This window comes from Podarcis bocagei (genome assembly GCF_964188305.1).
Source record: "Podarcis bocagei genome assembly, chromosome: 3".
Lineage (NCBI taxonomy): Eukaryota > Metazoa > Chordata > Lepidosauria > Squamata > Lacertidae > Podarcis > Podarcis bocagei.
In genome coordinates, this window is record NC_138127.1 from 4,556,439 (window position 1) to 4,700,617 (window position 144,179).

At 44.2% G+C, this 144,179-nt stretch overlaps 1 protein-coding gene and 1 long non-coding RNA gene across 4 annotated transcripts; one reads left to right on the forward strand and one right to left on the reverse strand.

The window, feature by feature from the left end:
- Positions 1–6,732: 6,732 nt before the first annotated feature.
- Positions 6,733–101,897, reverse strand: LDAH (lipid droplet associated hydrolase). 2 transcript variants are annotated; one of them, XM_081189202.1, is made up of 7 exons: positions 101,781–101,897; positions 97,305–97,454; positions 89,864–89,998; positions 70,224–70,393; positions 41,426–41,663; positions 19,654–19,736; positions 6,755–8,082 (listed from the first exon to the last, which is right to left on the reverse strand). In XM_081189202.1, the coding sequence occupies exons 2-7, from the start codon at positions 97,444–97,446 to the stop codon at positions 7,891–7,893; spliced, it is 960 nt and encodes a 319-aa protein (XP_081045328.1). In that variant the 5' UTR covers positions 97,447–97,454; positions 101,781–101,897; the 3' UTR covers positions 6,755–7,890. The 2 variants fall into 2 exon arrangements, with proteins under 2 accessions (XP_081045327.1, XP_081045328.1); XM_081189201.1 differs by lacking the exon at positions 101,781–101,897 and having other exon boundaries at positions 6,733–8,082; positions 97,305–97,602.
- LOC308584493 lies at positions 101,892–103,752 on the forward strand. 2 transcript variants are annotated; one of them, XR_014006839.1, is made up of 2 exons: positions 101,892–102,005; positions 102,921–103,752. It is a non-coding gene; the product is annotated as an uncharacterized lncRNA (long non-coding RNA). The 2 variants fall into 2 exon arrangements; XR_014006840.1 differs by having other exon boundaries at positions 102,002–102,067.
- The last annotated feature ends 40,427 nt before the right edge of the window (positions 103,753–144,179 follow it).

The window sequence follows — 144,179 nt, forward strand, 5'->3', positions numbered from 1 at the left end:
AAGACGCTTTCTTTTACTAATGCTGATGAGTCCCTAGACAACGTTTCGAAGGTAAAAGAAGAAAAAAATCTGCTAAACAAGCCGCAGTCTAATAAAGTAGGTACAAATGCAAGCAGACATATAGATACACGTGATCCCCTCTGCTCCCCACCCCAGTGGTTGGAATCCAGCATAATTTCATTGACTTTGCTGGAGATACGGCTGATTTACTGTGAGATTGGAATCAGGTTCCATGAATGCAACTTATTTCAAAACATGACCAGAGGGGAAGAGGGTGAAAAATATCTAGAATTAAAAATAGTGTTGCACATCTTGACATTTTTCACATTGTTGGGTTCCAAATAGTTTTAACTATAACCGTGGTCAGACCTCAGGAATGCCTCCTCAGTGAAGGACTTCTGTTGCAGAGCTTTTTGGCAACCCTCCTGGCTTTATAATCAGCATTTTCTCCAGTATCGTTTTTATACGTTTGAGGGTTTCTTTCTGCAGCGAGTGCAGCTACTGTTCACCGGAATCTCTGTGCAAAGGGCTAAGCATGTTTAGAAGTCAAGCCATCAGCAAGGAGGCCCTAAAGCTCTCAGTATTAGGAACCAGGCCATTAGCATCCGGATCTGAAAACTGCAGCCAAGGTTGGGACTGTTGTTCCTTGTGTTTTTCTTTCCCCCTTATCAAGAAACTAGATTCCATTTTTGCAGGAAACAGGCTGCATTCTCGTTGCTCCATATTTTTAATGACCCCTAGAGAAACGTTGTCAGAACATATTTCTCCAACTGGCTAAGGCAAATGCTTTTACTGCCACCACACTCCGAAGTACAAAAACACTGCTTGCCATTTTACCAAGGAAAGAGAGCTCCACGCCCACCGCTCCACATTTTTAATTTATACATTTTCTTCTCTCATGCGTAGAAAACCCACAAACAATTTTCTCTTTTCCCCTCTTTCCTATTTTTCATTCCGGTTGAAACTATCGTTTACTGTATTTCCATGTGTGTCTTTTCATTTTAAAAAAAAGCCTATTTTTTTCTGGATAAAAAAAATTATTTGGGTCTGAATGTGTGAAATGTTCTATGGAAGAGAGAAGTTAAGTGATGGTGTAAATGCATTGTGTGTATGTATTCTAAAATTTAAATAGATTGTACATATTGGATTGTAAATGAACTGTAAACAAGCAATATATATTTTCTTGAACATATATAGTGGTATATATTTGTTAAATAAGCAAACTTGTATACTCTTAATTAACCTTTTAAATATTTTGTACAGATAAGTTTATTAAATATTTTATTGATATGTGCTTCATTTGCCTTTTTTGATTCCAACCCCATTACCTGAAGCAGCGCAGCTGATTTTTCTTCCAACTAGAAATGCAATTTGTTTAACTGATTGCTAAGTTTTCCCAATAGAATCCTCTTAATATTTATCCATGTTTACTGCACTTTTCATGTGCAAACTACTTTACATTCTTTTGTGTGTGTGTGTGGTGCTGGTTGGGCTTATCCTTCCAACAACTTTGTGAGATAGGACACTTTTTTTAAAAAAAAATCATATTACACATAAAGGACTCCCAAAGTATCACTCAGTTTAGCTGTGAATTATTGGTACTTGTATCTGTCATGCTCAGGGCTTTTTCCCCCAGCCGGAATTTGCCAGAACTCAGTTCTGGCAACTCTCAGGTGAGAGCCATTGCCATTATAAGAGAACAAAGCACCTCTTTTTCTAGAAAAATAGCACTGGTCATGATGGAACATCCAGGAGTTTAGACATGAAACTAGAGCAGGTGTAAAGTCTGAAGATACTGTCTCTTAAATGTGCTTGGAGGGAAGGACGAAGAACAAGATCCATTCTAACAAGAGAGCTAATCTATGGAATGGATGGTATATGATAGGATTATATAGTCCTCCCTTCTGTGAAATAAGTGGTGGCACTTTATGTTTGCTCCACTTCTCCAGTACCTTCCAGGTATTGCTGGACTACCACTCCCATAATCCCAGTCCATTGGCCAGGTTGTCTGAGGCTGATGGGATTTGTAGTCCAAAAAAGTACCTGGAGGACCACAGCTTCCTCATCACTGACATACCGGAAGGAAATTGGATTGAGCAATGTTGTTTTTAAAACCACTGAAGGTGCTTTGATTGATGGTCCAGGTGTATTCACAAACTACTTTTATCCCACTGTCTCCTGTGCTGAAACAGGTTTCTGAAGCAATATAAAAGCCCAGGAGACCATTTACCGGAAGAGGATAGAGAGGATATGGCATGAGCAGAGGGCACTTTTCAAATGAACTTCAGAAGATGCTAAATTAGCTCAGTTGGTTAGAGCATGGTGCTGATGATGCTATAAGGTTGCAGGTTCAATCCCTGTGTGGGGCCGATGATCCTCTTCCAACTCAACAATTCAATGATCCAGCAAACTATTTTTAGTTTCCTACCTAAGATTAAGATGTCTGATGGGGATTTCCTTCATCCCACCCAAGTCAGGCTTGGCCTGAGCCTGTTTATTTTTTGAGATTAGGCATGTTCAGGGTGTTATTACTCAGACTGTGACCATTTCAATTCTGAATAACTTTGCAGATGGCTTTTTTAGAATGCACCAGCCAGAATGAAAAAAACAAAAGCACAAAAAACCAGGAACCTCCGCCATTCTATAATTATGCAACATTTTTATTAGTTATTGATTTTAAGTGTTAATATTTATTAAGTCTTCACAGTAACATGAAAGAGTATTTGCAAGCACTTTGGTACAAAATACAACATGGAGAAACCCATTCCTTGAATCATGAAACCAACAGACAAACTTAGATATTTCTCATGCCTTATTATAAGGCTACTACTGAACACCAACCATTATATTTTCTTATTATTATATTATATTATATTATATTATATTATATTATATTATATTATATTATTATATTAATTATATATTATTATTATTATTATTATTATTATTATTTCCTTAAAGCAAATACAATGGCATTTTCTCTCCAGCATTCCACTTACACATGTGCTATTTGCTCCATATAGGTAAAGGTAAAGGTAAAGGACCCCTGGATGGTTAAGTCCAGTCAAAGGTGACTGGGGTTGCAGCGCTCATCTCACTTTCAGGCCGAGGGAGCTGGCGTTTGTCCACAGACAGCTTTCCGGGTCATGTGGCCAGTATGACTAAACTGCTTCTGGCGCAACGGGACACCATGACGAAAGCCAGAGTGCACGGAAATGCAGTTTACCTTCCTGCTGCAGAAGTACCTATTTATTTACTTGCACTGGCATGCTTTCAATCTGCTAGGTTGGCAGGAGCTGGGACAGAGCAACAGGCACTCACTCCATCACGGGGATTTGAACCGCCGACCTTCTGATCGCCAAGCCCAGGAGGCTCAGTGGTTTAGACCACAGCGCCACCCACATTCCTTTACCTTTTGCTCCATATATTCTGCATTAGGGATGCAGGTGGAGCTGTGGCCTAAACCACGCTTGGGAAACTCCCTCTGGATGTAGAGATTTAGAAATTCCTCCATAAATTGGTCTGGTCCCTTTCCATACCAGCTTCCATCATCATATCACATGGCTTCTTGGTCACCTAGAGGAGATATCTCATCGGTTTGTCCGAAATCTCAGAATTTGCAGGGAAGTGAGTGGGCTAGGAGAGTTAATGTCTGAAGCCCCCACCGGGCACTACGTGTTCTTTCAAAACCACTATTAAACCATTTCCATAATAACAAAAATTGCCTTCAGAATAAACTAATAAATAGGACCGGTGCTTATTTTTCTAAAAAAAAATATGTCTGGGGTACTCTCATTTTGACTCAAGAAAATCACCATTTTATAGTTCAAATCAGGAAAAATAAAAACAGTAATTGGACAAAAGCATAAAGCTTCACAAAATGTTTAGGGCATGGGTAGGCAAACTAAGGCCCGGGGGCCGGATCCGGCCCAATCACCTTCTCAATCCAGCCTGTGGACGGTCCGGGAATCAGCGTGTTTTTACATGAGTAGAATGTGTCCTTTTAAAAAAATTGCATCTCTGGGTTATTTGTGGGGCCTGCTTGGTGTTTTTACATGAGTAGAATGTGTGTTTTTATTTAAAATGCATATCTTGGTTAATTGTGGGGCATAGGAATTTGTTATTTTTTTCTTTCTTTTTTCAAAATATAGTCCAGCCCCCCACAAGGTCTGAGGGACAGTGGACTGGCCCCCTGCTGAAAAAGTTTGCTGACCCCTGGTTTAGGAGTATGCGTCCCCCTGCGTCCCCCCAGAAAAAACCCACTGAATAGGACACAGGGTGGACTGTTGATGAATGACAGCCCCAAGGGGTGAAAAATGCACCAAAGATTTAGCATTTCTTGCGTATAATTTGCAAAACAGGCTTAAATCTATGAACAATCCAATGCGTGTAACTTGAATCATCTCAGTAAGCCTACCCACAGTAAGCACACCATTATACTGTGCTTCATGTCAAGAAAACAGAAGTACTCCTATGATTAAAATTGTTGGAAATCTAGATGTAGAGGCTTATAGCTAAAATCCCGCAATTATTCCAAGTTAAGTTCACTGAGATGATGGGATTGTAGCAAAAATGCAGAACCACCACATACTTCAATAAGGCTTTCTTGGCCAATGTTGCAAAAGGACAAAATTTTCCTGTTTCAATATACCAGAATCATAATCTATGTAGGCAGGATGTTTTTAACTAATTGTTGAAACATTTTAAGGGCTGGATTTCCCTCTTCTGGTGCTGTAGGTAGGCAACTCTGTTACTATGAACACACAAATATTTCTCTGCCGACTACATCTGACACACAGAAATATTGTAGGAATGCACACAGCTGTGTAAATGTCAATTCCTACACTGAAGAACAACACGCTTAAATTCCAAAAAACCCCTCCATCAAATTAAAACAAAATATTAGTAGGTTTTCTTTTCGAGCAACAGATTTTGCTGAAATAGACCAGGGGTCAGCAATCTTTTTCGGTCGTGGGCCGGTCCACTGTCCCTCAGACATTGTGGGGGGCCGGACTATATTTTGGATAAAAAATTGAATGGATTCCTATGCCCCATAAATAACCCAGAGATGCATTTTAAATAAAAGGACATATTCTACTCATGTAAAAACACGCTGATTCCCGGACCGTCCGCAGGCTGGATTGAGAAAGCGATTGGGCCGCATCCGGCCCCCGGGCCTTAGGTTGCCTATTCCTGAAATAGACGAACAGCCTTCTTATCTGCACAAGCAACAATATTTACAGAGATGAATCAGAACATTTAAGACAGCAAGCACATCACCTGGTCCAACATTATGTCCCCGTGAAGCACAGGTGCAAGTTATCATCATAAATATTCCAGCACCGCTACGAAGGGACAAGGAACCCCCTTAATCCTCTTTCTGATGCTTGCACATGAAGTCAGACCATTTAGCTCAGTATTGTCGACACATGACTAGTGCCACACCACTGGGCCCTCTCACACTGTTGTGGCACAACAATAGCTGGAAATGGGGCATGAGATGAATGGTCATGGGTTGAATCGCTATGTGTGCCTACAGAGATTTCTGCTTTCTTCCACACAGGATTTTGGGCTCGTGATGTCACTGCCCGCCATTTTGAGTGCCGCTGCTGGCAACCATTTCAAAATATTCGGTCTTAAGCAACAATGATTTTTCTCAAAATTCCTATTTATGATGTCCAAAATTATTTCCATTCTCAGATTTTTAACAAGAGCATCTTGGCTATTGCAAATACTAATACAAGGTTTTAAGGTGTTTGGGGTGTGTGTGTGTATTGTTATACATTTTTAGGGTCTATTTTTAGAGTCACAATGAATTCCAGAGATAAACCACTGACTACTGGAATGAGTATAGAGGAGGGCAACTAAGATGCCCAAGGGTCCAGATGTCAAGCCTTATGAGGAATGGTTGAAGGAGCTGCACATGTTTAGCTTGGAAAAGAGGAGACTGAGAGGAGATATTATAGCCATTTTCAACTATCTCCAGGGCTGTCACATGGAAGAGGGAACAAGCTTGTTTTCTCCTGCTCCAGAGGGGAGGACTCAAACCAATGGCTTTAAGATACAAAAAGTGGAGATTCCAACTAAACTTCAGAAAAAACTTTCTAACAGTAAGAGCTCTTTTGACAGTGGAATGGTCTCCCTCGGGAGGTGGTGGACTCTCCTTCCTTGGACGTTATTAAGCAGAGGTTGGATGGTCATCTGTCATGGATGCTATAGCTTAGATTCCTGCATTGCAGGGGGTTGGAATAGATGACCCACAGGGTCCCTTCCAGCTCTAATAATCTATGACTCTATGATTCTATGCAGTGCATTTTTTCTTTTAAAAAAAGTTTAGGGGTACTCTCATTTTGACTCAAGAAAATCACCATTTTATAGTTCAAAGTGGGGAAAACAAAATGGACAAAAGTACAAAGATTCACAAAATGTTTAGGGATATGCGTACCCCTGTGTCCCTCCAGAAAAAAGCACTGATTCTATTATTCTTCCCCAAATGGATGAGCAATGGTATACAATGTCAGGTGGCAACTGGTCAATGCCAGCTTTTTGAGACTGGGAAGAAGTGATCTGGAAGGTATAGAAAACCATATTCTGGTTTGCGAAAAAGCTACTCAGCATTCTTAATTTATCAGCTTGCTTGCCCCAGCCAAGTAGGAACCTGTTAATGAAACTGACAGTAGACCTCCTCCTCCTTTATTATTATTATTATTATTATTATTATTATTATTATTATTATTATTATTATTATTATTATACAATTCCCACCCTGCATTTGGAACACTAGCAGATAAGGGGAGAAACAATAAACTAGGTTAAAAAAAACCTTGATGGCTAGGTTTTTATTTGCAAGGCCATATTTTTGTATGGAGGAGCATTCAACCCATCATGTGACTCTGCTACTGCAGTCCCAAGTATTATGGTCCACAGACAGGTTTCTTTTCTCACATGTTGAAAGAAAAGAGGCCCTTAAGAACTGAGGGCAGTTTAGAAGGCTTATTCTCTCACCCAGTTAATTTTCTTTCTTGGGTCTCCTGAAAACTGAATATTTTAAAAAGTGGAATTGATAGGAAAGAGTTTGGAATGGAATTAGCAGACTGAAAAAAAGCAACAACCACCCAGTAATTTGTGGCTTATATGTACTCAGAACTGTTTCAGATATTCATGTATTAAATTTTTTTCTCGATGCCTCTTTTAAAATTTTATACAAAAAACTTTTCAAGGAAGTATATGCACAAAAAATAATCTCCCTGGCATTCTTTGAGAATATTTTTTTTAAAAGTGAGATAAAAAGGAATTTAGAGCTTGGTGCTGTGGCCAGCAAATGATGAGCTTTATCAGGATTTTGCTACACCATACTGAAGTATTTTAACATTCTGATCTTAGGGCAGATTCACAGTGATTTGCCCCTGAACATATACATTCACAGTATTGCATTTGAAGGGATATGAAAGCTCTGTTTGTGATGCTTGACCTGCCTTGACTTTCTCACTCAAGTCTCTTGAGGTTGGGGGAAAACAACAACACATAATTTCATATGCATGTCTGAAACTCAACCTCAACCACTCCTTTCACCTAGGGGCTTGCTCCCAACTGGTAGCAGTGATTTATCTCATGCTAGTTTCGTGAGCCAAGGCCGGTAGCATACTCTTGTTTACGGTATTGTTTTGCATTTGACAAAATTCATTCGAGACACTTACAACCACTCCTTTGGGATTCAGAGGGTCAATGGGACTATCTTTCGGGCCACAAAGTTCCTTTGTGGTGCATCCTTTAGAGGAAACCAGCTGCAACATAGAAACGTAATGAGGAGCAAACATTTTCAAGTATAATCATACACCCATAAAACAGTTAAAATACTTCCCGCCCTGTTGCTACTTGCTTCACCCCTGTTTACAGCCTAGCCAGATCATCTCGCACCCAGTCTGCAACCATTTCAGCCATCTCCTCACTGGAGCCAATGATGAAAGCATGTTGGAATCCTTTCTCACACAATCGGATGTCTCCATCTGGGAAATCCCTCTTCATCTCTTCATAGTATTGCAGGGGACACCAGCGGTCTACAGTTCCATAGTAAAAAGTCAGCTGAAAAACAAAACAGAGATAGGATAGGCGAAAAAACAAACAAACCCCACACACAAACCAAGTAAATATATCAGAAGAAAAGACAGGGATCGATCTAAGTGTCAGATGGGAAATGGAAATTTGGCACCCTGGGATGGCTCAGTTGGTAGAGCACGAGATTCTCAATCTCAGGACTGTGGGTTCAAGCCCAACGTTGGGCAAAAGATGCCTGTACTGTGGTACCTTGGTTCTCAAATGCCTTGGTACTCAAACAACTTGGAACCCGAACACTGAAAACCTGGAAGTAAGAGTTCCGGTTTGCGAACTTTTTTTAGAAGCCGAATATGCTCCAATTTGAGTGCCACACTTCCGTTTTGAGCGCCACACTTGCATTGTACAGTGGTACCTCGGATTACATACGGTTCAGGTTACAGACTCTGCTAACCCAAAAACAGTACCTCGGGTTAAGAACTTTGCTTCAGGATGAGAACAGAAATCGTGCGGCAGCGCGGCAGCAGAGGGAGGCCCCATTAGCTAAAGTGGTGCTTCAGGTTAAGAACAGCTCCAGGTTAAGAACACACCTCCAGAACAAATTAAGTATGTAACCACTGTATTGCAATTGTAGAGGTCCTCGTGGTCCCTTCCAACTCTACAATTCTATGATTCTATGACTCATTGAGGGACACGGGTGGCGCTGTGGGTTAAACCACAGAGCTTAGGACTTGCCGATCATAAGGTCGGCGGTTCGAATCTCCGCAACGGGGTGAGCTCCCGTTGCTCAGTCCCTGCTCCTGCCAACCTAGCAGTTCGAAAGCACGTCAAAGTGCAAGTAGATAAATAGGTACCGCTCCGGCGGGAAGGTAAACGGCGTTTCTGTGTGCTGCTCTGGTTCGCCAGAAGCAGCTTAGTCATGCTGGCCACATGACCCGGAAGCTGTACGCCGGCTCCTTCAGCCAATAAAGCGAGATGAGCGCCACAACCCCAGAGTCGGCCACGACTGGACCTAATAGTCAGGGGTTCCTTTACCTTTACCTTTATGCCTCATTGGACTGCCTTAGCCTCAGTTTCTGTTTAATGAACAAACACAACAGTGACCTATACAAGAACTCTAGGGAAGATCAAAAAGCATCGTGCATACTAGGAATTCTACAGCATCATGATGCTCAAAATTTCTCAGATCAAGAAGATGAAATGCGTAGAGAGCTTTTCAGCAAAGGCCCCAACCAGGAGGCAAACACACGTTGCACAGGGCCAGCAGCCTGGAATGGCTGGTGTGGGTGCAACTCTGCACTGTAGGACAGACAAGATCTTTACCCGCCACCTTGTACTGCAGATGGAGATTTTGCTGAGTGCTTTGCACATGGATATGGGTCCAGTCCGCATGCAAAATTATGCTCTCAGCAAGGGAAATCCACAAGAAGGAGCCTGGGGTTCTTTCATGCTGCGCTGGATCTCAAGGCTGCATGCCAAAGCACAACAAGGGGGAAGTTCATAGGATTTGCATCAAGCAAACCTGCTTAGGACAGGATATTTCTATGCTTCCCCCTTTGGCATGTTGGGCTCAACAATATATGATGCTGCATGGGTTGTTTGCTATCGCAATTAAAAATTAAAATAAATGAAATGATAAAATAAAACAGCAGGGTGTTGGGGAGGGGAGGTTTCCTTTTCCACCAGAGTCCTGAGGAAACTGGAGAATGTTTGTAGAGTGTTTTAAAAATCAGTACAGTGGTACCTCGGGCTACATACGCTTCAGGTTTCAGACTCCGCTAACCCAGAAATAGTACCTCGGGTTAAGAACTTTGCTTCAGGATGAGAACAGAAATTGTGCTCCGGCGGCGCGGCGGCAGCGGGAGGCCCCATTAGCTAAAGTGCTGCTTCAGGTTAAGAACAGTTTCAGGTTAAGAACGGACCTCTGGAACAAATTAAGTACTTAACCCGAGGTACCACTGTATAAACAAGTGAACAGACTAGCAGGACTTGACTCATGTCCAGCATGGTAAGAGAAAGGAGGAGATAAAGAGTAAGAAGAGTAGAATTTGGTAACTTAGAGTATGCGGGGAGAGGTGGCAAACAAAAGATACCAGAGAAGGAGAGGAAGGGAAGTCCTTACATGTTTCTGTTTGTTTGCCCTTAGTTTGTCATGGTTTCTTTTTCATTTTACTCTCCCAGCCCCCTTTCCTTCTTCTTTTTGAATTGTATGTAAAAACGCAAATACACATTTTTATATAAAAAAGAAACTTTCCTCAGCCCCTCCATTGGAGGTGATAAATCTAAGAAACAGCTAATAGAATCAAAGGCTCTAATCCAGCGAAGGCCAAACTTGGCCCTCCAGCTGTTTTGGGACTACAATTCCCATCATCCCTGACCACTGGCCCTGTTAGCTAGGGATGATGGGAGTTGTAGTCCCAAATCAGCTGGAGGGCCAAGTTTGGCCATCACTGCTCTAATCTTAACCATGGTTACTCAGATATACCGTATTTTTCGCTCTATAACACGTACCCGACCATAACACGCACGTAGTTTTTAGAGGAGAAAAATCCGTAGGCACGCCACCCGTAGGCATTCCCTCCATAACACGCACAGACATTTCCCCTTACTTTTTAGGAGGGAAAAATTGAGTGTTATGGTGCAAAAAAATACGGTAGTAAGTTCTACTGAATTCAATAGGACTTATTCCCAGGTGAGAGAGGGCTAGGACTGCAGCTCGGCAGAACAATCCTAAGTAGAGGAGGCAGACAGTTAAGCCGGTGGAAGCAGTGGCATAGCGTGGGGGGTGGGGTGGGCACAGGGGCGGTTGCCCTGGGTGCAAAATTGTTAGGGGGAGCAAAATTTTACCACCCGGTGCTGCCTTAGTACAGCTGTTCGCTTCCGTTGCTGGGATCCATTGAAAACGCGTGACCCCCGACACTGGCAACCCATGCTATGTCACTGGGTGGAAGTTACCCCTATTATAAGCCCTGCTCAATTACTGCCAGTGCTGCCTGAAGCTGGCCTAACCCTAACAGAGGGAATGCAAACATTTAAAAGAGAGTTTGACTTAAACCACCCTTTTCTGCTGGTGTTAAGTTATGCCAAGTTGCCAGATCATGTGACTGAGCTAAAAGAGGTTTGGAATAGGTGCAAGTCTTTCCTTGCCCAATCCTGCACCTTTCTGGGGACTTATCAAGGAGCATAAATTTCACCAGCTAAAGTTCTCCTGGCTGAACCTCATCTTAGCTAGGATGTGGACCTGACTTATTTTACTTTTATTTATTTATTTATTTATTAAGATTTATATACCACCCTTCATCATAAGATGCCAGGGCGGGTCACAGAATAAAGAACAGGATTAAAACAAGGATTAAAAACAAGGAAACAAGGAAAACTAAACTAAACTGACTGAGCCCTGGCTTACCTGGGACCGATTTAGATCTGCCTGTTCCAAATCCTGACGGATCTTGGGTTTAGATTGCTATGTAAATCTTGAAAGTATGCAAATAGCTCTACAAACCCAGCCATGTGGATACACTATAAGAATAATAAGAATAGCCAGACATATTTTCAGTCTGTACAGCAGTTCACGCCTCAGTGCCACTGATAAAGATTAGCTAGCAGAAAATTGCTTTTAATTTAGACCTTGTTGTATTCCAGTTATTCCCATCTATCTTCTTTTTGCCAGAGCGCAATTTCAATGCTCCCCTACTTTTTGGCGTTGGGTCACGTTATCAAATGCAATGTCCATAAAACATGGCATGAGGATTCAGATATACACAATGATGGCAGATGCTGTGAAAACACCATAGGAATCAGAGATTGCTATCAACAGGATGTTTAGATTAAAGAGTTTCTAAGAAAATAATGAAAATTTCCTGCAGCTCATTCTGACTGGCACTACAGTTACGACAGCTCAAGAAAGTGCAAGTTACTGACAAAATAATTCTGTCTGCCACAGATCCAAGGTGGAAAAAGAAAGCAACCGTTTAAACGTACGGCAAGCATACTCCTAAGAATTAAGTGTCCTCGATTCAGACATGAAGCCTCGTGGCAACTAGATTAGATGGCTCCTGTTACTGGGTGGTTTCCAACTCCTTGAAAGATTCCATCAATGGCGTCTCTGAAAATTTTTACACATCACCTGGGAAGGCAGGTGAACTAATGCCAGTGTACTGGAAGAAGCAAAGATCACCAGTGTTGAAGCAATGGTTCTTCAACATCAACTACGTTGGACTGGTCATGTTGTGCAGATGCCCGATTATCGTCTTCCAAAGCAACTACTCTACTCCGAACTTAAAAATGGAAAGCATAATTCTGGTGGTCAACAAAAGAGGTTCAAAGACTCAAGGCAAATCTAAAAAAATGTAGTATAAACACTGACAACTGGGAAACACTGGCCTGTGAGTGCACCAATTGGACAACAGCCTTTACCAAAGGTGTCATGGGCTTTGAAGATGCTTGAATTCAGGATGAAAGGGAGAAATGCGCTAAGAGGAAGGCACGCTTGGCAAACCCTCATTGTGATCAACTCCCACCTGGAAACCTAAGACCCCACTGTGGAAAGGCGTGTGGAACAAGAATTGGTCTTCACATTCCCTTACAGACTCACTTTTAAAACCGTGTTTATGGAAGACCATCTTACTTGGCTACGAGGGACTGCCAAAGATGAAGAAGAAGAAGAAGAAGAAGAAGAAGAAGAAGAAGAAGAAGAAGGAGGAGGAGGAGGAGGAGGAGGAGGAGGAGGAGGAGGAGGAGGAGGTTTTCAAAATATGACATGTAGCTGGGGGTAGAAACTGTGGTATGGAAAGAAGGGGTTTTTTTTTGTTTTTTTTGCATCCAACATTTCCAAGCTTGGGACATACTTTCTGATTGGATAATTATTACTTTGCTTTATTACTTGCCCTTCAGCCTAAGGTCCCTAGGTGGTCGCACCCATTTAAACCACAACATTAAAAAAGAAATTACAAGAAACATAAAAACCAGAACTTCTTCTCTTTTTTGGTAACTCAACAATAGCCACTTTCTTCCATTTCCCAAGAGCTCGATTTCTGCCTACCCTTGTGTTCCAATGCTGCTTTTCAAATCTTGTGTATGTCACAGAAGGACTAATTTGAGCATGTGGTGCAGAAATTTCGGATACTACCGCATGTGCCAGAGCACATGCTTAAATGCTATGCGCGACAAAACCCTCATGTGCAGCTTTCCTAACTTCCATTCTGAACTTCAGCAGAACTCAGTCCAAAAAGCATACGAGGGCTGCCAAAATAAAAGGTGTTCCTGGCTGCTGAGAGCATTTCAGGCCTATTCATGCGGCGTATTTGAAAGATTTTCCACAACTGGAGGCAAGTGATTTACTCTGGCTGTGGGCAGAGAGACCGCATCTGTGGTGTCTTCCGTACTGCTGCCTTCCAGATTGTGAACCTTTCAAGGGCAATAACTATTAAACTGCTATGGACAGCTTTGGACACTGGGTCAAGAAAACTGGGCAACACCAGGCCAGCTGTTTCAATAAAACCAGCTCAAGGTTGGTTTTGGCTGCTTTGGTTTGCAATTTTCTTCAAGCTGGTTTAAACAAAATGAGCCCGTGCTTTAAAAAACCTGAGTGACGTTAATTTGAAGGAAATGAGAGAGGGGGGGGGGCTTCTTCAAAGGCATTTTGGCTGAGATCCTTAAAGGGCGGTATATAAATTTAAGAAATACACAAATAAATAGCTAATACATTTTTGCATTGCAAAATGGATTTATGAAAGATTTTCCCTCATGACTGAGAAGAACTCCTCAGCTGCTTAGAAAACTCAGGAAGCTGTCTTATACTGAATCAGACCATTGCTCCATATATCTCAATATTTTCTATACCAGCAGCAATTATCTTGGGTTTCACATCCAGGCTGAACGTGAACATAAAGGGCTTCTACACATACAGTGAGGGTTTACCTTCTCACTTCCATCAGGGAATGTCAGAAGCTGCCTTATCTTGACTCAAGACCATTGGCCTCGGCCCAGTATACCTGAAGGAACGTCTCCACCCCCACAGTCCAGCCCAGACACTGAGATCCAGCTCTGAGGGGCTTCTGGCAGTTCCCTCACTGCGAGAAGTGAGGTTACAGGGAACCAGACTGAGGGCCTTCTCGTTAGTGGTGCCTGCCCTGTGGAACGCCCTCCCATCAGATGTCAAGGAAATAAACAACTATCTGACTTTTAGAAGACATTTGAAGGCAACCCTGTTTAGCGAAGTTTTATGTTTTATTGTGTTTTTAATGTTCTGTTGGGAGCAGCCCAGAGTAGCTGGGGAAATCCAGCCAGATGGGTGGGTTATAAATCATAAATTATTATTATTATTAAATTATTATTGGCCTTTTGATATCAGTACTGCCCATTTGGGCTGCCAATAGCTCTCCAGAGTTCCAGACAGGGATCCTTTTCCGTCTATTACCTGAAGGCGGCAGAGATCGAACCCACAAGTGTCTGCATACTCAGCATGAGTTCTACTTTGGAGTTACATTGGAGACCATTGGTTCAAATTCTGTGTGGTGAGGTGGTGATGGGGGAAGGTGCTGTCTTCCAAAATGGAAGAAACCCGAAGCCTATAGCTGTGTGCAAGAAGCCAACTGCATTCCACTCTGAACCAGGAGAGGATGTTTACATTACACAACCATGATGCAATAATACTCGAAACACTGAATTTGCCCAAACCAGGTAAAAACTCACGCCTGTAAATGCAGACGTCTCTTGCAGGCTAGTTAGGGATCCTATGTGCACGGCTGGAGGGGCGCCTAACACAGTGTATACACAACGATGTGTATTCATATACATTTGCCATCATCACGGACACATTTTTGTGTGAGAGAGAAACACAATTGTGTACGTTTGAATCACAGCAAGCTGGCTGAAGGTGTCCGTCTTTACCCTGGGCTTTGAGGAGGATATTTTTTAGGACCCAGTTTATTTTTGTGCTTTTATGTTGTGAACCACCCTAAGCGGTATACAAATTAAAGAAACAAAAGAATAATAAAGTTGTTTTAATCAGTTTTAAATACAGTGGTACCTCGGGTTAAGTACTTAATTCGTTCCGGAGGTCCGTTCTTAACCTGAAACTGTTCTTCACCTGAAGCACCACTTTAGCTAATGGGGCCTCCTGCTGCCGCCGCGTTGCCGGAGCACGATTTCTGTTCTCATCCTGAAGCAAAGTTCTTAACCTGAAGCACTATTTCTGGGTTAGCGGGGGTCTGTAACCTGAAGCGTATGTAACCTGAAGCGTATGTAACCTGAGGTACCACTGTATAGTGTTTTAATGCTGTAACCTGGGACCTTAGAGTGAAGGGCAGGTAAATGATGATGATGATAATGCTCATTTGTCATGTTATTTTTTATGCCTTGTGGGATGTGCACTGATGCCTATGGTGTGGACAGGACCCCCAGTTAATAAGGGCACGAAATGTTCTCAAGCATGTGAAACAGCCAACACTGCCTTACATTATTTGTTTCGGGATCTCTGAGAGGCGGGATCAACACTTGGCCTTTAAATGGCCTACTTTTGCACAGGGCAAAAGTAAACAGGGCAGCAACTCTTCCTTTTCGTTCAGCATTTGAAGCGGAGGGTTTAAAACCTAGTGACCCACTTCTGCTAAAATGCCTCCAGCCCCCTTACCTGTCCGCATTTGCTGCACCTGAGACGGCCAGCTCCGAAATGGCCCATATTTTCTCTTACTCCCTCCTCGACTCCTACTAATTATGCTGCAAAACTGGGCTTGAAAAGGCAGGAATAATTTAGTGTCTCTTTTCTCTCACCTCCTTCAACACACAACATGCAAATGGGATCCAGAAATAACTTTTCTCTTCCCCAGCAGCTGGCACCGTCAGGTGTTAAGATTGGCTTTACACTTATGATCACACTGACTACTAAGCAGCATAAATTTCTCAAAGTGACAACTTGCCAACTCTATCGCAACTTGGGCTCCAGTTCCTGTTCTCGTCGGCTTCCAACCCTTTATTAGTCAAGCCCTACTTTTAACGTCAGTACACTTCAGGTTGAAGTCTGTGCCAACTCACATTTCTCCCCTAATTTTCACATTCCCAGAAATTATTAGAAGGAAGAATTATGGGGGAAAGCTGAGAGTGTGGGGTGGAGAGGAGGAGGAGGAGGAGGAGGAGGAGGAGGAGGAGGAGAAGAAGAAGAAGAAGAAGAAGAAGAAGAAGAAGAAGAAGAAGAAGACGAAGAAAAAGAAGAAGAAGAAGTATTTAACTCCACTCTTCTACTCTGTCCTGGTCTTGCCAGCTTTCTATAACTCTGCCTCAATTTAAAAAATTAAAAATAAAATAAAAATTCTCTGAGTAGAGCACACCACTTTAAAAGTGCAATGACACAGAGGAACAAATAAAACACAGGTTTTCAAAGTAGGCCTCCAGGTGCAAAAGCATTGCTCAGGTTGACGTAGTCAAGGAAAACAGATGGAAATAGACAGAAGCACCTGCGAGGCACTTGCTGCCTGCCATAGCCTTTAATTCAGAAAGGAAAGTAAGCATATTTTACAACTATAATGAGCAAAAGGTGAATCGCGCCAAGGTCAAACTGGCTTGCACATCTTGCATAGAGATATTCTGAGGTGAATGTATCATTGAGAAAGTAGACAGGGGCCAGCAAACTTTTTCAGCAGGGGGCCGGTCCACTGTCCCTCAGACCTTGTGGGAGGCCGGATTATATTTTGAAAAAAATAATAATGAACGAATTCCTATGTCCCACAAATAACCCAGAGATGCATTTTAAATAAAAGGGCACATTCTACTCATGTAAAAACACGCTGATTCCCGGACCGTCCGCAGGCCGGATTGAGAAGGCGAGTGGGCTGGATCCACCTACCCATGTTTGCCTACCCATGCCTACCCATGAAGTAGAACAATTGTTAACTGGCCTGTATCAGGCGAATGTCAGTGTATATGCATAGCATATCAGCTCCATGAAAAAGCAACATTCTGTTCTCTTGCAAATTCTGATCGGGGCTGCTGATCTCAACATAGCACCAAAGAAATGTGCTATTCAAATAATTCTAATTTGATCCCGGAACGTCCCGCTTTTCCTTAAGGTAAAGGTAAAGGGACCCCTGACCATTAGGTCAAGTTGTGACCGACCCTGGGATTGTGGCGCTCATCTCGCTTTATTGGCCGAGGGAGCCGGCGTACAGCTTCCGGGTCATGTGGCCAGCATGACTAAGCCACTTCTGGCGAACCAGAGCAGCACACGAAAACGCCATTTACCTTCCCGCCGGAGCAGTACCTATTTATCTACTTGCACTATGACATGCTTTCGAACTGCTAGGTTGGCAGGAGCAAGGACCGAGCAACAGGAGCTCACCCCGTCGCAGGGAATCGAACCACCAACCTTCTGATTGGCAAGCCCTAGGCTCTGTGGTTTAACCCACAGCGCCACCCGCGTCCCGCTTTTCCTTAGGACATCCCTATTTTTAATCTGAGAAATGGTGGGAGGGCATATAGAGTTATGCAACCCCTGAGCCCAGGAGATACAACCCTTAGAAGTCATTTGAAGCCAGCCATGTATAGGGACGTTTTTTAATGTTTAATGTTTTATTATGTTTTTATATATGTTGAAACCACCCAGAGTGGCTGGGGCAACCCAGTCAGATAGGCGGAGTATAAATAATGAAAATTAATATTGTTATTATTATGGAGTAGGATGGCCCCATTTTCATCAAAGAAATGCTGGAAGGTATATAGAAGACCTTTAGAAAGTACCGTATTTTTCGCCCTATAGGACGCACTTTTCCCCCTCCAAAAATGAAGGGGAAATGTGTGTGCGTCCTATGGGGCGAATGCAGGCTTTCCCGGGCTTCTTGCAGCTCCGCGCCACCCTCCGGATACCGGCGCAAAGCTGCGCGGAGCTCCGGAGGGTGGCGCGGAGCTGCCTGCGCTCCAGGGCTTCTTGCAGCTCCGCGCCACCCTCCCGATCCCGGCGCGAAGCTGCGCGGAGCTCCGGAGGGTGGCGGGGAGCTGCCTGCGCTCCAGGGCTTCTTGCAGCTCCGCGCCACCCTCCCGATCCCGGCGCGAAGCTGCGCGGAGCTCCGGAGGGTGGCGGGGAGCTGCCTGCGCTCCAGGGCTTCTTGCAGCTCCGCGCCACCCTCCCGATCCCGGCGCGAAGCTGCGCAGGGCTCTGGAGGGTGGCGCGGAGCTGCCTGCGCTCCAGGGCTTCTTGCAGCTCCGCGCCACCCTCCCGATCCCGGCGCGAAGCTGCGCGGGGCTCCGGAGGGCGGCGCGGAGCTGCCTGCGCTCCAGGGCTTCTTGCAGCTCCGCGCCACCCTCACGATCCCGGCGCGAAGCTGCGCGGGGCTCCGGAGGGCGGCGCGGAGCTGCCTGCGCTCCAGGGCTTCTTGCAGCTCCGCGCCACCCTCCCGATCCCGGCGCGAAGCTGCGCGGAGCTCCGGAGGGTGGCGGGGAGCTGCCTGTGCTCCAGGGCTTCTTGCAGCTCCGCGCCACCCTCCCGATCCCGGCGCGGAGCTGCGCGGGGCTCCAGAGGGTGGCGCGGAGCTGCAAGAAGCCCTGGAGCACAGGCACCTCCGCGCCACCCTCCCGATCCCGGCGCGAAGCTGCGCGGGGCTCCGGAGGGTGGCGCGGAGCTGCCTGTGCTCCAGGGCTTCTTACAGCTCCGCGCCACCCTCACGATCCCGGCGCGAAGCTGCGCGGAGCTCCGGAGGGTGGCGCGGAGCTGCCTGCGCTCCAGGGCTTCCTGCAGCTCCGTGCCACCCCCCGGATCCCGGCGCGAGGTCCTGCGGGGTCGCAAGGCTTGCAGGCAGCAGCCTGCAGCCCATAAGCTCGGGGGATAGCAGGGAGGCACAGCGCCGCCACCCCGCTATTCCCTGACCTGATCTGAAGGCTGGGGGGGAGCAAGCTTGCTTCTCCCCCCCCCCCCGCCAGCCCCACAAGCTCGGGGGATAGCGGGGAGGCGGAGCGCCGCCACCCCGCTATTCCCGGACCTGATCTGGAGGCTGGGGGGGGGAGAAGCAAGCTTGCTTCTCCCCATCGCCAGCCCCATAAGCTGGGGGACAGCGGGGCAAGCCGCTGCCCCACGGAGGCTAGAGATGCTGTCCCTGAAGGCAGAAGAGGGAGATGGAGCGCTCTGTCTCTCTCTTCTAGCTTGGGGATGGCTGCGCAAACCTGGGGGGGGAATAAATTTTTTTTCCTTGATTTCCCCCCCAAAAAACTTGGTGCGTCCTATGGGCCGGTGCGTCCTATAGGGCGAAAAATACGGTAGTATAAAGTGTTGCTGATTAGGCTGGCTCTCTTAAGATTTTTTTTTTTTTAATGGGTAGTATAGTGGCTTACTGTTTTAGATAGAGCACCTAAATATTTAGACATTTAGCCGAACTTTCTGGACTTTGTCAGATATTTCTGTTATTTTGCCATTTTTATTTTGTGATATTTAAAAATATTTATTATAGATTATGTGGAATAAGGCCAGAGGCGCAAACTCTTTCTAACCAATAAATGCAGACAAACTATACATAACTGGCCTGAGATCAGAACAGGATCATTTGGGTATTGAAAAGTGAGAAAGTAAAGTATCTGCAAATGGGCAACTCATTAGAACTGGGAAGAATAAAGAATTACCTTCTTTAAATGCTTTCTGATGGCAGTGTTATCTCTCTCTATGACCGCCTTCATCTCTTGATTTCCCAGGTATATGGCGTTTACTGCAAAAATAAGAGACCCACATGCAATTAAGGCAGTATAAAAACAGCTTGTGCAAAAAACAAAAGATGCTGGCTAGATTTTCCAAGTCAAGTTGAGTCTAAAACACGTCTATCCTCAAAGAAACTGTTCTAGACCTGAAGTCCCATAGCGGCCTGCCATATTGGCAATGCAATCAAATCTAGGGTTGCCATTTTTCAATAAGTAAAAGGTTGTTGAGCTTCTTTGGGGGGGAATTTCGCCCATTTAACCCCCCCCCCAGATGGTAATTTCGTCCATGGAAACCTGGAAACATGTCCAGGAAAAGCCGAACATATGTGTATTTTTAAGAAAAAAACTGAGAAATTATATAATGCAGTAGAAAAAGATTTACAATGGAACCCATGGAGGGGTAGAGGGAAGTATAAGGCTTCAGGGAATCCTATATGTTTATGATTATGATTATTGTTTGAATTCAAATGTAAATGGTAAAACTGAATAAAATAATTATCTATTATCTATCTATCTATCTATCTATCTATCTATCTATCTATCTAAAAACCGGACATATGGCAACCCTAGTGAATCCATCATTATTAACAACAGCAGCTCAGTTCAAAGACAGTGAGTGGACCTTCTGTACTCATTGCAGGGAACTGTGAATGATGTCGACAGTGCAATGTGCGCCACGGCAATTTCACACCACCCTCCTTCTGCTTCGTGGACAGGGGTGTATGAAGATGGCACAAATCAATTGGTCATAAAAGAGGCATCCAACCAAACACCACAGGAGAGTGGAAGCACCCATGCTTTCCCACCATGCTTGCCTTTGGACACTTCCTGATAACACGTGACGTGTGGCTTTCTCAACCCTCAACTGGCAAAGAAGAAAGAACCTCATGCACAGTCAGAGTTCAACCGTGTGCGATTGGCCTTGCAACGGACACCATGGTTATTGTTATTCATTTAATTATGTGAGGGCTGTGGTGCCAGTTTTGACCTATAAAACAGTTAACTGTTTCAACATGGTATAAGGCAGCGTTTTCAAAGGGGAGTTCCACATTGCATTGTTTCAAATTGATTTTAGCATCTTTCGTTTGTTTTAAAATAGTTGAATATGCATTGTTAAGACTTGCTACCTTAGCATCTTTCGTTTGTTTTAAAATAGTTGAATATGCGTTGTTAAGACTTGCTACCTACTCCAAGGCCCTACAGATGTATGAATAGAAAGCGAAATAAATCTGTGAAATAAATCTATGGGTTGTATCCAACACTGCAGCTCCATTCTTGGAGCAATTCCCTTTCTTGCCATCTCCAGCACATCCTTAAAACTGAAGGACCCTCTGGGATCTGGGGGGCAGAGGGTAGGATATCTGCTGCATGGATGGAAATCACTTGTGAAGTGCAGCATATGTTTATATAGTTTATAGACTAAATTGGTTATTTACTCAAATGAGAATGTTATCAATTCTGCTTTCCGAAGGGAATTAATTGATCGGAATTAAAGGGTTTGATCATCCTTCGCGATCGCAAGGTAACTAGCTTCCCACAAGTCCTTCTGTGCTTGCTATGTAATGGGTAAGGCTGCCTTGAAACATTGGAAATTTAAACGGATTTCCCCACTGATTAGCAAAGGGGACTCACAGACCCTCCTAGTGTCCCTGTTTTCCAGGGACAGCCCCAGATTGTTACAGACGCTGTCCCGGTTTCTGATTTGATCTTGGAATGTCCCACTTTTCCTTATGATGTCCCTATTTTTATTGGAGAAATATTGGAGGGTATAGAGCAGGCATTCCAAAAGTCCGGCCCAGGGGCCTAATCCGGTCCATTGGCCGGTTTAATCTGGCCCCTATGGCCGTTTATTTCCTGGGTTAAAATTCTGAAAGAAGGTCAACAACTTCAATCCCCCAAAAAGCTCAACAATTTTGGTCGGCCCTCATGCATGTTCATTTCATCAAATCTGGCCCTCTTTGAAAAAAGTTTGGGCACCCCAGGTATAGAGTTATGCAACCCCCAAGCCCAGGAGATGTAATTATATTTCCTTTAGAAGATATCTGAAGGCAGCCCTGTACAGGGAAGCTTTTATTATGTTTTTATATATGTTGGAAGCCATCTAGACTGGCTGGGGCAACTCAGTCAGATGGGTTGGGAATAATAATAATAATAATAATAATAATAATAATAATAATAATGGAATAGGACGTCCCTATTTTCATGAGAGAAATGTGGGAGGACATGAACTCTCATGGCAAATGCCATATGCCTGGGAGTAGCAGCTGGCAGAGTTTCAAATCGCACGTCACTGGTATGGGCAAGAGCAACACACTGTCCCAACAGGCAGAGAAAAAGGAAACATCAATCAGACAGATCCTTTTGAGTGACCCCAAAACATTACATTGAGCAAATTCCTGAAGCACATTGAGGAAATGGAAGCAAATGACACTAAGGAGGGAGAGGTGAGAGCTCAAGAGGTCTCCATGCCAAAAGGGAAAGTTTTCTGTAGACAGACACAGTTGGAGAACCCAGATCAAAAGCTAAATGAACAAGGTGCTTGGAGCTAAGGAGGCATTAGAGAACTGAGTGACTTCGCATAATCGTAAGCAATGTATAAAACCCCGATCTGTTATCTGCTTTTTACCAGAAGAGTTGCTATTTTCTGTGACAGTTTCTTTCTTGGGTAGAATTTTTCCTTGGTTTCTTTGACACTGAGGAAGAACTTAGATATTCTCCTGGATGTTCCTTCCCCAAACTAGCAGGATTGTGACTGAGGAGGGGGTTCGGATTGCATTGTTTTGTATTTAACGTATTTCTATTAAAGATTTCTTAGTTTACAAAAGTATGTGCAACGTCTCTTTTTTCAAGTTACATTTTCTACAGATCAGTTTCATTTGTTGAGACATTAGTGTTACATTAGGACAGTAGTGTTCAAACTCTTTTTTTTAATAAGATATTTATTAAGATTTTCAAAATATTACAAAGTAAAAATACAAAAATACAAAAAAAAATGATTAAAAACAACTCATTCTTTCCATTACTTATTTTTCATTAGCTTATTTCCCGGACCTCCTCACGCCTCCCTTTTTTGTATTCCAGTTCAGTTTGTTGGTTCAGCAAATCCTTACCCTCTTTGTTTATCCTAGTCTTTAATCTTAAAATATTGTAACGTTAAATTTTTGCCTATTAATAATCCATTTTTCATATTCCCTTATAGTATTACAGCTGAAAACCACTTAATTTCTATCCAACATCATTCTAACATTCATTAATTTTACAATATTTCTGTAGATAGTCTTTAAATTTCTTCCAATCTTCTTCCACCGACTCTTCTCCCTGGTCTCGGATTCTGCCAGTCATTTCCGCCAGTTCCATGTAGTCCATCACCTTCATCTGCCATTCTTCCAGGGTGGGTAGATCTTGTGTTTTCCAATACTTTGCAATGAGTATTCTTGCTGCTGTTGTGGCATACATAAAAAAAGTTCTGTCCTTCTTTGGCACCAATTGGCCAACTATGCCCAGGAGAAAGGCCTCTGGTTTCTTCAAGAGGGTATATTTAAATACCTTTTTCAATTCATTATATATCATCTCCCAGAAAGCCTTAATCCTTGGTGTCCAAACTTTTTTCAAAGAGGGCCAGATGTGAAGTGAAGGGCCATGGGGACCAACCAAAGTTGTTGACCTTTTTTTAGGGTTGGAGTTGTTGAGCTTGAGGGTTTTTTAGGATTTTACCCTGGGAAATGAACTGCCACAGGCTGGATTAAACCGACTGGCAGGCCAGATTAGGCCCCCAAAATGGACTTTGGACACGTCTGCATTAGGAAGAAAAGGGGGAAAGAGGTGGAGGGGGGGGCATGGTGAGTGAGGGTGGGGTTGGGTGGCAATGCTTCTATTCTACTTAGTGTATGTGGGGGGGGGGGGGTTTGTGTCAGCATCGCTTGTGTGGGTTCCCTTTACTATTCGCTTGTATTCCTTTGGTGGCGAGAAAGGTTGATTCGTCCCCGTGTCAGTTTCAGTTTATTGGTTAGTTTTTCTAATAAGGCTGTTTCTAATAAGGCTATTTGATACCATTGGTCCATGCTTACTCCTGACAGGTCTCGCCAGTGTCTGGCTATGATGCTTCTGGCTGCTGAGAGTAGGTGGCTTATGAGCTCTTTATGATGTGAGTGGGCACTATTATCTTGGAAGATGTTAATCTAATATTGACACCTACATGATGGGAGTTGGGAGTCAACAGTACCTCTGGAGCCACAGGGCTCCCATTCTTGAATTAACCCGAAATGCTAGTGTGGTGATCACACAGGGTCCCCAGACATTTCACCGTCTATTGAGCCCTGTGCCACCACTTTATTTCTCGCTGCCACCACCAAGGCCCTACCTGGTACAATACTGAGTCCAGTCAGGGTTAAATTGGAACATTAACTTCTGTTTATTTATTGCAGTTTAACAAGTGTGTGGTTTCATAAATGGTATTGGTCAATTACAATCATGGGGTGCCTATCCAGACCTATAACTTCTGCTACCTGCTCTCACTCACTAAACCACCTCTCAGATATTTACTTGTCTTCCTAGCCCCTAACTGTTCCTGACTCAGCTTATTTCGCTACACTAACTCAACCTACCTACACACTCTATCCCAATTCACTCCCACTCCACCCAACTCCCAACAAACTCCTCCTTCACCCCTCCCAGAGCTGGTTTTATAGTCCCTCTAACTCCACCCCCCTGGGTTCTGATTGGGTAACTTGTTTAACTATTTCACCTCCAGCACTCTCATATGTTAATGTCACAGCCAGTAACAGGGAGTTGGCACCCAGGGAAAGCCTCAGCTCCTCTCAAAAATATTCCAGAAAAGCTTTCATCTGGCACACGAAGTCATGCAATGTTAGTGTCAGGTGGGCCTTCCTGGGTGGACAGTATTTGTCTGCACCAAGCAATAGAAAAAAAGTTTTAAATTTGTTTTTAAAAAAACAAACAAACCAGGGCCAGGACTGTGGGGTTTTTCTTTCACAGAATGCCTACTTTGATTTTGGATTAGATTGCGATCCTCATATTTTTATCGCACCCTCCATTATTTCTCCGATGAAAACAGGGATGTCCTAAGGGAAAGTGGAACATTCCAGGATCAAATCAGAAACCAGGACGGCTTCTGTAAATCCGGGAATGTCCCTGGAAAATGGGAACACTTGGCGGGTCTGGTCCCACAGAAGTGATGAGAAAAATCAGGATTGTAATATAACAATTAATCAGTCTGTGGCATAGGCGCCGACTCCATGGGGCTTGAGGGGGCTCGAGCCCCCTCAAAAATTTTTTTTGGGGGGCTCAGCCCCCCCAATAATCTCGGGCGGGCGCCCTTTCAGCAGAGCGCCACCGCCGTCCCCCGCCTCCTCCTCACCTGCTCCTTCGCCAGCCAGCCAGCCGCGCGCCCTAATCGGAGGCACTGCCGGAAATCCCGCGAGAACAGGGGAATCCCGACTGGCCACACCTCCCAGCCAGCCAATCGGCTGGCTGGGGGGCGTGGCTTGCCCTATTTAGGGCCGGAGCCACTTTATTTGCATATTCATGAGCTTATTTATTATTCATGAGCTTTCCCGGGCCCCCCCAATATTTTTTCTAAGTCCGCGTCCCTGGTCTGTGGGTATCAATTAATCAGTCTGTGGCTTGGGCAATCCAACAGCTTGACAAAGCTATCTTGAACTGATAAGACTTGGGAAGATCATACATTTCTAGTCATTTATACGTGTCATATGGGAGGAGGCAATGAAAGACTAGGAGCTTGAAGGTTTTCATTTGCTCCTAGGTCAGGTCTAGTGCGCTTAGCTATGGGGGGGGGGGAATCACACTATGATCCTGCCGGTGACCTCTCTTCTGACCTGGAAGATGAGATTGCTGGCTTTCTCCCCAACACCCCGACAAACGGAGGTGATTAAGCATTGGTGTCAGTTAAGTCACATGCCTTTGCTAAACAGAGATGGCTAACTGTGCCAAAAGGCACTTGATTTATTCCTGATGCCGCAACATTGATGGGACTCAGAATCAAGGACCAAGAGAAGAAAAGAGAGCTTTATATCACCAGTAGCTATTTAACCCAAAGTGTCACGGCCAAAGCTTAATATCCACATCAGCTAAATTAATAGTTCTTCCCCCACCCCACCCCACCCCACCCAAACAAAGCATAATGACTGAAATCAATCAAATCCCCCAGCCTTAGTCTTTAGGGCTATTTGACACCAATTCAATTAACCACCAATTGTCTGACAAACAAAGTTGCATGTACAGCACTGAAGTTCAAAACCATTCATACACTTAGACTACACAACAAGGCAAGGAAACTCGACATTTCCAAACCATATTAGATCAATTTCAAAAATTAATTTAAGATTAAATGAAGAATGACTTCTGCTTTGAGGCAAGGGTCTAGTAAATAAAGATTTAGCGGTCAAATTTTCAGTTGGAATAGCCTTTATGTATATATGGAGAGACATTGATGGACTGCCTTTTAAAAAAATAAAAATCATGTTCTTGGTCACAGACCAAACAAGAAATCTATTACATTCCCTCTAGGGCTGCATTCCCACCCTTCCAAACTTTAAAGTTCGCCAATGGATAGTTTTCAATTTGCATAGATTACAGCGACTTGCACAAAGGAGCAATCACCATTTCTCTTCCTCTGGGAGAAGTGGTAACTTTCATTCCATCGACAGAGGGATTCATCTAGCGATTTAATCTACAATCTGAACCCACTTCCATGGTCCATAGTTATATCAGCCACAGTACACATGTTTGTTCTCTGGAAGCCCTCAGGTTTCTGCTTGATTAGAGCAACTTCCCAATGCCACCTGGTCGCTGGTCTGCAGCAGAGAAAATTGTTAGCGGAGAAGTTAACTGAAAACTCTCATTGGAAGTTGAACAGTCATAATGTGTTGCTTGCGGCTATGTGCACTGTTAAGTTAGAAATTTGTCAGTTAAGGGGGGGGCGGGGGGGGATTCCAAACAAATGTGGTCTACACATGTCAAACCAATTTAGGAATACAGGAGGGTTCGGCATGACAGACTTAAATTTAGAAGTGGATGTGAGCCCTGCGCCAGGCAAAAAATGTATGATACCGCAACCGTTAGCTCTTGGTCCCCACAGCACAGCGGCGCAAGAGACAACGAAGAAACAAACAAACAAACAAAATCATATCTGATTCCTAAGCCAAGCATCTGCATTCCTCTGTGACATAAAACATGGATACGAAGTGATGTCACACTAATGGAACAATACAGAAGTTCCAAGTAAGATTGTTTTCCACTTGGTTAGCCAAAGCATCTGAGGGGCAGAGGGGAAACGACGAAGAAAGAAAAACACAAAGAAATTTCCAACAAAGATGCTCACAGCGATAGCTCCAGCCTGCCACCTTTTATAAAGTCATTCTTACAGATACAGACAACCTAGAAAGTTTGCGCTATAGACTACAGGCATGTGGAGAACTAAAGAGCTACTCAAAACCAGCAGCCTATCAAATTCCCTTTGTGCAGATTTGGTGTTTCGGAGACTGTTCTCTCTAGGCAACCTGTCTAGGAGATTGTTTCTTTAGTGTTGGGTTTTTTTTTAATCAGTTGTGTACAAAGGATTTCCTTAGCTTTATTGCTGGGATGACTAAAGGTAAAGGTAAAGGGACCCCTGACCAATAGGTCCAGTTGCGGACGACTCTGCGGTTGTGGTGCTCATCTCGCTTTATTGTCCGAGGGAGCCGGCGTACAGCTTCTGGGTCATGTGGCCAGCATGACTAAGCCGATTCTGGCGAACCAGAGCAGCGCACGGAAATGCTGCTTACCTTCCCACCTATTTATCTACTTGCACTGCGTGCTTTCAAACTGCTAGGTTGGCAGGAGCAGGGACCGAGGAACGGGAGCTCACTCCATCGCGGGGATTCGAACCACCAACCTTCTGATCAGCAAGCCCTAGGCTCTGTGGTTTAACCCACAGTGCCACCCGCATCCCTGCTGGGTTGACTAGCACAGTCAAATGATGGTTAATATGTTGCACTAAAAGTTGTTGCATGCAGACAGGTAGCTGCTGGGTGGTGGGCTTAATGACAGAGCCCATGCAAGATAACAAGGATATCAAGTTGATCAGCTCAGAAAGGCTTCTCTCATGGACCCCCCTTTCCCTATATTTCCCCATCACCAATGGCACAGGATCCAGCTCCTCTTCTCTGCTGCCTTTGACTTTGCTCAGTCTTAGCCATCTATCTGGCACATATCTGCTGGCAGAACGGCTCCAGTGGAAGCGCATTTTGCCCGCATATCTGCAATGATGCCAGTGTTTCTTGCATTCTACCAGTGCATTAGGACTACCACAGCCTCACTGTTGATGCAACATTGGTATAAGATTGTACCCTTAGACTTTCAAAAAATTGTTTTCTTAGGGGGAACGTACCACCATCTGCTAACATGGTGAGCCTGGTAAGCTGCCCATCTTACTGTAAAATTCTTTCAGAGGAGCGTAACACTAGTTTTCTTTCCTGATTATTATTTGCTTCCAGGAAGGCACGCTTTGCCATTCCTCATACATCCCCCCCCTCCCTGGTAAGCAGAAAACTAGCAAGTCAGGAAGGGTATAATTCTTCTATATGCTAGCTTTCTACTGGATTTTGATGTGGGAAGGCATATAAACATCTGATTCTGCCTCTCCACCGCCATTTATGTTCAGAAGTCACACAGTCCCGGGAGGAGCGTTTTATGAACGCCACAATTCAACTGTTGAACAGCAATGGAAAAACTGAAGCATTCCCTTGATTCATCCTGGGCCTGTTTGAATCTTTTATTCTTTGCTAACATGAGGTTTGTACTTGACAACTTTCCGCCTAAGGACTGATTCCCATTCCTATTTTCACACGGTCAAAGTCGGAACAAATTGGCATTTCTGACAAATGGTGCTGAATCTGAACCAGAGCTGTAAACAACCCCGCTTTGAGACCACAGTTGAGTATAGCAATCCTTGGTTCTCGAACGGCTCCATTTTCAAACATTTTGGCTCTCGAATGCTCCGGTTTTCGAATGCTGAGAGTGCTACGCGGTTTCCGTTTCAAGTTTCCCTACTGTACTGAGGCTTCTGCTTTCAGTTTTTGGTTGTTGAACGTTTTGGAAGCCAAACGGTGTTCTGGAATGGATTATGTTTGACAACTGAGGTTTGAATGTACACCCAGGTTTAGTAGTGGCTGGTTGTGGTGAGGGAGAGCCATGGAGCCTCTCTTATGGCACTGGGCTAATAACTACAGCTTATCTGGACCAGGCTGGGTGGGGGAGCTGAGTAGCAGTGAGGTCGAGGCTGTGGCAGTCTTGCAGGTGTATCCATGCAGCCTCAAACCCACCACCATCCCAGCCCCACCTCAGACCAAACCCACCCAGGTAAGTTGTGGTGATGCTGGTGTTGAGGGGGATGCCCCACAGCTCTGCCTTACATCTGTCAGGGGCTGGACTGAGGAGGAATGGTGGAGACCGCCCCACCTTCCCCTGAACCTTCCCAAGAACAGGAGGGGTATATAGATTTAAAACAGTGGTTTGCAGAAGGGCATAGTTCGGAGGGCAGAAGCTGGGAAATATTGGAAGAGGAACAGCAAGAAGAGGCACCAGAGGAGAGACAGCTGACAGACTCAGTGTCCTTGGAAAGCATTCCTGACCCCCTCCCCAGGACCAGATGGACATTGAGGGTAGTAGAACAGAGAGCTCAGAGGCAGAAAGCTCAGATTAGCTGACGTAGGAGTGACGTAGAATAGGAGAGACATAGGGGATGGGACTGTGCTTGGAGCAACGCCATATTTAGGGAAAGCTGCATTCCTTAGTTGCTCTCTGTGAATTATCGAATAAATTGCTTGGTAATAACTTTTATCGTTTCTCTGATTCTTGGTTGTCACCACAGGAGGGATCTGATTCCCCAAAGTCTGACAGCACCAGTGGTTACTGCCCTGATTCAACAGGGATACTAATACATTTTCCCCCAGAACCCAGCAAGTGATGACACAGATGAATATTCATATAATTGGATCAACATTTGGCGGTAGAAGGAAACTGTATAAATTCACTGCTATAACTGTGTTTGGATCAGTCTTCTATTATTCATTTGGCTGCGCAGTTCAGAGTAATAATCCACGTCATCCCTATCTCTCTAAAGATTCCCTGGAATTCCTGAATTCATCCTTGGACTGGTCCTTTAGTAGTTAGGAGTCTGGCTGCGATAAAGGCATTTTACCCCTCTCTCCCCCAAAGCAACCTCAGGTGTTATAACTTGGAGTTGTTGTGGTTAAATAGCATGTTTGATATAGGCTTTGGACAAGGTAGTATGGCCAATGTTTGCCTCCTGCCTCCTTTTTCTGTGCCCTGTCTCCTTGTGCGTCACAAACCCATTCAAGCCATATGGCCCTACTGGCATTTTTTGTTGTTACAGAGGTTCCTCACTGTGAGAAGTGAGGTTACAGGGAACCAGGTAGAGGGTCTTCTTGGTGGTGGCACCCTCCCTGTGGAATGCTCTCCCATCAGATGTCAAGGATGTCTGGTGTCTTACTGTGTTTTAATTTGTTGGAAGTGGCCAAACTGGCTGGGGTAAGCCGGTCAGATGCATGGCAAATAAATAATAATTTGTTGTTGTTGTTTGGCCGAACAATGAAGCCCATATCTGACTTGGGCTGGTAGGAAGAGGAAGGGCTAAGTCACCACTGCCAGAGGAGGTGAGATTGAGAAGCCCTTCCATCTTGACCTCACTTCTCTCTTGACATGAAATTTATGATATCTGGAGGGGAAGGGATAGGGCAAATCCCAAGGTAGAAAGGGGTCATTCTTCAGACGAACGCCTCCTCCACAACAGGAAATTTTAGATGCTGGAAATGAGGCCTTATCTGAATCGGTTACATCAAATGGCATCAGCAGTGGTGAATGGGACCTTGCTATAGCCCTTCTCCCTTGTGCCTGAGGCACTGAGGACTGCTGATTCCCATGCTTTGACACCTGGCACTAGGGGCCGGCCCTTATATTTAACTCATTGTACACAATGTTTCAATTGTCATTAACACAATTCGTTATTTATTTTATTTGGAAAGATTTATAACTTTTAATAGATGGGTGGGGTATAAATAAAACATTATTGTTATCATCATTAATCACTAAGTAGTTTACTATAGTACAGTATAGTCATCAACTATATATTTTGGAAAGCTTTTTTTTGCTCTTTCTGCTGTCTATGCATTTGGGCACCTCTTAAGATAACAACAACAACAACAACAACAACAACAACAACAACAACAACAACAACAACTTTTATTTGTATCTCGCCCTCCCTGAGTGAAACCAGGCTCAGGGTGGCTAACAACAAATATATAACATTGGTATAAAATCAAACAATAATTAAATTACCTCCTAAAAACAAGTCAGGATCAAAGATATTATACTCTATGGTGGTCCTAAGATGAAGGAGCAAGTTTATGTCAATGTCTTGACACAATTTGATTCTGTTTTGAATCAGGATGGCAGACTAGACCTTTCAAAACTGCACTGATTTTTTAAAAAAGAATTCTTAGAATTCCCGAACAGCAGGCACTTTCTGCTCGTTAATTTTTTTTAAATAAAAAATGAGTAGCCAAATGAAAATTATCAAATCTGTAAATAAAATTAATCAATGTTGTAAGCAGCCTGTGGCACTACAAAACTCAGAAATGTTAAATTAGCACATGCTTCTTTAAGGATCTGCAAGTCATTCTCTCTTAACGCTGATGCCAAGAAATTTGGGAGTAAAAAAATTGAAAACTGAAGCCTATGCATTAAAGGTCAGACAAATTTTGCTGCTGTGTAGATGTGCTGCCTTGGGATGTCTTACAGTTTTGCAGATATGCCGGCACACAAAACTCTTAGAAGACATGCTACTTCACTATTTCCCCTAAATACTACTGCCCCTAGAGACTGTGTGGGGTGCTTGGGTGCAGTTAGGCTGGTCCTGCCTAATGACCCATATCTGACAGAAGTATTTCCGCATATGGGTCTTTTTCAATATCTTCTCAATCTCACCTCTCTCTCTTTCCTTCCTTTCAGCACGTTGCATGACTCACTGCAACTGAGTTCTCCTTCAAACGGGAACCTCAGGAAGGATGTCAGAAACCCCCAAACTGTGCTTAATATTTCTTGGAAGTCATGAACCGTTTTCATTATCAAAGCATTCAAGCTTCATGAGCAATATTTATGATGGAAATAAAACTGACAGCTTTTAATATTTTTTTTATTTGAAGAAAGAAAGAAAAAAAACAACCAAAACCCCATAATTATGGAAACCAAACCAAAACGGGTTTTTGTTTTGTTTTTTTGACACAGGGCATCTGTAGGGAAATCAAAGCTCTTACCAGCAATAAAGTGACCTTGTTAAACTTTCCCCTCTTTCTCTATTTCGGAAACAGGGCAAATTATAAAGCAGAGTCACTTTGACAAATGAATAGGTACATAAACATAATAAATCCTTTAAAAGCCATTCACTTCTCTTCACTAAGTTAATATGAGCATTGCACTCTTAAATAGGGAAAACCTTAGTTCACTTGCAAAAAAAAAAAAAAAAAAGAGGGAGGGAGTGAGGGGGGACAAAGCAGACATGGAGTTTCTTTCAAGCCACACTTAAGTGCCGTCTTGGGAAGGTGAGTTGTCCGACAACATTAAGCAAACATTTTAGTCAGGCATCACACAGGAAAATAAACAGTAGCAGAGGAAATGTGAAAATAGTAGAGGCTGCTATTCCTTGGCCTCCTTTCCTGGAAGGCAGGTGGTAAAATATAACGTGTTTCCACAGGTAAGGGAAACACTCTCCTGAAACTATATATTATGGAATATCATTCCTAACGTCAAATAGCATAGCTAACAGCAACTGTGCAAGCGCAGGAACATTCGAGCTATGCTGTCATTGGGTTTTCTAGCTAGTTAGGTATAAGACGGGAGCTGCAAAGGCGCTTTAATGAAGAAGGCACTCCAATTTGCAGAAGACTGTGGGCATATCCGCTTGTTCTGGGGTAATGACTCAGTATATGCTTATACAACTTCTCTGCTCAAATGTACCTTGGAGCTCAGCCATATACCATGCCTTTCGGAAAGGACGAAGAAGAAGAAGAGGCATTTGGATTTGATATCCCACTTTATCACTACCCAAAGGAGTCTCAAAGCGGCTAACATTCTCCTTTCCCTTCCTCCCCCACAACAAACACTCTGTGAAATGAGTGAGGCTGAGAGACTTCAAAGAAGTGTGACTGGTCCAAGGTCACCCAGCAGCTGCATGTGGAGAAGAGGGGAATCGAACCCGGTTCCCCAGATTACGAGTCTGCCGATCTTAACCACTACACCACACTGACACAAAGTGAAAGGGCACCATACAGGAGTGCTAGCTTGGCCCTGTGGCCATGGGTGCTAGGCAGCGTGCATGGCCCTGGCACCGAAATTTGTGGGTGCTTAGCCCCAGGAAGTTGGCACTTATGGCACCATAAGATATCTGAGTGGAAAATGTAGCACGGGAATGTTTCTACACCACCATGGAAAGGGCCATTTACAGCAAGATTATGAAAGATTATGAAAGTGTACATATTTTCCACAGTGTAAACCCACAAAACCTTTGTAGCAGGTTGTACAAAGCTTATTAGATCCACGCTTAGACACTGTCAGAGCTCTCATTTTTGGAACTGAGATTAGTTGTTCCAGTGAATTAAGCAAAACCAAGTGAATTTTCTGAGGATCAGGGCATCACTCTCATACTGCGGCGTTCTCAATGAATACCCACTCTTTTCACAATTCCTATTTGTTAGCTCTTAGTGTTAACCAAACAACGGCTGTGCTTTACTGATTCATGCATGAATCACTGTGATGCACAGTACTGTATTATGAATCATGCTTAACACACACAACAATATACACTCCTGGGTTTCCGCTTTTCTTTTTGTTGAGGTTCAGCTGAAATAAACAAGAGGTCTGTGTTGAAAAGACATCATATGTGTCCAGGGGGAATTTCGAAAAATCGGCACAACTTTTTGACAACCCCCCCCCCCGAAAAGCTCAACAACTTCTTTTGTGTCCAGATTTTTACTTCTTCAAATACGGCAACCCTAATTTAATGCTTAAGAATAAAATTTAAAATATCTACTACCATAATTACTTTGACCCTTTCCTAATGGTGGCAGCAGCAGTGCCATGGAATGATTTTTATTATTTTTAACCAGCTCCTGAAGCTTAAAATCTTATCTGAGCACCGGCGGTGTTTAAAAAGCTCCGAACTAGAAAGGATAACATCCTACCCACCATTGTTTCATTCTGGCCAGAATTATCTGTATCTGAAGGACTTGAACGATGAAAAGTACCAGCTCATATTACAAAACTGGCCTATTCAACGTGGGCTGAATGGATCCCCTCAGAACTAGATGAAGCAGTCATCTGATGGTCTTGTCACGTCGGCAATATGTAAGTTAACCCACATTTATTATCAAAGTGCTGCGTAATGTATATAAAGTACAGACATATTAGGAATGTAGGAAGATGCCTTAAATTGAACTAGACCAGGGGTCAGCAAACCTAAATATATAAAAAATAGAGTGCCACACATGACCAGCAGTCGAAAAACTTAACTGTCCCAAGTGAACATTTATGGTGCCTCAGACACATATTTCAATATTAAAAATAAATAAGACCTTAGACTGTGTTAACAGAAAGTTCCATTCCTGATTCAACACTCATTGCTTAATATCAGTAATAGGCAGCCGGTGGCCTGTATGCAAAAACCACCTGCGCCACCACTAACTCACATCTTGTAACAAATCAAAAGGGACCTTTTAGCTTCTGCTAATCTCTTAACTACAGGCTTCAGAGAGCCAGGACTTTCTTTCTGAAGACTCTGTCTTCAACCCTGGAAAAGCGTTGCGCTGCCTGTTAACCTCTCCCCAAGGCCAAAAGGGAAAGGAGGAGGAAAGGAAATGAGAAAGAGTTTTGCTGTTCTGCCCAAAACTGGCCCTCTAATTGCCAACTATTAGGCTTTTATACCCATCAATATGATTTTCTTAATATAAAGCAGGAAGAAGAAAACAGAGCAAAGAAACCATTTCAAATGCTGTTTCCCAAGATAAGATTCCTCCCCGCTCTCTGGTCTCTTCCACCATTTCCAAGTATCATAAAATAAACCGTCTCCATTACTCCCCTGGTCAATAAACAGGTTAAACAAACAAGGAAATTCCTCAAGAGAAGCCACAGATTCAAGATTGCAAAGACTGGCCACGTATAGGCTATTCAGAGGGAAGGGTTGTTTTTTTCATTTTTGCTTACTGTGCTTATCTGTATCTTCATTGTCATCCAGAAGTTAACCTCTGACCTAAAAGCCTGCCTCTCAAAAAAAGAGAAAGACTCACAATGTTTATCCATTATGTAATGTCTGTGCTTTTGTGGAAATTTTACCGAAACAAATGGAGGAAGTTTGCCCGTCAAGCTAGTGGACAATAAATCCTGTGCTGTTTAGACACAGGCCTGTCTGCCCTCACCTTAAAAACCAATATATACACGTTTGCCGGAAAATATTTTTTCAGGTGGTACATTAATAAAATTGATAGAAATGTGTACTGCTCTTCTAAAGCATGCTACAAATTAACAATGGATTGCATTCAACCAAGCTGTCAAACCTGATTCATTGCAATCGATGGACATGATCAAATCAGGTCCATGGATTACAGCAGGTCTACTGTGAGTAGGATGACTTGGTTGGATAAAATCCAAACTACATTGCAAACGGTTTTCTTTTTGTAAAAGCCCACTTTCTAGAAGAGCTTGCATCTAGCAGCTTATACTGTTTCTACAACTGGAGAAAAATCTGAAGACTTCTGAATAGACCAAGTTGGGAACTTCCATTATTTTCCAAGGGGAAAATGCTTGGGGATTTCATCTGTTTTGCAATCTGTGTAAAAGTGTAAGGCTGGAGATATCTACTGAAGAAGCTACTTTAAAGAGTCATGGCTTCACCCCAGAGAGTTCAGGGAGATGCAGTTTGTTAAGGATGCTCAGAGTTCTTAGGTGTTATGTACTGAGTTGAATAGGATCCAAAATGCAGCAGTCTGATTGGTCCTAGAACAATAGGATTCAGAATGCAGCAGTCTGATTGGTCCTCCAGGTGGAAGTGAATCCACAACCTGATTGGCCTACAGGAGAATCCCGGAATTAGCCAATCACGTGGGGCCCATTGTGTAAATAATGTATATAAAGCAGACATTCTGGGGGAACTTCCATTCCTCCTCACCACTATGAGCTGAATAAAGAGTATGAAATCCACTCTCGACTCTGAGTATATTTCATTAGGAGACACCTATTTCCCTCACAAAACTACAATTCTCAGAGAGGTATAAGAATCAATCCCTCTTCAAAGGCAAAGAATCTTGTTAATGTGAGCATTATCTGGATCAGCACCAGGATTGTGTAGAGAGGAGCACAGGCTAATGCAATTTCAGTTGTTGCGTCTTCCCATGTACCTGGGAGCAAAATCTTGATTTTAGCAAAAGTCTCCCATTAACCAACAACACAACCAGAATCATGCCCCGGGTCCTGCTTTTTCTTAATGGTGCTTTGCTTTTTGGCCTGGGTGGAAATAGGGCTGGGTGCTTAGGTCTTGCTATAATTAAGTTTTCTAAATCTCATTTCCTTTTCAGAGGAGAGAAAACATATTGTTGTGAGTAAGCTCCGGACGTGGTAACGAGTCCCTGGCAGGTTAGTTTGTTCTGACAGATGCATAACTTTTAAGGAAACTTTTTACCATCTTTTCTGCCCTTCATCGTGGTTTTTATTGCAATTACAGCAATGAGGCAGATGTCCGTGCCAAAGGTAACACACATACATTTTTTAATGAGTTGACACAAACTTCCTGGAGAGGAGGAATAAATTCATTTGCTGAATATTTCTGAGCCATACCTAACAGGTTATTAAAGGGCAAGAGGATATGGCCCTAACAAAGTTTGTTCCCATTTTCTTTCCCCGTACAAATTCACAGAGGTAAAGTGGAGTTAGAATAGGCAAGATTGCCGACCAAGATACTGTCAGTTATTGCTAATCCGAAGCATATGCTACGGGCCACGCCACTTCCTAGATTACTTACCTATACAGGAAGGTCTAAGAGCTTGTTGCTATATAAAACTTTTTCCCTCTCAAAGTCTTAATGTTTGTGGGCATTTCCTTTGAACTCAGTCAACCACAATGATTCATTTCCAGCGAAGGCCACTCATTGAAATCAATGAGTACTTAATTTTATTTAAAGGCAGCTAGCAAAGTACAGCCAAATAAAACTAGTCACTCTCAATACTGGCTAATTATGTAAAGAGATTTCGAAAGCTGTCAAGAGAGGGGACCAAATCCCAAAATGGTGTAACGCTATTGGAGCCAAAGGAGCTCTTTTGCTGCATTGCAACAGCGAAGTTTCCAGTGCTTCGCCCAAATACCACAGCGTTCTCTCTCCTTGTGCCTGAAATCATTCCCTTGGCCAGAACAAGGCAATTTCTGAGTCCCAAGTTGCTTAAAATAAGGTCTGTCTCTGGCCTGTGAGTCTCACCTGCAACTGTTGGCCCAAAATTGCCACTGAAGAACGTTTACCTGGCCATATAGGCTTTACCTTCTCCTTCCTACAAAATTAATCATTAACCTCGCATAGACTTTTTGCATGAAATACACAAACACACACACACTGTTTTTCTGGGTGTTATACTGGATTGGACGAAGTGAATATTGTTTTTATATAGCGGACAGATGAAGAACTGGGAGTTGTTTATTTTCTGAATCTTATTTTGCTATCTTTCTCTTTTAACCTCTTTTTGACTCTTTTGAAAAAGTTCTTTCTCTCTCCCCCCCATTTCTTTCACCCTTCCCCCCTTTTTGTATTTTTACAGTGGTACCTTGGTCCTCAAACTTAATCCATTCCGGAAGTCTGTTTCAAAACCAAAGCATTCCAAAACCAAAGTATGCTTTCCCATAGAAAATAATGCAAAATGGATTAATCCATTCCAGACTTTTAAAAACAACCCCTAAAACAGCAACTGAACATGAATTTTACTATCTAACGAGACCATTGATCCATAAAATGAAAGCAGTAAACAATGTACTGCAGTCGCAGAATCAATCAGTCAGTAGCTGAACTGGGTTCCACATAGTCACAAAAACAAAACAAAAAAGCCGCAAAAACAAAAATGCAAAATAAATAGCAAAAACAGAGAGACCTCAGCGTAACACTCAAAACGGAAGAGTGGCACTCAAACTGTCAGCATAACACTCAAGACAGAAGTGTGGCACTCAAGAAGGAAGCACAACACTCAAAACGGAGCATGTTTGGCTTCCGAAAAAAGTTTGCAAACCGGAACACTTACTTCCAGGTTTGCAGTGTTTGGGTTCCAAGTTGTTTGAGTACCAAGGCATTTGAGAACCAAGGTACCACTGTATTGTATTTAGATAAAAGTCTTGGTTTGGTTAAAATAAAGGAAAATATATTAAGTTTTGTATTTTTCTCTATAAACTTTAATAAAATTTATTTTAAAAATAAATTAAACAAGGGGCATTGAAAAAGACAATTCTGCTCCACATGTCTCAATTTCACTTGAGCAGTAAGTCTGCATGCATTCTGCTCTGCCAATCCAAATGGGGTCTTTCTGAATGCATGTTTTTTCCTCTGCCACCCCAATTGACGATGTAACACTATCTGATGATGTTTGAGACACAACTGCCATATCTTTATTATAAAGCCAAGTTGGGCGTGCCTTTTCTGGTTTCTCTATTATTGACTGTTATGAAGTTTTCAAGTATGAAAACTGCTCAAATGTATTTTCCAAATAACAACAAGAATTGATTGGCTTTTGCGAATAACATGTTTGCATACACTCTGTGGTACAAGAAGAGGTGTGTCCATATAGGTGACATATAGGTATTTCATATAGGTGACAAAGAACACTAGATAATTATCCTAAGTGGCCTAAGCTATAGCTTTCAACAGATTTAACTGCGACAAAACAATCAGTAAGGGTTAGAGGAAAAATATGAATGAGGAAGGAAAAAGGTGTGTGAAGTTCTTTGGAACAGACATAGTAAATGTATGAAAAATAAAATATAAAGGAATCTTCTAGCTTAGTATTTGAAAAATAAGCAAACCAATCTTCACACACACACACACGGATTCCATCTAAGTTTCTATTTTTGCACTTCCCCTAAAAATCACATCTTTGTTTATGTCTAAATTCTCTAGCGGCCAGTCATAAATCTCCAAAGTAGTGGTAATGGAGATTTCTAATGACATATTATCAATCTATTCAATAGAAAACCAAAGACTCTGGAAAGCCCAGTATGTAGCTGAAATAACTCCTAGGATCTGTGTTTTATCCTCTGAATTAACTGATTTTAACAAATAGATGGCTTGTTCTACAACTGTCCATAGTACTGGTAAGGTGATTAGTGCAGGTGGAAGACACCAGCCTAGTTTGCAGGTAAAGGTAAAGGACCCTGGGTGGTTAAGTCCAGTCAAAGGCAACTATGGTGTTGTGGCGCTCATCTTGCTTTCAGGCTGAGGGAGCCAGCGTTTGTCCACAGACAACTTTCCGGGTCATATGGCCAGCAAAACTAAACCACTTCTGGCACAACGAGACACTGCGACAAGCATCAGAGTGCACGGGAACCGTATTTTTTGCTCTATAAGACTCACTTTTTCCCTCCTAAAAAGTAAGGGGAAATGTGTGTGCATCTTATGGAGCAAATGCAGGCTGTGCAGCTATCCCAGAAGCCAGAACAGCAAGAGGGATTGCTGCTTTCACTGCATAGCGATCCCTCTTGCTGTTCTGGCTTCTGAGATTCAGAATATTTTTTTCCTCCTCCAAAAACTAGGTGCGTCTTATGGTCTGGTGCCTCTTATAGAGCGAAAAATACGGTATTTAGCTACTTGCATAAGCGTGCTTTTGAACCGCTAGGTTGGCAGGAGCTGGGACAGAGCAATGGGAGCTCACTCTGTCGCGGGGATTCGAACTGCCAACCTTCTGATCAGCAATCCCAAGAGGCCCAGTGGTTTAGACCAGTGTTTCCCAACCTTTTTTGGGCAAAGGCACACTTGTTTGATGAAAAAAATCTCGCGGCACACCACCATTACAGCCCCGTGACGTCAGCGCGCAGCGTCACGCCGGGAGGGACGCACGAAAGTGAAAGTTTTCAATTTTTTTCCCTCCCCCTTGCCGGGGAACCTCCAAGCTTTGGGGGTGGGGGGGGAGGCAGCAAAGCGAGGGACTGAGGGACGGCGGCAGCTGAGGCGGCGGCGGCTGTTGTGGTGGTGGCGGCGATAGCGGGCGGAGGAGGGGGCGGCGGGGCCGAGGTGGCCGGCGGCGGCGGCGGCGGGTGGAGCAGGAGGGCGGCTGAGGCCGGTGAGGGAGTAGGGTTGCCCGGGGCTTGAGGAGCCGTCGCCGGGAGTTGCTGCTGCTGTTGTTGCTGCTGCTGCCCGGACATGCCGGCCTCCTCCTCGTCCGCTGTCTCGCGCTCCTCCCTTTTGCACGCGCTGCCCCGCCGCCGCCCCATTGGCTGGGTCCTGTCAGCTGATCCTGTGTTATTTCCTGTGTGTGTGTGTGAGGGGAGAATGGAGAGAGAAACCTCGGCACCACCACCGCGGAGCCGTGCCCGGCTCGACGCGGATCCTCGCCGCCGCCGCCTCTCACCGCCCGCCTCGCCCGCCTCCCTCCCACGGCACACCAGTCAACGTCTCACGGCACACTAGTGTGCCGCGGAACACCGGTTGGGAAACACTGGTTTAGACCACAACGCCACCCGCTAAGCCAAACCATGGCCAAGTGGGGAGGCAGCAGGAGGCAGGCCCTGGGGAGGTGAGGTGGGCTCCCCGGAGGCAGCGGCAAGGGTGCGGCGTGCTGCAGCGCCAGCAAGTCCCTCGTGCCGGGCCCGTCCTCGCCCATGGATGCAGCCATTTTCCCAGCGCAGTGGGCAGCGGCAGTGGCCAAGGCAGGCAGGCAGGGCCGCTGACTACGTACCGCTAGCCTTTGGGGCGGGGAGGTGGACGGGCAGGCGGGGAGAGGTCTCAGCGGGTGGGCAGGAAGAGGCCCGGGCTGCCCAGGTGGTGCGCTTGCAGTCGGGCGAGGAGGCCGCAAGCAGGAGACGGGGCACACGGGGTCCAGAGCACATGGGTCATCTCTCTCCTCTGCAATCCCCTCCCGGCCCCAGGCAGGCCGGATCCAGCCCGCGAACCATAGTTTGAGGACTCCTGATGTAGTCCAACCCCCTGCAATGCAGGAATATGCAGCTGTCTCATATGGGGATCGAACCTGCAACCTTAGCTTTATCAGCACCATGCTCTACCCTATGGAGCTATCCAGGCAGATCTTGGCTGTGAAAGCAGAAAGCAGGACTGCATGAGGTTTTGTCTAATCCAACAAGGCTCTTCTTAGGTAAACGCTGCAGATCATGGAAAGAACGGCACTCAGAAGGCTATTCTGAAAATCCACGAGTTTTCCCTAAAACAGCAATTTATTCCTTTTTTTTTGAGACAAGGCATTTTCGTTTTTCTTCAATTCTGTACTGAGGAAAACAACCAGAACCACCGCTATACGCTCAAATCCTTAAAAACGTCTTATCACTAGGTTATTGTCCCCTTAACATCCATATCCTTCAAAACAGCATGCTAGACAGGAATATTTAGGGGAAAGTATTACTCGCTGTTTCTACTTACCAACAGAATTGAAACTGAGAAAATCTATAGTAGTCGCTAGTGTAGCGTCATCTAGGTGCAGTACGACAGATGCCAAACGTAACATGAAGTGTTTTATTCTGTCTGGGAGAAACGATGTGAAGTAGGAAAACATGTACAAGGGATAACGAAACCAGGTGAGCAGGGGTGTCATGATCTTGCCTTGTGGGGACTCAGCCATACGTTCCACTGTTGGAAACAGCAGCAGACTGCGGAGAATCTGGAAAGACATGAAAGGGAAAATGGTCAAACAACGTGCGACTCAGAGAAAAGGCAGAATTCGACTAGTTCACACTCCCACTGCGCCAGCTGAATATTCCTGAATGGAAGCTTATTCTGCAATCCTATATACTCTTACCTGGGAGTAAGCACCATTGAGCTCAATGGGACTTACTTCTGAGTAGACATGCACGTCACTGCGCTGTAAAGTAGCAAATATCTCAAACTTCCTCCCTAGAGTCACTAAGGTTTCTTCCAGTCTTGAGATAACAATGGGTCACAGTGCCTCTTTGAGGTCTTAGAAACAAACCCTTCTCAAACTCAATTCACTTTCTCCTGGGAAAATATGTACCCTCTGCAACCAGAAGTCAAGGTAAAGGTAAAGGGACCGCAGACCGTTAGGTCCGGTCATGAACGACTCTGGGGTTGCGGCGCTCATCTCGTTTTACTGGCCGAGGGAGTCGACGTTTGTCCGCATACAGTTTTTCCGGGTCATGTGACCAGCATGACTAAGCCGCTTCTGGCAAACCAGAGCAGCGCACGGAAACACTGTTTATCTTCCCGCCAGAGCAGTACCTATTTATCTACTTTCACTTTGATGTGCTTTTGAACTGCTAGGTTGGCAGGAGCTGGGAACAAACAACGGGAGCTCACCCCGTTGTGGGGATTCGAACTGCCGACCTTCTGATCAGCAAGCCATAGGCTCTGTGGTTTAGATCACAGCGCCACCTGCTTCCCAGAAGTCAAGGTACAAACATGAAAACATCTTTCTTGTCCATGGGGCCACGAGTGCAGATCACCCCTTCGAGGGTTTGAAAAAGGGCTTCCTCCACTATTTTACTGAATTCTCTTTCCTTGATCTAAGCAAAATCCCCTTCTTAAACATAGTAACTCACAATTCTGAAATACAGTCAGAAAAAATAATCATTGTAATGTATTTTTCATTTATTGTTATCATTTTTTTCAATTTGTTCCACAGACTCTTGCCAAATAAGAGCTTCAGAATTCCTAGCTGGTGACAGTCAAAGCTTTGCCCCTGGTAAATCCAGCCAATAGTAGCCTTCCTTACGCCTAAGTAAGCACGACATGCAAATATCGGAGCGAGGGATCGCTTGACCATGTCCATCGGAATGACTTGGGAAAACTGGCAGGCAGGGAAAGGCAATCCATGTTATCAGTGGTTGCTGGTACCAAGGACAGATTGCTCATCAAAGCTTTGGCAGCCACAATCATGCATGTGCACATGGTGTGTTTATGCGTGTCTATTCTATAAGAGCAAACTGTTTTGAATATGAAATAGAAAACATATGTGGGTGTGCAGATCATTTCCCTCTCATCGAAGGGAATGCAAAGCCCTGCTTTTGTTACGAGCTGACTGGCAGGTGGTTGAAAACGCTTGGAGACTGATATGAAATTCTTAACGTTTGCAGATTTCAGAATCTGCACGAATGTTTTGTTTTAGAGTGCCTGGGACCACCCAGCCAGATGGGTGGGGGTATAAATAATAACATTATTCTTATTCTTATTGTTATCTTGGACTCTTCACTTGAGACCACCACCTTGGAGAAATGAACATATTCAGCTTTTGCCCTTTGTTCCTCTCCTGCCCATTCATCAAATGTTGGGTGGCATGTTCTTCATTGAAAATGTAGTTATAAATAATAATGTCAATTACAGTGGTACCTTGGGTTACATACGCTTCAGGTTACATACACTTCAGGTTACAGACTCCACTAACCCAGAAATATTACCTCGGGTCAAGAACTTTGCTTCAGGATGAGAACAGAAATCGTGCTCCGGCGGCACAGCAGCAGCAGGAGGCCCCATTAGCTAAAGTGGTGCTTCAGGTTAAGAACAGGTTCATGTTAAGAATGGACCTCCGGAATGAATTAAGTACTTAACCTGAGGTACCACTGTATACTAAATTTAAAGCTGCTTAAACTTCTATTTTTTTTGGAGGAGAGCTTGGAGAGAGCAGGGTGGGGCTCCAGGATAACAGAAATTCAGTAGGTATTCTGCTTTGTGGTTCAGCTTTCAAACATAAGGTCTTATAATTAGAAAAAATGGAAAACAAAATGGGAAATGTGTGTGCCATATCACGCTTTAGGAGAGAAATATTTTTGAAAGGCTTTCTTCTGTCAGCACAAAGGAGGAGGTCAATTACATCTGAAGAACTCTGTACAACATCCAACACAACACACTGCGTTGATTCTGGATGAAGAAAAATGCATTCTGGAAAGAAAGAAAGAAAGAAAGAAAGAAAGAAAGAAAGAAAGAAAGAAAGAAAGATATTGAGCTCTCCCTTCTCCCCCCTTTAAGACATCCAACAACTGAAGCAGAAGAATACAGTGCTGTACTGATATTAGATTACATTGTGGTTTTATGCAATTAACGTTAGAAGCAGCTCTGTTTCCGAGGCAGATTTTGTCCTCTTCTTGGGCACATCATGGTCTACAGATGGGGGGAATGGCATGCTACACTTACAATTGGGGGAAAACCCAACAGACCTAATCAAAGAAACGAGGACCATCAAACACTGTAAGCAGCTTCAAGAGCCATATTTTCCATGTAGAGTGGTACCTCGGGTTACATACGCTTCAGGTTACAGACTCTGCTAACCCAGAAATAGTACCTCAGGTACTATTGCTTCAGGATGAGAACAGAAATCGTGTTCCGGCAGTGCAGTGGCAGCGGGAGGCCCCATTAGCTAAAGTGGTGCTTCAGGTTAAGAACAGTTTCAGGTTAAGAACGGACCTCCGGAACGAATTAAGTTCTTAACCCGAGGTACCACTGTATCTGGATCGTATCTGGATCTTTAGCCGACTCCTTCCAATCAGAGAAACTTAAATAGAAAACTTATACTTAATCAATAGCTCACAATGCATCTTGAATGACTGAAGTTAAGAGACTCGCGGGCATCCTTTTAACCATGCTCACTGAGAGCCAGTTTGCAGATGATGGAGCTTTTGCACGTCTTCGTCGGGAGGGATTCCATCTAAATGGAAGTGGCAAAGTGAGAATTGCCTTTTTATGTGCCCTCATAGAAGAGGGCAATGAGGAGGAAAGGCTGACGGGCCTCTTAGGTGTGGGCAGAAAGCTAAGTGATTTAAAATAGATAGGCAAGGAAGAAGAAGAAGAAGAAGAAGAAGAAGAAGAGGAGGAGGAGGAGGAGGAGGAGGAGGAGGAGGAGGAGGAGGAGGAGGAGTTTGGATTTGATATCCCCCCTTTCACTCCCTTTAAGGAGTCTCAATGCAGCTAACATTCTCCTTTCCCTTCCTCCCCCACAACAAACACTCTGTGAGGTGAGTGGGGCTGAGAGACTTCAAAGAAGTGTGACTAGCCCAAGGTCACCCAGCAGCTGCATGTGGAGGAGCGGAGACGCAAACCCGGTTCCCCAGATTACGAGACTACCGTTCTTAACCACTACACCACACTGGCTTAACCACTACACCACTGAAATGTGTAACCTCTTTTGCTCTTTAACGGTATATGATGTATCGATAAAACAACAGCTGATGGGAAACGGGAATTGAACATAAGGAATGGATTGTGAATTATAGATGCCATTATAGATGCCATGTTAATTATAGATGCCATATCAAGAAGCAAAGGGGGAAAAACCTGGGATATATCTAGGATGAAGAGTGAAAAGTCAACTTTTTTTTTGGAAAAGCTGCACACGCAAGATGATAAGAAGATAGGAAAGGGAAATTAACATAGAAATAATAAGCAATGATTTAGAACAGATAGGCAGGGGGATGTGTAACCTCTTTAAGTGTATACAATATTGTTTGGTAAATATACAAGTAGGAATGGATAAATCGACAGTTGATAGATAATGGGAGTTGAACATAAGGAATGGATCGTGAATCAGGCATAAATGTGCAATACTAAGCTGTAATGGGGGAAAACCAGGAACGCGTCTAGGACGAAGAGAGAAAAGTCAATTTCTTGTATTAAATTTGATGTAATATGATGTAGCTTGGCATTGATTCATTAAAAAAACTGGAAAAACCAATAAACATCAATAGGCAAAAGAGGTGCAGGCAGAAAGCAAGGGGATGGAAATGCTCAGCGGGGGACAAAAATGGGGGGTTGAGGAGGGTCAGTTGGGGGGGAGAGTGAAAAATGTCACTATTTTCATCTGAGTAATGTTGGAGGGTATGAAAGTATAATCCTGAATTGGCAAGGATATATACGCATGGCTGGGGTACAGGGTCTGTGGGGAGGAATGTAGGTGATTGAGGTCAGGTGGAAATGAAATGCAAAAGGAAAACTGCCAGGACAGCGCTTTTGGATCACATTTAACTTTAAATAGGAATGATAAAATTTCTATGAAAATATTAATATTTAATGCGTTCCATTTAATTATGAATGCAGCCAGCAATCTACCAGCATACATAAATTCTTGAATACGACATAGCTCTTTCTTCCCCTCTTCCAAGGATGTTTCAAAGATGTGAAGAGGCAAGTAACACACCATTGCGTGTTGTCTCATGTGTGGCTTTGACGCTAGGCTTTGCTACGTGTGCTTTGACTATTCAGTGTACAAATGTTTCTCTTAGTACAGTGGTAACTCGGGTTACATACGCTTCAGGTTACATGCGCTTCAGGTTACAGACTCCGCTAACCCAGAAATAGTACCTCGGGTCAAGAACTTTGCTTCAGGATGAGAACAGAAATCGTGCTCCGGCAGCGCGGCAGCAGCAGGAGGCCCCATTAGCTAAAGTGGTGCTTCAGGTTAAGAACAGTTTCAGGTTAAGAACGGACCTCCGGAATGAATTAAGTACTTAACCTGAGGTACCACTGTACAAACGTTTCACTTAGTAATCAATATGTTTTGGACCAAATTTTACACCAATTTACACAAATTACACCAAATTTTAGCTTTCTGACTTTAACAAATGCAGCATAACTATTCTGACCTACAGTGATGCCCAAGTGTCTTTGAAGACATTTCTGTTAATCATAGATGTTATATTTCCATCTCATTGCAGATGAGGTCAGAAGACCATGAGTCTATAAAATATCCTAAGCAGATATTTCAAAACATGATATAGTATTTATTTAATCATGTTCAGAACCCCAAACATTCCTTTAATATTTGCATATTTAGGTCAACCAGTTAACTGCCACTTCTAAACCCCCCAAAGCTTTAAGAAGATTATAGATTACTCTTTCAAACCATTGGCATATTTTGGGGTGGATCTCAGATCTAGCTCTTCATTTTAACATAAGGAATCTATAGCACCACCTATAGCACCACCTACGTTCTTATGAACCAGTGCAGGATCCCTCACGAGATTCTGAGCCCCCCAGAACTTTAAAAGTCATAGTCTAGGCTTGCTCCTGTTGCCCACACTCATTATTAACGTATTTCCACTGACTGAGAGGCTTCCGAGATGCTTCTGCCTTGAACTTGAAGCATGGGAGGTCCCAACAAAAAAAATTATAATTTAGGCAGAATATTTGGACTATTTGATATGTATTTGTATAATGTGGAACATTAAATGTGATTTGATTTGATTGTTAAAATGGGAAACTTAATAAAAATGATTGCAAATAATAATGCTTCTGCCTATCTCCTCTGTTTACCAATCAAAATTATCATTACCAGCAGGTGTCACCCGTGTCTAGCATCTCTCTTCCATAGAAATGGCTTGGGCAGGGCAATAGATTCTACTGACATTTGCCCTTTTTAATCTGTTAGAAGCCATGGAAGAGAAATAAAGCTAGAAGATTATAACTGAGGCGGGGTGGTAGATGAGGAAACTCAACCCACCCTAAGCCCAACAGAACTATGTGTTCTTCCTGCGGGTGTTCATCTTTTGGAGTCTGCAGGGAGAGATTTCCCTCACAGAACACGTTGTAGAAGAAGCAATCTAGCCAGCCTTGTTTCTGGAGGAACCTTTTAAACTTAAGGTAAGGTAAAGGTAAAGGAGACTCTTGAGAGTCCCATGGACTGCAAGAAGATCAAACCTATCCATTCTTAAGGAAATCAGTCTTGAGTGCTCATTGGAAGGACAGATCCTGAAGATGAGGCTCCAATACTTTGGCCACCTCATGAGAAGAGAAGACTCCCTGGAAAAGACCCTGATGTTGGGAAAGATTGAGGGCACAAGGAGAAGGGGATGACAGAGGACGAGATGGTTGGACAGTGTTGTCAAAGCTGCAAACATGAGTTTGACCAAACTGCGGGAGGCAGTGGAAGACAGGAGTGCCTGGCGTGCTCTGGTCCGTGGGGTCATGTAGAGTCGGACATGACTAAACAACAACAACAAAGGTAAAGGACCCCTGGACAGTTAAGTCCAGCCAAAGGCAACTATAGGGTTTCAATGCTCAGCTTGCTTTCAGGCCGAAGGAGCTGGCATTTGTCCACAGACAGCTTTCCAGGTCATGTGGCCAGCATAACTAAACTGCTTATGGTGCAACAGGACACCGTGACAGAAGCCAGAGCGCACGGAAACGCTGTTTACCTTCCCACCACAGCAGTGCCTATTTATCTACTCACACTGGTGTGCTTTCGAACTGCTAAGTTGGCAGGAACTGGGACAGAGCAACGGAAACTCACTCCGTCGAGGGGATTCGAACCACCGACCTTCTGATCGGCAAGCGCAAGAGGAAGTGAGGAGAAAGAGTGTGCATGTTTTTTCTCTCTTCATACTGTGCTTTCTCACTTCTCAGAAAAATGGGACAAACAAGGGAGGTGTTCGTGGTGAGTTCCAGCACCCCTTTTTCTAGAAAAATAGCACTGGGGCAGGGGCAGATTTTCTGTCCACTAACCATATCTCTCAGATGCCAATCTAGAGGCATCGGGACTGAACTTTAGACCTGCCAAATTACCGAGTTCACTGATGAAACTGAAATGCTCCATCAGACACAAGAGCCAAATAGCTTGTTGGCTCACACAACGTCAGCAACAGATTCAACAGTGGTTGAGGTTCACTTCCACTCCTGAGGAGGAAATAACTTTGGAGCTTGCTTTTGCGGAATAACCTGCTTTGAATTATTGGGGCGGGTGTGCACGCACAAACAGTTAATGTAATCAACATCAACCAACAAGAATGTATGACTTGGATTCCATGCTATGTATGTAACTTGCAGTTCCCAATGAACTTCAGACTTTGATCAAATCAGCTGGCAGGAACAGGAAGCAATCCATTATTTTTATAACTGATGACCCCAGAAAGAAAAGCTTTATCCAAATGTAGCGCTTGTAGCTGCTGAGCACTGATCCATATAAAAGAAAAAGCCTCTGCATGTAAAACAAAAAGCATAATTTAAAACAGTGTCTCCCAGACAGTTTTTGGACTAAAGTTCCTATCACTCCTGACCACTGGGTCCTGCTAGCTACGGATGATGGGAGTTGTAGTCCAAAAACAGCTGGATATCCAAGTTTGGGAAAGAGATTTAATATAAGACAGCTTGCATGGGGGGGGGGGAATAACAGTGTGGAAATTTCACAAGCGCTCATAATAGATCACTAGCGATTGCCAACTCTTTGAAGAAACCCATGGAAACCAAAAAAAGTTGTGTCTGTCAGATATAACACTTAATTTTGATATATTTCCATTCACTTCCATGTCCACCAGCTGTGCTGGCAGCAGGAAAGTCCTTATCTGTCAGGTAAAACCTGATGCAATTTTAAAAGCTAATGTAATGATGTATTTAGTGCTAGTTTATGGGCCACTTTTGACTTAACGTATCACACAAATCATCTTTTTGTTTAAGGCACATAGAAACCAGTAGGCAACATCACTAGGATCAAGAGTAAACATTTTATTATGAGAGATGTAACATGAAGGCTTCTATATCATAAAAGAACTCCCACACTGATCCTTTATCAGGTCAAGATTACTGTACATCAAAAGCAAGCTTAAAACCTGACCTTGCCATTTATATAAGCTTGTAATTATATAGACTGGAATACAATTAACCAATCACACCAGTTAGAGAACAAACAAATGACTCCACAATGAATCCAGTCAGTCCCACAAATGCACTGCACATTACTACTACTACTACTACTACTACTACCACAACAACTACTACTACTATTAAAATTTGCATAGCTCCCTATACCCTTAAGTCTCAGGGCAGTTCACAACATAAAATCACAATATAAAACACAAAATACATAATAAAAACAAGAAGACTTCAACAATCCCCATTCCCCAACCCATTTTGAAAGGGCATTGGATGTCCAGCCCAAAGCCTGGTTAAAGAGGAACGTTTTTGCCTGGCGCCTAAAGGTGTATAATGAAGGCACCAGGCGAATCTCCCTGGGGAGAGCATTCCACAGATGAGGAGCCACTGCAGAAAAGGCCCATTCTTATGTTACGACCCTCTGGACCTCTCATGGGAGAGGCGCATGAAGAAGGGCCTCAGAAGATGATCTCAGGGTCCGGGTAGGTTCATATGGAGAGAGGCAGTCATTGAGTTGTTGCGGTCCTTCTGTTCCACAGCCTAACCCTTACCTCCCATGGTCACAGCTACACCAACTATTCCTCACTAACAGATGTTCAAGAGCAGGCTTGAGTAAGGGAAGTAACCTGAAGTTTCATCTCACCCCTTACTAATCCAGTAGTTCAGGTCAACAGGCCTATGGGCCAGTGACCACATCTGCCATCCAGAGTACAGAACGGAGAAGCAAGCCATATACTTACCCTTCCTGAGCAAGGGGTTATCTAATGGACATTAAAGGGCATGCAGCTTCTTCCATGTTAAAGGAACTAGGCACCATGCCATTATTTATTTAGTCTATTCTATTGGGGTCTGGGTGTTTAACTTTCTGTGTGCATTTTTAGTGATAATTTTATTTTTTTATTTGGGTTTCCCAGTATCTAAATTTTATGAAATAAATAAACATGCCGTTATTTCACTGCATATGGAAGACGCATGCCAGGACCATGTGTTGCCAGGTGCATAGTACACAGCAGATTTCACAAAGCTCACAGCAAACCGTTTGAATAACTTTTCTTGTTTTTTACAAATACTCCTTTAATATCAAATTAAACTACTGGCATATCTCAGCGCTTGCTCTCTCTCCTGTGAGCCTTTGAGGCTATAAATTCCTTGTACTCGCTTGTCTTCACTTTTACATGCGATACGAGAAACAAGCTGAATGGTGTCTCTGTGTAAATAAATAAATCAATACCACCCCATAAGCATAAATTGAAAAATTGCATTTGCATCTGGGTCCGTACGCTAGGCTATCAAGACATGTTTATAAACAATAAGTCAGCCCAACTTTACTCTGCCAATGAGTGATGCAAATCTTAATGTGCTCAGAACATGTTCATCCAACTAAAGAAACCTTGTTTGTTTTTCGAAAGCAATCAGCGAAGATTTCCATGCAAAGAGAAACATTTACTACTGTTAAGGCAGGCCAAACCAGTTAACGGACTTAGTCATTCTCAATTATTCACCCCGTCGTTCCCCTTGTGTTTCTAGAAGGTGCAGCTATTTGTTTTTCTTTCAGCCCATCTTTGTATAATATGTAAAACTTAGATTAGATCTCTTGGGATCCCCTTAGGACATACACACCTGTGTTTCAGCAGACCTCTGACAATACATTTGCTACCCTGCGCTAGCATCACTTGAAAGAAAGAAAAAAACATTTGGCACAAAATCAGCTCTCTTGGAATCTGACAGAAAGCCTGAAAGGTTTCCATTCTTATTTCAGTATTAAGTTAAAACGACTATGATTTATTTCACAGAAGAAACAAATCTTCTATTGGAAAGGCTTCCTTGCAAACCACAAATGTGTTTTGTAACTAAACCGAAGGAGATATGCTGCGTTTTGGCATTGCAACCTAGCTTTACTTAGTGATACCGCAGAAACTCGAAATCAGGCAGTTCGTAAGTCGAACTTTGCAGGCTCACAATTCCTAAATGTATGTTGAACCCTGGCTTTATTCCCAGAAACTTTATATATATATTTGTTTTTCAAACCAATATGGGTTTTGAGCTAATGTATATTTTATCTGCCTGTGTGGCACACAAACTCACCATTTTTGTGCATGTTCATTCATATGTTAACTGCTGTAACCCTTTACTTTATGAAGGAAATGGAAAAAGTTGTTTGCACTTGTTCTGTCTCTGCAACCTAAAACACTCCCCTTAAAATCCTATTTCACTGGATGCTGGAACTAGACACCCTCCCATTCACTCCAAACAGAGGAAAGATGCAAAAAGCTGCTCTCTAGGGTAGCTGAGTCAGTAGAGCACGAGTTTCTCAAACTTGGGTTTCCGGCTGTTGTTGGACTACAATGCCCATCATCCCTGGGCACTGCTCCTGCTAGCTAGGGATGATGGGCGTTGTAGTCCAACCACAGCTGGAAACCCAAGCGTCAGAGCCACTGGACTGCGGTGTGGCAGGAGGTTCATCTTGCCTACTGGCGACCTATACAGCAAAGATTCCCTCTGATCCCTTGCGGGTTGTCAGCAGTCATCGAACCTTGGTGATGCAGCACAAGGCATAGGCACAGTGCAGAATAAGCCTGCCATTAAAAATAGGATTAGAAGTCATGCTTTTAACAGCCCGTGTGGAAAAAGAACTGTGTTTTCCTAAAATCTCACAGTAAAGCAAAGTTTGCTTTCCCATCCCAGAGGGCCATGTCACTGCTCTGATTAACAGTCAGAAACAACATTTTGCATTTGGTCAATGTTTGTGGACACGGTCCACGAGCTACAGATAGGCACCCCTCAGAAGAATTTCCTAATTGCAGCCACTAAATTCCTTTTATTCCCCCTGCAGTGAAATTTCACCTTTCCATGAATGCAGTGCTTCAGCAAATGCCAAAGCAACTTTTCAAGGTTCCAACTCGAGCACCTGTAGCAAGATGCTTAATACTCCCCTTGCCTTACGCAAAAGGGAAAACCAAACATGTTCTCTTCACAATGCAATCAAGTGTGGTGGTGTATGTGCTTCTTCACGTAAGCGAGAGAAATGGAGTAACAGGTACTATTATCTACCGGCACCAATAGCAGAACTCGGTACCTAAGTTTAAGTTTGCATCAACATTTGAAATACGCACACAAAAAATTCCATTACAATAAATCTAAGTTTAGAATTAAATATTCAGCTTTATAGCATAGATCCTATTTTTGGGGTTCCCATAGGCATCTGGTCTGGCCGATGAGAAAACAGGATGCACAAAGGAAACAAATCTAACCAGGGCAGAGAGGGTGAAATGGCTGCTGGGTGATACTGATGACCCTGTGACTTATAAGGTGGCTCTCTGTGCCTTGGCAGCTAGGAAGATTAGAAAGAAAGAACTGGATGGGATGGCAGTCAGTTGCAAAGGGGACTCAGAGATGTAATTTGAACATTTGAGAATTGCTTGTTATTCTGTGTAATAAGAAAATTTGGTGGATTTGACCATGGTTTTATTGCATATGTAGTGATTGCTGTTTTGTTTTTTTGTCTTTGGATGATGCCATGCTCTTTGGCAAGAGCAATAAAATTTTATCTCACGGGAACAGGACGCTGGACTAGATGAATCTCTAGTGAAACTCTAAAATTATACTGAGTCCATGAGCCGTGGGCCTGATCCAGCACGTTCCATTCTTATGTTCTGGATAATGGCTGATGGATATGATAAAAGCCAAATCAAACCAGAAGGCCTTGCACTTCTAAGAACCTTTCAAATGAGAAAGTAGGCGTTTTAATGGTAATCCATCAATCAAAACCATTCAAAACATGTTGAGACGCTAAATTGAGATGCTAGAGAATGCCCTGGGTTGAAATGATATATGAGAAAGAAAAAAGAAATCTTTGTGAGATAAGGAAATATTTTAAATATATATTTCATGATCTCTCTGCAGAAAGGGGGAAAAAAGCTTAAATAGGTCTGCACAAATGTCCCCCTTCCCTATCAAGGCCAATTTCCTCCCAGTGTTTCTAACCAACATGCATATAAAGGCCTCAGGTAAAGAGTACATGCATCTTTCATCTGAGGACAACTATACCGAGGACAACATCACCATGAGGAATATTTAAAGTAAATTGGAATCATTCGTTTGCTTTGATTGCATTTTCTCATTTGCCTGAGTTGGCCCGTTGCCTCCTGCACTTGCAAAAACTGCTCTCCAACACCTTGCAAAGCTTCTTGAGCAAGGAACAGGCAAGCAGAAAAATTGTGTGGGATTTCTGCACCCACCTATAAACTAAGCAGATAGGACTGCGATGAGCAGGGAGAAGATATATGCATTAATAAGCTGTCATATTTCCTTCACCCTCCTCCTCTCTGTTGCAGACATTATATATATATATATATAACATTATATATTATATATATATAATGCAGCTAGCCTTTAGTGTCTTTCAATAAGCAAACAATAGACCAGTATGCATCTTACAAGTGCAAAGCTGAAATGATGACTGTCTTCACAAACTTCCCATTGTTCTTCTTTGGCAAGTCTGTCACTTAAGGGTCAAACAAGAGCAAACTCAACTACAGCTCAGGGAAAGGGGAGGTGGTAGCCAAACTCAGGTCAACTGCTCCTCTTGGGAAAACCAGCGTGCAACACACAGCATGCTGTCAACGGAAGAAGAAAACACATTCCTCTGCTATATTGCACAGCACACACAATCAAAGCTTCCAACTGGTCGCTTCTGGGCTATCTATTCTTTGTCTGGGGTCAGAGGTAGGAAAACAGAGAGCCATCTTCTACCGTTGGTCTATCTAGCTCAAGATGGTCTACAGATAAGTAGCCCTTAAGATGTTTCTTGACCCCAGCTCCCATCACCCAGACCACTGGTCATGGCAACTGGGATTGATGGCACTTGGTGTTCAACAACATTCAAGCCAAGTTTGCAGGTTCAATGCCTGTATGAGACAGTTGCATATTTTTGCAGTGGCTCGGACTAGATAATCCTCAGATTGCCTTCCAATTATAAAGTTCTATAATTCTATGATTTGGAGGGTCAAAGGCTCCCTGCTCCTGGTCTACAGGGGGCAGCTCTCCAGCATTTTGGATAGGACTCTTTCACTGCCCTGTTCAGAGATTGCCTGGGATTGAATCTACGGCCTTTTGCTTGCAAATGGTGCATCCTACAATTAAGCCACCCCTCTTCCCATAAACCCAAACAATGGCATTTTACTATGAGGTGAATAATGGGGGCAAGGTCTGTTGTTTTCAAAATGTGTTCCTGGGAAAACCTTGGGAGTCTTGGAAGACTTATCAAACGTTTGGAGCAGCGAAACTAATCCATAGCTGCACAGGTTTTTCAGAGTATGCAAGGCTTTGACCACAGGGTGGGGAGGTAACAGGAAGGTTATGCTTCTGGGAGATCAGTAGTAATAGCACGGGAATATAGTGGTAACCTCTGCCTGCTCCCAAAAGCAAAGTGAAGCCTGCAGTGTATATAAAAGAAGGCAGGAAATAATTGCCAATGGGGTTTGGCCAGAAGGAGGCAGAGAAGGAGCAAAAAAGTGAGAAAGCACCAGAGAGTGCCCTTATTGGGGCTTCTTTTCTCTTTCTAGCCTGCTGGGGCATCAGTACCAACCTCTGTGTATGTGATACAACAGTCGTGTATGGGAGCTTCACACACACGGGAATGTACACTCCTTAACCCCTTTCCCTGAAGACAAAGCTCCATGTGTGTGGCAACCATTCTTAACAATATCTGAAATCCAAGCATCTGGGGTGGCTCAATGCACAAATGAAGAGGTCAGGGGTGGGTGGGTGAGGGAACCTATAGAGATATTTTAAAAAACCAAGCAAAACAAAACCATGTACAGTGGTACCTCAAGTTACAAACGCCTCAGCTTCAGGTTACAAACTCCGCTAACCTGGAAGAGTTACCTCAAGTTGAGAACTTTGCCACAGGATGAGAAAGGAAATCGTGTGCCGGCAGCGCAGCGGCAGCAAGAGGCCCCATTAGCGAAAGCATGCCTCTAGTTAAGAACAGTTTCAGGTTAAGAACGGACCTCCAGAACAAATTAAGTTCGTAACGAGAGGTACCACTGTAAATGAAAGTACCCGGGGCACAGTCAGTTTAATTTTAGAATCTCTTACATATTAAGCCAAGTTATTTTGCAATTCCGTATGCCAGAGGTTTTCAACCCTTTTGAGTTTACGGCACCCTTGACCAAGTATATCCTTTCTGTGTCACTCCTGTGGGGCTCAGGAGCCCAGTTATGTCACCCCTTGCCTGCAGAGCTGGTAGCCTCTCACCCTTTTTTGAACACCCTTCCTTGTGGAGTGTTCCCTCAGCCTCCTCTCCTCTGCCCTCTCCCTGGGAGTCCTCTGGGCAGCCAATGCTGCCGCCCCCACTCTCTGAGCTGCCCCCCATCCCAAAGGGAGGTGCCTCCTCCCACTGCTCCCCATGGGCCTGGGAAGCACCCCCGTGGCCAGCCCCGAAGGCACTATTCGCCTAGGGAGCTTGTAGCCAGGGCTGCTGCAACAAACGGCCGCACAAGCCTTTGGGAGGCAGAGACACAAGAGGGCATCATAGGAGGGAGGGAAGGAAAGAGGGACAGAGGCCAGTGCTGTCTGCAGGACCCCTGACCATCGTTCAAGGCACCCCAGGGTGCCACAACACACTGGTTGAAAACCACTGCCTTATGCCATGGGCAGACTGATCTGATGACCCTGCTCAGTGCTATTTTTCTAAAAAAAGCAGAGATGCCAGAACTCACAATGAATGTCTTCTCTTGTTCGCTTATAATGACAATGGCGCCCAACTGAGAGGTGCCGGGTTCTGGTGGTGGTGGTGGTGGGGAAGGCCCTGACCCTGCTTTCATACCAAAGTTGCCCACTTTTTGAGGGGATTTTACATTCAGAGCTAAGTCCCCCGCTAAAGCGGACAACACCATTCTGTGGAGAAAAGGGCCGGTATTCACAACGGTATGATAATATCAACTGCGAAGGGGTTTATATGTCTTAATCAAAAGCAGCAAAAGATTGGAAGAAGACAGAGTGGGGGGGGGAGGGAGGGATGGTAGTTTATAGGCTGGAAGATGGGCACATAGAAGCTTGTGGTATCACAGTTGCACACCTTAAAACTTTCGGTCACTCTCATTACGGAAGCCCGAGAAAGAAAGAAAACCAACCATCACTTTCCTGTTGGACCTTGAGCCTTTCCATTGCACCCAATGGAAAAGTTTTCACAATACACTTTTGTAAGGGGAACCAATTCAAGGCAAGTTCTCTTTCACACATGCATGCACTCATCCCATACACCACTGCGTTCAGTATACATGGTGCTGAGCATTAATAACGCCACACAACTTCCTGTAGATGGGAGTATTGGCCACCGATTAAGCCCTAAAATCAGCGCCATGTTAAATGGCAAGGAGAGAATGCCTTTGTGCATACAAAGAGTGCCTTCCCCACAAAATGAGCACCCTGTGCAGCCTTTTCCCACTAGCAATTAGAACAAAATTATTCATTTAATACACAGAGAAGCGGGAAGAGAACCATTTCACAACACTAGAAAGTGACACAGCGAAAGACTGAAAAGGACGGGTTTGTTTAGCCTGGGAAAGAGAAAATTGATGCATATATCCAAAAAGCTGCTTTCTGAGTGCTTTTTTGCCGACCTCAGAGCCATACTTAGGTGATCTTGTGTCCCTGGCAGAACCACCCAGATTGCGTCCCCTAGCCACGGATAAATTAGCTCTTCTTTCCACCCCTCCTCCAACCCAGCCCCCCCCATTCAATTCACCCTCTATTTAAAAGCATTTCTTATGAGGCAATAATCAATATTTATATTTATGGACATATTTTAAAGCCGATTTTTGCAGGCCCCCCCATTGCCTGCACCCCTAGCTGACCTGCATAGAAAAACTAAAATCTGATTATTTCAAATAGCAATTTAGGTGGGACACACTTTTGGAGTTGGCGAGTGAGGCAAAGATGCTTGCGAATAAAGCCTCTTTCATTATGTTTAAGAGGAATATGCAATTGTGCCAAAAGGAACAGAAGCATGGGCTCTCAAAAGGAAGATTCATGGAAGAAGTTTCCTCCACTGTGCCACATTATTGTCTCACCTTTCCTTTCCCTCCAAAGACTTCCATGAAATTCAGCAATCAGTGGTCAGTGGTCACTTTGAAACACCCTCACATGGTCCAAAGGGTGTGTGTGTGTGTGTGTAAGAAAAAGTGGTGAGAAACACACCACTGTTACCCAGAAGCAGCAGCAATGGTCAGCCTGCTGCCCAGCTGATGGCAAGAAGCTGAGGAACTGAGCATGGATAGCTGGGAGTTTGGTGCCGATAACTCCAAGGTTGCAGGTTCAATCCCCATAAGGGACAACTGCATATTCCTGCTTTGCAGGGGGTTGGACTATATGATCCTCAGGGGCCTCTCCAACTCTATGATTCTATGATTTGCAACTAAGGCTCTCAATCACAATCTGTTGGTTTGCCCACCAATTTCTAGCAAGTGTAGGTAAAAGGTAAAAGAGCCCCTAGACAGTTAAGTCTGGTGCAAAGGGACACCATGATGGAAGCCAGAATGCATGGAAACACAGTTTACCTTCCCGCCACAGCAGTACCTATTTATCTACTTGTACTGGTGTGCTTTCGAAGGGCTAGCTTGGCAGGAGCTGGGACAGAGCAACAGGAGCTCACCCCGTTGGGGGATTCAAACCACCAACCTTCTGATCGGCAAGCCCAAGAGGCTCAGTGGTTTAGACCACAGCGTCACCCACGTCCCAGCAAGTGCAAGGCTTTGTGATGGATAAGAGTGGGAAACAGGGCTTTCAAAGCCCCCTCTGCTCCGGGGTCATTTCCCTAGCTTCAAGTGTTATGCTTGGAGTCTTTTCCTGCATCTAGAAGACCTTTTTGCTCCTTAACGCCGCTTGTTCAACGAGGCTGCCATTCAAAGGTTCCTCTGGAGAAATCAGTGGACCCTTGTCCTTCCAGGACTTTGCTTCTCTGAGGTTTTGCTGAGCTGAGCAGTTGCAGTTTTTCCTTCAGCTTTAGCTGGCAAGGATCTTGTATTAATCACACTTACTCAACAACCGATTTGGACAGTTCATTATTATCTGGCACGGAGTGATCCTCACATCTGCATCCTGATTAATAATGCAAGATCTGAATTGCTGACATGCTGATCTCAGCTGCTGTCAGATGCATGTGCTCTGGGGTTCATTTCAGGAGACCTACAAGTCAGCAATGTGAATGTTTCCCCCCGTAAGTTCTCAGGTGTTTGCAAAGCACACGAAAATGCAACGAATGTGTAAGTGTGCCTTAAACAGACTGATGACCTAGAAAAGGCGCAATTATATATCATTGAAACCTGAGCCTTATATTTAACATACCCTTATGTTAAGCCTGTACTAACATGAAGAAAACAGCAGAAAGCCACAAAAGCAAATAAATTAATGCATATAGAATTATAGATGGTTGCTAGATTATTGATTATTGCTATGTGGAGAGAGAAAACAGGAGAGGGAGCCTAACAACAGCCGCTCAGAGTGGCTGGGAAAACCCAGGCAGATGGGCGGGGTATAAATAATAAAATCATCATCAGCAATCCCAGACAGCATAGTCAAACGTCAAGTATAATGAGAGTTGCATGGGATGTCTGGGATGTTAAGGGAGGGGTCATGCTCCTTTTGGAGTAGTATGTCCACCTTTGGTCCCCACTGCATCCCACTGAGCTCTCACCTGCGGCTCCTAAGTTGTGGGGAAGCGGCCACACCCTGGGGACAGCTTCAACTGGCTGGCTAAATCAGCTGAGGGTAGCCGATGGGTCTCAAACCCTCAGTGAGTTAGGGACCTCCCCTGCATACAAAGACAGGCTCGGGTGGATTGTGAGGATGAGACCAAGGGTGGGTCCAACAGTCAAGAAGGCGGTTTCTGCAGGTGCTATAGGGGGAAGTGAGGGGCAGATGGGGCTCATCAACCTGGGAAGGTAGCCCATCTAGGAGAAGGAAAACTGTGATCCTAAACCTTCCCTGCCTTACGGGATATCTTTGGGAGAAGAGAAGGCCAAGGAGTGAACCCTGAACAAATCTGAAGTGGAGTCCCTAAGGCGGTCGGATGGTACCTCCTTAAGGCAATTCCTGCAGCCAAGCCAGTGCCAAACACATTGCTCTGCTTCCCTTTGGACCACATCAGCAAGGCTGTCGTCTGGACAGGCCAGGACCTCCATCCACACTGCCCAGGCTTGCACCCCAGGGAGGTCACTTCAGTGCTGCTAACATAGTGGTTTGTCTTCACCCCTGGAAGTGCACTCCATTGTCTCATGAGACAGATGGCTGCCTAAAATGTGGAGGCAAAAAACAATATAAGCCAGGAGTGGGAGCCCAACAATATCCAGAAGGTCCACAAGTCCCATCAAGCATAGTCAATCATCAGAGATAAGGGGAGTTGAAGCCCAATATGCTTAGTGTGGGAGGGTTGATATCCCCACTAAGCCCACTTGGCCATGAAACTACTGGGTGACCTTGGGCTAGTCAGTACCTCTCAGCTTAACCGACCACACAGGGATTAAATGAGGAAGGGGAGAACCATGTCCCCTTGAACTCCTTGGAGAAAAAGGTGGGATATAAATGCAATAAACAAACAAATAAGCAATCGGAAGATACCCCATCGGCTATCCTGATATAAATCGAATATCCAGATAAATGAATTCCCTCTTGCCTAAGTAATATTATAACCAATGTTGTAATAATCTCATCCATGTCACTAAAACACAGCACAACACAACACAAAGTGGTTGTTAAACAGATTGCTTAATGAATTCTGCTTACTACTATTTATTTTACCAGTCATTTGGATTCTAATTCTTCATTTCCCCTTCAGTGTAATGTTGCGCTTGGACTACTGCAGCGGAATAACAGACTTTTACTTTTATGTTCTATTTTGGTATGTTTTGCTATTTTAATGTCATGTAACTTCCTAGAAGTGTTTTAAGTGGGTTTTAAAAAAAATCTCACTCTGTAGATTTTTTTTTTTTTAAAAAAAGCACCCAGATGAATCACAAGTAATATTTTATTGAAAAAAAATTGAGAGGGCCAATCCCCTTCACTGAGGTGCTTTAGCTATTTCTAAAAGTGTTTGCCCTTTTTATTAGGCTTTACAATTACTGCAAATTTTAAAATGCAGATATTTCCAAAAGCTGTAGTGATATTCTTTTTACCATGCATTTTTTTTTTTTTTTGCCTGACTGAGCTGAAATACAAAGAAGTGATAAAGGGTATTTGCTAGATTCCAGTGAAATCAGTGAGACAGAGGCTCACTCCCAACTCATTTGGTGAACCACAATCTAATTGTTTTTGATTTACAGGATGTAAAATAAGTAAAGCCTCTGATAAAATTCCTGTTTTAAGAGTTTTGCTTTAATTGGACCCTGTAGAATATCAAGACCAAACTTGATAGCCTTTAAAGATATGAGAACAGAATAAATATATTCTGTGAGAGTAGCTTGGAGAAGAATAAAGTAATAGACCCAGTCAATAACATCTGTCTCACAATGCTAAAAGTCATCTTCAGTTATCTATAAATAAATGCTAGCTCACAGGTGGTCAATCTGCTCCAACATCTGTGACTCTTCTGGTTGATTGAACTCCACTGCCCTGGGCTGTAAAGTTAAAAAGAACCTCAAAAGCTAGAAAATGTTTTCTATCAGTTTCAAGTGGGATTTAGCCACTTCAAACCTCCTTTCAGCATTCCTTTGTGTCTCAAGAACTAGCATATGTCCAAACCAAGAGTTGAATTTGTTATTGCAAATGGTGATAAAAACCTCACATAATCTTCTGCTTATTTGTCTATGGGTCAGGTCCACCCATTCAGCCCGTCAACTTCCACTTGTGCAACCGGATTCCCCCCTCCCTCTCTCCCTGCACCCCCAATTTGGCTGGGAGCATCCAGGAAAAACCCCAGAACAGCACATCCGTGTGGGGTGGAATCATTTCATCTGGCAAGCTGAAATGCTTCAGCTGATGGAAAATATAGAAAAACACAAGGTTCAGTTCCATCCAGTGACATAGCATGGGTTGCCAGCAGTCGGGGCAAGGCAAATATCCTCAGCACCACCTGCTGGTAGGCTGGAACGAAGGGGCAATAGCTTGGCGGCCTACCTGAGTGGCAGCCACGGCATCCCGTAAGTGTAGAGTACAGTGGAGAGCAGGATGGGGGATTGGCCGGGGGTGGGTATCTTTCTAAAGCCCATGCAGAGGGCACCCTAGCAACCGGTCGCCACCAAAATCTGCTCCTCAATTCGCTCACACAAACACTGGGAGATTTTCTGTGTGAGAGGGAAGGTGTACTACTTTTTATTGAATTATCACTACCTTTTCTTTTCCCTTTTGAAATTTTGAGCCAAGGCAACTAGCGCTGTGGCCCTGCCCACACTATGTGGGGGAGCCAGTGTGGTGTAGTGGTTAAGAGCGGTAGACTCGTAATCTGGGGAACCGGGTTCGCGTCTCCGCTCCTCCACATGCAGCTGCTGGGTGACCTTGGGCTAGTCACACTTCTCTGAAGTCTCTCAGCCCCACTCACCTCACAAGGTGAGGAAGGGAAAGGAGAATATTGGCTGCTTTGAGACTCCTTTGGGTAGTGAGAAAGCGGGATATCAAATCCAAACTCTTCTTCTATGCCACTGATTCCATCTGATGCTGCTACAGTGTTATCTTATTGAAATCTCGAGGGCAGGATACACAATAGTTACAGAATTCTTTTGTGCCTGAAGAAATTCTTCACTGAAGAATTTTATTTGCTTGCCAAATAGTTTAGTGATTTTTCTGCCATGGCTCTAAAATAATTCCCACTGTCATAACTAAGTTTTCAGACTAAGTCAAATATACATTACTTAAGCCAAGCAAATTAAACAGAGGCTGCAATCTTTCACTTAACTTAGTAGGAAATTTGATTGACTGAAATGGGATGTACTGTTGCAGGATAACAGGAAAAGGTGAATAAAATTAATTCATGCAACATACAAATATAGTTTGAAACCAGCAAGCATGTGCAACAGAATAAAAGACAAAATAAAAAACCCAATAAAGCTAAAACAGAATGAAATAATTCCAGATATCATGTATAATTAAAATGCACTCCTTTGTGGAATTGAAACATACCTCTATTAATAGAGCAGGGTCTCTCCAGAAGATCTGAAGACATGGGGAGGCTGGTTGAAGTTTATACCCTCCAAGGCTAGATACCATAGATTTTCACAGCAAAATATGTATAGGGCATTCACCTACTGAGGTTAAATGGTGAGGAGCTTTGTGTTTTACTGTTGACGTAGTCAAATAATCCAAATTTTCAAAAGTACATTGCTGATGCTAGATAGCTTTCTTGGTAAAGTTTCTAAATACAGTGGTACCTCGGGTTACATACGCTTCAGGTTACATATGCTTCAGGTTACAGACTCCGCTAACCCAGAAATAGTGCTTCAGGTTAAGAACTTTGCTTCAGGATGAGAACAGAATTCATGCTCCGGCGGCGGGGTGGCAGCAGGAGGCCCCATTAGCTAAAGTGGTGCTTCAGGTTAAGAACAGTTTCAGGTTAAGAACAGACCTCCAGAACGAATTAAGTACATAACCAGAGGTACTACTGTATCCTCATTCAAAGCCAAGTCCTAGTGTAGCTGTAGATGAACCAAACCTGGATTAGACACACTATCTTTAACACTGTGATTCGTGGGCAAATATTAGACAGGGGAAACTCAAGATGGATTTTCTCTCAATCTCCTAAGTGAATTATAGAGGCGAAGCAAAAAACCGACAACCTGCTTCAGTGAATTGGCGCCACTCGGGAACTGCCAGTGTATTTCTCAATAGATCTTCAAGCAGACTTGAAGCCCAACAAGCTGACAAGAAGCCCTAGTCCATGTTCCACAACAATTGCATAGGAACCATGGTTAAACTTGCTTTCTACATAAAGAAGACAACAGTGGAGAGGAATAAGGCACACATAAAAGCAAACTTCGGCCTGTTGGAATCGGCATGAGCTTTTATTATTCATAGAGACTTTTAAGATTTTGAGAATGTATGAAATATATGCTGTGGCAAATAAACTATTTTTAAATGGAAAAAAACCCCACACAGCTGAAACAGAGGCATGAAATATTAACAGCAGCATATGCATCCATCCATTTTTGCTACAAATGGCACAATCTGGGGAACTCTAAAAGAGAGAAATTGTTTGAGGCAAATGCTTGAACTACACTGTGGTTTGGGAATTTTATTATGTTTTTATCACTGATGTTCTTTCTGTAATGTGTTTTTAATGTTGTATACCACCTTGGGAATCTTTTGATAAAGGGTGGGTTTTATTATTATTATTATTATTATTATTATTATTATTATTATGCCTCATTTATATTTACCTTAAGCTCTCATCATTTTTTTTAAAAAAAATGACAAGTGGAAGAGATAAAAAGCAGACTGAGATTCAATAGCTGCTGGGACTGGATTCTCTTTTTCGAACATTTAATATGTCTTGTTTGGAAGCTAAATAATTAGCATTAATTAACATCGCTGCGTAACTGAGTTCACACTTCACTGAAACAAGTAGGTTCAATTCACACTCAAATATTACCCATTTCCCAAAATGAAAAATTATGCAAGCATCACAAGAATGGGTACATGTTTAAAATGTATTTCTGCATCTCCGCAAGGAGTGCAGTGATACAATTTTTAAAAATGAGATCCTGTGTTTCTGGGAGACAGTCACGTAGGAGGGCAGGATAATCCTTTAAGCCTGGGTTATATCACAAGGCTTTAAAAGGAATCAATTTAATTGATGAGAAAAGGTGACCTATGATCACATACACAGTTAACACCTTTGATGACAGACATGGGAACAGTGATACAAATGTACCTTGGTTCTCAAACGCCTTGGTACTCAAATGCCTTGGCTCCCAAACGCCGAAAACCTGGAAGCAAGTGTTCCAGTTTTCGAACGTTTTTTGGAAGTCGAACGTTTGTGACTATTGTTTCTGGGGTGCCTGTACCAATCAGAAGTTGGCTTTTCCAGGAGGTTTGGGAAGGGACAGAGGGCAGCCCGTCAGCCCCTTCCCCCACCTCCCGGAAAAGCCCCCAAGAGACGAGCTCCCTTTAAAGAGCTGCATCTAGCGTGTGTGCGGCTCTTGGGGGCTTTTCCCCGAGGAGGGAGAAGGGACTGACGGGCTGCCCTTCTCCCTCCTCGGAGAAAAGCCCCCAAGCTCCACGCGGCTTTTTAAATGAAGCGCTGAGCAGAGCCTCCCTCCTGCATTCGCTCCAGAAGACGAAGAAGAGGAGGAGTAGTTTGGGTTTGATATCCCGCTTTATCACTACCCAAAGGAGTCTCAAAGCGGCTAACATTCTCCTTTCCCTTCCTCACCCTGTGAGGTGAGTGAGGCTGAGATACTTCAGAGAAGTGGGACTAGCCCAAGGTCACCCAGCAGCTGCATGTGGAGGAGCTGGGAAGCGAACCCGGTTCACCAGATTACGAGTCTACTGCTCTTAACCACTACACCACACTGGTAACACATACACATTTCCCCTTACTTTTTAGGAGCGAAAAATACGGTAACTTCCTACTGGATAGGCGTGCCAACTCCCAGGACCACCCCCCCTCCCAATATCTGCTGGCAGGGGGCCGGAGCCCCTCAATGTTGAGGAGGCTGAGCATGGTGCAGTTCAGCGGCTGGCTTCTCCTGAGTGCAAGAGAGGAAGCCACACCACTCTGTGCTCTGGGCTTGGCCTCCTCTCAACGATGCTACACCACGCATCACGTGCATGATGTCCCATGTGCGCAATGTACCCCCGGCACCCACAATCTTGGACGCAAGACAGTGCCTCTGTTACGGGAATGCTTTCAAGTAATGTGTGGAAGCATTGCTGAAGACATACTTCAAGCCTTGGCTCCAGGCAACCAGTAATTTATGTGACGAAATCACACCCATCCTTCCTTATCTGGATTAAAGTACCGCAAAGAGAAGCCGGGATTATCCTAACAGCAGCAGCAAGAGCTCTGATGTCATGATCAATGACATGACGATACCCACTTGTTGGATGTCCTGTTTTCACGAGGCCTTAGAGGTGTAAACCGCCTCTTCCCATATGAACCTACCCGGTCCCTGAGATCATCTTCTGAGGCCCTCCTTCGTGTGCCTCCTCCTCAAGAGGTCCGTAGGGTGTCAACACAAGAAGGGGCCTTCTCTGCAGTGGCTCCCCATCTGTGGAATGCTTTCCCCAGTGAAGTTCACCTGGCGCCTTCATTGTACACCTTTAGACGCCAGGCAAAAACATTCCTTTTTAACCAGGCCTTTGGTTGACCTGATCAACATCCTATACCCTTTTAAAATGTGGCTCTTTGGGGGGCGGGCGGGCGGGGGAATATTATTGGGTTATTGCTTTTGGTTTGATTTTATATGTTGTGGTCTTGTTGTGAACCACCCTGAGGCCTCCGGGTATAGGGCGGTGTACAAGTTGAATAAATAATAGCAATGAGGGTGATGATGATGATGATGATAAACCTAGGGTTGCCATACAACCGGATTTTCCCGGATACATCCTCTTTTTCATGCTTAAAAGTTCTTTCTGGGAGGATTTTTAAAATACAGTAAAATGTCAGTTTTGGGGGTTTTGTTTTGTTGACTGGCCTGGTGGCGGCGGCAAGGGAACGCAGGCAGGCAAGCAACGGAGGTGGCAGGGGCTGGAGATAACAACAGCAGCGGTGGTGGCAGGATAAAGAGGATGGAGGCCTGAGAGAGAGGGAGCAGAACTGAAAATAGGTTGGCAGGAGGAAGGGGCAGGGGCAGCGGGCGGGGGTAGCTGCTTGGATCCCGGTCACGAGGAGGAGACTGTGGTGCGTGGAGGAATATCAGTGACTGATTGAGGGGACAGCAGGTGGGCAGGAGTGTGAACGGGTCCTTGCGTAGTGGTGGGGGGGGAGATGCACGAGGGTTGGTCATGGATGCTTGGAACAATCGGCGCTGCAAGGGGCGTATGGGGAAGGACGTGCAGTATGCTGTGTGCTAAAAGCTAGGGTTTGTGCGGAAAGAGGGTCCCTGGGTTTGTCTGGAGAGGGTGGGCCAGAGGCCCTGGAAAGCGGAGAGGGAGGAGGGAGGAGGAAGCGGGGCTGTGGGGCCTTTGTGTGGGGCAAGGACGATGCACAAGGAGTCGCCAGCAGCTGGGGGAAACGACTTCTACTAAGGGATAGGAAGGCTTTGGTACCAACAAAAGAGGAGGGGCAGATGAAAATAATGGACTTTGCACAACTGGCAAAGCTGACGGGGAAAATCTGAAACCAGCACGATCAAGTATTCCAAAAAGACGAGTAAATTTATACAATATTTGAAAGATCAGTTGTAAGCAATTAACACTAGTAGGGTTATCTGAAGATTTGTAATGAGAATTTTTTTACCTTTCCATATTTATTTAAATTTTGAGGTATTTTGTGATATTAGAATTGGAAAATATAGAAAATGCTGTGATATAAAGGTTAATTTTGAAAGCCAAGAGGTGGGAGGGAAGGAAGTCGATAGGCTCTAAAGAGGTTAAAGTGGATAATAATGATGTGATTATATATGTTTAAACGGAAAATTAATAAAAAATGTTTTTTTAAAAAGGGCTAGGAAGGCTTTGATTTTAGGGAATGAGAGAGGACCGGGGGAATCTGGAGTCGCATCGCCAGGTGAGAAGGCGGAGCTTCTGCACCTTTAGCAGAAGGTGCATTTGTGGTAAGGGGAATTTCAGCTGGTATGGTTGGAGTCTGCAAGTTTGTCCTCTTTTTTGCTCTTCAAATTATGGCAACCCTGTGTAAACCTCGTTGCATGGAAGCTTCATTTGCGCATCCCCATTCCGAAGTGTATAGACTGTGCAACTCTAGTGTACAAATGCCCCCCATGTAGATATGGTAAGTAAGATGCGAATGGGGCTCCGGAACGGATCCCATTCGCATCTAGAGGTACCACTGTAATGCAATGATTAGAGAAACCTAGAGAGTGACTAAAATAATGTTACATTCTAGTTCAGAAAATTAAAATGCAGCAGCTTAAAAAAAACAAAACAAAAACAAACAAACCCACAGTGCATTTAAGACTAAACCAAAACTGGAATACTATAATAAAGGAATATAGTGAAAGCACTCACAAACACACAAACAAATGATCCAGCTACTAAACTACACATATGAGCTTGAGCTCTACTGGGAATAAAATATTCCAGTAACAATAAGAAAAGAGACAGAAACACAAGTTTCTTATTATCACACTTCATATGTCATAAAACATAACAGCTAACTTATTTCTGGCAAAGGGACAGGACTTGCGTAACAATTTGGCTTACACAAATATTTTCTATTGTTGAGCACATCTTAAATGCGGCGTGTCGTAAGTTAACTTCAAGCACACTGGGCTCTCTCAAAGTGTCCTAAACATACCTTATAGTTTCAACACACTAGCAAATCATTACTCTGCCAGCAGCATCCATGGAGCCAGGTAAAAGAGAGAGAAAAGGCAACTCAACCATTCAAATATAATTGAAACCAGGTAGTACTATGTGAGCAAAATATCCTGGCCAAAGAAGCATTCTTATTTTCTAGTTTACTCCACTGCTTAATATTGAATGTAATCATTAACTTCCCTACCCCCTGAGGGTTACAAAAACAACTCTTTTGTGGAAACCTAAGCTTTCTAGTTGGACTGACCATCATGTATTATGTACAAAATATAGGATATGGTCATGATACACTGTTTTGTAGATCTGGTCAGAGCTTGGATGAGTAAGCACTGGTAATGACATGTTCACTGCCCAGGGTTCCATGTAAGCTGCTTTGAGGGTTGCCTGTTTGTCTGTTTTACATTCAAATGGTGTTTACAGGTTATACTACTACTAATTATTATTTGTACCCCGCCCATAGGACTGGGTTGCACCAGCCACGCTGGGCGGCTCCCAAAGGAATATTAAAAACACGACAAAACATCAAACATTAAAAACTTCCCTAAACAGGGCTGCCTTCAAATGTTTTCTAAAAGTCAGATAGTTGTTTATTTCCTTGACATCTGACATCCATAGGGCAGGCGCCACTACCGAGAAGGCCCTCTGCCTGGTTCCTTGTAACCTCACTTCTCACAGTGAGGAAACCGCCAGAAGGCCGTCGGAGCTGGAATTCAGTTTCTGGGATGAAGGATGGGGGTGGAGATGCTCCTTCCAGTATACTGGGCTGAGGCCATTTAGGGCTTTAAAGGTCAGCACCTACACTGTGAATTGTGCTTGGAAACATACCGGGAGCCAATGAAGATACTTCAGGACTGATGTTATATGGTCCCAGCGGCCGTTCGCAGTCACCAGTCTAGATGCTGCATTCTTGATTAGTTGTAGTTTCCGGGTTACCTTAAAAGGTAGTCCCACGAAGAGTGCATAGCAGTAGTTCAAGTGGGAGATAACTAGGGCATGTACCATTCTGGTGAGACATTGCTCAGGCAGCTAGAGTCTCAGCTGGCATACCAAATGGAGCTGGTAGACAGCTGCCCTGGACCCAGAATTAACCTGCACTTCCATGGGCAGTTGTGTGTCCAAAATAACCCCAAGGTGTCACCTCATTCAGGGCCAGGGAACCCCCCCCCCACACCTGTCCCCAAGAAACAGCACTTTCATCTTGTTGGGATTCAACCTCAATCCATTATGAAATAAGGAAAATAAGTTCTGAAATAAGTAAAATAAATAAATAATAAGGTTTTTTTTAAAAAAAAATGCAACACAAATAAATAAAAAATAGGTCAGTCCTGTTTGCAAGCTCAGTTACCACAAAAGGGTTAATCCTAACCTTTGAGTGCAACCAGAAACCGTTCTTAACCTGAGGTACCACTTTAGCTAATGGGCCTTCTGGTGCTGCCGCGCCACCGCCGCGCGATTTCTGTTCTCATCCTGAGGTAAAGTTCTTAACCTGAGATAATACTTCCGGGTTAGCAGAGTCTGTAACCCAAAGTGTTTGTAACCCGAGGTGTTTGTAACCCAAGGTACCACTGTATATAAATGGAATAAATAGCAATAGTAATAATAATCGTTTACAGATTGTGATGTCAACTTTTTCGCATTTATATCCTACGTAATCATTAGATCGGGATGTGGGTGGCGCTGTGGGTTAAACCACAGAGCCTAGGACTTGCCAATCAGAAGGTCGGCGGTTCAAATCCCCCTGATGGGGTGAGCTCCCGTTGCTCAGTCCCTGCTCCTGCCAACCTAGCAGTTTGAAAGCATGTCAAAGTGCAAGTAGATAAATAGGTACCGCTCCGGCGGGAAGGTAAACGGCGTTTCTGTGTGCTGCTCTGGTTTGCCAGAAGTGGCTTAGTCATGCTGGCCACATGACCCGGAAGCTGTACGCCGGCTCCCTCGGCCAATAAAGCGAGATGAGCGCCACAACCCCAGAGTCGGCCACGACTGGACATAATGGTCAGGGGTCCCTTTACCTTTAATCATCAGATCATCAGGCGTCTGCACTAAATATCAGCAAAAGCATTACCAAAACTATCAAATAAACCAACAGATTTCTCAGCCCATCTTGAGCAAACGAAAACAGTTGCTAGAAAATTACACATTGTGTGGAGAAGGGTCAAGGGGAGGGGAGGGGATGGCAAGAGGTCAACAAGTTCAGGCATCTCTGACATACCTCCACATCTTGTGCGCGCTTCATCATTTCAATGATCATGTAGGCACCGATGGAATGGCCAATGAGCACAAGCTTCACATCTTTTGGTACATTCTTTCGAATAAAGCTCAACTTGTGTTCTATTTGTCCACGAAGTCCAAAGCCATCATTTAGTTTATTAACATCCGTCTCTGCAAAGAACCCCAAAACATATTTCATTTCCTTCGCTTTGAAAAGGTTTCATCTCATTCATTCTAGCTTCTTACAACCATTCTTTGAAAAGACGGCCAAAACTTTTTGCAACTTATTTTAAGATGACATTAGCGGTGATGGGTGATTGATTAAGGAACGAAACGACCATGTTCTCTTGAGAAAGGCCAACTTTATGCCATGGGATTCCATGTACAACAAGGGTGCCCTCCATCAACAGCTCTTACTGTCAGGAAGTTCTTCCTAATGTTTAGGTGGAATCTTCTTTCTTGTAGTTTGGATCCATTGCCCCGTGTCCGCTTCTCTGGAGCAGCAGAAAACAACCTTTCTCCCTCCTCTATATGACATCCTTTTATATATTTGAACATAGCTATCATATCACCCCTTAACCTCCTCTTCTCCAGGCTAAACATGCCCAGCTCCCTTAGCTGTTCCTCATAAGGCATCGTTTCCAGGCCTTTGACCATTTTGGTTGCCCTCCTCTGCAACCAGTTGTACAGGTCTGCCTGTGATAAAATTTTTGGAACTTTAATACCATATTCAGCACATGAATAAATATAAAGTCAATTATAATTATGATCATCCATCAGCACAAGCGTTTCTACTTGGCCCATGGAATGATCTCCCTTCTCTTTCCTCCCATGGGCTGTTCAGGGGATTCTCCTGGTCATCCATAGGCAATGGGGGGCGCAAGAGGAGAAGAGAGAAGCCCTGTTGTGCTAGCACAACTATCTAACAGAATCGGGGCCCATGTTTGCTTTCACGAAGTCCCATCTCCTGCATGAAAGAAGCCACCCTCAACTATAGCTCTGGATTATTTATAACAACAACAACAGTGGTATACAAAATATAACTGTTGGGTATAAAATATTTGTTTCAATATTGTCTTCTAATGACTGGTTTTCAGTTTAAACCTTCAGCAAAGGAAGTGAGGTTCCTACAGAAAGAGCTCTGAGCAGGCCAATTAACGCAGTTATTAAAGCTGTTCATTGTCACATCGCGGCGGTATTTATGTCTTGCTAAAGGAATACTGGCAAAGTGGATAAGGGCATGGAGAAAAAGAAGTATAAGAATGCACACACCCGCCGCAAAATGAGAAGCAACATTTCATCTACAAGGCTTTAAACAGGTAACGGAAAATGAAAAGGTTAGTTCTGGGCCTAAGGCTGAAACTTTGTTTTCAAACTAATGTCTATTTTTTAGTCCTAGTTGCTTCATTTTTTAAAAAATCTATTCCATAGCCTTGTCATGCACACGAATTTGCTGACCACCTAATTCAGGGTTTCCCAAACTTGAGCTTCCAGCTGTTTTTAGACTACAACTCCCATCATCCCTAGCTAGCAGGATCAGTGGTCAGGGGGTGATGGGAACTGTAGTCCCAAAACAGCTGGAGACCCAAGTTTGGAAAGCCCTGATAATTTATCTCATTCAAAGTATATGGACAGTATGGAACATGATACATAAGATCCATTGAGTCACGGAAGATAACAATTTCCGTACATGCTGTAATGATGACAAGTCTCACCCATCCTCTTTTGCTTGATCAACCCAGCAATATCATTTAGCTGAATGATACATAGTTCAGCCATACAATCAGATATTTAGGTAAAAAAGGAGTTTTAAGCTGCAGCCCTGTGCAATAATTTTTGCAAGCTATTTCCCCCAAATTGCAGTTGTGTATACCGCTTTTACGGAGATTCGCCTTTTTACACATTCTGCATCACAGAATTCGGAGAAGCGTGAAGTTCAAAGGAGAGCTGTCTTTTGGTTTGTGTCTTGGTTCAGGAACTAAGAAGATTCCACCTAAACATTAGGAAGAACTTCCTGACTGTAAGAGCTGTTCGACGGTGGAATTTGCTGCCAAGGAGTGTGGTGGAGTCTCCTTCTTTGGAGGTCTTTAAGCAGAGGCTTGACAACCATATGTCAGGAGTGCTCTGATGGTGTTTCCTGCTTGGCAGGGGGTTGGACTCGATGGCCCTTGTGGTCTCTTCCAACTCTATGATTCTATGATTCTATGAACTGCACCTTTGATGAGTTCATATTTAGATGCAAACTGTCCCTAGTCAGGAGACAAGCAGATTCTGAACTAGGAATTCCATCTGTTTTGGAATGGGCAGAACTCCCCTTGAAGAATCAGGCTGTATTTAACTAACCATTGTTTCAATTATTGAATGTTGATTAATTTCTATCTATCATCATGGGGCAGTTGGTTGGGGACCAGGACGGAATTTTCAAGCAACTTTTTAAAAACCCCTACAGATATCTGCGGACAAGGTATGAAAGCACTGTGTTTTAGATTAACCCTGAGACCTTATAAAAGCCTCCCCACCCTTGGGAAATGTTCCTGTGACTTCCAATATAAACACCCACTTCATTAGTGTTTATTGGGGTAATTACTTTTGGTAAAAGTATCCTCTACAAATAAACGAACATGTGCTCAGGAGTCTCAAACAGGGTGCTAAGAGAATTGTTTACTGCTGAAGGCGGACCTTAAGTTTACCAACCTCTGTTATCGACAATAAACTTCAGTTTGCGATATTGGTGACAACTGTTCAGCACCAACAGCTAACGTATACAGGGAGATTCGAAATTGATAGTACTCCTTTGGATTTATATAGGCAGCTTTCTTTGTGTACTCAAAGGACTTGGATTAACTCAGCATTCCATACAATGATAGATAGTAGCTCATATTATTATATATTATCACTGTATTATAATTATTCGCCGAAGAATTTGTGCTTTTGAATTATGGTGCTGGAGGAGACTCTTGAGAGTCCCATGGACTGCAAGAAGATCAAACCTATCTATTCTGAAGGAAATCAGCCCTGAGTGCTCACTGGAAGGACAGATCCTGAAGCTGAGGCTCCAATATTTTGGCCACCTCAGGAGAAGAGAAGACTCCCTGGAAAAGACCCTGATGTTGGGAAAGATGGAGGGCACAAGGAGAAGGGGACAACAGAGGACGAGATGGTTGGATAGTGTTCTTGAAGCTACCAGCATAAGTCTGACCAAACTGCGGGAGGCAGTGGAAGACAGGAGTGCCTGGCGTGCTCTGGTCCATGGGGTCACGAAGACATGACTAAACGACTAAACAACAACAACATAATTATTTCATTTATTAACAGCTTTGCATGAGGCATGCAGAAACAAATTACATTGTGACTATCTAGGTTACCCAATTAGCTCATGGCTGAAATTTGAACAGAGGAAGTCTGGATCTCAGTACATGCGCTACATACCAGCTCTGGCAAATCAAATGATAAGGCTTGTGCAAGTACTTAGGCAAAAAAACCAGGTAACATTACAATGTGGCTGTTTACAATGGTTCCCTTGCAAAAGCAGCCTCAGGATGAGATGATCAGCACAGAATGAGCAGGAGAGGAACCTGTGATTTAACCCTGTTACCAGCATTCATCTCAAGTTCTCTCCATCAAATTCTCCATCTCACCCTTGGCATGCAACTGTGGGCAGGGGAGAAAGTGTTTCAAAGGAAAATGGGACTGCGAGGGAAAGTGTCAAGCACCCTCCCCCCTCCCTTTCAACTGCAAATCGCTGCTCCTCATAAAGTGCTCTGTGAAGGTGAAACAGCCATGAGGTCCAGCTACACAGCCATATTCTCACATTGGCTGACACTCAAAGGCTCCTCGTCGGGCAAGTCAGCTCATTCCTATTTTTATTACTATTACAAGCAAGATGGTGTGGGTAGAAAGAGAAACAATTTTAAAATTGAGCTAATCATAAAGGTAAAGGTAAAGGGACCCCTGACCATTAGGTCCAGTCGTGACTAACTCTGGAGTTGCAGCGCTCATCTCATCTCACTTTACTTGCCGAGAGAGCCGGCGTACAGCTTCCGGGTCAAGTGGCCAGCATGACTGGCGAACCAGAGCAGCGCACGGAAACGCCATTTACCTTCCTGCCAGAGCGGTACCTATTTATCTACTTGCACTTTGAGGTGCTTTCGAACTGCTAGGTTGGCAGGAGCAGGGACTGAGCAATGGGAGCTCACCCCGTCGCGGGGATTTGAACTGCCAATCTTCTGATCGGCAAGCCCTAGGCTCTGTGGTTTAGACCACAGCACCCACGCTACATAAGCAGTAACAAATGCTGAGAGGTTAAAAAGAAACAGCTCAGCTCAAGTGAGTGCAGTTTCAACCACAAACGGCTTCCAAAGAAGATTAGACACCTCCGTTGTAATGTTGACCAAACTATTCTTATGTCCTTTCTGTCGGCCTTCTGCCCTCAAAATCTCATACATCTTTTCCAAAAGGCTCCAAGCCAATAATATAATAATAATATATTGTCCAGACAGGGCTTTTTTCCCCCAGCCAGAACTCACCAGAACCAGGAGTGCCACCTTGGCTTTGCAACCATGAGAGCCCAGGGTTGTGGGTGCCATGCGGTGTGCGTGGCCCTGGCACCAAAATTTGTGGGTGCCTGGCCCCTTCATGGGGAATTTTGTTTTTTTTTTTATATAAAATTTTTATTGGTTTTACAGCATTTTTAAGAAAAACAAACAAACACTAAAAATGACAAACATACACGTATAGTTTCAAACATATTTTCATAAACCTCTTTTCTAGGACTTCCCCATACCCCCCCTCTCTGCATCCCAATGTCCATGGTTCAACTAGCAACTCCCAATTGTTACTTTCTAATCTCGATCATCTTAGTCCTCTCTTATACTCTGACCTTATATCCCTGTACCCCTTTGTTTCTAGAAACCACGACATTTTAGCATTCATTAAGTTTATAGTAGTCCTTAAGATAGCTTTTAAATTTTCTCCATTCTTCTTCCACCGTCTCTTTTCGTTGGTCACGGATTCTGCCTGTCATCTCGGCCAGTGTCATATAGTCCATCACTTTCATCTGCCATTCTTCCAAAGTGGGTAGATCTTGTGTCTTCCAATACTTTGCGATAAGTATTCTTGCTGCTGTTGTGGCATACATGAAAAAAGCTCTATCCTTCTTTGTCACCAATTGACCGACAATGCCCAAGAGAAAGGCCTCTGGTTTTTTAGGAAAAGTACATTTAAGTACCTTTTTCATTTCATTATAGATCATTTCCCAGAAGGCCTTAATCTTCGGGCATGTCCACCAAAGGTGATAAAAGGTACCTTCAGTCTCTTTACACTTCCAACATTTGTTATCGGGCAGATGATATATTTTTGCCAGCTTGACTGGGGTCATGTACCACCTGTATACCATTTTCATAATGTTTTCCTTTAAGGCGTTACATGCCGTAAATTTTATACCGGTGTTCCATAACCATTCCCAGTCAGCTGACATAATGTTATGTCCAACATCCTGAGCCCACTTAATCATAGCCGATTTAACTGTTTCATCCTGTGTGTTCCATTTCAACAACAAGTTGTACATTCTAGATAAATTCTTAGTATTGGGTTCTAACAGTTCAGTTTCTAATTTTGATTTTTCCACCTGGAAACCGACTTTCCTGTCCTGTTTAAAAAATTCCAATATTTGGCGATATTGGAACCAATTTTCTACTTTATGCTTCAATTTCTCCTGACTTTGTAGTTTAAACTTATCTCCATCCTGTTCTAAAATTTCCCAATACTTCATGGGGAATTTTGTGGGTGCCTGGGCACCCAGGGCCCCGGGACCACCACCTATGACCAGAACTCAGTTCTGGCAGCTCTCAGGTGGGCACTATTGCCATTATAAGGGAACCTCTTTTCTATAAAAATAGCACTGTGTCCAGATCAGATTAACTCTTACTAGTTTAGCGATGTTACTCCCATAGAGGGTTGTCTTCACCATTGCAGCATGGGAAGACAAACAATATGCTAAGGAAAAACCTTCCTGAGTAACCACATCAAGGCAATAAATCTGTTGCCCCAGATTTTTGATTTTTTAAAAATATGTTAATCGTGCTTCCTTTGTATCATTTATCTGCACAGAAAGCAGATAAGTACAGGAATTACATACTAAGGACCTGGTCTAGCAAGTTGACAGTGGCCACTAGAGTGAAATTAACAATAATTAAAAAACAAGCCACACAGCTAAGATGCAATTATATGTCATTTCTCAATCTCAGTGCCTCCACTTGAAGAGAATAATTCTCATTTGGTATCTCATTACATAGGTACCTTGCCAGAGGAGTTATTTAAACCAGCTGGATGAGAGAGAAAAAAGAAAATAAATTATCTCCTAGCTTCAGCTCCTGAATCTGACTTTGGTATTCAAGGTTCAGTAGGAATTCAGTTTATTTATTATCCTATGTAATTCCTTTAGGAACCATCCAGTGTTCTTGTTCTTTCTCTCTCTCCCGGCTCCCCCTCACCCCCTGGCTAGACTAACATAAGCATGCCCCTGTTTTAGCAAAGAATTTGTATCTTGGGTATCCAACGATATTGTTTATTATTCAGATGTGTAATATATTATTTCATGAGCAATTATCTCCAACATATATACCTATCTACACCCACACCCACAGTGTGTGTGTGTGTGTGTGTGGTCATTCTCACCCTGTCCCTAAGAAATCTTCTTGTTAGAATAGAGGAAATGCAATATGAATCAAGGCATAAAGTTGTATTCCAAGTTAACAGATAAATGCATAAGTGTGAGGATGGAGTTTTACCAACTATTTCAACTCCACAACACCAGCTGAAATGGTCACAAATATCATGATACCCACAAATTACTTTAAGGGGGAACTTAAAGACCATTATTATTATTATTATTATTATTATTATTATTATTATTATTATTATTATTATTATTATTATTACTATTATTATTACTACTCTAGCTTTTCCCCTGATAGGGACTCAAGGTGGCTTACGGATAAAAACAGAAACAGCTGAATACCTAGAAGGAAACAATAATTTAAAAACAATAAAGCATCGATACATTTAAAACTATACAGAGAGAGACTTTTAAAAACACACGAATAATAACAATAAAAACAGCACGGCACTAGTCTTTTCATTAAAAGTTGCCCATTCCCACAAGTCTGTTGGAAAAACAAGGTCTTCACCTGCCAGAAGAGGGACAACAAGGAGGAGAGAATTCCATTATCTGAGAGCAGCCACTGAGGCGGCCTTGCAGCACCTCCTGCCATTGTCTGAAGCGAACGTGATCAACTTTGTGCTGCCATCTTGCTTTTTGATTCTTGCTTTTTACCCACTACAAAAGCAAATGGATAGCACAAACAGGTAACCAGATTACGGCCCTTAATTTTGGGAAGCAAAGTTTATTAACTCAGGAATTAGCAAATTATATAGTCCAGGCTTGTCCAACTTCCAAGAGACCACGATCTACTCCCACTATAACAAAATTGACCAAAATTGTTGAGCTTTTTTAGAAAGTCAAAGTTGTAAAGTTGTTGAGCTTTTTTGGCAAATCATAGTTGTTTTTGGGGAGGGGTGGGAGGGGTCCTGCGATCTCCCGCAATCTGTCACAGACACCCTACAATCTACCAGTAGATCGCAATCTATCTGCTGGCCGTCCATCTGAGTTGCTTTTTTAAAAAAGTGTCTGGGAAAATAACTGGTGTGTCCCCCCCCCCCAAATACTAGTGTTTTATTTTGTGGTTGTCCATTTTGCTCAAGTTCAAACTCAGGATCTGGGGTCTATCCTGTGGTGTGGTGAGCCAGTGTGGTGTAGTGGTTAAGAGCGGTGGACTCGTAATCAGGTGAACTGGGTTTGCATCCCCACGCCTCCACAGCTGCTGGGTGACCTTGGGCCAGTCACACTTCTCTGAAGTCTCTCAGCCCCACTCACCTCACAGAGTGTTTGTTGTGGGGGAGGGAGGGAAAGGAGAATGTTAGCCGCTTTGAGACTCCTTAGGGTAGTGATAAAGCGGGATATCAAATCCATACTCTTCTTCTTCTAGTGATAGATAAAGAGACACAAGTGTGGATGTGATGGTGGAGGGAACACCAGGAGAATTGCTTTTGGGGGAGAGACAAGGTGGCTTGTGTGTATGAAATGAAATATGACAAGAGATAATCTAGAGTAAACTGTTTAAAAAGACTAATCGCCATAAGAATCTGCAATGAAGACAATCAAGCAGATCTGTCTTTGGATTTATGCATGGATGGATTTGCAAGTAGGGCACCTTAGTCAAGAAAGAAAAAAAGGCAATTCTGAATTAGGCATATTTCTAGAAACTGTAAGAATATCACTTCACATTCCTTAAGACGCAATGCAGGTCTCCGAGATGTGAAAAGAAACACATTATAGATTTGCAGTAGTGGCTGAACTTTAAAAGGCTCCTTTAATATGCATAACTGCATGCTATGCATAATCCTTTTAAAATGTCTAAATGTGTAACAGCTTTGGAGAAGGTGCAAGCAAGACAAAGCTAAGAAAAGAAAATGGTTTGGAGAAGTGGTGGACCTCTTTATCTGGGTAGCCCACAACATGCAAGTTAGCCACACATTTTCTGGACCAGAAGAATACTGGCGTGGTTGATCTTCCGAAAATGGTTCTCACAGTTATGTTCAGATATACTAATGCAGAAGCATATCATAGCACCAGTGCTTCTTCTTTTTTCCCCCTAAAAAAATGTTCAGGGGTACTCTCCTTTTGACTCAGGAAAACCACCATTTTATAGTTCAAATCAGGAGAAATACAGTAAATGGACAAAAGTACAAAGATTCACAAAATATTTAGGGGTGTCCGTACCCCTGCGTACCCCCAAAAAAGCACTGCATAGCACTCATTCTGAGACACAGTAACTTGTTGTTGTTTAGTCGTTTTGTCGTGTCCGACTCTTCGTGACCCCATGGACCAGAGCATGCCAGGCACCCCTGTCTTCCACTGCCTCCCGCAGTTTGGTCAAACTCATGCTGGTAGCTTTGAGAACACTGTCCAACCATCTTGTTCTCTGTCATCCCCTTCTCCTTATGCCCTCCATCTTTCCCAACATCAGGGTCTTTCCCAGGGAGTCTTCTCTTCTCCTGAGGTGGCTAAAGTATTGGAATCTCAGCTTCAGGATCTGTCCTTCCAGTGAGCACTCAGTGATTTCCTTCAGAATGGATAGGTTTCATCTTCTTGCAGTCCATGGGACTCTCAAGAGTCTCCTCCAGCAGTGCAGGGCAGGGTAGCCAAGATAGTAACCTAACATTACTTTAAGGTAGGTGTCTGAAATTTGCTAGGTGCATTTTGCTATCGGCCACTTGCAAACAAGTGAAGATGCCTGGGTGCAAGGATGGCAACTGACGCCTCCAACATCTGGAGGTGTATGCCTGCGGGCGGGATCCTTGGGTCTGGACTGTTTTCACACACAAGAAACATACCTTGTAGAATTCTGTCCGATATATATATATATATATTTGGTACCTCGTCGAGCGTCCAGGATCCATTCCAGAGCCCCGGATGTTCGATGGAAGAGACGCTCGACAAAGCATCGCTCTGCGCATGCATGTGGAGCAGTTTTGTGCTTCTGCGCATCCACGAAGCACGTTGTAGTGCTTCTTTGCATGCGCGAAGCGGCAAACCTGTAAGTAACCCGTTCTGGTACTTCTGGGTTTGCCGCGGACGTCTGCCGAAATGGACGATCGAGGGGGTGGACGTTCGGAGAGGTATGACTGTATATATTTAATTTTATTGAGTTTTTCATCATACAGAAAAAGAAAGGAAAATACACCCTGCCGATATAAAAAACACACGAAAATAAACTACTATTTACACAGACATAAATCCTTCCCACCCCACGACTTCACACCACCACACCTCCACTTCCTTATATTTTAAATTCAATACTATCATTGCAATCCTTAAGTTTTAGATTTTGGTCTCTTTATAACATTCCTAATTAATGTTGTCCTTCTGTTCATTATATACTGATAAATCTTTATTACGGTCCAAAGACCTGTAACATAGAATAAAATACAGATTCATACAGACAACCCCTTCAGATTTACCCAGCCGATTTGCCAGTAGGGGGTTAATCAATAGATCCCTAGCTTGCTCATATTGTCCACAATGAAGTAGGAGATGCCTCATACAATCGACATCCTGAGAGCATACACAGAGCCTATTCTGATTAAGAGATGCCTCTCAGTCTGCCATTTAGCACTTCTGATGGAAATACATTTACAGTGGTACCTCAGGTTAAGTACTTAATTCATTCCGGAGGTCCGTACTTAACGTGAAACTGTTCTTAACCTGAAGCACCACTTCAGCTAATGGGGCCTCCCGCTGCTGCCGCACTGCCGGAGCACGATTTCTGTTCTCATCCTGAAGCAAAGTTCTTAACCTGAAGCACTATTTCTGGGTTAGTGGAGTCTGTAACCTGAAGTGTATGTATCCTGAAGGTACCACTGTATTTTCTCTGGACAAAATAGGTGATATGTGAGTGCTTGTTTATTTTTTTCAAAAATATTTCAAACCGAGAATTTTCTATTCCACATTTATTGAGAAACAAGTCATACTCAGAGTTGCAATTGACTAAGACCTGAAGTGTATGTAACCTGAGGTACCACTGTAATCTGGCTTTGGTAAAAAGACGCCAATATGTTGGTACAGACAGGTCCGTTATAATTTATCTGCACAATCAAAATGAATTTCAGGAACCAAAAAAGCCGTATTGAAAAATACGACTTTTGAGACATCAAAAATGGCAACCTGGCATTCCGTTTTGGTGACTGTAACCCTGGTTTAAGGAGTCATTTGGTGCTCCTTAAATTATATATCTGAGTTTCTAACACTGCCTTAAGGGCTTGTTGTCCTAATGTGAACACATATATGTTACTTTAAAGCAGGAATGGTGGGGGTGTTTAAAAAAAACAGGGGGGGGACAATTTCTTTCCTATGGCTACATCCTGTCCACAGCAAGTTTCCTTAAGCCCCATGGACTTCAGTGGGATTAAAGCAGTTTAACCATATTAAAACTGGAGCCTGTGCAAAGTCCTCAACCTACTTCCTCTCTTGGTGGCAAGCCTATGGTAAACATTATGCTAATATATACGTGCGATTTACAGACCTCAATGGCAGTTCTGCATGCCTGACACTGAAATAATTTTACCACGTCGATTCCAATAAATAAATCTTAAACAGATGCACACACAAACAAAAGCAAAAAAAAATTAATAATAATGAAAAAATGAAGGCCTGTACCATTTTGCAGGCTGTTTGCTTCCACACATTCTTCTTGGGACAAAAATGTTTGCCCACTTCCTTAAAAATAGACATCTGGTAATGAAGTCCAACAAGAAAGTGAAATAATGATGCGTTATGAGTATTTGCACTTTGAAGTGTCCCTTTAACCTTCCGAAGGGAGGGGCAAACTGCCCAGCAAACGTTGAAGCATCAAGATGGACAAAAACGACTGTGCTGAGATAGTTCCCGAGACACACAAGGGAAAACAACCAGTTCCTCTACACACACATTGATGTGGGATACCTCAATGTTGACGAATATCTTACAAAATGCTCAAAGTGAATCATTGCTTCTTGCAGACGGTTCTATAAACAGGAAGCTCACCCTCTGAACTGAAATTACAGAAGTATTTTGCAGGGAAAATCTGTCCCCACCTCCCATATATTTGTGGCACACAGTATGTAAAAAAAAGGTAGACCTTTTTTTTTAAAAAAAAAAAAAGATACACAAATTGCTAACGTATCAAGAATAGCACCATCAGAATCTGAAAAAGAAATTTGACGAATGAGTGTGCTGCGGGTAAGGTTCAGCAGTTTATTTTAAGCTGCATGGGCAGGGATTGCCATATTGTGCTTATAATATAACTCGAGAGTTATATTATAATAATTTTGCCTGCCTTTAGTTTCGCCCAATTCTCCAATCTCTTAAGGTCATCCTGAATCTGAGTTTATCTTCTGAAGTATTAGCTACCCCTCCGAGTTTGGTGTCTTCTGCAAATTTAAGAAGCATCTTCTCAACCCCTTCATCCAAGTCATTTATGCCGATGTTGAACAACACCAGCCCTGGGACAGAACCCTGCAGCACTCCACTTGTCCCAGCATGCTGACAAACCACTCTTCAAGCTCAGACAGTCAACCAGCTACAAATCCACCTAACAATAGCATCACCCAGTCCACATTTTACCAGCTTCTCCTTAAGTATTATCATGGGGGACTTCGTTCAAAGCCTTACTGAAATAAAGATATGTTCTGTACACAGCATTCCCCTGATCTACCAAGTTCATATCAAAAGAAGAAAATGAGGTAGGTCTGGCAAGACTTGTTTTTGAGAAACCCATGCTAGCTCTTCATAATCACAGCACCCTAATTGTTCACAGACCAACTGTTAAATCATCTATCCTAGGGCCAGGGCTTTTTCTCAGCTGCAACTCATCGGAATTCAGTTCTGGCACCTCTCAGGTAGGCACCATTGCCATTATAAGAGAACAAGAGAGGTATTCATGGTGAGTTCCGGCTCCTCTTTTTCTAGAAAAATAGCACTGCCTAGGACCTTTATTAGTATTGAAGTCAAGTTGAAACAGTCGGTAGTTGCCTGGGTCCTTCCCCACCCATCCGATTTCTGAAAATCAGACAACATTTGCCCACCTCTAGTCTGCAGGGACTTCACTTGTTCTCCAGGAATTCTCAAACACAGAGGCTCTGAGATGATGCCTGCAAGTTCCTTCAGCACCCTTGGATGCAGTTCATCCGGACCAGGAGATCTGAATTCAATCAAAGTAGCTAGGTGTTCCCTCACCGCCTCTTTTCCAATCCTGGGCTGTAACTCTCTCTCTCTGCATCATTTATTCTGTTATCACTGCTTTCCTTTTGGGTGAAGACAGAGGCAATTCCATCTTCTCTCTGTCACCCAAAAACATTTATGTATCTTCTCCACAGAAGACCTACTTCTTCCTTCTTCCTCCTGTTTTGAACATATCCAGCCCCTTTTTATTAACATTTTAAACTTTTCATTTGAACTTTAGCCTGTCTGACCTTCTCCCCGAAAGTGTTGATTACTTGTTTATAGTCTTCATTTATGATTTTCTCCTCCCATTTCCTCTGCATGCTCCTTTTAAATCCCAGCTCATTTGAAAGCTCCTTATACAGCCACGCGGGTTTATTTAGATGCCTCCCACTTTTCTTGCTTAGTGGAATTGTTTGTGACTGTGCCTTCAATATTTCACCTTTAGCAAACTTTCATTCATGATGACCTCCCTTCTTTTTAGGTTTTTTTAATTAGTAGTTCATTAAGCTTTTTGAATTCCGTTTTCTCTAAATTCACCTGACTACACTCAGCTTTCCCTTTCCTCTGTGACCCTTAAAAAACACCCCATAATACACTGGTTGTAATGGACAAAACTACAGGATATAAATAAGAACTTGGTGTTTATAAGATTATAAAAAAGAAGCTGTTCAGAGGTAGTATCTGCACATTGAGTCAAGCAAACTAAAGCTTAGGAAAACTTATGAGTCAAAGTGTCAATATTGGGCACCGAAAAGGAAAAAACAACATTTAAAGATTTTGCTAATGTTTACTCAGCATGTATAGATTGTTTGTTTTTAAGCAGGATAACAGAATGTTGGCAAGTTCCTTTCTCCCCTGCCATCCTAAATAATGTAATACAAGCACACGTGTACACACACAGAACTTTAGTGATGTGTATAAAAATACAACTAATATATCCTATAGCTCCATAACTAGCATTCTATGTGCAATAACACATGTTGCTGCTGAAGCTAGAAGATGCATTTGGGACAGAAACTGGTAACTGGCTGGAACGTTTTAGTGGTGAAAAATTATTATTATTTAATCAATCAATCAACTTCAGAATTTGAGGCTAAGTAAATACACATGCACTGCTTAAACTATTCCAAACAGAATAATTAAAGAACTGGTTAAGAAAAGGGTGCTGAGAAGCTTTAAACCAACAGCCACTTAAAAAAATATCACATTCTGCCGCTGAATTTCCAGCAAATTACTATCCTAATTATTTGAAAAAAATGTTGAACAAAGAGGTTCCATTGCATCTTTAGATACATTTGAACACACCTTCGTTAGCTACAGCAGCGAAATTACACTTTGTAGGTTGGTTCTCAATACAGCAGGATACAATTATTCCTAAATTTCTTTTGTCCCCCTTCCCCAAAGCCCTTTACTGGCGGTCAAGTTCTGTGGTGTGCTGTGAACTGGAAGATTGTTCAGTTGTCCATGAGATCTCTTCTAACAGTCAGGCCACCAGCCACAGAAGCTGCTTATCAGTTTTCCTGAGCCCTTTTATGCGCTCAGTAGATGTTATAATCAAGTTTCTAGAGCCCAATAATGGAAAGCATTAGGAGGAATTGGAAGATTTATCAATACATACAGTCTGTGTGATGCAAATAATCCCCCATGAAGAAGAAGAAGAGGAGTTTGGATTTGATATTTTGCCTTTCACTCCCTTTAAGAAGTCTCAAAGTGGCTAACATTCTCCTTTCCCTTCTTCCTCCACAACAAACACTCTGTGAGGTGAGTGGGGCTGAGAGACTTCAGAGAAGTGTGACTGGCCCAAGGTCACCCAGCAGCTGCATGTGGAGGAGCGGAGACACAAACCCAGTTCCCCAGATTACGAGTCTACCGCTCTTAACCACTACACCACACTGGCTCTCCCATGAGTTACTAAAACCTTGTACGCAAGAAAGCCACCATTAAAATCTGATCTCCAGCAGATTGTTCTTCTTTGGCGATCACTTGTAGCCGAGTAAGATTGTCTTCCATGAACACGGTCTTAACAGTGTGTCCGTAGGTGACTGTGGAGGCCAATTCTGGATCCACACATCCTAACACAGTGGGGACATAGGTTTTCTGGCGGGAGTTGATCACTGTGAGGGTTTGCCAAGCGTGCTTTCCTCTCAGCACATTTCTCCCTTTCGTCCTGAGTTTGAGCATCTTCAGAGCCCATGACACTTTCTCCAATTGGAGTGCTTGCAGGCCAGTGTCTCCCAGTTGTTGGTGCTTATACTACATAACCTATGGTACACAACCAACAGGAAAACTGAAAAACTACAACACAACCTAGAAACTAGTTCAAATTGTTATTTCTCCCTTCTGCTGCTGCAACATAACAGCAACAACAACAACAACAACAACATTAATATTATCCTGCCCATTTGGTTGGGTTGCCCCAGCCACGGACATATCAAGGCTCTCCCGGTTGCCAAATGCCTTGCTCCAAGGAAAAGGTCCCCAGAAGACATGTGGTCATTCTGGAATTGGCAATGGGTGAGGTTGACTCCCATGATCCCATGCCTGCTCTGCTGCCACTTTGCCAAAGTTGATGAACTACTCAGGCAGCATAGAGGACAGCCCTTCAGTCAACCACTGCCTATTTTGCCAGAGTGTTATTGACTGCCATTTCCCCCTTTGCAGGTATTATGTGGGTGGGCAGAGGAAGGAAGCTTATAGAAAAATGCTTGTGTGCACCTATTCTTGTGCTTTTAAAGTCACCAGTCGAGTAAAGAGTGGAAATATATAAGGCTACAACTCAAGTTCTCCTCCTCTGAGAGCACCTCAAAGCTTTTGTCCCTGAACAATCCACCAGTTCTACCACCAAAAAAGGAAAGGTTATTTTAAGCCAATTATTTCCGCACTGAGGTATTTTTTGAGGACTGACACAACTGATAAATACACACAAACCCACCTAAAAGTGAAAGTCACATGAAAAATTTGCTTGAGGTCAGCGTATCATGCTTTTCTACACTGTGTGTGGGGTCATGGGCTTACCGGCAAACATTAATTCTCAAGATCTGCTAATAGTTTGAAGCCCAGGGGGTGTCTCTCCCCCCCTACCGCCTCCCAGTGCCAAAGTGCTAATGTTTGCCTTAGAGCCTGACATTTGACCACAATGATTAGCAGCAATTTGACTAAAATATCATGAGGTATCGGGTGTCACTTGTCAGCCTTGAAGCCACAGGAGGAAGAGTTCAGGTGCAAAGAGCCAAGTGGTAAAGGAAAAAAAGCTAATGTCAAATATTAGCGCTTCGCTTCAGAAACTGGATCTCATAAGTGGTTTGAACAAGACACTAGTTCTGAGAGTTTCGCAGATTCTAGCAACAACAGTAAGTTAATACCTGTATTAGGACCAACTGTCTAAGTAGTGAGCAAATCAGTCAGTCTCATGTTTAGATATTATTCTGAACATCTGAAGTCAGCTCTGCGTGGGGAAGTTTTTAATGTTTGATGTCTTATTGTGTTTTAATTTGTTGGAAGCCACCCAGAGTGGCTGGGGTAACCCAGTCAGACAGGTGCCATATAAATAAATTACTACTACTACAGTACATTTGAGGGTTTTTTCTATTTTTTTTCCCACCACTGCAGCTTTGCACTACCTTTGACAGAAAACAGTCTATGAAACAGCAAATATATATTCAAAATTCATTTCAAAACAATTTGATCAATATAGTGGTGCCTCGGGTTAAGAACTTAATTTGTTCTGGAGGTCCGTTCTTAACCTGAAACTGTTCTTAACCTGAAGCACCACTTTAGCTAATGGGGCCTCTTGCTGCCGTCGCACGATTTCTGAAGCAAAGTTCTTAACCCGAGGTACTATTTCTGGGTTAGCGGAGTCTGTACCCTGAAGCGTATGTAACCTGAAGTGTCTGTAACCCGAGGTACCACTGTATAAGACAACCCCCAATTTTTAACTAATTTTTTTTAATAAAAAAATCTGTCTTACACACAGAAAAATACTATATACTGGCTGTAGATGATCATTGCATGTGTGTATCAATCGTAGCTGATCACTATATTTATAAAAATCCCTCTCACGTTAACCCCCCCACACACACCTCCTTTCATATTTTATGTTTTGCCTTCTACTGCCAAATGTCTGACTTGGCTGACCTGTGCCAGTAATTTGAGTCTATCTGTGCTGTATGAAGTTTGACATGATGCTTTCCTTTGCTGCTGCTCTTTTAGCTGTGGCATGCAGCCGCTTGGATTACACAAGCTGACATGCATTGATTATACATGTCTAACATGCAAGCCTTGGGGCTTGAATTAGACTTTCAAGTTCACTGCAGCCAAGAGCCTACTACTTTCTCATGGGTCAGCAGCAAACACAAGTTGATTGAGCCCACAGCTAGGAAACTCTGTAGCCATGCGAAAATGGATTTGCATGGTTATACCCGTTTCGAAAATCTACAGAACACACACAGATCTAGGAAGGAAAGAGAATTCTCCTACAAGCTGGAGCAGTTGCTGCTTGTGGGTTCCCGTAATCTTGTTGCTTTTTACATTTCTGTCATTCCTTCAAGATGCAAAAAGGTCTCTGCACTTCCAAATAAGTATTCCCCCCGCCCCAAGCTGGTATACAGTGGTACCTCGGGTTAAGTACTTCATTCGTTCTTAACCTGAAACTGTTCTTAACCTGAAGCACCACTTTAGCTAATGGGGCCTCCCGCTGCCATCGCGCCACCGGAGCACAATTTCTGTTCTCATCCTGAAGCAAAGTTCTTAACCTGAGGTACTATTTCTGGGTTAGCGGAGTCTGTAACCTGAAGCGTATGTAACCTGAAGCGTATGTAACCCGAAGTAGCACTGTACCTCCTTTCCCCAGTTATTTCATGCACAACTGTGCATCTGCTTTTACATGAATCATTGGCAGCCGTCAGTCTCGAGAGACAATGGAGTGTTCCCTTGAGGGGGGGGGTGAAGCCTCTCGCCTTTGCTGATGTGGTCCAAAGGAAAGCAGAGCAATATGCTTGGCTGCAGGAGTTCCCGGAAGGATGTACAAGGCACCATCCAACCGTCTTAGGGGCGCCACTCTGGATTTGTGAAGGATTAACTCTTTGGCCTTTTCTTCTCCCGAAGATATCCCAAAAGGCAGTGGAGGTTTAGGATCAGAGTTTCCCTTCTCCTGGATGGGCTACTTTTCCAGGTTAGCGAGCCCCACCTGCTCCTTACCATCGTATATCTACAGCTTGCGCAGAAACCGCCTTCTTGACTACTGGTCTATTCTGCTCAATTCACCAGAGCCTGTCTTCTCATGCAGGGGAAGTCCCAAACTCACTGAGGTTTGAGACCCATCTGCTCGCCTGGTTTAGCCAGCCAGTCAAAGCTGTTTCCCGGGGTGTGTCTGTTGTCACATACTAGGTAAAGGTAAGGGACCCCTGACCATTAGGTCCAGTCGCGAATGATTCTGGGGTTGTGGTGCTCATCTCGCTTTACTGGCCGAGGGAGCCGGCGTACAGCTTCCGGGTCATGTGGGCAGCATGACTAAGCCGCTTCTGGCAAACCAGAGCAACACACGGAAACGCCGTTTACCTTCCCGCCAGAGCGGTACCTATTTATCTACTTGCACTTTGACATGCTTTCGAACTGCTAGGTTGGCAGGAGCAGGAACCGAGCAATGGGAGCTCACGCCGTCAAGGGGATTCGAACTGCCGACCTTCTGATCAGCAAGTCCTAGGCTCTGTGGTTTAACCCCCAGCGCCACCTGCGTCCCTTTCGTCACATACTACCAGCTTCTAGAAGCCACAAGTGAGAGCTGAGTGCAGGGTGGGGACCAAAGCTGGACAAACCACCACAGAAGAAACATAACCAGAGATACTACCCCTCCCGTAACACCTCATACACCCTTTCAATATGAATAGTGTCATCTTTACCCCAGAAGGACATGGAAAAAAGGGGAACAATGCAATCATCAACAACCCACTAAGTATATAATAAAAACCTGCTACAGTCAAACCTCGGTTGTCGAACGTAACCCGTTCCGGAAGCCCGTTCGGGTTCCAAAATGTTCGACAACCAAGGCACAGCTTCCGATTGGTTGCAAGAGCCTTCTGCACTCAAGTGGAAGCCGTGTCAGATGTTTGGCTTCCGGAAAACGTTTGAGAACCGGAGCATTTACTTCCGGGATTTCAGCGTTCGGGAGCCGAAACTTTCCAAAACAGAGGCGTTCAAGAAACAAGGTTTGACTGTACTATCAACCTATGGACAACTCAACACTTTTGTCCCAACACTGATTTTCTTTAAAAAATAAATAAATCACGTCCCAGAGTTCTCCAAGGTGAGCCAACTGCATAATATTTTAATGTTGCTTATAAGATACTTATTCTCATTTTGATACCTTCTTACCTTGGAATATATAGTCTATGTCCTTATAGTCTCTAAGGAGGATAATCTTGGGCATATAAATAGGAACTGTTATAAGATTTACAGTACAGTGGTACCTCGGGTTAAGTACTTAATTTGTTCCGGAGGTCCGTTCTTAACCTGAAACTGTTTTTAACCTGAAGCACCACTTTAGCTAATGGGGCCGCCTGCTGCCGCTGCAGCACAATTTCTATTCTCATCCTGAAGCAAAGTTCTTAACCTGAGGTACTATTTCTGGGTTAGCGGAGTCTGTAACCTGAAGAGTATGCAACCCGAGGTACCACTGTATGCTTCAACTCTCACAGAGCACAGTAAAAAAAAGAGGAAAAAAAAGATAGCTATCGTTTTGCACACACAAAGCGTTCATGGATGTCAATGGAGCAAGTACTAGCATTGGAAGATGGCAGCGTGTTAGCAAGTCAATTCCACAGTACCTTCTAGCATTTTCATGCCTTGGGGGAGTTTACAGTGTCCAGCATGCCCTACAACCCAGACCGGATACTGTTGATTCAGGCAAGAGTACAATTTTTTCAAGAATGCCCGGTAGTAGCCTGGTAAACCTGGATTACCTGGAGGAAAAGCAGAGAGGAAGGTCTATTAAGACTAAAGGTCATAAACTGAAACGCAATGGTCGAAAGACTGCAAAAGCCACATCATTGCTAATGAACCATTTGGACTTGCAGCCAACTCATGCATCGTCGCCACATGTTTTTCACAATGCTGACCCCTTTGTACTTAATACAGTGGAACCTCGGTTTAAGAACATTCCGGTTTAAGAACGATTTGGATTACAAACTCCGCAAAACCAGAAATAGTGTCCCAGTTTGAGAACTTTACCTCAGTCTAAGAACGGAATCTGAATGGTGGAAGGGCATGGGCGGCGGGAGGCCTCATTAGGGAAAGCGCACCTCAGTTTAAGAATGGATTCGGTTTAAGAACAGACTTCCGGAACGGATTAAGTTCGTAAACCGAGATACCACTGTATAGTGGTACCTCAGGTTAAGAATTTAATTCGTTCCAGAGGTCCGTTCTTAACCTGAAACTGTTCTTAACCTGAAGCACCACTTTAGCCTCCCGCTGCTGCTGCGCCGCCACTGCACGATTTCTGTTCTCATCCTGAAGCAAAGTTCTTAACCCAAGGTACTATTTCTGGGTTAGCGGAGTCGGTAACCTGAAGCATATGTAACCTGAAGCATATGTAACCCGAGGTACCACTGTACTTGAATTCAACTACTGAAGCAAGAAACACCTCAGTTGTATACTATTCACAGACTGTAAGATTTTTCACTTTAAAGTTAAGCGACCCAATATAGCGTAGATCATAGAGATTGTGATGTTACATCGTCAGTCAGATTTAGATCATAGAATTGTGGAGCTGGAAGGAACCCTGAGGATCATTTAATCCAACCCCCTGCAAAGCAGGAATGTACAGCTGTCCCATACAGCAGGCACGCCCAACTTCCAAGAGACTGCGATCTACTCCCACTAAAAATAAACCAGCAGTGATCTACCCATTGGATCGGCCAGAGCTTTTTGTGGGGAGGATGAGTCAAAGTCGTTGGACATCCCTGCCATACAGGGATCAAACCTGCAACCTTGGTATCATCAGCACCGTGCTCTAACCAACTGAGGCTGTTTTTAACCATTTGTCTACGTGATGAGTCTACTGAAAGCATTTACGCTGAAGAATATGCCTCCTAGATGAGAAAAAAATGAAGTAATTACTCAAAAACAATATATCCAACAAATAAAATTCTGGGCTTAACTACAGGGACATGTAACACTAAAATCTCCCTCCCCTTTTTTAAAAAAAAGAATGGCTTCCATTCATTTTTTCTGGTATTGAAGCATGTGATATTCTGGTTCATTTAGACAAGTTCAACTAGCTTTAATTAGCCTTTTCTTTAAAAACACACACACACACACACACACACACACACACACACGTGTTTCCAAAGACCTCTATTTAGCCAAACATACTTGGATTCAATAAAGATCTTGCAAGGTTGTTCTACCAATATGCAACAAAACCTGTGGATTCATGTAATATTGAGGCAATTTCTCTTCCAGTGACAGGGAAAATCAAAGTGTCCAAGAGTGAAAGACACTTTTAAAAAAATGTATCAAAAGTGCATCCTTGCTGTCCCTGGGTTTACTGAAAACTGGTGTGTTCTCCTAAAAAAATAATAATTCATGCATCTTCTGAAGATTATTATTATTTCAATCGTATTCCTAGCACCAGAGAAAATACAAAGGTTTACATTGCCAAAGCTTTCCACATCGTTTAACTCTTTACCATTAATTCTATAGGGCAGTATATTGAATATTCTCTCACTTCCACCATCAGTTAAACAGTGAAAGGAAGAAGTGTTTGCATAATCCTTGTTAAGTAGTATTTAGATAATCCTGTTAAGCTTTGTGGTCAATGATGCATGCAATTTATGGCACCTGTGATTTTTTTTTAAGGGTGTGTGTGGGTGAAATACTGTTATCCTGGGGCAAATAGTCACCACCTGAGATCTTCTTTGAATTTTGGATTATCTTTTTTACTTCTTGCTTTGGAAAACGCATTTCTAGTGTGACTAATTCTGTATAAACATCACTTTGATATTGGAATTGTCAACTGGTGGCAATATCGGCTTTTTCAACTTGAATAAATCTTCAGAAAGTTGTTGAAATTCAAATGAAATTTCTTGTCCAGTTCTGCTAAAATTTCTTTTAGAAAGGAAACAGCTAAGACCATATAAAAACAGGCACAATTGGACAGCATCTGCTTAGTCAAATATATGTATTTTTGTTTGTGTTTGTGTATACAGTGATACCTCGGGTTAAGTACTTAATTCGTTCCGGAGGTCCATTCTTAACCTGACTCTGTTCTTAACCTGAAGCACCACTTTAGCTAATGGGGCCTCCTGCTGCTGCTGCCACGCCGCCGGAGCACAATTTCTGTTCTCATCCTGAAGCAAAGTTCTTAACCTGAAGCACTATTTCTGGGTTAGCTGAGTCTGTAACCTGAAGCGGATGTAACCTGAAGTGTATGTAACCCAAGGTACCACTGTACACACACACACAGTGTTCCCATCATCACCACTCATCTGTAGTGCCACTGTTTAGCCATCCCTGCTGTGGAATCATAAATTGGTAAAGTTGGAAGGGACCATGTGAGTCATCTAGCAGGAATCTTTTGCCCAAGTTGGGACTCAAACTCACAACCCTGAGATTAAGAGTCTCAGGCTCTACTGACTGAGCTATTCCTTAGAATTGCTACTGGCCCTGAAAACCACTCCAAACAGACAATGCCAGCAGAGACCAAAAATAATGCTGTCAGAAAACTGAACGAGCCCATAATATATTGCTTATTGAATTACCAGACTGTTTATTGAGGTTGGACCAAGGTTTTCCAGCGTTTCTGCCATGTATCTACAGCCAATATGTGAGCAAATCATCTTCAGAATTTGGCAGTGTGATAATCAAGCTAATCCCAAGCAAAGAAACTTCATTCTACAGTAGTTTGATCATCTGCGTAGGGATTTTTTTGGAAAGGGATCAAAGTAATGCAATCTTATTTGTCCTGTTCTACAGGACTAAAATCTAAGTCCACAGTTAAGAGTGCTGTGTGCAGAAGAAACTCTCAAATGTTTTGTTTCCTGTTAATATCCAACAAAAGAGTTTTCTTGCAATGGGCTAATTGCATCATCTCTCGTTTAAGAAAAGACTTTTAGTCACTAACAAATTATGCCATTCACAGAGTCGTACAGTGTTCAAAGGGGCTGAAATACCATACACCACAAACAATCACAGCACTCCTGATAATAGAATAGCACCAACATTATCTTTATATTTCAGATACAGGATGAGAGAACAGTGAGTTGTCCTAAGACCACCTAGCGAGTTCACAGCAGATGCAAGGTTCAGCCCTGGCAGTTCCTTGTTCAGTTTCTTCACCACCATTCCACCTCGAAGTTTTTAGTTCAATGGAAGGATATGCTCATTATGCCAGTCTTGAGAACATGGTTCTTCACAAGGTTAAATCAAGCCAGAACAGAAGCAGATCCCTTGACAGGCACCAGTGATTTGCAGTGATCAATAGTGATTCGCCACGGTGCCATAGGACAAGCTTCTTCCCTACTGTAAAGGGCAAAATGAGATGCCTAGAGACGACTTAACTGGAAGAGAGAATGGGGAAGGGGGACCCAAAACAACATTTCTGTAAAATGAATCTAAAGCAAGAATGAACACTTCTTGGAATGCCAGTCTCCTATGGGTTTAATGTAAGAAACAGACTAGATTTCCCAGGATTCTGGCACAAGAGGCATTGTAATCTAAACCACTGCGCCTCTTGGTCTTGCTGATTGAAAGGTCAGCAGTTTGAATCCCCGCAACGGGGTGAGCTCCCGTTGCTCTGTCCCCAGCTCCTGCCAACCTAGCAGTTTGAAAGCACACCAGTGCAAGTAGATAAATAGGTACTGCGGCAGTGGGAAGGTAAACAGCGTTTCCGTGCGCTCTGGTTTCCATCATGGTGTTCCGTTGCACCAGAAGCAGTTTAGTCATGCTGGCCACATGACCTGGAAAGCTGTCTGTGGACAAACGCCGGCCCCCTCGGCACCTTTGACTGGACTTCATCGTCCAGGGATCCTTTACCTTTTCTTTTACTGAAAATCCAAATAACGGTTGTCAGGAGCTATTGTGCTAAAACCAGCAGGGCAAAGTCCTGCTTTTTTAAAGTGTTACCTATTTGACTCTAAAACACACCTACAACACTTTTGAGAGCAGAGCACTAGATTTTGAAAGCAGAATACTTTGTTTCATGTCCATGCCGGAATGCTACCCACTAACTCAAAGGACCATTGCCTTAGCCTAAATTCCCACCTTCCTGTGTGCCAATCAAATGTGGAAGAACACTGAAATGGCAACACTTCCAATTTGGGTACATAAAGATTTCTGGAAGAGAGCGGCAAGGTTCAAAGGACCGCTCTTAAGTATAATGAGTAATAAACTACAACAAAAATCACAGTTTGTTCAAGAACATATGCTGCAATTTACTATATCTCAAAATTAACCATAGATATATATTTTTTAATTCCGAGAACAGGCTCATCAAAACAATATAGAAAACACATCCATGCTTATCTTTAAAACAGCACCATCTTCTGGTACTTCTGTTTCCGTGCTACAGTCAGAAAGTACAATTGTTTTGTTTTCATAATTACGTTGTTTTTGGTTGGTAATAAATGCTGCTCGCAAAGCCTGAATGGCAAGATTTGTGAAAAGTAAACACACCAAATTCTAGCGTTAAGAAAGCTTCTGCCGCAATTTTTTAAAAAACAAAAGAAAACACCAGCTGTTGGACCTTTTCCTCCCTACTGAAACTCCAGGGCCTTCTCACTGAAACAGTAACAACAACAACAACAACAATACAGTCGTACCTTGGAAGTAGAATGGAATCTGTTCCGGAAGTCCGTGCAACTGCCAAAACCAAAGCGCGGCTTCTGATTGGCTGCAGAAAGCTCCTGCAGCCAATCGGAAGCCCCATCGGACGTTTGGCTTCCAAAAATAGTTCACAAACCGGAAGAGTCACTTCTGGGTTTGCGGCGTTCGGGAGCCAAAACTTTCAGGAACTAAGCTGTTGGACTTCCAAGGTATAACTGTATCTGAATAGAAAGAGAACAGGTCTTTGCTGGCTCTCAAAAGCAAGTCTAGATTTCGGGTAGCCATTTGGGTGCCTTCCAGATGTTGCTAGACATAGGCACTGTGGCTGGCTTTGTCTGAATCTGACTGCACTCTCCCTGAAGGAATAATAGAATTGTAGAGTTGGAAGGGACCCTGCGGGTTATCTAGTCCAACTCCCTGCAGTGCAGGAATATGCAGCTGTCCCATATGGGAATCAAACCTGCAACCTTGAGGAGCAGGTTCGCAGTTTGGAGGTTCTTTTGGGTCCAGCTCTGCCCCTGAAAGCAGGTGACAGGTTTGACTGCTATAGGCAAGGAAAGCCTTGCCACGGTAGCTCACGTGTTGGTTATTTCAGGACTGGACAATTGCAATGCACTCTGTGTGGGGCTCCCCTCATGCTCGATTTGAAGCTGCTGTTAGTGCAGAATGCTGCAGCACAATTGCTGACAGGAGTGAGGTCTTTGCCACATATAGCAGGTGCACTCAGAGATCTGCATTAGCTGCCAATTTACTACGGTGTTAGTATTAGTATAAAGTAAAGGTAAAGGGACCCCTGACCATTAGGTCCAGTCGTGGCCGACTCTGAGGTTGCGGCACTCATCTCGCTTTATTGGCCCAGGGAGCCAGCGTACAGCTTCCGGGTCATGTGGCCAGCATGACTAAGCCGCTTCTGGCAAACCAGAGCAGTGCACAGAAGTGCCGTTTACCTTCCCGCTGGAGCAGTACCTATTTATCTACTTGCACTTTGATGTGCTTTTGAACTGCTAGGTTGGCAGGAGCAGGGACTGAGCAACAGGAGCTCACCCCGTCGCAGGGATTCGAACCGCCAACCTTCTGATTAGCAAGTCCCAGGCTCTGTGGTTTAACCCACAGCGCCACCCTTACTATTAGTATATAAGGTCCTTTAAAAAGCCGTTTACTACAAGTTCGCCTTACTCCACATGCTTTTCGGTTGGCAGAATTGGCACGGCTACAGGTGCCATATAATACCTGCTCCACATTTGCGAGAACTTGATTGTTTAGCTTGGCAGCACTTTGAACTTTGGAACTCCCTGCCTATTGAGATCAAGCAGGCGTCTCGACTGTACGCTTTTGGGCGGCCTGCCAAAAACCTTATTTAGGCAAGCCTACTCAGATGCTTAGGAAGCTGAGGTAATTATAATCTGTTTTCGCATTTTAACCTTTGTATGTTTTGAAGTACTGTTGTCAATTTGTCTTGAGTTAAAAAATACTACTTCTTTTTTGCTAAACCACTTTGAGGTTTCTTACATAGAATCACAAAACTGTAGATTTGGAAGGGACCCCGAGGGTCATGGTAGTGTAAACTCTTGTGGCACAGGAATCAAGCGGTGTTTCTCAGTGTTGTGAAATAAATCAATTGGGTTAAGAAGTAGAGTTTACCAGCAAAGCCTTATGTAACCTGCAACTGTCATTTAAAGACACAAGACCTTATTACAGGAAACATAAGCATTAAAGAAACAGAAACAAATTGAAGCATAGTGTTTATGATATCGTTTATAATACAACAAATGAATAAGATCTTGTTACTTTTATTTAAATATAAAAGTATCTCTGACTGTATCAGTATCAAACGTTATTTCAGTCGCAGACCAGCATAAGATAAAACATACAGATAAACTGAACGCATAAGACTTAAAACAGGTAAGGGATAAAAACTACTAATTAAAAGCTGATTATACTATACATAACTTAAAAAGATAAAAACATGGACAAATGGTTAAAAGTGAGTATAAGGGAGCCCTGTTTAGGGAAGTTTTTAATGTTTGATGTTTTATCGTGTTTTTAATATTCTGTTGGGAGCTGCCCAGAGTGTCTGAGGAAACCTAGCCAGATGGGCAGGATATAAATAATAAATTATTATTATTATTAGGAACGTAAAGGAGCACAGGTCTTGCATTTTGGGACTTCAGTTTAGGCCTAGTTTGTGGTGCAAGTCATCCTTCGACAAACAGATCTTTGACTGGTTTTGTGCCACATCTACAATACCACAAGCTTATCAATTAAGCTTTCTATTAAGGTTTTTCAATTAAGCTATCAATGAACGTCATTCCTTCCTCCCTTTTTAACTTGCTCAACACAACCGTACCCAAGTCTTCCTCCATCCAAGTCATGGCTTGGTTTAGTTCTTGGAATCCAGGAAATGCGGAAAAAAACAAAAACAACCCTAAGGGTCAGAAAACTTACCTGGAATAACCAGAAGCAAGGCTTTGGGAGCACCTTTACGTTTCCAGAGATCTTTCCAAGGCCCACACTTAATGACTTGCGTAGCCATTCCATAAACATAGGTGAACTCTTCGTGCAGCGGAACTTCAGGTTCTGATTTCATGCTTGCGGCTGAAAACAATAAGAAAAAGCCTTGAAATGTTTCTAGCTAGACAGTAAGATGTCCTACAACATGGGCTTTCTTGTAAGCAAAGGAAGAAGCGACTTGCAGCTCCTGTGTGGCCAGGCAACAACCACAGCAAGAGTTTCAACAAACGTTCATATATTTGGGAAGTTCAGAGCAGCTGCCAGATGTTCCCTCCCACACAATGGCTGCAATTAGTGCAGAATGCTGCAGCACAGTTGCTAACAGGAGTGAGGCAATTGCTATATACATAGGTCGAGGCGTTCTCAAAGTAAAGGAAGGATTGAACTCTGATTAATGAGAATACACACAGAGGCTTGAACCAGCAAGACTCTGGGAAGGGTGCGTATAATAATCTCTTTCCCTCTACACCTTGCTTTATTCACAAAAGAACTTTTTACAGGGTGGTCGTAAGAACCAATCAGATTTCTTCTGAGCATTTCAACAAACCCCACTGGGGAAAAGTTAAACTACCAAAACCAATTAAGCACACATATTTCTGGAGTAAACAAAACAGAACTACAAAAGGAGTGCCCTCCGGAGGTGATAAACAAGCAATATACAGTGGTGCCTCGCAAGACGAAATTAATTCGTTCTGCGAGTTTTTTCGTCTTGCGAATTTTTCGTCTTGCGAAGTACGGTTTCCCACAGGAATTCAAAAACCTCAAAAAAGGCTACCACACCGCGTGCTATGAGTTGCTCCTCGAAGTCAAGTCGCAACTGCATCTCTTCAAGCAATGCACCCTGGGTACAGTATTAATGGTTTTAAGAAAAAGAAAACAAACTTGCAAGACGTTTTCGTCTCACGAAGCAAGTCCATAGGGAAATTCGTCTTGCGAAGCAACTCAAAAAACGAAAAACTCTTTCGTCTTGCGAGTTTTTTGTCTTGCGAGGCATTCGTCTTGCGAGGTACCACTGTACATGATAAGGATGATGGCCAGGAGGACAGCGATCATTATCACCTTCAGGTGAGATCTGTTTCGTGGCCCTAAGATTAACATCCTAAGATTAACATACCGGAAAAGCTACATCAAAAGAAGCTGCCCACTATCTTTGATGACCCAGGATGCCTGCCTGCAGTATGTGACTTGTCAAGACAGAGAAATGGAACAGGGATGCAGAGGTGTGGATTTATCAAGAATCATATCAAAATAGTTTAAACCCAGCCAACGCAATGCTTTCATTGCTGACACAGATGGCTTACTCTATATTTGTTATAATTCCTCATAGCAATCCCCCCTGATCACTACACATAGGTTTTTTTGCTTCAACAGTATTACCACAGAACATGGCCGCAGATCATTAAATGACCCAGTTCGTGAGCTATAAAATGATGAAACACTCAGGTTATGTTTCCTGTGAACCACCCTTCTTTTATGTGAACCACCCCGAGACCTATCTGCCCGATCTTTCAGAGGAGTGGACAACACAAAGTGTTACGTTGCAAAAGCTCTCTCCCATTTCCGCAATCACTGATCAGGCCAATCGATCATGCAAGGGAAATTACAGGGTGTCCAGATGCAACAGTGGACACAATAACAAATCTTGGCAAGACAGTAGCATTGTGGGTGAGAAACAGGTTAGTTTTCTACCTTGGATGGGATTGCACTCTCCCTGAAGGAGCAGGTTCAAAGGGCTATTGAAGTCCGTGGCCTAGGAACAGGGGGACGTGGGCTGTCTAGAGTCCAAAGGATCAGGTGGAAAGCGTTTGAGGGCTACTTTTGGTGCCTGGGATTCCTCATTCCTGTTTTAAAGGAATAGATTTCCCTTGTGAAGTACTAACAATATTAATACCTCAATGCACCAAGCCAGATTCTGAAAGCCAGAAGTCGCCAACAATTTAGAAGCATTTCAAGCATTCAGAAGAACAGTCATACCTCGGGTTAAAGACACTTCAGGTTGAGCGTTTTCAAGTTGTGCCCCGCGGCGACCCGGAAGTACCGGAAAGGGTTACTTCCAGGTTTTGCCGCTCATGCAGACGCTCAAAATGACATCATGCGCATGCGCAGAAGTGACAGATCGCGACCCGCGCACGCATGGGTTGCTTTCTACTCAGGTTGCGAACGGGGCTCCGGAACGGATCCCGTTCGCAACCAGAGGTACCACTATACAAATATTTTATTCGTGAGAAGCAGAAAACCACGATCTCCGGAAACACTAGCGGACCACACTTGTAATATATGAGCATCTCCACTCCTGTCGTTCAGCCCAGACATTGAGATCCAGCTCCAAGGGCCTTCTGGTGGTTCCCTCCCTGAGAGAAGTGAAGCTACAGGGAACCAGGCAGAGTGCCTTCTCAGTAGCAGCGCCCACCCTGTGGAATGCCCTCCCGTCAGATGTCAAGGTAATAAACAATTACATGACTTTCTGTGCTGCATGGAGAATAGAGCAAGCTTGTTTTCTCCTGCTCCAGAGAGTGGGATTCAGACCAATGGCTTCAAGTTACAAGAAAGGAGATTCCGACTGAACATCGGGAAGAACTTTCTGGTGTTAAAGAGTTTCTTGACAGTGGAATGGACTTCATCGGGAGGTGGCAGCCATCTGTCACAGATGCTTTAGTAGATATTCCTGCATTGCAGGGGGTTGGACTAGATGAACCTACAGTTCTATGATTTTATGTCACATTCCAGCCAGGCCAAAGGACTTGAGGAAAGCATGGAGCAGGGGCAGAGGGACCATAGCCTGATCTGGGAAATGTCCTATAGGCTGGATAGAGAACTCTGGGGTACCACACACAGCCCCTAGCTTTGAGGTCCCCCACCCCTGGCTTAAAAAAATAAATAAAAAATATTTATTTATATTTTCCCCATTTCACTAATTTTAAACATTTCACTAATTTTACATTCATTTTGACATTTCAAAACTTGACTTCCATCCCCTTCTTCCTGCGGTTCCTTAAATTGGTATTTAATATCTTCTGGCATATCCAAATTAACCCAATTTGCTCATTTATTCATCTTTTTAAATATATATATATGCCCTTATAAAACTGCAGGTTGTTAAAAAACATTGGCAGGATTATTGTACCTGTTTATAATTTATCCGTAAGTATTCAGTAAACCATTTCCATTATATATATATATATATATATATATGCTTTCGTAGATTATATATATAATATATTATATATTATATTATATATAAGATTATATATATAATATTATATATAATATTATATATAAGATTATATATATAATATATAATAATATATATATAATATTGTTATCTTGGTTTCTTATTCTTCCGGTAGGTTTTGCCATTTCTGCATTTTCCATAAGTTTTTCTATCCATTCTTCCCTTTTACTGGGACTTCTGCTTCTTTCCATTTGGGGGCAAGTAAGTAGTAGTAACCGCTGTAGTAGCAACTTCTGGCTTAATCCCCTGAGGTTCCTAAAACTGTGTGAAAACAATGCTAATAAACAACAAGAAGCAGCAGCAGCAAAGCCCATAACGAAAAGGCAAAGAAGAACCTGTGCTGCTGAAGGAGAGTCCAAGGAAGGACTCTCCTTTCTTGGGGGCTTTTAAGCAGAGATTGGGTGGCCATCTGTCATGGATGCTTTAGCTGAGATTCCTGCATTGCTGGGGGTTAGACTAGATGACCCACAGGGTCCCTTCCAACTCTACCATTCTATGAATTGGGGGATGGGCGAGGGCTTGCTCCCCACCCCAGAGAGGCTATTTCTGGTGTGGCCCTTCACAACATTTGATGGATTACAGTGGTACCTCAGGTTACAGATGCTTCAGGTTACAGACTCCGCTAACCCAGAAATAGTACCTTGGGTTAAGAACTTTGCTTCAAGATGAGAACAGAAATTGTGCTCCGGTGGCGCAGCGGCAGCAGGAGACCCCATTAGAGAAAGTGGTGCTTCAGGTTAAGAACAGTTTCAGGTTAAGAACGGACCGCCAGTACGAATTAAGTTCTTAACCAGAGGTACCACTGTATTGTATTTTAATATTTTGCTGGGAGCTGCCCAGAGTGGCTGGGGAAACCCAGCCAGATGGACGGGGTATAAATAATAACAACAATAATATATTATATTAATCATCATCATTATGATTATTTATTATTATTCTCAAAGCTACCAACATGAGTCTGACCAAACTGTGGGAGGCAGTGGAAGACAGGAGTGCCTGGCGTGCTCTGGTCCAGGGGGTCACGAAGAGTCGGACGCGACTAAACAACATTATTATTATTATTGCTCTCCCCCACTGCGCAACAGAGAGAGAGAGAGAGAAAGCAAAGCGGCCAAGGGTCGGGGAGGAAACCTTCAGCAGCCGAAGCGAGCTCAGCGGTCAGGAAACCAAACACGTACCTTGCCCGGATCAGTCCCTCCGGGCGCTTTCCGTGGCTGACAGAACCAGACAGGGCAGCTGCTGAGCAGGCCGGGCGGAAGCAGCGAAGCGGCCGGCCCAACTCCCCTACAGCGGTCGGAAGGAAGCTGCTCGTCGGCTCTTCCGCCAGGCTCGGAGAAAAGTGATAGGCGGGCTGCGGAGCCAATGCCGAGCCCACACCTCACGGACATCCCGCCCCCGCCGAGGTAAGCGGAACGCCCCGAGCTGGCTGCGCGCCTCTGGCGCTTCTTGGAGCCTTTGGCCAGCGGTGAGTTTTATCTCCCCTATGTTAGCGAGATCTGGGCAGTTTCGCCATTCGCTTAAGCCCCTGTTTCCCGCGCTTGGGTCTCCAGCGGCCGTCGGACTACAACTCCCATCATCCCTAGCTAGCGGGACCAGCGGTCAGGGATGATGGGAGTTGTAGTCCGACGGCCGATAGAGACCCAGGCGTGGGAAACACTGGCTTAAAAATGCTTAGAGGCGGAGGGTGGGAGGGAATCCCATTGAGAGGTTATTAATTAAGATGGCAAAGGTGTAGAATGGGGTCCCCCTTCCCAGTCCCTGCTGTGTTGAGGGCTATCAGGATTTTGCTATTTATTTTAACACCGCGTTGAAATAAATTCCAATTAGGTCAATTTAGCTAAACCCCTGTTATAGGGAAAAAAGGGGGGTTAACATTTACAGCCCAACTCTCCATTAAGGGATGCAGTGTCCCCTAAGTCCGTTATTGGTCAGAGAAAAAGAAGCCTTTTTTAAAATTACGTTTCAAAATTTTTTTCCACATGCCTTTCAATACATAATAGCCTCCCTTTTTGCATCCCACTCCCTTTTCCATGGTGTTTGTGTTTCTCTCCCTTTGCTGCAGCCTATCTTCTATCTCTTAAACCTTAACAAAACCGCTGTAACCTTTAATCTCTTTAATGCTCATAGTTCCAATCCTGCTAAAGTGTTCATCATTTAATATTTCTGTAAATATTCCGAAAAGGGTTTCCGTTCTTCCACGAAACCTTCAGCATTAGGTTTTCTTATTTTAACTGTTAACTTTGCCAATTCTGCATAGTCCATCACCTTACCTATCCATTCTAGCAAGGAATATATTTTGTTTTCTTCTGTTGCTACAGAGTTCCCCCGTGGCCACTTGCAAGAAGGTGAGGACCAGAACAAAGTGTGCAAGAACCTTTAAAGACTTTAGACGTCATCCAACCCCTTAACCAAAGACCACCCGAAAACATCATACATGCGTCACAGAAAGAGGCGGTCTACAACAGAAATTTGAGAGTATGGCTTCTCTCCTGTCTGTCAAGATACCTGATCATGTTTTACTGATTGCTTTACTTGGGCAGTCTGGCCATTCTTTTGAGATCGTATATACTGTACCTTAGTTATTGAATCCAGGTTACTGGGGCCGACTCCACAAAATATGCTCTTAAAACAGGATTTGAAGGATTTGGAAGTGAAATAACAATTGGGAAGACAGCCCTGTTTAGGGAAGTTTTTAATGTTTGATGTTTTATCATGTTTTTAATATTCTGTTGGGAGCTATCCAGAGTGGCTGGGGAAACCCAGCCCGATGGGTGGGGTATAAATAATAATATTTTCTTCTTCTTCTTCTTCTCCAAGGTATTTCCTTCTGCAGAGGAAGTTGGAGTGCAAAGATGACTTTTGCGGGGTTATTCTGTGTGTGAAGTGTGTGTCTGCTATGTGTGCACCCTAAAAATTTTACAGCACCTCCAATTTAGGTGAAATTAACTCTTGTGTCTTTCTATGTGTGCAACTTACCTGCTCCTAAAGTAGGATAATGTTACACATCTGATGACATGGCCTCAATTAAAGTCAAGAGTCCACCTGTGAGCTCAACTGAATTGCCTGTAGCAGGGCATGAAAAACAATAGCTGTTATTAACATTATTAAAATCCAATGTTAATTTGAAAACAAATTGCCAACCTGCTCATGTTACAGTATTACAAGGGTGTCAAATGCAATAATAAAATCCTGCTAAAGCCCAACCAATTTCCAAATTTAAACTTAAAATATATAAAATATAATATAAAATATATAACCCACTCACAATAGCTCAAGGGCCTTCCGAGACATCATTTCTCTAACCGCCTCTAGCTTCTACATTGTACTTGTCAGCAGAACTGTCCATAATCTTTAAATTGCTATGTAAATAACATTTTGGTCTCTATGAAGTTATATTGTTTTCAAATGCAGCAGTTCAAATTTTCATTTCCCATACCGTGAATATGTCCCGTGTCATGCAAACACCCAGCAGGCAAATCTAGCAACAGTGGAAACAACTGCAAACTTGTAACCCCAGATATTATAGCGTTTTGGGGGTTTTTTTATATAGCTAAAGAACCTACTTTTAAGTGTGTTCATTCAGCCCCACTGAATTCCTTCCTGAAACATTTATGTAGTGCTGCCAACACTCTCTATTCCTTCAAACCTCCACTCAAAACTCACCTTTCCACGAAACCTTTGACTCAGCTGCCTTAGGGCTGAACTGTAATCACACTATATTAAATGTGTGATTGCATTTAATATTTCTGTTTTGGTGCCGTTAAACAGCAGCCACGGGGAAGTCAATATCGGGACCACAATGCAACGTAATAACCATTAGCACATCCGCTCTCTTAGGCAGCTTTGCAAGAAGACAAAAAGTGCCATGTTAAATATGATCACACATGCATTATATCATGTATTTTGACCTTCATTCCTTATCCCCAAGGGACCCGGGTGGCGCTGTGCTCTAAACCACTGGGCCTCTTGGGCTTGCCGATCAGAAGGTTGGTGGTTTGATTCTGAGTGACGGAGTGAGCTCCCGTTACTTGGTCCCTGTTCTTGCCCACCTAGCAGAAAGCACGCCGGTAGAAGCAGAGAAATAGCTACTGATGCAGAGGGAAGGTAAATGGCATTTCTGTGTGCTCTGACTTCTGTCACAGTGTCCCGTTGCACCAAAAGCGGTTTAGTCATGCTGGCCATATGACCTGGAAAGAAGTTTGTGGACAAACGTTGGCTTCCTCAGCCTGAAAGCAAGATGAGCGCAGCACCCCGTGGTCACCTTTGACTGAACTTAACCATCCAGGGGTCCTTAACATTTTTACTTTTACCTTATCCCCACCTGAGAGCCCAGCGTCTCCCTGGTAGCCACTCAAAGCAGGACCCAAGGAAGACAGCTGAAAATAAGCAAAGTCAGGGCAGGGAGGGTTTAACTTTTTACTCCTTAACTGGCTAAAACGATTCCCCTGAAAGCTGCTGTTTGCATGGGGAGCAGGGCTGCCGACTTGAATAAAATATTAGGAGGACCCAGGTAAACCCTGTCCCGCATAATCGTTCACAAGATGCGGCACCTGCACACTATTTGAATGAAAATGCCTATCATTTTGGGGGGGAGGGCGCACCCCCCTCAAACATTTAATTGGTGGGGGAGCAGAGGTATGTTTATGTAACAAGCCCCCCCCATACTAATCTTCCAGGCCCAAACATCGCCATAATAAGTACAGTGGTGCCCTGCAAGACGAATGCCTCGCAAGACGGAAAACTCGCTAGACGAAAGAGTTTTCCGTTTTTCGATGCGCTTCGCAAAACGAATTTCCTATGGGCTTGCTTCGCAGGACGACAATGTCTTGCGAGTTCCTGCTGGTTTTTCCCCCTTTCCCCCCCTTTTTCTAAGCCGCTTATCAGCTGATCCGATCAGCAGATAAGCCGCTAAAAGCCGCTAATAGCGCTAATCCACTAATCCGTCAATGGGCTTGCTTCGCAAGACGAAAAAACCGCTAGACGAAGAGAATCACAGAACGGATTCTTTTCGTCTTGCGAGGCACCACTGTACCTGACTTTTGCCACAGTTGGAACACAACTGGATTGAAGTAAGAAAACCCCTTCCTTTAGGAATAAATGATGCCCCCCCCCCGACTCATAACAGAGGATTCTAACTGGGGATATGCCGTGCTGGTGTTGTGGAGCTAAACTTCACCTTGTGCTTTTCAACCGCTGACAGGTTTGCCATTGTAGTTGTTTATAAGAGTTTTATCGCCTGCCTTTTCTTCCAGACACATTCAAGTCCCCAAACTGTCTTCCCGGTATTGTTCTCTAGCCTAGGCAGGGCTGTGGAGTTCTTTGTTCCCAAGCTTTAATGCAACATCTGTCAAACGCAGAGCGGCAACAGGAATTTTCACATGAGACTAAAAGCATCTCTGAGGCTCACTTCTCCTACTTGTGTGCATATGTGAACACTGTTGATGTAGGACAGAAAGCAGAAGAGAGATATTTTTAAACTGCGTATGCATTCTGGCCAGGACACGTTTTATGTTGGCATTGCACATATGGGAAACTGGAAAGGAAAAGGCCATTTCAGTACCGCGAGGAGGGGAAATGTGCTCCCAGGACCCCACCCCAATTCATCATGTACTTACCCTTGAGTAGCTGGGAATAACATTCCAGCCTTAGCTGTAATTCAGAGTGTGCTTCCTTGAAGTTGGCATCTGCCTGTCTTGAGAAACAATGGTGTTCACCTTGGGGTGTGGAGTCAAAATGCTGGAGAATCACAGCGCCTGCTGTGGCTGCAGAAACCATTGACTTGTAACTGCTGCCTCCTGCATTGTTTTTGCTGCATTAGCAACACCAAGGTTCTCAGGAAAGCAGTAAGTTTGGGACCAGTTTGGCTGCAGGAGTTGCTGTAAGGCTGGTGTGCCAGATACCATCCAACTGCCTTAGGGACTCCATTTGGGATTTGTATAGGCTTTCCTCCTTAGCCTTTTCTTCTCCCAAAGATGTCCTGCAAGGCAGGTGGTACGGATTTCCCCCCAGGATTCACTCCCAAAGTCTTTCTCATAAATGAGTATGGCCGCAAGGCAGCGGAGGTTTAGGATCAGAGTTTTGCTTCTCCTTCCTAGGTTGACGAGCCTCACCTGCCCTTCACTTCCATCTGCATCATCTGCAGAAACCGATTTCTTGACCATTGGATCCACTATTGGTCTCATCTGCTGAGTCCACCAGAGCCTGTCTTTGAACACAATGGAAGTCCCTAACTCACCGATGATTTGAGACCCATAGGCTGCCCTCACCTGGTTTAGCTGGCCATTTCCAGGGTGCGGCCATTGTGATGTGCTGATAGCTTCTAAGAGCCACAGGGGACAGCTAAGTGCAGGGTGTATAGGATGTTAGGGGAGGGGTACTACCTCTGGTGGGGGACATGTCCTGCTCCTTCCTTGAAGTAAATCATATTGAAAGCAAAGCCACTTCTGCCCTGCAGAGGAGGGGGGATTACGGGCATCACGGCCCCACCACGCACGCGGTGGCTGGAGCCCAGCCCCCGAGCGATCAGGGGAATCCCCGGCTGTGTCATCCCCTGGCCAGCCAATCGGCTGGCTCTGGAGGCATGGCCTGCCTTATTTAATGGAGGCACGGCCGGTGATCTCCCTCTTTTCCCGCCTATCGGCTGTTCCTGTTTCCCACCCTCCCGTCCTTTAAGGTTTTCGTTCTTCGACCTTGCTATGGACCTAGCAAATCGTCACAACTTTCTTGGTATTGGCGGTTAGGCATTGGTATTGTTTTATAGATGGAAGAGGGGAGGAAATGCCATCACCTGTCCCGCATATTGAAGGGTAGTCCGATAAAGGATTCTCTGGGGGCGTGGCCCTGTCTAAAGCCTATGGAGGTGAGGGCCTAAGGCACGCCCCCTATCGGTGACCCTGGGGGAGCTCCTAGTTGATGCGCATCAGCAGGATTCCCCCTACTGGTGGTTAACCCTTCCTGGACTTCAAGCGGACGGGCTGAAGCCGGATATAGTCGGTTAGGACCAATGCCTAAGCCAATATCGCTCACCACCTGTAACCAATAAAGTTGTGGCCTTATTTAGCCCATTAACCTTAATAATTGTGTCATGTGTCTTTATTTCCATTGGGGGGATGGGATGGGAACTTGCCACGCAATGGGTTTGCTTTTAATTAGATAACTCAGTTGGTTAGAGCATGGTGTTGATCACATGACCAAGATACCAGGTTTGATGCCTGTATGGAACAGCTGCATATTCCTGCATTGCAGGTAGTTGGAGTCTATGATCTTCCAGCTCTGTGACTCTATAATTTTATATTGCTTTGCCCAAATTGGATCTCTTCAGGTGTGAAGAACAACAGGGCTTTTATCAGAAGACAGGAGATCAACAGCGTTCACTTTTCTATGGCTGCAGCACTCTTGCATAGCTTGTTTTGCAGCTATCTATCCTCTCATTCTGCCATCAAGCTCCACATCACTTCTCAAGGTACAGCAGCCATGTGGAACACAGCATTAGACAAGAAATGAAACGAGACCAGCCTAATCTCCTTGATCAGCAACTCCTGCTGCATCAGCCCACTGGGATTTCTGCATGACTTCAGTGTCAGCAGGGCTCGATGTGAACATTTTCAATGTTCCGCTACCAATGAAGGCATGAGAAACATCAGTGTCCTAACAACCTGGCTTTGGGGTATTTTTTCTGGCAGCAAACCATCGGCACAGTGGCATACAGAACAGTTTCAGAAGTTTGCTGGTAGTATCTCAAAGCATCAAATCGACAGGAGATAGGTTATTCTGGCCAAAGATCTGGGGGCCAATAGGCTCTATGTGTTTGTAGTTTAGTAATGTAAATAATGCATTAATTGCTACAGCCTATACATTTAAGTCTATTTTTATAGTCCAGCTCAAAATACCTAATCCAAAAAAAGCAGATGTGGCGTCCAAGCAAAATATAAAATTCCCTTTACATGTCAACAGTTGTGACAGAAAACTCCATCTGGGCACAGATGGCAGTCTCTTTGTTAATCTTGCCCCATGGATGTGTGGAAAATAAATTTAAAAGCAACTTGGGCAGGGGGAGAATCGAACATATGCAGTAAGAAACATGCAGAATGAGCTTGAACTGAGTAAATACATAATAAAATAGCAGCAGAGAGAAGCATTTGGTGCTTCAAAGCATCCAGGGGCATAAAAAGTTATGTGGAGATTGCTGTTTAATTAACGCAGCTGCATGTGCTGGAACAACTCATATATTAACTTTTCTGAATTTATACCAAAGAACTGCTGAATGAAACAAGACACTGCGTGCTTTAGAAACAACACCATGCTTCCAGCAGATTTGGGCTTTGGCCCTTCCTTTGGGGCAAGGTTGATCTTTGTGCTTGATTTGAGGTGCACTTGGGAAAAAGGTTGGGTATTTTTGTCTTCTCGGTTTAGGGAAGGGGTTGGCAAGGTTTACCTCGCCTGGGCCAGTTCACTTCAGCAGAGATCCCTCTGTGGGCTGGATTGCGAGCGAGCGCAAGCGCACACAGCTGCAATTTCCAGCATATGCGTCTGTGCAGACATGGTTTCCGGCATCTGTGTCTGCGCAGATGTGATTTCCGGCACCGCAAAAGTGAGTCACTGTGCCGCACTGCGCTGGTTTAGCACAGCATGCAGGGACTTGCCGAGCGGGTGGCTCAGTTTGGGGGAGGCTCATGGGCTGGTTAAACGACCCCCATGGGCCGCTTGTGGCCCATGGGCCTTAGGTTGCCTATCCCTGGTTTAGGGTGACTCGAGTCAGCTCTGCACATTGTGAATGGCTGCTCACCCTTCTCGGGTGGGCGGCAGTTGCTTCACAGCATTCACTGTCCCCAGCAGCTGAAGCCCACGGATTGGCTGGCTGGTAAGGGAATTCCCCAGCTGGCAGAAGTACCAAGAGGGATTCCCTGCCAGAAAGTCAAGATAAAATGGGCCACTGGAGAGGCAGTGCCTTGTCTTCTGGCTGGGCACTGGCTGCAGTCCTGATGGAATCTCTTCCTGGAAGCCAAGCATGGGGCAGATGGGCCATAGAGCTTCTAGCGGCAGCCTTAGGATAGCCGCCTCAGTAGGTCAGCATTTTGGGGGAGGCCCACATTCCTTGGCATGGCCCTGATGCAGTTTCACTCCTCCGGCAGATTAGGAAAAGTGCCAAAGATATATTATTAGTACCTTGGTTCCCAAACGGCTTGGCTCCCAAACAAATCGGCTCCCCAACGCCACAAACCCGGAAGTAAATTGTCAGGGAACTGACCGGAGCCAGAGGCGGAGGGAAGGCTCCCGAATGATGCCTTAGAAGGACCCAGCAGGGAGAGAGGCAGCTCAGCAGATGGGGAAGGAAATCAGCGCAACACCAGGGATATAGAGGGGCTGATGGGGGAATCGGCGAGAGGGCTCCAGGACTCTTCGCCGGACACCAGCGGGGAGAGCACGGGTCCTCCGCTACCCACGCCCTCCCTGCACAGAAGACTTCTGCACAGGGAGAGTAGGAGGAGACTTGGCGTCAAACAACTTTTATGCTGGAAAAGGTTTAAGAGACGCCCACTGACGGATTCTGCTAGCGACTGAGGCAACCACGAAATGAAGGGCTGTCCAGACAGAAAGGTTTACAAGGAAACATAGCCAGGAGTGGTGGTAACTTACACACGAGCAACCCCATACCCATTACATAAATGTTCCAGTTTGTGAACTTTTTTTGGAAGCTGAACATCCGACGCGGCTTCCACAGCTTCCGCATGAGTGAGGAAGCTTCTGTAGCCAATCAGAAGCTGCGCCTTGGTTTTCGAACAGTTTTGGGAGTCGAATGGACTCCTGGAATGGATTAAGTTTGAGAACCAAGGTCCACCGTACTGGACAATTGTTAGCTATTCAAGCCTGAATGGCCTTGAATAATATATTTGGAAACACCAACAAAATGGAAAGTTTATTTGATGGAAGGATGCTGTAACTGTGTTGCATATTCTTATATGAAGGGTTCTGCAGGATCAAGCCAAAGGCTTCCTAGTTCAGCATAATGTTCTCTCACTGGCTAACCGGATGCCTGTAGGAAGCCCATAAGGAGCAGGTGAGCTTAGAAACCAGGCGTTTGGTAGTTGCAATGGACTTCATTCATGCAGACATTTGAAAGTTATCTTGTAGGATTGAGGAAGACAAACATGCCAGCAATTATTACTAGTTTAGAATAGGGAGATGAGTGGGTTCGAGTCAACTTGCTTGCCTGGAGTGAACACAGAATATTATTAACTTCTCTGACTTTCCAGGAGAGGCTCATGGGAAGAAATTTGGCAGGTCATTGGGTTGCTGACAGCTGTACTGAAAAGAATTTCCTGCTTTAGATTTGGGAGATCTCCTGGAACTGCTTCCTTCAGTGAGCGGACACATTGTTCAGGAGTTGTGAAAGCAATGCAAAGGATAGCTGTGTTTATAACTCTGTATAGCTGGTTGATGGTTTCAAGAGAAGGGAGTGGGGGAATTGTGGCATGAGAGACTTTTTAAAATTCAGGTTCGGGAATTAAGACACGTGGTATGCTCTATTTATTATACATTTTACTTTAAAAAATCAGATGTTTATAGACTTATAAATATAGCATCTATCATACTTATATCTGAACAGCATTAGACAAATTGGTTATTATGTGCCAGATTACTCAGTGCTTGCTGCTATTATGTTAGCGCCATCTTGCATCTTCCCAGATGACACAGGTGGAGATCTGCTTTGGTCTGCTTTGCTGTATGTTCTCTCTTCTATGAGGAAGTTAGAAGTTTGTGATTGCATAGAGGAATTCTTAGTGTAAGCCAACCATAACCATCTAGGATTTCCTGGCATCTAGCTAGAGAGAGAGAGAGAGAGAGAGAGAGAGAGAGAGAGAGAGAGAGAGAGAGAGAAACTATGTTGGTTTGGGGAAGAATACATCATTAAATATAATGGCTATAACAATAATTTTCTGGGGAAAGTTTTGAGTATGTCTTAAACATAAGGTAGAAACAAACTTAAAACAGCATGTTCTGGTATGAAAGATGTTCAGTGAGTTCTCATGAACGTTTGTGATTATAAATGTATTTCATTAAGAGATCATTAGGACATTAAAAGCAATCCTTCCTAATCTATGCATGATCTAAATCTGGCAAGCAATGCAACCCAGACTTACTGCATAAATAAGGTAGCTTCCCTAGCCAAAAATGTGCTCAGATTTCACATGGTAGCATTTCAATTTTCAGCAATATCACAGATGAAATACAAACTTTGATTTTTAGAAAATATCCCTTTCTAGTCCCATTACATCTCCCAGAGTTTGATCTAGTGCAGTTGTTGTTTCTGGCATTTATGCCTTTGAGATCAACTGCATACATATTACTTTGAGTTTGAGGAGGTCTTTATGCATAAAGTGCAAAATATTTTCAGCAGGCTCTCCAGAAGAGATGCTAGGATGTGCGTCGGTTGATTTGCAACTGGGCAGGGGTGAAGAAATCCTCTTGGTAAAGCGCTCTTTTGTTAACAGTGTGTGGGCATGTTTAAGAGCAGTTCTAAAGCCAATATTATCTAAAAGATTAAGGTGGTATCTGATTGGATCATGAAGCTATTGGGAAAGATATCTGTTCATTTGGGTTGCAATAATTATGAAACCCAGCTTTGCCTTTCCACACCATCTGAAACAGGTGTGGCTGTGCAAGCAGTACTGGACCATTGTTTGGACGCAGTGATGAGGTAGATGGATGGGGGCCAACAAACTTGCATCCTGCTAAGGCCTGGGAGTTGAGGAGACAACCTGGGAGTTCTTCTTAATCGAACATTGCCATCTGAGGCCATTATTTCAGCCTCGGCTGGTTCACTAGCTGTGCCCCTTCCTAGATTGGGATAGCATGACTGTGTTGATTATGTTCCAGTGAGCCCAAGACCTTTATGTGGGACAGCTCTTGAAGATGGTACAGAGGCTGTAGCTACTGCAGCTTCTGAACCAGACTACCAAATAGAATGGCAATGTGGGAATACCTAACACCTAACTTTTGTAAGTTCCAGTGTCAACCTAAAGGTAAAGGTAAAGGACCCCTGGACGGTTAAGTCCAGTCAAAGGTGACTATGGGGTTGTGGTGCTCATCTCACTTTCAGGCCGAGGGAGCCAGCATTTGTCCACAGACAGCTTTCCAGGTCATGTGGCCAGCATGACTAAACCGCTTCTGGCACAACGGGACACTGTGACAGAAGTCAGAGCACACAGAAACGCCATTTACCTTCCCTCTGCAGCAGTAGCTATTTCTCTACTTCCACTGATTTAAATTTATAGAGCTGTGGAGTAGACAGAGGATGTGTGTATATGTGTGAGTGAGCACTTATTGATGTGAAGTACTGACCTTCTTTTTGCTTCCCATGGCAGCCATTTTGTGCTGGTACCCACTGTACCATAGGAGCTAACTCCAGGGGGTTGTGGGTGCTTGGGCAATTATCAATATATCGAAAACCTCATTTTTTTATGCCCTGCCCCCAAAAGCACTGGAAGTGGGCAGAATGAAATCTTTGACCTCAGTGTTTAGAATGTGCTAAACACTCATGGTTGAGGCCGGAAGAAATTTAGTTCTCTCAGAGATTGCAGAGAAACTAAATAGGCTCTGAGGAGTCCAGTCACAAAGGGAGCTTTTAGTACTTCTTACATCATGGAAGTTTACTAAGGGAATACTGTATAGAATTTGTTAACTTGTATGAAAATCGATAAGAAATTGTAAAAGAAAGAAAAAAGAAAAGGAGCTTTTCAAAGGGGCGACTAAAACCTTCCCTCCCCATGTACTGTGAAGCTGATGAAAATCGCACAACCCACCTGGCAGTATAATTTTAAAACCACAAGTGTGGTTAGCAATCGCTCTATTAAAGTGATGTCTGGTTTTTCCCTGGGCATAGGGAAATTAAATTTCCAGCCAGTTTCTTAGCACATTATTGTTCCCTTTCATCATCATAGTCATCGTTGTTATTTATAACCTGCCCTTCAATTTGAAGGTTCCCAGGGAAGGATATAAATGAGTGAATGAAATGTGCAGAATAATATCGTAGGTGGCCATAAAAACTAAAAAACAACAACAGTAAACCTCTTAAAATGACAGTTTTGCAAAGGAAAAAAGATGATTTTAAAATCTGCCATGTCCATGCGTACACAACTGCTTTTATCTAGTGCAGCTCAGGAAAGATACTAACTTCTATAGTCCAACAAAACCTGATTCTCTGCGGTGATCATTGGGTGGTGTTTGTGTGGTTAGTTTCTGATGGAACTGATACACACTATGCAGGTGCAGAAATGAGGATAATATTTAAAGAAGCCACAGATCCTTCCAACTCAGTCCAAGGGCATCTTGACCGTCTATGTGTCTGGAACATCGCGAAGTAAGTCATAAACCTCTTCGGCTTGAAATTATGACTTCTGGCACCATCTGCTCAGTTGATCCTTAAGAAGCCTTCCCCATCTCTGCCACAGAACCGTCAGCACCGAGTCCAAACACTTCAGAAGTGGAGACAAATGGCCACTGTAAATCTGTGAGAGGTAAGTGTGAAGGGCAACAGAAAGGCAGGTTGTTATTTTGTAACAGGTGAATTGTTCAGTTTGTGCCTTAGGGTGCAGCATTCACTTATGTAGTCACCTGCAGTATTGAGATAAAACTGTTGTAAGATTAGTGAGAAAAGGAATGGCAAACCTAGACAGCATCTTAAAAAGTAGAGACATCACCTTGCCAACAAAGGTCCGTATAGTAAAAGCTATGGTTTTCCCAGTAGTGATGTATGGAAGTGAGAGCTGGACTATAAAGAAGGCTGATCGCCGAAGAATTGATGCTTTTGAATTGTGGTGCTGGAGGAGACTCTTGAGAGTCCCATGGACTGCAAGAAGATCAAACCTATCCATTCTTAAGGAAATCAGCCCTGAGTGCTCACTGGAAGGACAGATCGTGAAGCTGAAGCTCCAATACTTTGGACACCTCATGAGAAGAGAAGACTCCCTGGAAAAGACCCTGATGCTGGGAAAGTTGGAGGGCACAAGGAGAAGGGGACGACAGAGGACGAGATGGTTGGACAGTGTTCTCGAAGCTACCAGCATGAGTTTGACCAAACTGCGGGAGGCATTGGGAGACAGGAGTGCCTGGCATGCTCTGGTCCATGGGGTCACGAAGAGTCGGACACGACTAAACGACTAAACAACAACAAGATTAGTGAGATAACACGTGACTGTTAGTGAGACAACAGAGGTGCACGAGGCGAGGTGAAGCCACATGCCTCAGGAGGCGGATCTGCCCCTGCCCCTACCGTTGCACCACTGACAACCTGCCGAGGCTTCCCAGGCCACCGACCCAGTGCCCTTGCCCTCGCCACTGCATTCATGCCACTGCATTGTGGCAGTGGCACAGGTGCAGCTGCAGGAGAGGGTACAGTTGTGGTGATGGAGCTGGCGGCAGTGCAAGTGTGGGGGCAGGGAGAGGAGGGCATCGGGGCTGGCTGCGGGGCAGTTTGCCTACAGTGGCAAAATGTCTGAGGCGGGTCCTGGCCAAGCCTGTTGAACGTGCTGGAAGGAATGCTTGCTTGCATAAGCCTGTGCATTGAGGTGACCTTCTCTGGCTGCCTTTTGGGTGCCAGGCCACCTGAGATAAGGCAGGTGGCATCTCAAGAAGGGGGCAGCACTATGTTCCATCAGGAGCACCATGTTTACTAGACTAAGGTTACCAGATGAATCCGGGGACACTTTAAATAATGCCTCCCTTCCCATCGGAGCAATGCCTCCCTTCCCATCGGAGCAGCCCCAATCCCATTCCTACTTGTGTGCAAACAGGAGGGGGCAGGGATCTCTCAGGCAACGCAATGCCTCCCTTCCCATTGGATCAGCCCCCAGCCCCCTCCTGCTTGCACGCAAGCTCTGATAGGCAGCCTGAAGCCTCCCTTCACAGCTGAGAGATCCCCGCCCCGCTCCTGCTTGCACGCAAGTAGGAGTTGGGAGGCTGCTCCAATAGGCAGCATGAAGCCTCTCTTCACAGCTTAGTTGCTGGGGTCAGGGAAGGTGGAGGCAGCCCGGAAGCTGCGTCTTGGAGCCCCACCATCATATGTGGACTTCCGAGCAGCTCCTGAAGCCAGCCAGAGCCAACTGCTCCAGACTGCTGAGACTGTCGCAGCTGCATTTCCTGGGGACATTAGATGAAATCCGGGGACGTTCCGGGGATGGAATTTGTCTGGGGACTTATTCCCAAATCCAGGGACTGTCCCTGGGAAACGGGGACATCTGGTAACCCTATACTAGACATTATCAATCAAATATATCCCCTCCACAGAACCTAGTAAACCGGATTGGTAGTTGTGTTCCTGTTAAGAGTATTTGGCAAGACAACATGACAGTGATGAGGGACTGAGGATTGGAGTGATTGTTCTGTGGTATTATTGCAGTGGACAAAGCTATAAAAGTGTGACTTTTGAGTAAATGTGCTTATACAGTGGTACCTTGGGTTACAGATGCCTCAGGTTACAGACGCTTCAGGTTACAGACTCCACTGACCCAGAAATAGTACCTCAGGTTAAGAACTTAGCTTCAGGATGAGAACAGAAATCGTGCTCCAGCGGCGCGGCGGCAGAGGGAGGCCCCATTAGCTAAAGTGGTACCTCAGGTTAAGAACAGTTTCAGGTTAAGAACGGACCTCCAGAACGAATTAAGTTCTTAACCCGAGGTTCCACTGTAATATTTATTATATAAGTTGGGTTAAGAAGCAAGGAGGATGAAATGCAAAAACGACAGACATTTGGTTGAAGCTTAAAAGTATGTAAAATTGTTACAGTGACCATTCAAAAAAGGAATGTTGAAGATAACACGAATATCATAGCATGGGTAAGTTCATTAACACCCACAGTGGGATGAACAAAAAGCAAGTTATCTCTATTCAGGCCACAGGTGATACAACTTCTTGTAATTCAGCAATTTCATGCTGGAGCCTCTCTGAAGTTCCTTTGTTCAAGAATGGCGACTTCAAGGTTAGAGCTGTCCATGTGAATGGACCAAAGGGCACATGTAGATCCAACACAAATGTCCTTAACTCTCCTGCTGAAATCCATGTGATAAACATACTAAGTCTGGAGTGCAGCCTACATTTTGGAACTATTTCCATTTCCCGGTGCTGAAGAGAGACATCAACTGAGGATCCAAAGCAACATGTCTCATGCTAGGAAAGGAAAGGAAGGAAGAAAAGTTGCGGGAGATCACTGAAATATCTGTTTCTCATCCGAAAAATTACAAAAACTCTCCATAAATATCGCACAAGACCTTTTATGTATGATATTGTCCTGCGTTGTATGCAACGCTTTTGCAATTACATGTAATACGTGCCATCTTTTATTAAAATTAGGCCTCCAGTCCAAACATCCTGTGTTCTGCAAAATTGTATGTCATAATACTTCCTTCCGTTTCCAAAGCTAGCTTGGGATTCCCATGCTTCTTTAATTTGCTAACCTTCCTAGGCTTTTGGTTTTGCATATTGAATAGAACATTGGGTGCCTTTTAGTTTCGGGGAATCATGGTTGACTGGAGGTGTGTGCTTTGTCCAGTCCTTCTGAAAACACAGGGAGGAATCCGACTTTGCACTAAGTTCTCAGAAATTGGGACGTCTTCTGTAAATCTGGGACTGCCCCTGGAAAATAAGGACACTTGGTAGGTCAGCACAGCTCTTTTCCCTCAGTGGAGGTTGTCTGCCTAAGGACTGGGATTGCCTTACTTACCGTCTTTCTTCTTTCTTTATTTTTTTAAACATGATTTTTGTTAGGTTTTCCATGTTTCATTACATTTTCATATCATAAATCCATAACTTAAAACATTGCTTGCCTAAAGCATCAACCTCCTTTCCTCCTCTAACTGACTTCCATACAACTTTACCAATTTCTTCACATTTCTATTACCACTTTTTTACCTTATACTGTATCTATCTTTTAGCATTCACCTTCTTATATGTAAATCAGCTCCTTATTTTCACATTACCAAACATTTCAACTCAAACCTACAGATGTTTTCAACTGTTTACAATTTTCTTTCATATAAAATATAAATTTGCTCCAGTCCTTTTGAAACAGTTCATCACGCCGATTCTGGATCTTCCCTGTCAGCTTTGCCAACTCTACGTACTCGACCATCTTTATCTGCCAATCTTCCAGTGTAGGAGGTTCTTGCTGCTTCCATTTCTGGGCCAGGAGTATTCTTGCAGTCGTTGTGGCATACATAAACAAATTTACATCTTTCTTTTGAATTTCCTCATCAATTAGCCCCAACAGAAAAGCCTCTGGTTTTTACTGAAATTGTACTTAAATACCTTTTTCAATTCATTATATATAATGTCCCCAAAGGCTTTGACCTTAGTACAAGTCCACCACTTGTACAGTGGTACCTCGGGTTACATATGCTTCAGGTTACATACGCTTCAGGTTACAGACTCCGCTAACCCAGAAATATTACATCGGGTTAAAAACTTTGCTTCAGGATGAGAACAGAAATCGTGCTCCGGCGGCGCAGCGGCAGCAGGAGGCCCCATTAGCTAAAGTGGTGCTTCAGGTTAAGAACAGTTTCAGGTTAAGAACATACCTCTGGAACGAATTAAGTACTTAACCCGAGGTACCACTGTACTGTCTTTCTTCTTTAAGCCTTTTTGGCTACTGTGACTGGCTTGAGTCTCACTCTTCAAGGCCTCATGCAGAGGTATTTTCCCAGGCCTGCTATCCACCTTCTGACAGAAAGGCATGCAAAACTGTGTCACTGCACTGTGCTCTTTAACCCACAATGTAGCCTCAAGGTGCTCCCAAACCTCTGCTCTTTTTCTGGTGGGGTTCCAGGAAATTCAGGTTGTGCAATTACAGTTCATTTGTCGGTCTTGTGCAACGAATGCAACGAATGCACTTCCCGCCAAAACAGGAAGAGTGTTGTGCTGTGAAGCGTGGGCTGACACTTGCTTTGACGCAAGATCATCTAAGCATCCGACCACACAAATCAAAGTGAATGACAATTAAAGAGCCATCATTATCTGATATTGCTGGAAACAAATCAGAGCAATGGCTCAATAAACAGGCTGTCTTGATGTTGCAAGAAAGCTTGCCGATCCTGTGTACGGAAGGACACGAGTCGAGGTGAGGAGATAATCCAAAGCTTTATTCCCTGCGCAGTGAAGCATCCCAGTGGGATCACTCCCAAAGACTGGAACCCAGGGGTCCTTTGTAAGTTTTACACACAAAGGAATACAGTTTTAGCCAATCACATTTCCAGGACTCTTTCATTACCTCATTTTAGAAAGCAAGTGGCCTGTTGGTGAGATCTCACTAGATCAGGGTCAGCAAACTTACTGCACCTTGGGCCGGTGTCTCCAGCACTGATTGCGCGGCGAGCCGGAGGGCAGAGGAACGCATGCCCATACGCATGCGCACACTCTATTTCCAGTGCACTTCTGGGTTGGTGGAGCACCGGAAATAGCTTGTGCGCATGTGCATGGGCCTCCTCCGACCTGGCTGTGCACCGGAAATAATGCCTGAGCATGCGCACAATTCTTGCACATGCGCCCAAGCTATTTCCAGTGCTCCTCCAACTCGGAAGTGGACAGCTGTGCAGCATAGCACTGGTAAGAGCGGGCGGCAGCAGCGGGCGGCGGGGGTCGCCGCAGGCCAGATAAATGAGTCCCTCGGGCCTTATCCGGCCCGAGGGCCTTAGTTGGGGAACCCCTGCACCCCTTGCTGGAGCCTACTTTCATTGCCACTGCCATGCTACCTAGGTAAGGAATGCTTCAGTGGCTTGTAGAGTTGCCATATGTCCAGAATTTCCCAGACACAAAACAATTTCTTTGTCTGGATTCTCATTTTTTAAAAAACAACAATATGGCAACCCTCGATTGGCATGGCACGGCAGTGGCAGGGTGGAGAATCGCTTCCAGTTTTGCCTCAAGTGATGAAACAAAATACAAGCTAAACAAATGGTGCCCACCCCACTTGCTGGTTTGTTTTCAGTCGTGAGAACAAATAGTTTCTGAAATGAAACAGTTCTGTTGGGGATCCTTCAAGTCAGGGGTTCCAATCCACAGCAACTACAGACTTCTATAGAACAGGCATGTTCAACCCATTGGTCGCGATTGATGGGTCGAACGTGGGGTTCAACTTAGTCGATCGCATTATCCAAGGGGGGAGTGGGGAGTTGGAATCGGGATCGCCTGCGCAGATCTCTTTGACAAGGGGGGATGGAGAGAGGAAAGGGGGGGGGGGTTGGCAGGATGAGGATTGGGATCACCTGTGCGGCTCCCTTTGATAGGGAAGGGGGGAGAGAGAAAGGGTTGGCTTGGGGGGGAGAGAAGCTGACTGGCTCCTCAGAGAGAGAACTTCTTTTTTTCAAAAAAAAATTATTAAATTTTCCACAATTATAACAAATATAACATAGAAAAAAGGAAAAGAAAACACACAAAGAAAACACAATACAATGTTGAACAAGAAAAACAAAAACAAAATGGGATCTTAAACGCATATCCCTTAAAAACCCCACCCAATTTCTCTTACATTGTTAATTGACTTCCTCAGATCCCTCCCTTCTGAATTTCATTGTATCTGCATGTAACAGCTCTCCAATAACACTCTTAACTAAAATTAATTCCAGCAATTAACTATCTTGTTCTCATTTATTACTATTCTAAATCTAATTTACTTACAATCAAATCCTAATTTAATCCTAGGCCTATTTGGTACTTTCAAGTGACTTCTAATTATTTATTTTACAATATTTATTCAAATAGTCCTTAAATTTCTTCCAATCTTCTTGATATTCCTCTTCTTTCTGGTTGCAGATTCTTCCAGTCTTCTAGCTCCAAAAAGTCCAACATCTGCATCTCAGAGAGAGAACTTTTGCCTCCCTTTCCTCCCCCCCCCCACTTAAACTCCCTCCTCCCATGTCCAGTTAGCCACCTCCTTCCACACACGCACCCCGCACGCACGCCTCCTCCCTCCAATGGCAATGGGTAGATCACTGCCAGTTTTTTATACTGGGTGGTAGATCGCAGCCTACTGGAAGTTGGACATGCCTGCTATAGTAGACCTGGAATTCAGCTAGATTGGTAAAGTAAAAGCATTGTACAGTGGTGCCTCACAAGACGAAAAGAATCCGTTCTGTGATTCTCTTCGTCTAGCGGTTTTTTCGTCTTGCGAAGCAAGCCCATTGATGGATTAGCGGATTAGCGCTATTAGCGGCTTTTAGCGGCTTATCTGCTGATCGGATCAGCTGATAGCGGCTTAGCGGCTTAGAAAAAGGGGGGGAGGGAAAAAACCAGCAGGAACTCGCAAGACATTGTCGTCTTGCGAAGCAAGCCCATAGGAAATTCGTTTTGCGAAGCACCTCCAAAACGGAAAACTCTTTCGTCTAGTGAGTTTTCCGTCTTGCGAGGCATTCGTCTTGCGGGGCACCACTGTATATGTGTTTCAGGACAGATCCTGAAGCTGAGGCTCCAATACTTTGGCCACCTCATGAGAAGAGAAGACTCCTTGGAAAAGACCCTGATGTTGGGAAAGATGGAGGGCACAAGGAGAAGGGGACGACAGAGGACGAGATGGTTGGACAGTGTTCTGGAAGCTACCAGCATGAGTTTGACCAAACTGCGGGAGGCAGTGGAAGACAGGAGTGCCTGGCGTGCTCTGGTCCATGGGGTCACGAAGTGTCGGACACGACTAAACAACAACAGTGTGTTTTATATGCAATATAACACTGTGACACCAGATGGCACTGTGGAGTCCCATCTTTCCCAACCGGATTTCCATGTATAAGTTTACCACGCATTTAACTGAAACACTTCTTTGATGTGTCAACTTCCAGTTCTGGAATGCTTTATATGCATTTTAGCATTCAACTTCATACGTGTGGACAGATCTTGGAAACCAGCATCCTGAACTACCCTGTGGTTCCTACTTAACGGAAGATAGAAGAAAGGGCTCTATTTATGGAATGCCGCTTTTGAATGGATCATGGTGTGTGTTTCTTTCCTCCCTTCCATTGTACTAACAAAATCAAATCCTGGCTTATCCCTGTTTATCTAAGGAAATCTAATGAGAGCTCAGCACATTAAAGATGACTGCAGAATAACAGCTGTTCAAAAGGAAGAACGGTTCAGCATTACGATCTGTGTACAAGCTTTGCCGCATATGTGAAACAGTTATTGCGCACAATGGAATGGATTTAATTGTATTTAGCTATGCTGTAATTTGCAAAAGAATTGTTCAGACATGCTGCAAGATGTCAAACTCATATTTCTTAATACGCTGGGCAAGCTATCAAATACTGTTCCTTGCTTCGGCCTTTTTTTGATTAGTAGCCCTGCAGACAGCTTTGGAAAGGTATATGGAAACAATACGGAGATGAACAAAGAAGGAAATGGAGTGATAATTTGAGAGAAAAACAGGGGAACCATTCAACTGGAGTGGGGGAGTGGAAACCATAGCTTAGATGGGACACAGCATGTATTGTTTTATTTTTCAAAGGAACATATCAAGACATTATGCTGTGCTTTAGGGTGAACTGAAGGCTGCGCATTTCTTTTGGCTTTTGCACGCACCCGCTTTTTAAATTCAGGATATCCTAACTAGAATTTTATGGCACCAGTAACATGCACTGATAATCTGCGTAAAAAAAAGGAAGTTCACAAGTGATTTTGACTATTCAAATTTCTACTTGGACACCTGCAAAAAAGCAAACAAAACAACAACAATAAACCTTGACATGCTCATGTTGCCAGTCAACCCATCCTCCCTGAGCACCTTACAAGGCAAAGAATAAAATGCAATATTAATATACAAAGTAAAATTTAAATGCATCACCACCACCACAATAAAATGCAACAGAAAACTTTCATTTTCATTTTTTAAAAAATATATTTTTATTGGAAATTTTATTTACAACATAACATAAACCCCCCACCCCCCAGTACAGAAATCCACCCTCATTAAACGTGAACATAACATACAATGAGCATAACATACAACAATACAAACAACCAAATAAAAGAATTTCTTTATCCCGTATCTGGCCTCCTTATTTACTTCTTATAAGCTGTTTCCTTTATGAATAATTATTAAGATTTTTCTAATCATAACTTTCATATCCACAAAGTCTCCTGCAGACATTAATCAAAACAAGTCCAGGTATGTATTTTAGGGCACTGTTTTGTGAAGTATTCTCTGCATTTTCCCCATGTTTTTGAAACTCTTCTCTAGTGTGATCTCTAATTGCCTCTGTTAATCTAGCCAATTCAATATACTCTAACAGTTTGTCTTGCCATTCCTTTTTTGTTGGCACAGTTTCTTTTTTCCAGTTTTTAGCAATTAGGATCCTTGCCGCTCCTAATTTTTAGACAAAGAGAAGCACAATCAATTTAACATCTCTATAAAACAAACTGCAATGATGCAATGAAAACCCAGTTTTCCTTTGTTTCATGTGCTAGCTGTTTAAACATTCAGCATGCTTTGCAGCAGAATGAGGAGGAGGTAGATAAGGAACTCCTAGATTGGCAAGGTTTTCCTCCTCCCATGACAGTAACAGCAGCAAGGAACTGACGCACCCTGACATTATATCTCTGAGCGAGGAAGTTATTGAGGTGTGGGTTTTCATATGATGACACTGCAACCTCAGTTCAGTTTTAGGAAATATGTTAATAATAATTGCACTATTGCAATATGTTAATAATAATTGCATTATTTACATCCCGTCCATCTGGCTTGGTTTCCCCAACCACTCTGGGATGCTTACGGCATATCTAAAAAACATAATAATTGGCTTCCCCTGTTCCAGTAAAAACAAATGACAAGCATGCAAAAGCCTAAAGTTTGCCCATGCCTGCTTTGAATAATTTATCTCAGTAATCGTTACCACAGACTTTTAAGGTAGGTCGGCCACATAGCTAGGGTTGGCCCAATTCATTTTGCTCTCTGAGGCAAAGGGCAAGATGACTGCCTGTCTCATTCTAGCGACAGTACCTGCCTGAGCTGGCAGCACAAGCAAACAGTGGCTTCCATTTCTTTTTTTCTTTTTTTAAATAATATTTTTATTAAGTACAAATTAGAAAACATACATATTTACAAAAAAAGAAAATACAAAAGAAAAAGAAAATACATATAACCAAGGGAAAAAAATTAGAGAATATTTTGTCTCTTTTCATATTTACAGTTATTTATACCTCTATAAAATGCTATTCACAATAAAGGAGTGAAATGAAAGATATCAGAAAAAAGAAAAAAAGAACAAAGAAAAAATAAAGAAGTAAAAGAAAAAGATCAGAGGTGAAAATTTTTAAAAGTAGATAAATACTCACAATACATAGTCGTTTCCCATCTATATTTATATTCAATTGCATAGTTTCATCTTGTCCTTATCTACCTTAAATAAAGTGGTTTTTTTTAAAAAAAAAGACTTCCACCATTTGCCTTACGCGTTTTTAATAATCCGTTCATCAGATCCTCTGTTCTTCATTTTTCCCCCTTTGAATTTCCTTAATGTCTCACTTTGTATTTTTTATATTACGCATAAGATTGTTCTAAACACAACCAGATTTTTGTAGTCGAGCCCTGGTTTGGTAAATAATCATTTAAGAACTCCCATTGCTTCATAACCATAGTTTTGGATTTTCTCCTTATTATATCCGTCAGTTTTGCTAGTTCCAGGTACTCGCAAAGTTTCCCCAACCATTCTCTTTTTGTTGGGATGCTGTCTTCTTTCCAATAGCTAGCAATCAAAATTCTTGCCGCTGTTGTCGCGTATAGAAATAAGTTAGTTTTAGCTTTTGGGATATCTTTATCTAGAATTCCTAATAGATATGCCTCTGCCTTTTTTGTGTGTGATGTCCTTATCAATTTTTTTATTTCGTCGTGGATCATTTCACACTTCTGCTACCTCATCCCAAGCATAGTTACTCAGACCTAAGACTTGCTGAGTTCCAGAGGCGCCAGCTTCCTAAGGAGAATTGATGTGCATGACGTCGTAGGACCCAGGGCAAAGCCAAACATAGCAGCAGTGTGGCTCCTCCTCCTCCTGCCTCCGCCACTGGTTGCTTCCCCACTTCTTCCCCTTGGTGGCAGGAGGAGCTGGCCACAGAGTGCCTGGCTCCATGCGTGGCCACCTCAGCCACTTTGGGACATTGGGGGGCCCTGACCCCCTCCCCCTAAATACTAGAGGGGTCCAAAAGAGCTTGGGCCCCTAGGCGATGGCACCCTTGCTGAGCTCAAAAGCAATTGCTCCTAACCACAGAGCCTGGGACTTGCCGATCAGAAGGTCGGTGGTTCGAATCCCAAAGACGGGGTGAGCTCCCGTTGTTCGGTCCCTGCTCCTGCCCACCTAGCAGTTTGAAAGCACGTCAAAGTGCAAGTTGATAAATAGGTACCGCTCCGGCGGAAAGGTAAACGGCATTTTTGTGCGCTGCTCTGGTGCACCAGAAGCGGCTTAGTCATGCTGACCACATGACCCGGAAGCTGTTTGCGGACAAATGCTGGCTCCCTCGGCCTATAGAGTGAGATGAGTGCTGAAAACCAGAGTGTCCGCAACTGGACATAACGGTCAGGGGTACCTTTGCCGTTACCTTTTAAACTAGCTTGTAACCTCAGGAAGCAATCCTCAGCGTGCTTTCTAAAGAAGGCTGATTGCCGAAGAATTGATGCTTTTGAATTATGGTGCTGGAGGAGACTCTTGAGAGTCCCATGGACTGCAAGAAGATCAAACCTATCCATTCTTAAGGAAATCAGCCCTGAGTGCTCACTGGAAGGACAGATCGTGAAGCTGAGGCTCCAGTACTTTGGCCACCTCATGAGAAGAGAAGACTCCCTGGAAAAGACCCTGATGTTGGGAAAGATAGAGGGCACAAGGAGAAGGGGATGACAGAGGACGAGATGGTTGGACAGTGTTCTCGAAGCTATTAACATGAGTCTGACCAAACTGCGGGAGGCAGTGGAAGACAGGAGTGCCTGGCGTGCTCTGGTCCATGGGGTCACAAAGAGTCAGACACAACAGAAGAGCTAAATAGACCATCGTCTCGACTGAGTTTGAGGTGTCTTTCCACATTCCCAAACTGTCAGTATAAGAAGTTGGAATTAAGCAAATGTGTAATGTGTAGTGACCTTAGAGTCTACATAACCTGTTTTATCCGTATCACACTTGTGCCATGCCATGGATGAATAACTGGTGTCATAAAACAAAACTGGCTTTTTGTCTTGCAAAGGCAGGTCTGCTGAAGAATGTCTGGCCTGGTTTCTTATGCTTGACTCTCAGAACAGGTGCAGAAAGTCATCTTCTGCCATCATCATGATGAATTGTCTGTGACTATGAAACTTTTCCTGAACAGCTTTCAGAATGTCTCAACTTTTAATATCATTGGACCCCTTTCTGTTGGAAACATAGGCACTCTATTCAGATACAAACTACAGTATAAACAGGAGAAATATTTTCCTTAGGGGAGGTTTTGTAAAAAGGAGCTCTTAATATTTTCCCCATCTAGGCTCGGCTCCCAGGTTTTATCTAGTCCTATATGGAATAGTGATGTGAAGAATTTGGGGGAAATATAAAAATAGAGGAGGGGGAAATGAGCTTCTCAGCCTCTCCCCAAGCCTTCATACTAAAGCATCCATCCTTTGCCTATTGAGACTCAACTGTTTTATTTTCTCAAAGTTTAATCAATATTTTGTGCCTGGTTTTTGAGCTGCTTTGGAACTGCTACTTTTACACTGTGTAATACTTTGCGTTGTATTCTCTGTTTTGTTGAAATTGTATGTAGCCATTTTACTGCATTTTTAATTAACTTTTTTAAAAAAATTGACTCAAGATTTTCTGCTCTGAATTTGGCCAGTGAACATTAAACCACAATATGAAGGTGGATTCCATTGTGATTTTTATGATGTGCTGTGTGTGTGCACTCCTGCACAAGGGTTTATCTTTAGGAAGTGTTTGTGTTAAGAATCAGAAAAGAAAGCTAAAAGTCACAATAGCTTAGTCCAGTTTTCCACACTTAGTGAAAGATCAGGGATGAAGGAATCTGGCAGTTTCAGTTTCTGTTTCTCATTTTCCCAATCATAAATTCAGTTCCACATCAGTTTTCACTTTAAAAAAAAATCATCACAAAAAAATCATCAGTTTTTTTAGTACACATTTCCCCCTAATGTACACATTTTTGCAAGCTCTTTCCCTATGTGCAATGCCCTTTTTGTGACTTGTTTTTGCTAATATGTGCATTTTTGTGGACACTTTCCCCATATGTATGCATTATTTGGATGGAGAAAAAAATTTGGAAAAGTGAATTTGAAAGGATAGTTGTGTTTTGGTTCGCGGATTGTAAATCAAGGTATTTTTGCATTAAAATGCTAACTGAAATGAATCTCCACCTCCTTCCCTAGGGAAGAGTCTACCAAGTGAAGACAGAGTGGCTTTCAGCATAGAAATGAGGCAATCTTTAAAATCAAAGTAGAGGTTTTCTTCTGAAAAATCTATGTACATAACTCCACTGAGACTTAAAAGTTTCAATGCATAGTTTCTTGGAAGATTTTTTTTTACCATCTGGGTAATGCAGAAGGCAAATTAACTCCTGTCAGAACAGTGATTATCTTCTTGTGCGTTCATAACAGGTATAACTGCAGAATGCTGTGAATCAGCTAATAAAATTGTCACGGTCCCCCTGCTCTTCCACAGACATAACCTACTGTGCTAATACAGGGCAAATACTGGAAGATATTAACGAATTCTCACAAATTCTGTAAAATTCCTCAGAGAAGTGTTATTCTCTTCTGCTGTTTTCTTCTCTCTGGCATTTTGTTAATGTGGAGGGGAGAAAAGTCTTTGTAATATTAGTGTTACTTATTTGTTTTTGATTCCCCTAGGTTGGTCGAAACTTTCTACAATTGTATGTGCAATTGTATTGTCATATTCTGTGTGTTTCCACACAACAGATTTACTCTGAAATGTCTCTTGTTTGCTCACTCCCTTTTTATGGGGCAACTCCATCAATGATGACAACAATGTCATCAAACCATTGTTGTCCCTTGGGCTCTTAAGTATCTTTTCAAATCTCAGTAAAGCTGGCTTCTTTCTTTGGAAAGAATGGGGGCAGTTGTGCATTTTTTACAGTGATAGACAACCTTGCCCCTCTTTTGAAGAGCTATGGGCTTGAGATGTGCAGTTTGATGCATCAGATGGGTAAATCCACCGCCACACATCTGCTTCAACACAGTAGGCCTTATCTATTACCCCTCCTTATTTTTGGCGAATGTCTTTTGTCAGCAAGTTTAATTTTTAAACCAATGTTTCAATTCGTGGTTAAAATAACTTTCACCTAGACCCCACCTCCCAAATAATACAGTGGTACCTCGGGTTACAGCTGCTTCAGGTTACAGACTCCGCTAACCCAGAAATAGTACCTCGGGTTAAGAACTTTGCTTCAGAATGAGAACAGAAATCGTGCTATAGCGGTGAAGCAGCAGCAGGAGGCCCCATTAGCTAAAGTGGTGCCTCAGGTTAAGAACAGTTTCAGGTTAAGAACGGACCTCCAGAACGAATTAAATTCCTAACCCGAGGTACCACTGTAATGAAAGGAGGGTAGCTGGTTGTAGCAGGAGGGGGAGACAGCCTGGCTTCCTCACTTGCCCGACTCATCTCTGCCTCATCCCCAGCCTCTGCTTCTGCCTCTGGTTCTGAACTGCCACAGACTCTCCCTGCTCACGAAACCCTGTTGCCTCTTTAGTTTCCGACATCTCCTCCTCCCAGTCTGCTCACCTTTCTCCCTCTGACCACTCATCATTGTCCCGCCACCAATCCCTGGGCTCTGAGCCTTCTTCCCCCGGGAGTTCCCCAGCTGGTGATTCTCACCACTACTGGGAGCGGGTAGCGCTGTGGTCTAAACCACCGAGCCTCTTGGGCTTGCCGAACAGATGGTCGGTGGTTCAAATCCCCGCGATGGGGTGAGCTCCCACTGCTTGTTCCCTGCTCCTGCCAATCTAGCAGTTCGAAAGCACGTCAGAGTGCAAGTAGATAAATAGGTACCGCTCCGGTGGGAAGGTAAACATTGTTTCCGTGTGCTGCTCTGGTTCGCCAGAAGCGGCTTGGTCATGCTGGCCACATGACCCGAAGCTGTACGCCAGCTCCCTTGACCAATAAAGTGAGTTGAGTGCCACAACCCCAGAGTCGTCCACGACTGGACCTAACAGTCAGGGCTCCCTTTACATTCACATTTATGCAAGTAGGCAAATAGGTACCACTGCGGCAGGAAGGTAAACAGTGTTTCCGTGCACTCTGGCATTCATCACAGTGCCGCTTGTGCCAGAAGTGGTTTAGTCATGCTGGCCACATGGCCCAGAAAGCTGTCTGTGGACAAACACCGGCTCCCTCAGCCTGAAGTGAGATGAGCGCCACAGCCTATAGTCAAGTTTGACAGGACTTAACATCCAGAGGTCCTTTACCTTTACCTCCCATTTCTCTACATCCAGCCCCTTTCCTTCCTCTTCTTGCTGACTGCTTTTATCTCCTTCTGCCACCACCCCTCTCTCTTTATGCCACCCACACGCCGTTGGAGCGTGTGCTTCTTCACCTGCACAGCAAGTCGAAATTAAAAGTATATTATTCCTGCACAGGACTGTTTCGTTTTTAGAGACAACAGGAAGAAGCTATCAATGGAGGCCCACCCTTAATAAAAGCCTCTATCTTCAGTCATATCCATGATCAAGGGGAAGGCCCATAGTTTATATCAGTGTTAATAATGGCAAAAAAGTCCCTATACTTAAGTCCACTAAAATCCAACCCACTTGAAGCACCTGGTTATTTTTTCCTCCCCGTTTGCGAGGGGCACCAAATGGGAGGAGAAAAATATGATGTGACATTTAATTTGCTGCAGTTGGCGTGCGACTTGCATAACCTCATTTTCCAAGGTCATGTGTTTGGAAGGATGATATCATAACACCTGAATGGAGCTCTCTGTGGTCAGATTGTTTCCACCTACCTGCGCTGAACAGCTCGCCACAGCGCTGAGGACTGCTGCTGGACCAGATTCCCACTTCACAGCCTTTAATAAACGCAGTACCGGGAGAAGAGAGCGGAGCAGCGGCCGCAGAGTCGATTGCAGGCGGAAAGCAAAGTCCTTCGCAGCCGATTGGTTAATTAAACCCTGAGATGCAGCTAACCCCTTGCTGACATTTTTATAGTCTTTTCATGAAACAATCTTTAGGGATGGTTGGGAAGAGAGATAATGCTTTGCTGGGAGGACCACTGGCACTTGATCACAGGAAAAGAAGGGCATATATTCATTCTTTGGGCTGCGTTAAAACTTACCATATGAAAATAAACCAGTGGCCTAAAAATAAACATCAATGAGCATTTTGTACATTTGAAGCCACGAGGAAGGCAACATGTGAAACGGCAAGGATAAGAGTAGTTTGATCATATACAAATACCGTTGCCGATAACTTGGGGCAGCTGGCTGGATCATTAAGCAAAAAGAGATATAGGGGGTCCGTTACCCAGGGATAGGACTGATGGAAGTTGGAATTTAGTAGCATTTGGAGAGTTACGTACCCCTCAACCCTGCTCCAAGCCTCACCACAGCGTGCAAATAGAATCCTGTCCTTTCACAACAAAACATGGTGAGTCCTTCTCCTGCCTCTCTTGGCCAATTTGAATGAATCTTTATTTGCGTCAGCCATCGGCCATAGCAATAAAACAACAATACGATTTACAAAGAATAGAAATACAAATAAAAAGTTGATTATATGAAATACATTTTAGGGTTTTGAATCAATAGTCAAATAGTGGGTCTTATTCTGATTGCCCCAGCTAAAAACCTCGCAAGCTTTGCTGTCACCTGCTCATCTTGATCTGCCAAGAGAAAGGACACTGTGGCAGTGGTTGGGTGACCCAAAATGGACAATAAAAGAGGGGTGATAACCTCATTCCTCAAGTCTTTATAAAGAGTACAAGCCAGAAGGACAGGCCAATTTATTTATTTTTGAGCCAGTATGGCTCAGTGGTTAAAGCAGCCTTCCTCAACATTGGGTTCCCAGATGTTGTTGGACTACAACCCACATCACCCCTAGCTAGCAAGATTTAGTGGTCAGGGATGATGGGAGTTGTAGTCCAACAACATCTGGAGATTCAAGGTTGAGAAAAGCTTGGTTAGAGTGTTGGACTAAGACCTTGGAGACCTGGGTTCAAATCCCCACTCAGCTATGGAGCTCACTGGGTGAACTTGGGCAATCACTTCATCTTGGCACCACTAACCTACAAGGTTGCTATGAGGGATACTGAAATCAGTGAAGGGAGGAATATGAATATTTAAGGTAGAATTGCCACTGGCATAATCAGTGCTGGGGCTGATTTAAGGCTGTTTCATTTGAAAGTGAGTTCTCAGCTGAAGCTCCTACCCACACGGCCAATCAGATTTTACCACATCCCTTTCAGCCAATCAGAAATGTGAGTGGGCCTCCATCTTCACTAGGTGTGTGAATTGGAAGGATGACTGAACCCCTGCATAATTATCTGCTCGCCATAGCTGTGTCTGAGACTAACGCTACGTACAAACGAGCGGCTCGAAGGGCAGCAAAAGCACCCCCTCCTTCTCTGTATTTCAAGTTGCATTTCTATATCTCCACCTTATGTACATTACTTGATTTGTTTCCTTGCGCCAAATTCTGATTCATTGACAGTACAGTGGTACCTCGGGTTAAGTACTTAATTCGTTCCAGAGGTCTGTTCTTAACCTGACACTGTTCTTAACCTGAAGCACCACTTTAGCTAATGGGGCCTCCTGCTGCTGCTGCACTGCGGGAGCACGATTTCTGTTCTCATCCTGAAGCAAAGTTCTTAACCCAAGGTAATATTTCTGGGTTAGCACAGTCTGTAACCTGAAGCGTATGTAACCTGAAGCGTATGCAACCCGAGGTATCACTGTATCATCTGCGCATGTGCAATGCCTGACTGAAATGTACTCACCTCAGCTTAACAGTGACTTTCCCCCCAAACTGAAGGAAGCTGTTTTGAGGGAAAGTGCATCAAACTGGAGTATCTCTCAAGAGGTACTTGAGGCTATACAGTGGTACCTCAGGTTACATATGCTTCAGGTTACATACTGTAAAGGGATGATTAGCTGCTTGTGCGTAAAATCGTGCTCCCTCAGAGTTTGTGCGGCTCCACAAACCTCTGTGTGTGACAGAGCTCCACAAACATGTCTGCTCTTAGTCACTCGTAGAGTCTGACAGTGGCTGTCTGCGGAAGCGTTTCCAGCAAAGAAGCTCCTTAACGGAAACGCGTCTCCTGGACTCACGGCGTGACAGTTTCCGGCGAGGTGTGGGTCTCCCTATGGGAGACTCCGATACCTCCCCACTGTTCTCGCTGGAAGCGTCTCTGAGCCCTCCCTCCTGCTCGCATTCCCTCGGAGATCCACTCCTCCCCCTGCTGGTTCCTGCCTCAGCTGTTGAGTCTCTTTCTTCCGCCCTGAGACCCTCCACCGCCTGATGCTCCGATGGCAGTTCCCTGACATCCACCTCCCCTCCAGGGCCCCCCTCACCCCCTCCCATTTCCTCTTCCCTGGGAGGTGAAGGGTTAAAACCCCGAAAAGAATCTTCTTCATCTTCAGACGTCTCGAACAATTCCCTCCATCGATCGCCGTCCTGGCTCGCTGAATCCTCCTCCTCTTCGGAATCTGTGAACCCCTCCAACTCCTCTTCCTCGTCGGTGGTGGCAAAGTATTCCCTTCGGAACCTCGCTACAGGCTGAGGTTTGCGTGGGAACCTCTGATGAAAAGTTTCTATTAAAAATTCGTCATTGACATCCTCTGCCTTAACCCAGGTGTTTTCCGACTCCGGTTCCCCTTCCCACATTACCAAATACTCAACTTGATCTCCCTTCCACCTGGAATCGAGGATCTCCGCTACATGGTAGCTGTGTTCCTTCTCCTCCATTGCTGGTCCCCTATTGACCCTCCCTTCACTGTCCCCCTTATACGGTGACAGCAATGACCTGTGGAAAACTGGGTGCAGCTTCATGTGGTTCGGTAACCGGAGTCTGAAAGCCACTGGGTTGACCTGCTGCATGACTTCAAATGGTCCCAGCCTTTTGGGTCTTAACTTCTTACAACCCCCTTTGAATGGCAACCCTTGGGTTGACAGCCACACCTGGTCCCCCACCCTGAGGCTTTCACCTTCCCTTCTGTTTTTGTCTGCCTGCCTCTTATATTCCTCCTTAGCCCTGTTTAAGTTGAGTTGGAGCTGGCGATGGATCGCTTCCATTTCTTCAACGAACTGTTCTGCAGCTGGAACGCTCCAGTTCTCCCCTTCCCCCCCTGGGAAGGCTCTGGGATGGCACCCGTGATTAGCCAAAAAGGGGCTCATCCCCGTGGACACGTTCTCTGCATTGTTGTAGGCAAATTCTGCCAACGCCAGCTTCTCTACCCAATCATTCTCTCTGTCATTCACATAACACCTCAAATATTGCTGGAGAACACCATTAGCTCTTTCCGCCTGCCCGTTGGTTTCTGGATGACGGGCCGTTGAGAAATTAACCTCAACGTGCAGTAAGCTCATGAGCTTCCTCCAGAACCTGGAAGTAAATTGTTTCCCTTGGTCTGAAACCACCCTCAAGGGGGCGCCATGCAACCTAAACACATTTTCTACAAACAATTTGGCTGTTTCTTCTGCTGTGACCGCATGTGAGCAGGCTATAAAGTGGGCCATTTTAGTTAACAGGTCTACCAACACCATGATGGCTGTTTTCCCTCTAGACCTTGGCAGATCAGTCATAAAATCTATGGCCACTGCTTCCCACGGTCTTTCAGGTGTAGGTAGTGGTTCTAATAAACCTGCCGGTGCCCGCCTCTCCCCCTTGGCTCGTTGGCATTGTTCACACCCTCTCACATACTCCCGCACATCTTCCCTGACCTTGGGCCACCAAAATTCCCTGGTAACCAGCCACATGGTTTTGTGTTGCCCAAAATGCCCTGCTGTGGGGCTATCGTGCAGTTGCTTGAGTACCTTCTCCCTCAATTCCCCTTCGGGTATATATAACGCTCCCTTGTAGTACAATGCCCCGTTTCTCTCCTCAAAACCCCCGGGTTTGTCTCCCTCCCTCCTGAGACCCCTGAGTTTGTCCTGGGCGTATTCATCATGCACCGTACCCTCTACCAACTCCCTTTGCCCCACCAATGCCGCCCCACACACCCAGCGGTCCTCTGGAATGACATGGGTCTCTTCGGGTGCTCCCTCCCCCTCCAAATATTCAGGTTTGCGTGAGAGAGCGTCCGCCCTAACGTTCTCTGGGCCTGGCACGTAACAAATCTCAAAGTTAAATTTGGAGAACTCCTGGGCCCATCTCAACTGCCGTTGGTTGAGCACTCGCGCAGTTCTCCAATACTCTAGATTCTTATGGTCCGTGCACACTTGCACCTTATGTTGTGCACCAATTAGCAGGTGCCTCCATTTCCGGAAAGCCTCATGAATAGCAAGAAGTTCCCGGTCGTACACCGTGTAGTTCCTTTCGGATTTGTTCAGCTTTCGCGAAAAGAAGGCACACGGTCGCCATTCTGACTCCTCCCTCCCCGACTGCAGAAGAAGCACCGCCCCTATGGCTCTGTCAGATGCGTCTGTTTCGACCCTCAGCTTCTTTTGTAAGTCCACATGCAGAAGTTGTTCTTCCGAGGCGAAGGCCCTTTTCAGTTCCTCAAACGCTCGCTCCGCCTCCGCCGTCCATACAAATTTCTTTTTACTGCTGAGACAGTCCGTAATGGGCGCCGTCAGGTGGGCGAAGTTTTGGATGAACTTACGATAAAAGTTTCCAAACCCTAGGAACCTCTGCACATCCTTCTTGGTTTTGGGTGTTTTCCAGTCCAGCACTGCCTGCACCTTACCGGGATCCATGGCCAATCCCTTGTCTGACAGACGGTACCCCAGGAATTCCACCTCCTTGGTATGAAACTGACACTTCTCCAGTTTCACCCACAGCCTGTTGGCTTGCAGCCTGCTCAACACTTCTCTGACGTCTCTCACATGTTGCTCCTCATTCTCCGAATACACCAACACATCATCTAGGAAGGCAACGCAATTCTTGTAGAGCAAAGGACCCAGTACGTGGTTCATAAAAGATTGAAAGCACGCGGAGCCTGCTTGTAATCCAAAAGGCATAACGAGATATTCAAATGCCCCCAAAGGGGTAAACATGGTGGTTTTCCATTCATCCCCTTTCCTTATACGTATCAGGTTGTACGCCCCCCTTAGATCCAGCCTTGTAAAAATCTTTCCCTTCCTCACCCTGGTCAAAATATCATCAATCCTGGGCATAGGGAAAGTCACTGGTTCAGTCACTGCATTTAACCTCCTAAAATCACATACAAGTCTCGGCTTGTCCGTGTGCTTTTTATCCACAAAAAACACTGGGCTACCCCCCGCTGCTTTGGACTCTCTGATGAAGCCCCTCTTCAGGTTCTTGTCAATAAATTCTCGCAACTCCTGCATTTCTCTGTCTGACATGGCATACAACTTGCCCACAGGAAGCTGTGCTCCAGGGAGTAAATTGATCTGGCAATCAAAGGGCCTATGAGGGGGTAGTTGGTCAGCTTCCTTCTCGCTGAACACGTCGCTGAGATCTGCATACTGTGGTGGTACCTTCACCTTCTCCATTACTTCCGTCCCTGCTAGGGTGGCTTGGGCCCCTGCTGACCCCTTTTCCCCTTTGCAGTGTTCTAAGCAATGTGCTGAACCAAAGGAAACCACTCTTTGATGCCAGCCCACCAGCGGATCATGTAGCGCTAGCCAGCTCATTCCCAAAATAATGGGAGCGCCTCCCAAGGTGGCCACATTAAACGCTATCAGTTCTGTGTGCCTTGCCACCCTCATTATCATTGGGACGGTCTGCAAGCTGACTCCTCCTCCCAACAACTCCCTGCCATCGATCGTGGTCACCTGCAGGGGGTTGCTTAAAGGGATAGTCTGTATCTGGTGTTCAGCAGCAAACTCCTTGCTCATAAAATTGCAGGAGCTGCCTGAGTCCAACAGCGCCTTTATTTTTAGGGGGTGTCCATTTTGCAGCTCTAGCGACACATCAATAACTAGAGCAGGTTGAGGAGCTTCTGGCACGGGCACTTTCACTGCTCTTTGGCCTGGCTGCAGTGCCCTGACTGTGGCAACCAGGCGTTGGCTTTTACCTGCTCCGTTTCTCCCTGCTCTCCTCCCTCAACAGCTCCCACCATCCCTTGCCATTCCTTCCTCTGGGGGCAGACTCTGGCAAAGTGGCCTGGCTGTTGGCAGAGATAGCATTTCCGGGCGCCTTTTCCCTCCTTCTTAACCCCCTCACTGGGTTTTGAAAATGCGCGCGCGCGCGCTGTTCCGATTTCCATCGGCTCTGCCGGCGGGGAAGCTGGCTCAGGAATGTCTGGAATGCGGAACTCCTTCCAACGTTCCCCTCTCCCTTCCCGCCTCTCCAAGGCTCTTGCCTCCTGACGCGCTCCTATGGTCAGCGCAGATTTGGTCAGCTGATCCATAGACACCGCCCTGGGGCTCCGGGACAGCTCGTCTTTCACAGCCGAAGAAAGACCTTCTTCAAATAGCATCTGAATGGGTGCCTCCGATAAATCCCAACCCAGTCTGTGAATCAGCATGGTAAACTCAGTCCAGTACTCACGGACAGATCGGCTTCCCTGCTTGCAAGCCATTAGCTGTCTGCGCACCACCCCTTCCTCAATATCGCTGGAAAACATGATATCCATTGCTCTAAAGAACTTCATCGTGTCCTTTAGGACGTCATTGTGCGTTGCCATTAGGGGTCGAACCCAGTCCCGCGCCCCTTTCTCAAGATGCCCAATTACGAAAGCAACTCGCGATTCCTCATCAGGGAACTCATCGAACTGCACATTAAGGGCATATTGCATCTCTGTCCTAAAGGCATGGTAGTCCTTGGGGTCCCCCCCAAACTTCTGCACCAATCCTGGTACCTTTCTGGGGAACTGAGTGGCTCTCCCCTTCTTGTCTGCATCCTGAGCCCTTCTCTCCTCCAGCCTCGCCGTCTGCAGCGCAAGTTGGACTTCCAACGCTCGGTACCTTTCTTCCAAGCTTGGACCAGCTCCAACTCCTGCTCCTCCAGTTCCGGCTGGTTCGCTCATGATGCTTTCTCCTGCACAGGCAGCGTACAGAGACTGTCAGACTGCTGTAAAGGGATGATTAGCTGCTTGTGCGTAAAATCGTGCTCCCTCAGAGTTTGTGCGGCTCCACAAACCTCTGTGTGTGACAGAGCTCCACAAACATGTCTGCTCTTAGTCACTCGTAGAGTCTGACAGTGGCTGTCTGCGGAAGCGTTTCCAGCAAAGAAGCTCCTTAACGGAAACGCGTCTCCTGGACTCACGGCGTGACAGTTTCCGGCGAGGTGTGGGTCTCCCTATGGGAGACTCCGATACCTCCCCACTGTTCTCGCTGGAAGCGTCTCTGAGCCCTCCCTCCTGCTCGCATTCCCTCGGAGATCCACTCCTCCCCCTGCTGGTTCCTGCCTCAGCTGTTGAGTCTCTTTCTTCTGCCCTGAGACCCTCCACCGCCTGATGCTCCGATGGCAGTTCCCTGACACATACGCTTCAGGTTACAGACTCCGCTAACCCAGAAATAGTACCTCGGGTTAAGAACTTTGCTTCAGGATGAGAACAGAAATCGTGCTCTGGCGGCACGGTGGCAGCAGGAGGCCTCATTAGCTAAAGTGGTGCTTCAGGTTAAGAATAGTTTCAGGTTAAGAACGGACCTCCGGAACGAATTAAGTACTTAACCCGAGGTACCACTGTACTGTCAATGAATCAGAATTTGGCGCAAGGAAACAAATCAAGTAATGTACATAAGGTGGAGATATAGAAATGCAACTTGAATCCGGAACGAATTAAGTACTTAACCCGAGGTACCACTGTAGAGAGATTGTGGCTAACATTGTGCGTACCCAGCTTCAAACATGAGCAGTGGGAGTGTAGCGGAGCTGGAGTAAATGGCAAGGTGCACACGGCCTGACAGTGCAAACCTGTGCGTGTTGACTCGGAAGCAAATCCTTCTGTGTTCAATGGGACTTTCTCTCTGGTAAGTGCATTTGAAATTTGTACAAGTGTTCAGAACACTTCAGCCATGTTTGGGATGACTGAAGTGCTATAAAAAAGCTCTGGACATTCTCTGTAATGAGAAACACTAATTAGTCGAATGGAGTTTTTCTAGTGGAAAATTGACTTAAGAAGTGGCCTTGCATGTCTAAATTCGGATGTGGAAGCCCCAACAGTGGGGGTGTGGGGGGACACAACTTCTGAGAGGTGCTGTTTGTGTGTTTGCATCAATGAATGATTGGTTTGTTCCCTCATTTAATCTCCACAGGCATTTTCCTGCATGTGGAAAGCTAGCTCATCAGTGACTAGCCTTCTCTGTAGTGTGTTAGCTTTCCATGTGCAGGAGCTTTTGATGCATTAAATAGTGAAAACTTTGATCCAGCACCTACATCTGTTCTAAAGAAATGAACCAGGTTTCAGGTACAAAGATAGTATATCAGGGGTAGGCAACCTAAGGCCCGGGGGCCGGATCCAGCCCAACTGCCTTCTCAATCCGGCCCGTGGATGGCCCAGGAATCAGTGTGTTTTAACATGAGCAGAATGTGTCCTTTTATTTAAAATGCATCTCTGGGTTATTTGTGGGGCATAGGAATTTGTTCATTTCCCCCCACCCCCCAAAAAACATAGTCTGGCCCACCACATGGTCTGAGGGATGGTGGACCAGCCCACGTCTGAAAAAGGTTGCTGATCCTTGCAGTATATGATGTTTATACAACAGGCTGCCCTATGTCAGGTGAGGCAATTTGCCTATCAAGCCAGTATTGCGCTCCTCTTTCTAGCATGGGCTCTTCAGGCGAAAGGAAGGTGAGTTTTGGCTACAGAAAAGATTATCACCACCATCCTAAGAGCAAGAGAAGTAATAAATGTTTTTTTTTAAGAAAGATGCTTGAGACTTTGAACGGTTGTAACACAAAGACAGCAATTCACCTCTGAACTAAGGGTGCTACAAACGTTTTGGCTGTTAGAATTATCAGCTACTTGATTGACAGTCTATCAGAGCCCAGCTACATACATTTTCAGGGAAAGCATATGGCAGAGTTTTCCGGAGATTTGTAGATAGCTCGGGAGTGCACGACTGAATGCAACCCAAAGTCAGCAATTCTTTATTAGGATGCGTCAGAGAGGAAAATTCTAGCTCCACCTAGCATTCTCTCAGATACAGTTTTCTATGTGCCAGAAGTTTTCTTCAAAGCCCATTCCATTCCTGAACTCTAAAGGAGTGCTTGCCCATATGCTTTTTCTGAGCATGCAGAGTGGTTGACAAACACTAGCTGATATCAGCTGTGTACACATTACTGTCACTGGATAGCTCAGTTGGTTAGAGCGTGGTGCTGATAACACCATGGTTGCAGGTTCGATCCCCATAAGGGACAGCTGCATATTGGGGTTGGACTTAGATGATCCTCAGGGTCCCTTCAAAATTCTACAATTCCATGATACCAGATTAAAATGCAAATTGGGACTAATCCACCCTTCTTCTTTTCCCATGCCTAGAGAGTGTGGCTGAGTGGTTTTCTGCTTGACCCACACTTTCTAGGCACATGTCTGAGTGGTTGCGCCTTTGTACTGTTTGCTTCCCTCTGGAAAATCCACTCTTCAGCACCAAATCAGAACAAATGATAATCCAGGGAAAACCCGATTGCCGTTTGTTCCAATTCAGCACTAAAGATTGGGTTCAGTGGGGAAAAGCGGTGAGACAAATTGAGGCATGCATAAGCCTAGGTCATTCCCCCCCCTCAATTTAGATCCAAGTTGGTTTGAGGGGAAACACATCCAAAAATGTCATTTCATAGGAAACAACAGGACAGGGATGAATTGTAGCTAACACCACTTCCCAAACCAGCAGTGGGAGCACATTGGGTCCAGAGCAGACAGGAGTGTGCACCCAGCCATGCAGTTTGAAGCAGGTGGGAACCCTGTTGAAATACCTCTCTAATGTAATTCAGGACAGTCCTGTTGGTTTCCCTGAATTGTTGCTTGTTCAAAACCGAAGAAACCTCTTCCATAAGTGCATGCCATTGTGATACGTTTTTTAAAAAGTATTAATCAACTTCTCAACTGGTGAAAAAAATGTGGAAAATTAGACAGAGGCTAGATCCCAGGAAAATTACACAAATTAGCTTCATTCCATGTGGAAAATTGGGGAGAAGCATGCATGCATTATGGAAATGAGCGCAGTAATGATCTAACTGTTTATCGTTTCCATGTGCTTATTTCTAAACAGCATAATTCAAGGAATATGCATTGCCCGACTTCTTACAGATGGGAAGCCATGAATGAAATATGATGGAACGCACCAAAAATCCAGAAAGTGCTGAGTTTGCCTTTTAAAAAACAGTTTCTGGGGAATCATACATTTACAGTTTCTGAGATCTGTCTCTTTGTCACATTCAGTGAGCATAAGCAAGAAATGGAACTGTGTGGAGCTATTCAGGTAAAGGGGTAGGGAGCCGTGCATATAGAATGAGAATTTTAGTTGTCAGTGGATACTGGTGAGTTCAGAAGATGATGTACATAGTGAGAAGGGACAGTGTTAGCACCTCTTCAGTACGTTATGATCAAGGATATTCAGAGTCCAGAAACAGAGGCTGTGCACACATTAACATCTACTCTGGCCCAAGTGCACTTCCACTGCTGATGTTTGGAGCCATGTACACTTGCCATTAAAAGGGACGCGGGTGGCGCTGTGGGTTAAACCACAGAGCCTAGCACTTGCTGATCAGAAGGTCGGCAGTTCAAATCCCCACGACGGGGTGAGCTCCTGTTGCTTGGTCCCTGCTCCTGCCAACCTAGCAGTTTGAAAGCACGTCAAAGTGCAAGTAGATAAATAGCTCTGGCGGGAAGGTAAACGGTGTTTCCGTGTGCTGCTCTGGTTCACCAGAAGCGGCTTAATCATGCTGGCCACATGACCCGGAAGGTGTACGCTGGCTCCCTCGGCCAATAAAGCGAGATGAGCGCCGCAACCCCAGTGTCAGTCACAACTAGACCTAATGGTCAGGGGTCCCTTTACCTTTACCTTACACTTGCACATCCATAGATATCCCGTAGTTTCTTGAGAAACACTGCTGTTTGATGCATTTTCCCTCAAACCGGCTTCAGTCCAAAAGGAAAACATAAGCCACATTCACTCTGCAGTTCAGATGAAGCAGATAAATTTGAGACGGCCTGCTCAGACAACAGCTTCATGAATAGGAATTATGGGGGTGCAGGGATGGGGACACCAAGCAGGCAACGTACATTGGGTGAAGGCACCCCTTTCCCTCTCTCTGGTGTGTACAGCAAAGTCCGAATACAACTTGAAACACAGTGGCAGGAAACGACATTTCCCTTTTTGATTCGCAAGGCTGTTGAAAGCCTGGAGATGATAAAACGACACAGGGAATGCGGGTGCTTTCTTGCAGAGTACTTTCAGGAGAATCATGTGCTTGTGAAACCGACAACGACAACTTGTTTCAAAAGGTTTCAAGGAATGATTGCCCAGGAAGATAATGGGAAGAGAACTTCAAAGAGGATGCAGTGGTAGATAGGAGCTCTAGCTCTGGAAGGTCAACACGGACTGGCAGCATCTCTGCAGCGTTTTCAGACAGGGAATCTTTTCCAGTCCTATCGAGAGATGCTGGGGATTGAACCTGGGACCTGAAGGCATAGAGTAGTAAATAATAATAATAATAATAATAATAATAATAATAATAATAATAATAATAATAATATATTATTTGTATCCCGCCCATCTGGCTGGGTTTCCCCAGCCACTCTGGGTGGCTTCCAAAAAAGATTAAAAATACATCAAAATGTCACACATTAAAAACTTCCCTGAACAGGGCTGCCTTCAGATGTTTTCCAAATGTCAGGTAGTTGTTTTTCTCTTTGACATCTGGTGGGAGGGCATTCCACAGGGCGGGCGCCACTACCGAGAAGGCCCTCTGCTTGGTTCCCTGTAGCTTTGCTTCTCGCAGTGAGGGAACTGCCAGAAGGCCCTTGGCACTGGACCTCAGCGTCCGTGCAGAACGATGGGGGTGGAGACGCTCCTTCAGGTATACAGGGCCAAGGCCGTTTAGGGCTTTAAAGGTCAGCACCAACACATTGAATTGTGCTCGGAAACGTACTGGGAGCCAATGTAGGTCTTTCAAGACCGGTGTTATGTGGTCTCGGCAGCCGCTCCCAGTCACCAGTCTAGCTGCCGCATTCTGGATTAGTTGTACAAGAATTATATGAGTGTGTAGCTGAAAAATGACAGGTTCCACATGAAATTTTCTTCCACTGAGTACAGCGCGAATTTGCAAAAAGTTCCTTCTTCCACTTATCCCGACACCGTCTTTGGGAAGAACATTAGCAGTTGCAAATTTAATGGTTCACTCTTTATTTCAACAGTCCTAGCAAATTGGTTTGGCGAAGCTTAAGAATTCTGGAGGACAAACTGCACCATAAAAAATAATTAGGACGGATATAAAGATTGAGCTGATAGGGGGCTCTAGACTGAGGGCAAGGCTTTTTCCCTAGGAACATGCGGTTTGGACAATGCCGAGGGACCATCCATCATGCCTTTAAAAATAGGCCCTGGAATTTATTTATTTTTTCAAAGCAAGAAGAAACAAGTTGCCCTTGTGAATTCAAACGGTTGCCTTTCACATGTGTTTCGAGACTGATTAAACGCGCAATCAGCCTTGCCTTTCATGAACTGCTGCTGATCTGAATCTCCGTGCAGAAGCTTCCCTGGAATACATTTCCAGCCTCAAAGACCCTATGCAAGCTGTTCCAAATGTTTGGGACTACAGTTCCTACCAACCCCAGCCAGCATAGTCAATGGTCAGGGAGTGTGGGAGCTGTGGTCTGAAGCATTGGGCGGGGAGCACCAGGTTGAAGAAGGTAGACCTACACACACTGAGACCCAGAAGAGAAAACAACACTAGTTTGTTGTTGTTGTTTAGTCGTTTAGTCGTGTCCGACTCTTCGTGACCCCATGGACCAGAGTACGCCAGGCACTTCTGTCTTCCACTGCCTCCCGCAGTTTCATGCTGGTAGCTTCGAGAACACTGGTAGCTTCGAGAACACTGTCCAACCATCTCGTCCTCTGTCGTCCCCTTCTCCTTGTGCCCTCTGGGGGTCTGGGCAGACCCCCAGAGGGCGCCCCCATCGTTCAGCCCAGACACTGAGGTCCAGCTCTGAGGGCCTTCTGGCCATTCTCTCACTGTGAGAAGTGAGGTTATAGGGAACCAGGCAGAGGGTCTTCTCGGTAGTGGCGCCTGCCCTGTGGAACACCCTCCCATCAGATGTCAAGGAAATAAACAACAACATGACTTTTAGAAAACATTTGAAGGCAGTCCTGTTTAGATAAGTTTTTAATGTTTGATGTTCTATTGTGTTTTTAATATTCTGAGAGCCGCCCAGTGTGGCTGGGAAAACCCTGCCAGCTGGGTGGGGTATAAATAAATAAATAAATAAATAAATAATCATCTGTATCAGGAAAAAGGGGAAAGTAAAGGCCTACATCAGTGGTGTATGGTCAGTGGACTAGGGGGACTAGTCTAGTCCCCAAAATGTTCCGTGTAAATTAGAGTAAAAAGGTAAAAACCATTAGGTCTAGTTGTGGCTGACTCTGGGGTTGCGGCGCTCATCTCGCTTTATTGGCCGAGGGAGCCAGCGTACAGCTTCCAGGTCATGTGGCCAGCATGACTAAGCTGCTTCTGGTGAACCAGAGCAGCGCACGGAAACACCATTTACCTTCCCGCCAGAGCGGTACCTATTTATCTACTTGCACTTTGACGTGCTTTCGAACTGCTAGGTTGGCAGGAGCAGGGACCAAGCAACAGGAGCTCACCCCGTCATGGGGATTCGAGCCACCGACCTTCTGATCAGCAAGTCCTAGGCTCTGTGGTTTAACCCACAGCGCCACCCGCGTCCCTGTAAATTAGAGTATTAAAGTATTAAACCCTGGTGCCTCCTTCCCAAAGCCCGGGAAGCTTCTGCCCGGCTTAGGAAGGGAAGCGTGATGCTCCAATGGGGTCCATGGGCCCTTCCATCACCTTCCCCAAACCCAGCCAGCTTAGGGTAGGAGGCAGGAAGGCTCGAACATCTTGTCAAAGGCCTCGTGACTCCTTCCCAAAGCCCAGGAAGTTTACACCCGGCTTAGAGAGGCGCAATGCTCACATGTGTAACATCGGGACACCACACAGGTGGCAATGCTCCCCCCCCCCCGAATCACCCTCACAACCTGGTGCCTCTGGCCCTAACTGTTCCCCAATGAAAAATTTCACTGCACACCACAGATACATTGAGATCTGCTGCCCCATGGTTCCTGCCGCCTGAGGCGGTTGCCTCATAGGTGGGCCGCCCTTGGTTTTGTGTAAAGCTTATGAGGAAACTGACTGAAGGATACATTTTAATGGCCCCACTGTCAAGGGCAGTTAACAAATTATGCTCAGAGTTGCTGCCTTTTTTATTATTATTAAACCGTTATCGTGTGCTGTGTGAGAGAGAGGGTTTTCCTTTCTAAACCACCCAAGCCCTCCCCG

What these genes read in the sequence shown, in the direction of transcription:
- LDAH (XM_081189201.1), bottom strand. Translation starts at nt 97,446, where the DNA reads ATGAAATCAGAACCTGAAGTTCCGCTGCACGAAGAGTTCACCTATGTT. An exon ending in AGCGCGCACAAGATGTGGAG is followed by an intron (nt 41,664 to 70,223) that starts GTATGTCAGAGA and finishes ATGTCTTTCCAG; the next exon opens with ATTCTCCGCAGTCTGCTGCT. An exon ending in TCTCAGTTTCAATTCTGTTG is followed by an intron (nt 19,737 to 41,425) that starts GTAAGTAGAAAC and finishes TTATTTTTGCAG; the next exon opens with TAAACGCCATATACCTGGGA.